General features: G+C 37.3%; 4 protein-coding genes and 1 pseudogene across 10 annotated transcripts in view; 2 read left to right on the top strand and 3 right to left on the bottom strand.

Moving 5' to 3' along the window:
- LOC121298379 (cationic amino acid transporter 2-like) overlaps positions 1-16,953 on the bottom strand; it is a 22,758-nt gene extending 5,805 nt beyond the window's left edge. The window contains exons 1-7 of one of the 2 annotated variants that reach the window (XM_041225499.1): positions 16,549-16,953; positions 7,936-8,327; positions 4,795-4,950; positions 4,113-4,278; positions 3,629-3,765; positions 2,411-2,633; positions 1,177-1,316 (exon numbers count right to left, since the gene is read on the bottom strand). In XM_041225499.1, coding sequence (XP_041081433.1) covers positions 1,177-1,316; positions 2,411-2,633; positions 3,629-3,765; positions 4,113-4,278; positions 4,795-4,950; positions 7,936-8,311 — 1,198 coding nt within the window. In that variant the 5' untranslated portion in view covers positions 8,312-8,327; positions 16,549-16,953. Of the gene's footprint in view, positions 1-816; positions 954-1,176; positions 1,317-2,410; positions 2,634-3,628; positions 3,766-4,112; positions 4,279-4,794; positions 4,951-7,935; positions 8,328-16,548 lie in introns of both variants that reach the window. The other variant, XM_041225491.1, reaches the window with a different exon arrangement.
- A 32,344-nt stretch (positions 16,954-49,297) lies between these two features.
- LOC121326775 lies at positions 49,298-58,741 on the top strand (annotated as a pseudogene).
- Positions 58,742-67,323: 8,582 nt separating this feature from the next.
- On the bottom strand, positions 67,324-77,264 carry LOC121298369 (vacuolar protein sorting-associated protein 37A-like). Its single transcript, XM_041225481.1, has 12 exons — positions 76,873-77,264; positions 76,303-76,377; positions 75,963-76,080; positions 75,550-75,650; positions 73,767-73,998; positions 71,449-71,519; positions 71,037-71,164; positions 70,847-70,905; positions 70,456-70,524; positions 69,714-69,857; positions 68,937-69,034; positions 67,324-67,942 (listed from the first exon to the last, which is right to left on the bottom strand). The coding sequence occupies exons 1-11, from the start codon at positions 76,980-76,982 to the stop codon at positions 68,972-68,974; spliced, it is 1,170 nt and encodes a 389-aa protein (XP_041081415.1). The 5' UTR covers positions 76,983-77,264; the 3' UTR covers positions 67,324-67,942; positions 68,937-68,971.
- A 206-nt stretch (positions 77,265-77,470) lies between these two features.
- Positions 77,471-88,133, top strand: LOC121298343 (CCR4-NOT transcription complex subunit 7). 5 transcript variants are annotated; one of them, XM_041225451.1, is made up of 8 exons: positions 80,015-80,103; positions 81,506-81,568; positions 83,146-83,226; positions 83,447-83,640; positions 86,163-86,324; positions 87,364-87,508; positions 87,789-87,899; positions 87,994-88,133. In XM_041225451.1, exons 4-8 carry the CDS (start codon positions 83,573-83,575, stop codon positions 88,123-88,125), a joined length of 618 nt encoding a protein of 205 aa, XP_041081385.1. In that variant the 5' UTR covers positions 80,015-80,103; positions 81,506-81,568; positions 83,146-83,226; positions 83,447-83,572; the 3' UTR covers positions 88,126-88,133. The 5 variants fall into 5 exon arrangements, with proteins under 5 accessions (XP_041081374.1, XP_041081385.1, XP_041081389.1 ...); XM_041225440.1 differs by lacking the exons at positions 81,506-81,568; positions 83,146-83,226 and adding an exon at positions 77,471-77,590 and having other exon boundaries at positions 79,894-80,103; XM_041225455.1 differs by lacking the exon at positions 81,506-81,568.
- Positions 88,134-89,650: 1,517 nt separating this feature from the next.
- zdhhc2 (zinc finger DHHC-type palmitoyltransferase 2) lies at positions 89,651-132,191 on the bottom strand. Of its 2 annotated transcripts, none has more exons than XM_041225419.1 (13): positions 131,908-132,191; positions 119,309-119,335; positions 112,271-112,365; positions 110,425-110,545; positions 109,965-110,034; positions 106,993-107,025; positions 106,332-106,452; positions 104,322-104,454; positions 103,460-103,586; positions 98,537-98,629; positions 98,334-98,449; positions 95,215-95,291; positions 89,651-93,082 (listed from the first exon to the last, which is right to left on the bottom strand). In XM_041225419.1, the coding sequence occupies exons 1-12, from the start codon at positions 132,032-132,034 to the stop codon at positions 95,251-95,253; spliced, it is 1,104 nt and encodes a 367-aa protein (XP_041081353.1). In that variant the 5' UTR covers positions 132,035-132,191; the 3' UTR covers positions 89,651-93,082; positions 95,215-95,250. The 2 variants fall into 2 exon arrangements, with proteins under 2 accessions (XP_041081353.1, XP_041081363.1); XM_041225429.1 differs by having other exon boundaries at positions 103,460-103,583.
- Positions 132,192-141,963: the final 9,772 nt, after the last annotated feature.

Genomic DNA, 141,963 nt, shown 5'->3' with positions numbered 1-141,963 from the left:
GGTGAGAACCCCACTGAAGGTGGATGCCTAGCCCTGAGGTCAGGGAAGTGATGATCACTTGCCCCTCAGAGACGACCGATGCGAAGGCATGTATGAAAAGGTGGAGGAGGGGAGGAGGAGGAAAACGAAACACTAGACAGCGAAGGTGCAAGTGATCAGGGCTTAAATAGAAAATAGGTACTAATTGACACGAAATTGGAAACCCCCAGCTCCATGCCCCCAAAACTATGCTTGCTAACATTTAAAAAAATAAAAAATAAAAACATTATACAGTGAAACATTATAAGTGAAATGCATGGTAACAACCGAGGCTCAACTTACAGGATCTGGCATTATTAAGAAGGGTTGTTTGAAGAAGATCTATAATGCAGTGTATCACAGAATTATTATACTTTGATTTTTAAAGCAGAATCAAGCACCACCGTAAGTAGGTATGCTTGGTTTTACCAATAAAAGAAATCTGAAGAACTGACTCGTTTCACATACAATTAATTTAAGGCTACTGAACCGATTTCACATGTTACTTTTGCATTTATGCTGGTAGATTTTTAGCTGCTACAGTACTTCTTTTCAAGCAGTGCAATTTTAAAGCTTGAATGCTGCTTCAATGGTAAAAAAGCAACTCACCGGTTTGTGAGCCTTTGTATTGAAACCAAGCGTACGTACTCATTGTCATAAATTATTTACCGCCTTACGGGAAAAATAAATAAGAATTTCTAGCTGCATGCACACTGCACAAAGCTGACTTTCCCGGCCAGATCCTTGCATGCAAAGGGTCTTGTTGCAGATGGAACCTGAATATACTCTGGGGCTTACCAGCGGTGGAACCTGCTGCCAATGTGGCAGCGACTGGCGTCTGACGTTTGCTCACTTTGGAAAGAAATCTGAATAGTAAGCCATCTCGTGCCATGGCAAAGAGAACGCGGGGCAAGGGGAACATGGAACCCAACAGGCTAGAACAGAAGATTCACAGTTCAAATGCATACATCTACAACAAACACTTCTCCTACTGTACATCTCAGCAAATGTGAAACTAACATAGTAAGCTATCTAGAAAACTAAACAGATACCTACAAAAAGGTTTCTCGTTGTCCTTCTTCAGTTTCACATTTACTCCCATTGAATAGAAGCTAAACCAGATTTTTCAATATTCCAACACTCCCTCAGAACTCTCACCTGCGATGGCACTGGAGGCCTTTGTTGCAATTACTGGGGTCTTTGTCTCAAGATTGATTTGGGCTAACACTTTGAAAAGCACCCCATCCTCTGCCATAGCATAGATAACACGAGGCATTGGGAAAATGGAACCGAGCAGACTGGGTGAAGAGCAGAGACATGCAAATGTGGCAAAAGTTAGAGGCAAACTTACATAACTTGCAAGGTGGTAGTATAGAGAATGAAAAGCAAGGAACATCACTGCGTTTTTGTTTGGCTACATTGTTTGGGACAAAATAATCTACATGGTCACACTACATGTTGTATTAAGGTTGAGGAGGGGTTAAATATAAATAAATATAGATGCTTATTCATGTGCATATCTAACCATGTATTATGAATTCATACATAATTCGATTTAAAATTACTACCACTTTTTTCTTTTTTTTTTTATAAAAAAAAACTGTTACAAACATGTAGCCAAAGAAAAAAAAGAAAAGAAAATGTGCTTGCTTCAAACCAGTTAGCAGTACCATCACCTTTTCCATAAACATTTAAGGAACCCAGAACTGCTGTCTATCCGTTTGAAAACTTAAGGTTTTCTATTACCTCCTATCAAATTTTATAAAAAAAAATAATAAATAAATCAATTATAAAAATAAAAAGGAACTAACCCCAAACATGTCTACCATGCATCACACACAGGCTTTGAAATGAACCCAGTATATAAATGTACACTAAATACTGGATTGCACAGACAGTAACAGTATCAACTCTTATTTGTACTGTAGCTGACCAATTACTGAAACATGACAGTACAGAACTACACATTTAGTGGACATCAAATATGTTTATAAAACAATAAGAAACCTATTGTTTAATCCTCAAATAAACATTGTGTTACTAGCATTCTAAATTAAAATAAATAAATAAATAAAAAAAAAACATTTGTCAGCTTTTTTTTTTCTTTATCACACCAAAAAATAGTTTGAACAGTAGTAGCAGAACTTGTAATGGCCAAACTTGGACAACAAAGATTGTTACCTTGGTAATGTTTATGGTGTAATTTTCTTAATGCTTGTTTTTGTTTTTCGAATCTGAATTTTAAAAATCACAATATAGTTCCACTATTGCCATAACCCCATTCCAATATGTCACAAAGCATAATAAATGTAAAAGAACATTCCCTCAACTCTATGATGCTTACAGATACAGTACATGTGAATCCAGTAAGAGGTGGAAGTGATGTCCTCACCTGGTTGACAAAGCACAAAGGGATCCCACTGCCACCACAAACTTTGCAGGACCCCAGCCAACATACTCGAAAGCAACAGGGAGAGGGCTCTTCTCGTCCAGGAGGTAGTACGGTATCATAAGGGTCAGTGCTGCAGAGACCCCGAAGTAGGCCAGGAAGCAGACAAGCAGGGAGGTGACAATCCCAATAGGAATCGCTTTTTGAGGGTTCTTCACCTCTTCACCTGAAATTATATCATGGGAGGAACTCGGTCCGCTTTAACTCCTCAGGCCTCACACAAACTGAATGGATGTTTTTTCTTGGTGCTAAGGAGACCTAGAATGAGACAACCTATGTGGCTTCTAGGTTCCAGTACCAAAAAAACCTACTACACGATTTATAATAAAAATAGCAAAATCTATTTAAATGGATACAGGGACTAAGGAAGAGGAACATTTCTTATCTACTAACTTCATGGTCGGCAAAATCACACACACAGAAACATTACATATTAAAAATCAAATTGCTCAGAGAAAAACAGACTAGATCTAAATAAATATCCAATACTATATAAATAATAAAAACATTCCATTGTATTGCCCTCTCCAACCAGTAAGACTACACGACTCAAAGTTTTAGTATTCTTCTGATGTTAGCAGTACACCACTTTGAATAAACTGTATTATGCAGCTAGGACAATATCCAGCATTATATTATAAATTTCCCTACATATCAAGTAAAACACTACTTTTATATAGTGCTTCAGCATATCAAAGTGCTTTACAAAGCCAGTGGAGTGCAGCAAATTGAAGGTAAACCCAGAAGCCATTATGCACTTAGCAACATCTCACACACAGCTGTGAACATGTTATCTTAAAATGTTCTTGTCTTTAAAATGTCCTTCAATTTCTGCAGTACAATAGCAGCGCAGCACATACAGTACAAATACTGTAAATTAAAAAGCTAATGCGTCCCATACACTGATCTGCCAAGTAAATGTGGGAACAGTGCAAATGTCTGTCTGCAAACATTTTAAATGAAAAGCTGCTGATTGTTTTAAACAAACATTTCAAACATTTTACATGGCTTGTATGTTTATAAATGAACGTGGAACTAGAAAAGCAAGCTACTTCTACAGTTGTGTGGAGACCCACACTATGCAGTGTATTCTTGAAGTGACACAGATGTGCTTGTTAGTGTTCAGCCTGTTATCAAAGCTCTCGCTTTCACAGAACTGACCTGTTGTTGCAATGCAGTCAAAACCAACAAAGGCGTAGAAGCAGGTAGCAGCTCCAGCCAGCGTTCCTTCAAAACCAAAGGGCATGAAACCACCAACACCATATGCACTGGTGACATTATCTGCCAACGACAGGTTTCTAAGAGAAAAAGAATTGAGATGCACAAGTGTTAAACAGTAAAAAAAAAAAAAAAAAATCCTGTCACACTTTCAAATTAAAATGTACCGCATATTAGGGTTTTACAGGAAAAATACAGTTTGTGATTGATAATGTTTTGTTTTATTTTATTTTTATGTGTGGTACTACCAGTTTAGTAAGGCACAATTAGTAGCAGTTTGTAACAAATGTATATTGTACTGATGCAAATATCTACAGTAGATGTCCAGATATGTAGACATATGAATCGACATACTGTTTAGGTCTTGCAAGCTGGTGTACTAGAGATTCAATGTATGCACCAAGAATATTTTTTAGATTTTATTTACCTTGTCACTGCAGTAAAATTGATGAGAGCACTTTCTGTTATTTTCCAGTTCTCTGAATCTCCTTTCACAAAACCAGCGATAATGACAAACACAAGAACTAGCACATTGACAGCTGTGAATACTTTGTTGACCGAAGCAGACTCCTTCACACCAAAAGACAGCAGACCTTCAGAATATTGAAGGAAGAAAAAAAAGTATATACACAAATAATCTTTTACAAGATAATACAAACCATAAACTGTAGTTTATCCAACTACAGTCTGATTTGGCTGGGATTCTTAGCAGTGTTTGGTTAAATCTAGATTGATGGAGCTGTCAGGTGAGTATATGATCATTTTGTAGTTTTTCCATATAACTGTAGAAAGTAACGTCATTGTGTCTGGTAAAGAATAGACTTGTATACTGTATAAATAAGTAAGTTAAAAGCAGCTTGCACCAGCAATCAATCACCCAGCTTCACTTCTTGTCTTCTACTCTAAACACTACAGGCCAAATATTGTAAAAACAAATATACTTATATTCTGTAATAATGCATTCCAGACCTTCCACTTGTTGATAAATTCATGGCTTTGGATGAAACGATTTCCACTGGACAACCCTGGTATGAGTTGTTCTACCCTGGTGTATAAGTATTGTGGTTGTATAAATTATAAAAGAAAAAAAATAAATGTTATTTTCTTACCTGATAGTAACAGTATTAGACACACTGCAAAGAAATCTGGATATTCGGCTAGCCCAGGAGAGCTCATTTGGAAGTAGGTGCTAAAGAACCGACCAATTTGCTTCCCCAGGAGTTCATCAAAAGTCCCACTCCAAGCTCTCGCTACACTTGAAGTACCTTTAAAATAACAAGAGATATTCATAGCCTTCATTTACAAACCTGTCAAAATCCGGGTGACAGGAGCACAGAATCCTGCTAAATTTGCCAGCTAATGAACAGCAGGAGTTGAATGCTAGTGAGTTAATGAGCTCTTCCCAAATGGACCCTCTTATTAAATTTCCTTCTCCCCACTTTCTAGCAGCCCCACACCCTCTGCACTACCTCCATAGTTTGAATTCTATAGCAAAAGTGAAAATTACACCTGTGCCTTCTGCCAGTTCTGTTGTCAATTCAACGCTTGTCTTCTTTCTATTCCTTATATATATATATATATATATATATATATATATATATATATATATATATATATATATATTTTTTTTTTTTTTTTTTGATAGGACAATTAAAAGATAGGACAAGTTTCAGTTAGCTTATAGTCAGTGAGTTAATAGTCACTGTGCAGGCTCCCGTGTTTATTTCTGGAAAAAAAAAAAAACTTTTTTGAGAGGAAACCTCTGGTGGTCCCGTCAGAGAGAGATGGCCCCCATTCCAGGCATACTAACGATACTATGTTGGACATAAGATATATCTTGAGCAAAGATATATCAGGGAGTAGAACGAACACAAGATTCCACTGCAGTGGAAGGCCTGTTGACACTGACTGTTGCATCTATGGAAGGAATACCTAATATGTGTAAATCACGAAATCTTTAGATAGATATTTTAAGACCATGAAATGAACAGGGATCAGAAGGGTTGGAGGGGTTGCTACAGGAAAGATAGCGGGACAGAGAAGAATAAGGACAAAGGGGGAAGTTGAGCTTACAGAGCTGCACGAATTGCCCTTGGCAGAGCTGGTCTGTTTTGGAAATTAGTAAGAAGAGGAGATAGTGAGATTCAATAACTAGAGTGTATTGCAGAAGCAAAGGCCAAGAGAGGGAAAAAGAGGGAGATGGAGAGGAGATAGTGAATTCAGAATATCGGAAAAAAACAAAAGCGGCAGCAAGGCAAAGAGATTACATGACTAGATCATCGAAAGTAAAGAAACAACCTTAGCAGAGATTGTGACCTTGTGATTAGCTGAAAGAGAATAATCAGTGGTAATTGGTGGACAGAAGGTGGGACACTTTGCCATCCCACAGAGAAGGCGGCGGACAGTGGGAATTGGGGATACACGGGTTAGGCAATATTGGTATTGAATGCCTGCTAGCTAAGTTTTGAGGGTTCTCAAGGAGAGTTGTAGTTTGTCTTTTGCGTGCACAAGAAAGGAAATAATAAAATCCTGATTAACAGAAGTAAGAAAAATTCGATTTTGTTGCAGAAGGTTGAGAAGGTGAACTGCCAGTTGCGTTGAAGGAGCGGGCAGATCTTTACGCTCTGCAAGAAGCTTTTCTCAGCAAGCATTTCTTTCCACTGGAATGCAGGGGGTATGAAATTGTCGTAGAACAGAGAAAGGTCATTCCAGTGCGGCAGGAGGGAAGTCCACATCCTGATGTCTTTCTGTGCTTCCTAGAAAGTCTGGAGATGAGGTAGGAAATTAATTTGCAAATTGTGATGATTTTGTAGCACCTGGGTCAAGAGGGAAATGCTGATGGGAGTGGAAGTGATGAGGAGGGATGATTGTTATTTGGAGAAAAGTGGGCAGATGGAAAGGGAGTGAGCGTCACCACAGAGGCTGCACATGTGCAAGAACTGGCACTGACTAGATGAGCAACATGCAGAACTTAACACCAAAATAGAAATAAAATAAATATAATTAACATAACTAAACTGAAGAGTTTCACTCTTGGGACATGGGAGACCTCTAGTGGCAGAAACCGGTAACTGCTTGACTAACAAGTGAGCTTGTGGCTTCAGTTGTGAGTTTATGGCTAGTGCTAAAAGAGAAAAAGAATATTGCTGAATGAATTGCCTGGGTCAAGGGCAGCAGATTGCATAGGGAGCATTATAATATAAAACAAAAATTACATTAACGTGAAATATTGGTAGCTATGAAAAAATTGGGAGCTGCAGTGCTAGTGAGCGAGGCGAAAGCAATGATAGAGTGTAATCAATGGAGTCGTGATAATAATGTAAATACAGAACACTGCTGTGGAACACAGAGCAGGGCCGTTCCTATCTCCTTTCTTACGACCAAAGCACGGAAAAGATGGAACAATGTAAGTGAAAGCCTGGCAATGCATAGGGAAACTCACATGAAAATAGAGAGGATAATAATAGCTTTGACGAGAGCGTGCTGCAAGCACCGGTGCGTGATCTGCAGAGAAATATACCTACAGCAAACAGCTTTTGAAGGAGCCAAGTAGCTTATCTCAGCATCAGCTTTTCTTCCAGAGATGCTGCTGTCATGGCATATGCAGTCGAGAAACCCACAGCACGGGAGGGATAATAGCTTCAAAAGCCAGCATGCACGACCAGTGGGAGCATGCTGCAGCAGCAACACACATCAGAGAAAGAAAAGAGAGGCGAGTAGAGATTTCAAATCTAAATTGATCAGATTTACAGGATTAAATCGGAGTCTTGCAGGGCTGTGTAAAGATACATGACCGAAAACAGACAGCCCATTCGGGAATGCCTTTGTGAATTCAGAGCAAGACAGCTTTGTCCAGCAGTATCGAGGGTAGAATGTTGAGCGGCGTTTGTCAGCTATGCTGCGACAGGAAAACAAAAAATGCAAGACAGAGAGCAAGTGCATAGATTGCGGATTAAATAGGGGTTCAGCAGATGTTATTGGTAGGAAGGAAATAGGGGGAGGAGCTCATGCCTCCCAAACACCCCATGGTTACAAACGTGTCACAAAAAAAATCATTGAAATGCACAACACTTATAATTGTATTGTTATTTTGTGAACTACTACTACTGCTTCTGCTGAGACCACCAAATGTATTTCACTAGAAACCAAGACATCCCTACAACCTATGAAATCAGGGACCCATGATCCTATTTCAGTTTGCACCACCCCTCCTAACCAATAACCACCAGAACTCTGCCCTAAGACCTTACCTATCACATATGACAGGATTAGGTTCCACCCGGTGATAAAAGCCCACAGCTCCCCGACAGTTACATAACTGTAGAGGTATGCAGAGCCTGTTTTTGGCACGCGGGCACCAAACTCTGCGTAACAGAGTCCTGCCATGACTGATGCAAGTGCAGCGATCAGGAAGGAGACGATGATGCTGGGCCCAGAGTTCCCCTTGGCCACTTCTCCAGCCAGCACGTACACCCCCGCCCCCAGGGTGCTCCCCACACCCAGGGCGATCAGGTCGATAGTGGACAGGCAGCGGCACAGCTTGGAATCCTCCAGACTGTCCACGTTCACGATCTTCCGCCGAATCAAACATCGTGCAAATGACAGCACAGACCCACAGCGCAACATGTTGGGCTACTAAAAGCTGCAATGAAAAGAAAAGATTGTTCTTATTTCAAAATGGCCTTTGCTCGACTGAAATGACACACTTAGATCTGTCTGGTTTTCAGGGATGTTTAATTGCACCCAGTTTTACAACTTGGCGAGTCATTTAAACACAAGGTAAAAACAAAACCAGATTCTGTTAAGTTTCTTTCAGTTCTCTGTTCAACCCGACCTTGGACGACAGTATACTATAACTAGTATTTTGCTGGAAAAAAAAAAAAAAACCCAAACAGCAATTAAAAGCTATACTACGATGAAAAAAAAAAATAAATCTATGTTTTGCTGAACCTTTTAAAGAGTGTCTGTAGTTCAACGTACTGAAAGCCACTTGACCATTCATCAAAAATACTGTTACAACACAGCCATACACTGTAAACCAGAGAGTTTCAGCCTTTTTTAAACTGTACCCCTTCTATCAGGAGGTTTCAGCCCAAGTACCCCTTTACAATGTTTACTCTTTGAATGGTACCACAATTGCAAGAATAATCTCATTAACAGATAATTTTTTTCCACATTTACTTAATATATAATTTTTTGTCACCACAGTTTGGGTCTGACAGAATATCAAACAATAATTCTTAAAATCAAAAGACAGTATTTGGGAATGTCTTCGAAAACACACATATTTGCTTTTTATTTGGAAAAGTTACGATAAATAATCCATAATAGGCTGCACTGTAAATGTTTATCACGTTACCATTTACAACCCATCTCAGCATAACTATGTGTGTCATTTAAAATGTTTAAGGGGATATTTCATTATTAAATAATTGTCCTAATGTGATTTCTGAAATAATGTTAATATCTTAACGAACAGCGCTTCTTACGACTATTTATTTTGTTTGCGTGGGAATTTAAAAGCAAATCTGTGCTAATTACCATTATCAAGAGTTCATTTGCACTTGGAAAAAGAGGATTTTAATTAACAAAACAGTATATAGCTCACCTTGAAACAGACATTTAACAGACCGCATTTGTGACAGGACCAGGGTTAATTTCTTACTGACTACCTCAATAGCTAAATATTTGTAGTTATGAAAATAATTTAGCCTTTTCTATACTTGTGGTTACAATGTATTCACTTATTTTAACCATTTGTAACTTATGGAATGTTTGTTATGTTGCTAAAATGATATACCGTTATTTGCTCCCAGTGTAATGTTACTACCAAGAAATGATCAATGCAACTGTAGCTCTGGATACATACATTATATGACAGCTGACACCTACTGTAGATTTTATTTGAATTATACAACTGAAATCTTGGTACAGAAAAGGGTATATCAGATATTACGATAAAGTTTCATTAGGTGATTGCGGATTTGCAGTGCATCCTTAGCTTTTAACAACTGTGTCTTATCCACACGAGCGAAGAACAGGCGTCAAGGACACACGGCAATGTACTAGGAATGTGATCGAGATCATTGACGTGGATTTTGCCTAAACGTATTTCGTAATGTTGTCAGAGACTCCCCCCCCCCCCCCCCCCCCCCCCCCCCCCCACATACACACACACACACAGACACTATGTACAATGTACACTTACACCTTCACACATTTGTATGCATATAATACAGTAAGTGTTCGGTGGCTACTTCTAATCATGTTGAGTTTATCATGGAGGCAAGCAAAGTGTACCAGAGAAAATGCATGATTAGAGGAATTCACTGAACAACTAATTATAAACAAATTGTGCTTTGGGTTGGGGAGTTCTATCGTAATTTTAAAAGCTTAATAAATATATACTGAAGTGTTACATACACGGTATACATGTATAATAACTAACAACTACAAACAGCAATGGCCTTGAAACTTATGTATTTATAGCCTACAATCGTACATGCTAAAATACATACAAAAGTAGATGTCATCATAAGAAAATTACATTTCAACCAGTATACATAAATGTCTTATGGTATTTTTTTCACCAAATAAAGATTGCAAAATGCTCATTAAAAGAGTTAAAGAATGTATAATAACTGGCAAAACATACCCCCTGAATGAGGATCAATTACTAATGCGTTTATATATCTATATTAATCTGTGCCGTTCGATTTTTATCCACAAACCAGATAATCATAAATCAGCATTTTATATGTGAAGTGTTCTAAGTAAATGTACATTCTGCATGACAAAATACACAATTTTAAATGAAGTTTACAAATTATACACAACATAGATAGTCCCATTATTTTTTATTTCCATTTGGCTGCTGCTCGCTGGTGGGAGAGCCGTCTCCCTGTAGGCTAGCAGTTTCCATAACAGCAAATTAAGCTTCCATTCATTTTTCTTAAACTCGTTAACATGAATTTTGATTAACGAGTTCCCCTTATCTAGTCATTCGAGACAGGAAGTAATGTAGGTGACCTGCGACAAGCTTTTTAACGAGAAATTTGTTCATTTAAGACATAAATTTCAAAGTATTAACGGATTGATTTAATTAACAAATTTCATTTGAAAATCACTTGCTACTAAAGCTCTTGTTACTATACAAAGAGTTTGATACAACAACACTTTTTTTAAATTGCTGCCACTGGTGTCAGGACCAGAACTATGCTTATTAATGGGAATTATGTTATTTGTGCTCAGCGTTACTGTGACTTCCCATTGTTCTGAGGTCACATACAGTTTACGTTACAACTCTCTGTGCTACATTTTTCATATTGGTTAAATATATTGAACACAGTAATATTGCATATATTTGATTTCTGATATGTATTAAACTGTCATGATGTTCCATCCCAATTACGGGTAGTTTAATGGAATGCTAAAGGGTTTAAGAATCCTGTTAAAAGGGATAAAATATTAACTTCATTATCTAGGTAGCACTGTGATACAGCCCTTATTCAAGAGTCACATCTTACAGAAAGTGAGATTCTCAAACTCAAGAGACGGTGGGTGGGTAATGAGTGTAGCGTGATGCGTGTAGAGTGTATCCATGATGAGTATGCATGACAAATACTCTCAGTTCATATGCCACAACTGTCAGGCACATTGCTTTGTGCAGGAGAATGTTGCTACTGAGATTTTTTTGTAGCTCTGAATTTTCAGTACCTGACTGTATTTTTGTTACTCACTTGCTTGAAAGTATGTAAATGTCAAGAAGCAAAATAATGATTTTTTTTTTTTTCTTAAAATAAAGTGGTTACACCCATTCAAGCACTGCTGACAGGTGAACATATATTGATTATTGGATAAAGGCGTCTGCTAAATGTCTACAATAATAATAATAATAATAATAATAATAATAATAATAATAATAATAATAATAATAATAATAGAGATTGCAGACACCTTTGCTGCTCTAAATCAGGCTGCCAGACTGAAAACACCTCAGTTCCTTTCATCTTTACTTTGATTGACATGTGGCAAACAAAGGAACTGAGTGAGTGATTGTTGGAGCAGGCAGATAGCTTATCTTGAAAGGCTAAGAAACCTCCAGTGTCTCTAGGTGAGCAACATCACTCCTTATAATCATGGAAAAAAAAGTTTGCTAAACACTCCCATGCAATAATCAATTAAAAAGTGAGATTCTCAAACTCAAGAGGTGGTGGATGGGTAATGTTTATCATTCATCGTATACATCTAAAGCTAGAGGGGTTTTTAATATTAATAAAAGCGTCCTCTACTTTAGTTTCCTTAATTGCATTCACCTATTCAGGGAGGGCAGTGTGGGTTCTGTGCTCAATGGGGGTGGAGTAGTAGCAGTGAAGGTGACTGGACACCAAAGGGAAACATAGGAAACTTGCAACACATGGTGGGCTGATATTTCAGTTAGAAATCACATTCTTTCCAGAACCTACTAAACTGGCTGGGGCAATACAAGCACAGAATACAGTGGAGATTAGCATCCCTGACCCATAATGTAGATACAGTATTTGTTATACTCCAGTCTCACATCTTATAACACTTTCACCCTGGATTCTTACTGGAATACTTTAAATTGATGTATCTTTCTACAGCATAAACAATATGAGCTGCTGAGAATTCAGCTTGCTATTTGGCTTATAAAGCAACACGCATTTGGCAGGCAGGTTTCAAGTCTGTACGTGTGCTTTGAATAATTTTGGATAAAAACCATGTCTATATACTGAGCATCAAAAGAAACAAAGAAACTTATATTTGGATAAAATTCACTAGATGTGACTGACAAATGACAAAGTTTTAGAGCAGGTGAAGTGACTTTTTATTGTGCTGATTAGCAACTGAAGATGCTGCAAAATGATCTGTAAATATTGGGCAGGTGTTGTGACTCTTGTTCTCCCAGTTCGTGGCCTGTCATTCAGTACATTTACATGACAAAAGTTAAACTGAATCAGAAAACGGATTCTTAAAACTTTTCTGTGTTTATATGATTAACGATAGAAAATCTAATTAGAATTCAACTGTATAAATGGATTAAAGTTTTCGGAAAACGCAGGATATTTTTCGCAATGTAAAGTACTGCAGTAGCCTAAGTACAATTTGAAGACTGGACATTTCTGCAACAGAACGGAGACCAATCCAATATAGTGCTTTATCGAGGTGTCAGGTCTTAAATTCAAAGACTACTGTCCCATACCTCTATTCAGATTCCCTGCAATGTGCAAAAAGCCTTTCCAACAGCTCATCCTGTTCTATATTACCAGTTTCTTTTACAGACATTTTTTTTTTTTTTTTTTTTTTTTTAATTCTCATGCCATTTTAAACCTGGAAAACATTTGCTGCTTCAGTATGGGTATTAACAAATACATACATAAATGTATTACTTTATCCCTAACTAGACAATGGATGAATGCAGACTGACTACAGATTATTATTTTTTCTGTTTTCTGTGCAAGAATGAAGGACAAAATTTGCACATGTGCAGTACGCTATCTGAATAAGTACATGATATACATTTTGTTAGTTTTCAGAATTTAAATTGGAAATTTCTAGGTGCTGTTTTCCGAAAACTGACTTTCGGAATATTCATACATTTCCCGAAAACTATGTTTACATGAATTTTGATATTGAAAAAAAGTTTTCCGAAAAATATCGGAATTCTTATGTGCATGTAAAATGCACTGATTGACAGAGTAGGTCTGGTTATACCGTCTCGCCAAGTTTGAAATTGCTGGCTGTTGGCACCCAAGACGGCGAGCCACAGTACGCAGCCCTAGTCCAGCCTCCAACATGCCCATTGCACGAAGGCGCTGCTCTCTTGATAGACGTGGCATATTGTTTTTTTTTCTGTGATTTTCTTCATTGCTTTTATTCAAGCTTGCAATTCAACAGCTGAAATCAATCCTTATCCAGTGTCCAATAAACTGTCTCACTAATTAAGGGTGATTAAGAGCATATGCTTCAGTCATAGTCACTCAAATGTGTCATGGTCAAGGATGAATGATCGAGTGATTAAAAGGAAACCAAAAACATTTAGTCAGTGTCCATCATTTATATACCTTTTTTTCCCCACTTTTACTCACTAGTCCAATGACTGGCATAGTAAAACTTGTGGGTTATTGTTTTTATAGTTGTAATTATGCCCCCATGAACAATCTGCAATGTGTGCAATACAAAAACTACTCAAAATATGTATAAAGGACAAACATTAAACAAAGTAGGTCAAAGCCAGTGGGGTAGAGACGGACACACACACTTTGCTGGTTGTAGCACGTGCTTTCTGCAGATTGCTTCACAAATTAACTGACCTCTGGTGAGGGTTCCTAAACTACCTTTGGGGCATGAAACAAACTGAACAATCAAGAGACCAGTCTGATTCTGATAAAAGTAGAGTACAGGAAGAATGTATTAGAGACAGGACATTTTTATTTTGTTTTAAATTTAAGAATCACAGAGGAAACCCCACTGTGGGATACTGCATTTATTTATCAACTAAAAAAAAACAAAAAACAAAAAACAACAACAACTGTCATAGCTTCAAAATGTACAGGCAGGAAAAAACAAAAAATAACCACCAGAAATTCACTAGCTGGGTGATCAAAGCAATGGTGTACATTTTGTTTAATAGGGTTTTTACAGTATTTTAATGAGAGTTCAACAGTTAGGGGGTTGAACTTATGGACCTCTGGCTCCCATCCAGGAAATTTGCCAGACCAACTATTAGGAAACCTAGATTTTGAGACCTGTACATTTGAACTACTGATGTATTAAAAGAGAAATATACTGCAATATAATACAAATATGTCAAGGTAATTGTAATGCTTTAAAACTTTAACTCAACAAGCTATGACATTAACATACATTGGCCCTTAAACACAGTGCATTACCACCACAATAAAAGTTGCAATAAAAGTTAAGTTTCTTTAGAATCATAATGACTGAGAGTGAAGACAGTGGTTGCTCTGTGGGTAAATCCAGGAGTACAGCCACAGACACCTGACACACTACTGCCTGTTAGGCAGGGCGCGTTCCCAAGCATGACACAGGAAAGCCTTAGGCTCTGACTAAAAGAATTTAGATATGAAATTGTACTTCTGGGTGCATTCTTAGAGCACTTATTCTTACCTTATCCCAGCAGTTCTTACAGCTGATTGGTAACTTCACACTGAGGCAAAGATAATGACTTTGATTCTGGTATAGCAAGCAAACTTGTTAAATTTGCAGACGACACAAAAAATAATAGGAGTGGCAAACACCATTGCAGCAGCATCTATAATAAATAATCCTAAAATAACATGATCCTTTAGACCACTCCAGCAGCAGAACAAACACATTATTGAGCTGGTCCTCCCACATGGTCATGTTCTGGCATAAAACAGTTAGGCAGCAGTCCCCACTTATAAATGCTAGCAATCACCAGTACTGAGTATGTCTAATAAATGGTGTGCTACCTATGTTTCTTTCTAGCTGTTGATGGGAAAATAACAACAACAACAATCTCATCTACTGTACATCAAGAACATAAAAACATTATCCCTAAAGGCTATAAATAAAACATTCACTGTACCCTTAAATCCATGTGAAACGGAACAGAAAAAAACCCAAAACATCCCCTTAGAATATGCATGCAGGAAATGTCATATCAGATAGACTATACTAAACGTGAAGTAAAATTTCTGTATGCACCCTTAATCTCTCTAGACTGAAACAATATAGCCGTGAAATTGTTAATTTCTACTCATAAGCAATTTAAAAACAAATACAGTTGTGTATCAACTATAAAGATACTATACAGACTCCCACCAAATACAACTAATCTGATATGTCAAAAAGCTTGATTCCCATCTTGGCTAGTCTATTTTTTATAGTGATCATCACTCTATGAGCAAATTAGTACATTCTGTATTTCTATACAGGACTACCCGAGACTTTAAACAAAAATATACATTCATAGAACCTTCACTAACATTACAGTATTAAAGAAAAACTTCATCCTTACATACTGTAACAGACAGTTTGTTACATACTGATTTTTCCATTAAATTACACTTGTATTAGCCTACTATACCCCCACAAGATGCATGGGTATAATTAAATCGACAGCAAAAAAAAAAAAAAATAATAATTTTACACAGTATATTTAAATTCTGCTAGTACATATCTCACATAAAATAAACAGATACAGGTTTGTTTTATCATTTGATAAATATGTAATATGTTTCTGTTTTCATTTTCTGAAATTGTTTAAATAACACTTGATTGAATACTCTTTACAACATTTGAGTAGCATGTTAATAAGCTGACAATAATGGAGTGAGATAAACCTTTGAAAGATCACTTATAAAGGAGCCGGGGTTCCAGTCTGTTTCTCTAAATCTATAAAAATGTTTATAAATAAAAATAATATGACCATAGCATGTTCCTACTGCTCCTCTGTTCCCCATATACAGTGACAGAAAGCAAGAGTGAATCAGTTCAGAGTTTAGGAGAATTAGAGGTTTGTTCGTTTGGAAACATGTTTCTCGATAAACTCATCCTCCGAGGCAGACGTTCGTAAAACTCAGAACCAACAATGTGTGCAAGGGTTACTAATTGTTGGGTGTGATTTGGATGAGCAACAGTAATAATTAATTCAAGTCACCGACATGCACATGTAATAAAATATTGTATGAGGTTATAGGTGCATAATAAAATGTTCAAAATACATGGCTTATTTTATTATTTCTTTTTTTTTATCAAAAGCAAAATGATACTCCATATTTGTGAAGCTAATGCTGTTAGCTTAATGCTGAAAAAAACATGCATGTACATAGTACAACAAACGTTATAGTACTTACCACACAAGCTGATGACTGGTAAAAAAATGACAACTCTCTTCTATGGTGAATATATTTTTTTCTTGTATCTTGGACTCTGTATGTGTCTCAAATTTACAGACTTCTAGGACACTATAGCAACATATACAAAATATGTATGCATCACAGACACGCAGCAGAGAGCAACAGAAAGTGAAGACCCAGCTACTATCTGCTGACACACACAACACTACTTTGAATCCTCCGTTCATTCTAGCCAGCACAATTCTCTCTCTCTCTCTCTTTCAATATATATATACATATCTCTTAGCCCATAGGCTTAAGGACAGGGTGGATAATGACCAATACTACCTCTCTGCACAGCTGCGATACTGACAGTGAGGACTGTTCAGAGTATCCTGGCTTTGACTCTTGCTCACTGGGAGGCAAAAGTGTGCCAGAAAAGCTTAGTCCTTAGTCTGGTCCTCAACACTCAGCTGAAAACAAGCATGCCTCAATTAACATGGCCTTGTATATACACTAATCTCTAACACTCATGCACACACAAAGTCCCAGCTGCCGAAGTGCTTACTGACCACTGATAAATGGTTAGGCAACAGGCATCAACAAATATTGGAGCAGACACTGCTGTTTATCTAGTGTAGGCTGGTACAGCAGCTAAATGCACAGAAGCTGAGTTGTCGAGAAGGAGGTGGAGGCAAAAGGCTAACAATTTAACAGGGATGATCATTTCGCAATATTCCATTAGCCGGATCACCAGGTTACCTAAATCACAGAAACTGCATGAAACAGAAACGGGCATACTTATTACACAAGAGCCAATTGCACTGAAATATGTAATTACCCTGAGGTTTGCATTTTGCCAATAAAAAGGTTTTTTACATTGCTCCAAATGATTTTACAAGATACTTGTAATGTATTTGACCATTTCCTTTTATTTCCCTGCAATTGCAGACTGATAATATATAATTACACCTATGAAACAGCTCACGTACTGTAAAGATGGACTGCCCCTTACATGAGCAGTAATTGCTTTTTTATCAGACAGAATTTGACAGAGAGCTGGTAGTAGTTGCTGGGCTGGCTGATGCTCCTTTATGCAGGATAGAGTTGCAACGATTCAAATTTACATTGTTCCTAGATCAGCTATGTCTGGGAAACAAAAGACAAAAAGATATGCCATGCAATGCATTTTGTGAATACAAGAATCTTATAGTAGACTTTTAGGCAGAATCTTATACTTGTGCCCACCTAGAGCCAATCATCAGTGCTTGCAGTATGTTACTAACACCGAAAGCAGACAGGATACAGAGATGACCGCTTATGGCACTCTAAATGTTTTGTTTACTGTAAAACTGAACAACTTAGAAACTTGCAATCCAACTGGTTTTCATAGGGGTTTACACCTTAATTGTACTTGACTTTTCCCCAGAAATGTCAGGTTGTTTTTAAAAAAATGTTGTGACCCACTAAGACTCATAGACTCTGCCAGTGTATTCATTTTATAAATCAATGTTAAATCACCCAAATAAGGCTGAAAATATGAACACAAAGCTTAAGTAGGACTGTATCGTCCAACTTTTTTTTTTTTTTTTTTTTTTTTAATTGTGGGCTTGGGGCTTGACAGACACAATGGCCTCAGGGAGAGCTTTCACAGTTCCAGGACTGATTTAAAAAAGGAATGCTGACACATCTAAAAGCGTGAAAGAATAGCTGCCAAAGCAGCCATGTGAAGCTTGTGGCTTTGAGCTCTAGAAAAATACCAGGGTGGGACTAGGAAGAAGGAAAGAAGAAAATAAAGCTTTGTAAAATGAAAATACCTTTAGTTACTAAAAGGAATATCACAACTACCATGATTGTTGAAATGTATTTTACTGAGTATGTACAAGAAAATACATTGTCATGCAAACACACGCCATTTCGGGTTCAAATACAGTTGATACAGTCAATAGAGTTCAAAACTTGAACAGTTTAAAATGTGTGCTTAAGATTTAAATGCAATCAGTGTTCCAAGTGAATAATTCTGCCATTTACGTAGCACACTTATATTGTACATTTACTAAGAACTTATCTGAGTTTTTTTTTTACTATGCCGCATGTGCATTGTACATAATGTAGTCAGTTGCCTGCATCCAGACTCAAAGTGTAACTAAGTGACAGAGCTACCGTCCTGTTGAAACCCTTGTTTCGTGGAGACCCGAGCATATAAAGAGGGTAGAAGATTTCATCCACTTCAAGCAGCAAGACAGTAATACTGCAGTAGGAAAGACACATTGGAGAAAGTATTCTGCAGAAGGACTCTTTTTTTTTATTTCGAGTCCTCCTGAGGTACTTTAGTGGTTGTGCAAAACTACTATGAGTTTTTTTGTATTTTATTTTGTACATCTATTGTGAACAGTACTGTAATACTGATTGCATTGGCTACATACTAGTCTGTTTGTAAAATACACACACATATATATATATATATATATATATATATATATATATATATATATATATATATATATATATATATATATATATATATATATATATATATACACACACACACACACACACACACATACAAGGCATAATACCACAGTAGTGATGTAGAGGAAAGTAGAGGAAAATATACTTTAACTTTGACCCATTCGACTCAGAGAATATCACTTTCAATTCAAATACAAAATGTCTCGTTTTCACTCACTCGATAATACCCACAATATATAAATGTTTATGAATGATCAACAAAATGTGAATACGTAAAAAAAAAAAAAAAGTGGTGTAATGCTGGTACATTCGTATCTCAGAGAAACTGGAGAGGAACGGGAAATTAAAACAAGGTAAAGGCAATCATCCAAATAAAGCTGAAGCACTAACGGCAATCATCCAAATAAAGCTGAAGCACTAACGGAGAACGACACAAAACATCTGTACAGCACTGAAACACTACGTTTAAATAAATAAATAAATAAAAAATGTACTGCTGAACCTCGTCTTCTTTAATATCAGCATCACAAGGGTATCCATGTATTATAAAAAATAATAGATGGGCTTCAGTGAGTTACAGGAAAACAATTCCATCTCGGGTTTCTGTGATAGTTTATAAATTTGTCACAGAAGCCCTAGATGGGAATTATTTTCCTGTAACTCACTGAAGCCCATCTATTGTTTTATATATGCGCATAATCATGTGTGTTATATGAAAGTCATTCATATCAACGACATTTTTTCACATAAAAAATAGTGTTTGTTGCACAAACAAAATACTTTTTTTTGTTTTTTAAGTTTGCATATAAACCCTGTGTGGGAATCAAATTCAAGAAATGCTTCTAATGCAGCTTGCAATGCTGACACTATAGCTTTCACATCACAAAGTTTGTTGTTCTTTTCCATAACATTTGCAAGTAGTATAGCAGTAAAGTTACAGTTTTTAATTAACAACTAACAAGATGAACAATATTTTGTAAATAATGATTATGTATTATCCTGATTGTATTGAAAGCTTGCATCTATTTTGCAAACTATCATAACAAGCTTGATCTGTTCATTTAGTATATTGTAATGTTTTCATGTTTAGGAAGTAGTACACAGGGAGATGGTGTTGAATTCTCAAAATGTTTATTTTATTTGAGACTACAGAGAATTCCTGTCAGGGGCCGGAATTCACGGCACCAAAATAATAATCCTACATTTTAGTCTTGGCACTTTCACTGCATATTCTCTTCAGTCACAGCTCACACACCCCCTTATTATATAACCTCCTATTGTTTCCCACTGCTTTCTGGCTCAACCAGTCACATCCATGCTTTGCAACCCCCGAAAACAGCAACACACATTCTCCCCACTCATTCGCTCACTCCCCCTTCCCATGCTAAGTAAGGGCGTGACCCGTTCCCCTTACAGTACATGTAACATAAGCAAGACAAACTGAACAGACAAGAAGTCCTGCAACAAAGCAATTGTCCGGGTCGTTACAATATATATTTTTAATTTTAAAGTAAAAATATATGAAAGCATGATGACCTTTAAGTACAAAAAATCTTCAATAATATACAATTGAACAAGAACTGCTGAGTATTTATTTTCATTTCATACAGTATTAAATGGCAGTGTTTATATCTGATAGTGAAAAATAAATCAATATCAAGCAAGATAAATAAATGTATTTCAATATTTAATGTATTTATTTATTTCTGTTTTAATTTTACCAAATACATAGGTTATCCTACAGCATAGCTAAATCTCAAAAATTAACGTTCCTTTTTATCCAGTGGTGACCACTAATAGCGTTACTCTAAGGCTGGGACAATGCTTAATTTTTTATTATCGATTATATCATTCTCCGAAAAAGCAGATGCATTGATTTATTGACATTATGAAAGGGTAACCAAAAAAAACCCCAAAACACACGGTAATATATGTGGAGTTACTTTGCTAGTAATGCTTTAAAAACTATTATGCATATTAAATTGATTACATCTGTTTATGTATATAGGGTTCTATTCTCAAACGTTCACATTTTTAGGAGAACTGGCTATCCGGGGGAATATGGAATTCGAATCGAGGATGCTCCATCGTTTAAGACAGTATACACATTTATTCTGTGTTCGCAAAGTGGCATGAGAATCTCTTTACTTGAATTAATTCAAATCAAACATTCACTGTTCCCAATTAACAAATTCCCTGGTCACATTTGCCTTTGTTCTCCTGTGCAAACATGGCTGAATAGAATGGCTGTCCGGAAACCAAGGCACTTTCTAGCAATAGGAGAAAGAAGTGACCGCATTTTAAACCTAGAGAAAATGTAAAACTATTAGAGCTTGTCCTGCAAAAAAAGTACACTGTTTCTGAGCAGAGTCCGAAAGATTAAAAAAAATAAATAAATAAAAATATGGGATACCATAGCCACTTCTGTAAACAGCTTGGACTATGCCAAAGGATATGCATCAGATGTTCAAAAGCGCTTTTATGATATTAGCAAACAAGTTAAAAAAAAGTCTCATCAATTAAGACAAAGCCAACATAAAATTAATTGAATACTGAGGAAGAACATATTCTATCGACATTGGTCCACCGAGCTCTAGAAGGTTTACCAGATGAATTAGAAACGTAGAGGAAAGGGCATGGGAAAGTCCATTGAAGAGTTGGAGTTCTGAAGGCTCATCCGAACAGCACCAAAGTAGCACAGCAGGCATCATGCGTAAAGCACACCGGATGGCTGGAAGAGGTACCATTACAGACACCAGCAGCGCAGCCAGCTCAAGTATCCTCTCGAAAGATGTGCCCCTAGATTCTGTTAGAAGTTCCACAAGAGTATCAGCTGGTAGAAAAAAAGCCTAAATTGGACTAGTACAAATACATAGGCTTCCTAATCCCCCCCCCTCCTTTGTGTGTGTGTGTGTGTGTGTGTGTGTGTGTGTGTGTGTGTGTGTGTGTGTGTGTGTGTGTGTGTGTGTAATCCTTATGCACTGAATACTATTCCAATGCAATAATAAACATTTTGAAATAAAGTGCAATTCATGTTCCAAATAACTCACATGTGAAAAAGTTCCTTACAATTCCAATCCTAACCTCACAAGCCACAATAATTCTCTGTATTTAAAATATTATGTATTTTCCTGTTGGTACTGCATCTTTGCTATATAAAATAAAAATTGATTGATTGATTTCTTCAATCAGGTACATCGGGGTTAATTGCATCTTCAACAGACTACCCTTCGTGTGAAATATCAATATTTCTGTGAATAGCAATGTTGTGTAAGACGCAACATACTAAAAATATCCCGCCAACCTTCATTGGGTTATATTGCAGTGCACCACCTGATCTATCAAGACACCTAAACTGCTTTTATAGAAGGTCAAAGGTCCTTTGAAATACACTTCTCATGGCCCTGTGTGCAATATTATAGTTTTCCTCTGCTTGTGTGGAGGGATTCAATACTGGTGTCGTAACCCACTGACTTAAAGGATAGCCTGCATCCTCTGAAAAACAAATTATGGGAGGATAACATATTAACTAAACAGGAATGCATTGAAATTACCAAAGCTAAAATTTATATCACAAATACAAGGGAGAACTACATAAATATTTGTATTCAATATTTGTCATTCTTTTTTTTTTTTTTTAATAAATGTATTCAAGGGCTAGTCAACAGTGGCAGAATAAATTTGGTTTAGAAAAAAAAAGAAATACAAATATTTTTCAAAAAACAAAATCAAATCTATGGCTATAGGTTGTTTACCAATTAATATTCCTTTTGGTATCTGTGGCAACTCAAACAATTGCTCTAAATTGGAATTTTGGAGCATGTATGAATCATGGCAAGATCTTGGATAGCGGGCACACACATGACTTATGATACACACCACTTGTGTGCTTAACGAGGGAAAGTTTTTCTTATTGAAAAAAAAACTGTTTCCTGCAAGATTCTGCAAAGCAATATAATCCTGTGCCCTCCCGCAAATGCAGTAGTTACTTCTTTAGTAGTACGGGACATTGAGGCATGACTTATGCCCACCCTATCTCCTCCAGGACGCTGAAACGACCCAGAGGCATAGAAACCCAAAGCCACTACCACTTTAAGATAGGACAGGTAGGGCTAAATTCCTTTCTGACGGACATTCTAAATCATCCTTACAGCTTCACAAAGATCCACAATCGCAGCCTTTTCTACTCTAAATATAATCTTTATTTCCTCGTCTGGTAAATGAGGAAAGTTGACTCTGGGACGGTATATTCTCTCTCTGTTTTGATTACGTGAAAAAATATGAAATTTGGACGATGACAATCACAGGTGGGAATTCAAAAAGGGCCGTGTATGTATGTAAATTAAGCATTCAAGATATCTATTCAGACACATTCTCTTAGTGGAATTTAAAATGGAAGCCTTAGAATCCTTGTTAAAATGACTTTGAATACATGAATTCACCTTCTTGAGAATAGCAAATAGGAGAATACATTTGAAAATTGCATAATTTCTCCTTGAATGTCCCTCTCGAACATTTTCTCGTAGAGCCAAATATCAATTTTAAAAAAAACCACAATTTTGATATTATATAAAAAAACTAATATATATATATATATATATATATATATATATATAATATATAATATATATTATATCGTATAATATATATATATAATAATAAGTTCCCCAGTTTCGTTTTAGGTCAAGCAAAATCCACCCCCCCCCCCCCCCCCCCCCCCTAAAAAAAAAAAAAACTAATTTTATAAAAAGTTATCACTGTCCACAGCAGTTTAGTAACAAGAGTGTTGTCTATGGCTTATATTTTAATTGTGTTAAGGAACATGATAGTGTCCACATTTTATTTTAATTGAAGGACAACTGGCACTTACTTACAATGTGCCCACCACTACTGAATACCAGCTCACTAGGGACCGACACTGCTAAGATGCTTAATACTTCTGATCAAAGACACAAATTTTGGAACGATCTTGGTTATTTTTCTTCATTTTTACGCCAGGGTAGTTCAGATGAATAAATGCAGATTTTGTTTGAAGTTTTGTAGGATGCCATCTCATTAAATGGTCACGCATATTAGTTGTGTTACCGGAGTATCCCAAACATTACTTTCTTTACTTTCTTTTACTTTAGAAAATAATTGCCAAACATTGGAAGGCATTGTATTTGTAGCTCGAGCGATACAGTATTTAATTCACAACACTCTTAACTTGCTCTGTTACTTTGAAAACTCCTGCACAGGTGCAATCCCATCAGTAAACACTCACAGGGGGCAGGGCAGAGGGGAGAAGATGAGCTCATGTAGGAGCAGAGAAGCTCTGTGCTTATACGCTTAATGCAAAAAATAATTGCAGATTCTAAATTTAGAAATCAAAACTTTACTTTGCTTAAACCCTTTACACAAAAACAATGCACAGGCTTGACTATCGATAGTTGTCAAATGATGATAGAATCGATAAATTGCCTCAGCCTTAACTCTCATCAACCAGTATCGAGAGGAACCATACTTCCTTACACCGATAGGGACCACAATGAGTGTTACACTGACAGGAACCCAACATTCAGACCTCAATTGCGTGGGGTCTGCAAAAATCTGCAAACAAACAAAGGAGAAGGACATTTTTACCTTACCTTGGCGACTTATTTCTCTTACTGTATCGGGTCAGTTGCTGAAATGCCCGGGCAATTCATGAAGTGCCCAGCTGTGGTGGGCAGATGCCGAATTAGCATCAAATTTTATGTAATTTCGGCAACTGCCCACAGCCACCCGGGCTGACAGCGAAGAAAGATTTTTAACAGATTCATTGATAAGTTTGTTGGGGATCGTTGATGGACTGCAATCTTTAAGTCTCACCATAAATTTTTGATTGGATTCAAGTCAGGACTTTGAATGGGCCAGTCAAGAATATTAATTCTCTTCTTGTTCAACCACTCTAGTTTGGCTTTGGCTTTTTGCTTTGGGACATTGTCCTGTTGAAATGTGAATTTCCTCCCCAGTTTCAGAGTCTTGGTTGACCCAAACAGGGTTTCCGCAAAGATTCTCCTATACTTTGCACCATCCATTCTCCCTTCTATCCTGACAAGCTTCCCAGTCCCTGCTGAAGAGTAGCATCCCCATAACACGGTGCTGCCACCACCATGCCTGACATTTGAGATGGTGTTGACTGGGTGATGTGCAGCGTTGGGCTTGCGTCAGATGTAACGCTTGGAATTTAGACCAAAGAGTTCAATTTTTGTCTCGTCTGACCACAAAACCTTTTCCCACATGTCTGCAGTAAATTCCACATTTTTTTTTTTTTCACAAACTCCAAAAGTGCTTTAGGATGAGGCTTTGCCACCCATCCATACAGGCCAGCTTTGTGTAGGGACCGGCTTATTGTTAATGTGTGAACACTGACTTCCATCTCAGACACATAATTTTGCAGATCTCATTGTTGGCTTCAGAGTGACGTCCCAAACCAGTTTCCTGCTTGCCCGGTTGCTCAGTTTGGGAGGGCGAACTGATCTGGGTAGTGACTGGGTGGTATGATGCATCTTCCACTTCTTAATGATGGACTTTTAATCAGCACCTTTGAAATTTTCTTGTACCCTTCTCCTGCTCTGTACCTCTCTACCACTTTATCCCTGACTTGTTTCAAAAGATCCTTGGTCTTCACGGTTGCTTTGTTGGATCACTATGCGAGTTGCAGCTTGAAAGTCTTTATATACCCGAGGAAAATTATCTACAAGTTAAACCACTTTGAGTACACACAGGCGGAACCCTTTCACTTATTTTGTGACATTTCAAACAAGTCATTTGGACTGGAGCTGATTTAGGGCTGCAGTAGCAAAGGGGTTAAATACATATACAACTAAGATGAATCTGTTTTTCTCTGTAAATCTTATTTATTTTCCATATGCATTTTTTTACTTTATCAATGTGGAGTAGTTTGTGTGTTCTGTATATGTAAAGTCTAATTTGAAAGCGTCGTGGAGTACGCTTATATATATATATAGAGTTGTGTGGAAAAGTGTATGACACTTTCATTGAACATTCATATCAACTATATTTTTTAAACACATTGTGACGGATTGCCCCCTGGTCACATGCTTTTCTTCTCCAAATAAACATTTTAGTCACAGGATGCAAGAAAATGCCGTAGCGTGTGTTTATTATTTACAACAAAAAGAAAATAAACAAAACCTAACCCGACCTCAGGCCATATCTAAACAGTTGATGTTCCTGACTAATAACAAGGCAGACTAAGCCTGTTACCTCATCACCAAAACCAAATCACAACCCAAATCATAATCCAAATACCTTTTTCAATAGTTAATTTTTCAGTTCTTGCAACACACACAATAACAATCTGATCTCTTGCTCTCCAACTCTCCCAACCAAACTCCTACTATCACCCACACCCTTTTAAACATAATTAATTAGTTAACTGAATTAACCTGGAGTTGGTCCTGACTCCAGTAACAACTACTGGGTCATAATGCCCCCCATGTATAGTCTCTACTAAATAAGACATGTTTATTTTAAACCAGATTTAATTACTCTGTCTCCCTTATTTAACACACAGTTATCATTACAGTTAGTTTGAATCCCAATCACATTATATTAATCAATTTCTTTATTTAGCATCCAGCTAGTTTACATTCTATGTTCACATTGTATGCTTTTCCTAACCAATCCTTCACAACATATATACACACACACACCACAGACAAAAGTATTTGGGCAGTTAAAATTTGTTTGGTAGTGTGACAGGGTAGCCGGGGCGGTGACGTCAGGCCAGAGACAGACACTACGCACAGGTAGTACTCGAGTGCAAAGCTGTTTTTTATTGAAACAAAAATAAATTAAATATTTAAACAAAAACAATGCTCACAGAGCAAAGTAAAAATTTAAACCAAAAACAAAATCACAAACACAAAATAACCCCCACCTAAACAAATAATTAACTCAGGAGATGGTCACCTTCTACACAGGGTTTTGTGGGATAGGGCTTCTCCATCCATGCTGCCCAAAAATAACACACAAAACGTTGTGTTTTTAAACACAAAACAATACATTCTTAAATCACACTAAAAACACACAAACCACTCTTTTAAATCATAATACACCGGTACACCATACATTCAGATATGTCTAACATAACATATGTGCCTGTGGCAAGGTGCCCGCCCCTTTTATTATTCGCATCATTATTATGTATTGTATTTGTGTGCGGACAGACGAAAGCCATCCAACATTATCATTTATTGTTTGAGACCGGTGAAATGCTGGTCTGAAAGTGTAGCTGGTGGGGATGGGGTTAAATCCCCATCCCAGAAAAGCCTGTGGGAATGTGGCTGGAGCTTTAATAAGGCAACTGTCTAATGGATAATTAAGGCTCCAGCCACAGTATAAAAGACCCACTCCGGGCTCAGACAGGAGAGTATTAGAGAAAGTTAAGGAAGTAAGAGTGAATGCTACCAGCCAGCGAACACGGTACCCGTTTTTATTTGTTAGTGTTTGTTTTTACTTTGACCAATATGCCCTATATTTTTGTGTTTTGTATAAACTGTTTGTTTTATTATTTAATAAATACACAAGCAGCTCAGTTTTTGCATCTACCTTTTTTTTTTGTATTGCTTCCTGAGCCTGACCTCACCACCCACACGCACCACTCAAGCCATCTGTGACAGCCCCCCAAAAAGTAATCAAAATAGTACTTGGCGTGAGTCCCAAAACTACAGAACTATTATGATAGCATGTACTTTTTTGACAGCAACTCTCCTTAACTGAGCAATGACTCTATTACCCCTGTCAGTAAGAGTCACTTCTTGGCAATTAATCAAAGGAAACTAACTTTAAGCAAGTCCAGTCAACCTTTAATCTTTTGTTGGGCCAAAGAAAATAAAGCCTAATACTCACATTATCAACCCTTCACTTTAAAAACTAAATATAGTATAAAACAAATCCAGCATGATGTCTTACTACTTTTATACCATCCTTTGAGATAGTGGCTGGTACTCTTTCCCAGAGCTTAGATGTCTAGACTAATATCAGCTCTAGCAATCCTAGTAAAAATGTACATCCAGACATATTAGTTCCACGAACTTGAGCCAAGTCACTCTAAATAAATCAGCCATATAAACAAATCTACAGTGAACTTTGAATTAAATGTGCTCCTTTATGTTGCGCTCTTTTAGAAATCTCAATTAATATGTTATGGTAAAAGAGAGAATATTGGCAAATCTTCATATAAAATGTTGGGGTTTGAGCAGCACGGCTGCAGCATACTGCAAAGTAGTTTTGCACTAATGTTTGAAAAATGTGACCACAAACCAGAAAACAGAATTATAACCAGGCTTGGGGGTGAAACACTGTTTTTCACACTCCATCTTAATTGTTATTTATCTTGAATAGCAGCCTATTTTATTCTCACCAATACTTCATTGTTTAATGTTCCTGATGCATTTTCTCCTTGTTCTGTGCCTGGATAAACATTAGCCTACTGAAATTAACAAGTGGCATCTGTAACTGAAATTGACATGGCAACTGGTTTATAAAGGGCGATTGCATTTAAATTTTATTAAAAGAATATTATCACATAACATGTGTTGATTCAGTTATCACATATCTAAAATAAATTAAGTAAAAATTAGTACAATAGCTGACCTTGTTTTTTTCTTTCCAAAACTGATAAACTAAACATTTCCCACAACTCGATGCCTCCTTCGTTAATCCTGTGTTCCTAGCAAGATCTCATGCTTTGCTGAAAATAATTGTGAAAGCTTATAATACAAAGCGAAAGTTGTTTAATATCACCTGTTAAAACACCTGTTTTCAATAGGCTATAATATAAAGCCTTCGGTTCTTTAGTTTTTTTTTTATTTGTGACCTGCTGTTTTGTCTGATTTGAATGTCTTTTTTTCTTTCTTTTTTTTTTAAAAAATTGTATGCATTTTTTTGCATTTTATTGTTTCTTATTTCTGTGACCTGTGATGTCTGTATGGTCTTTATATTTTTTATTGGAAAAGAACTTTGGGATACTATATTGTATGTAAAAAGGCCACAAGTATTTGGCTAATATTGTCCATTTTTTATGCTGTTGTTTTTATTTGCGCCCTGCAGTTTCATGGTCTTAGCATGCAGCAATCATATCTATTCAATTGGACGTTTACTATATTGTGGTCATTTTAAGGACTTGTCTTATTTGAAAGAACTGAAGAGTTCCTTTGCTATATTGCATTGTGACTGACCGTGCTGTGTCAAAGGATAGTGTGTTATTTTGAGAGATGTCCTGCACTGTTGAAACCAAGCTTTTTCTATTTTGTGGACAGAATATCCTCCAGTTTTAAATAATCATTGTCTAATCCTAAACATTTTTAAACATTATACCAGACATTTAGTGTATATAAAATAGCTGGGGTTTTTATTTGAAATGCTTAAATGTTTTATTTGGGGGGACCAGTTAGAAGTGATGAATGGTCAGATTGTTTTCCAAGTGGTTTCATGTGAGTACATCCGGCATTTTTGAAAATCCAGTATATTGCACCGAATATAGCCTTACAGACAAATAATGTTTCTCAAGAACAGGCAAGGATAGTCTAGTTTAGAGAGTGAGAATCTCCTTTTCTTTATTCTGGGCTGGGAACCTAGATCCATAGAGAAATCTACCCAACAGAGAGATTGGCAGCATTTTCCAGTTCAGCATCTTCTACTATTAATTCTAATTATTATACTGATTACTGGTAACCTAAAACATAGTTCCAATCTTCACATAATATAATGATTTACATGCAAATAAACATTTTCCCATCCAACTAAAAACTATGATTTTTCAAGCAGGTAGGTAATTGATTTGCAAGTTCCCTAACAATTCAATTATTATATCATAATTTAAAACACCCATGTAACTGCTGTCAGCTACTTTTGTACACGTCGAACTACTGAAACTTACATAAATACCATTACAATAGCACTTTCACCCTTTGCAGGAAACGAAATCACTGTGAGCAAATTTTCAGAAACTCGCTCATATCACTAACACGCCTATATGTAGACATTATTCTTGAAAATGTTTCCAGCAGGGTTGAGATTGAATGTTGGGGCTATCTACAAAGTCACACATTAAATATAGAACACAGTAAAACATTGCAATCCAAATGTCTAGGGGAGCAGCGTCTTCGAGAACAGGAACAATATATTAAATACCAGCAACAAAGTTAGTTCTGCCTGCAACGGACGTGTTTTGTGTTAATTCTGCACTGCCCAGTACCGTGCTGGGAAATCGTGGGCTTATCAACTTATCGATATTCAAATTTGTGATGTTTTACTGTATATGAATACTAGTTCACGTTGACCCGGTTAATCCAACATTTTTCATTTGTCAAAATTGAAATATGACAGATTTGATATATTAAATTTTACTTACAAATACATCACTGCAAAACATGTTTGTATAAGATAAAGAAGGATGCACTCTTTAAACAAAAGCTGTTTAGTGTCTAAACACAAGTACTATAATCACACTAATAAATCAGGGATTAATAACAGAAAACTGGTACTCATGTTAAGTCTGACATGTAAACTGAAACTTGTGCAGGTTAATATGCTCAAATTTGAAAATTCACAGAAAACCTCAACTAATGTAGGAGTTTTAAAGCTAAGAACTCTGCCTTGTTTTACACAACTTTGTTAAATCATTGGTTTAAATTATTTTCTACATTCCATCAAGATTACAAATATTGCAGATGTGTTATTTTTAATAGGAGACTGTCATCTCTTTCCCCCCTCTACTACAAAAATTACTTGATTTACAGCAGACGTTTTCTGGCAAAAGACTCACAGTGTAGAAAACAATTTATTGACAGTCATTAAGTGTCGCAGTAATGATTCTGCTATTTTAGTTCCAGTGGTTCCACTCCTTAGAGTGACAGTGTAACTAGTGAAAATACAACAGGGGTACCTATTAACAATGTATTGTAAACTATTACTAGTCACTTTTAAAAAACCTACTTAGTGTAAACTGAACCACACTTTTTTATTTTTTTTAAATTTATTTTTTTATTTGGCTTAACATGATTTCAGTGATGTGAAAACACTGTGATACCGCTGGTATGTAAAAATGTGAAAATGTTACCAGTGCCATTCTATGATTGCATTACTTTGTGGAGCTACTTCACTGACATTGAAGCTAGTTTTGAAAAGAATGCAACTCTGCATAACACATTAACAATACCAATGTACATATACCGGTACCCGGATTACACATTTGCTGAGAAAAGAAATCTTTCCTTTCCAACATACAGAATTATTTCAAATGTTGTGGCAGGTAATAAAGCTTAGAGTACCTATCAAGTAACTACATAGGTCAGATTGTTGAATTTCTTTCTGTCTCAGTTTTGTGAGAACATTTCTGGGTCACAAGGACAGTCTATAATATAGAGCCATGTGGCTGATTTTCTCAAAAAATTAATTCAGGAACAATAAACCAGGCTAAATAATGGGGCCACCAGGAAAAATGCAGAGCTCAGGAATTTACACATCACTGCATTAAAAGGCATTGAATTTACCTTGTTAAGTTTAGGTATCTTTATCTTGGCCAATAGCTTATCTAACCGGAAAGCAGATGAAGGTTTAACGTTCTTTAAATAAGTTAATTACTGAAGTAGGCAGCAGGTAATGGCCATCCTTATCTTTCACTAGTTGCAACATTACATTCACTGGCAGCATCTTTAGAAGACAGACCCCACCCCCAGGATTAAATCTGTCTACAAGTAAAACCTGTGCAAGTGTCAAGTAAAATGATTAATTGAAACCTGGTTTCAAAGTGCCTGCCACTGATGCAACAGTAGCCTCTGTTTCAACCCGTAGCTTAAGAGCATCATGCTGCAAAATGGACTGGAGCAAAGCATCTACACATTATAACACAATAATACAGTTATGAAACTTGTGCTATAGCAAGGATGGTAGCATAACAAGGAACATTACAAAATGAACAAAAACTGTATGTTGGCAGTTAGGACATTTTGTGTTCTTTACAGTAAACAACATAAAAGCAGTTTTCGTTCTGCATTCGAATTGTTTATGATTATCGTGCTGGTGGCAAAGTGAGGGTGTACATTAAATGATTTTGCACCAATCATCACCATACGTTTATTATAAAGTCCTAGCCTCTTATAGTTATTTGGGATTGCATTTGGCTAAAATAAAAAAATGTTTGAGTTTATATTAATACATGCACTCATTCACTTTCTCAACTTAGGTAATTTCAATAGCATTACCTGCTCTGCCACTTATTTATTACCTACAGTTAATATTTTATTTTGGTATTTGCATTTAATTAGGGCTGCAACAAAGGGTACATTTTTACCTTTGAAGGTTTGGAACGCATTACTGAAGGAAGGTTCTCAAACATTCAATGGTACTAATGTTCACAATTTACTGGTGATGTCACCATAGCTACTTGTTTATATTTGATTGAAAATCTTATTATTTTACAGGTCATCCATACACATTGAACATTAACATGTAGTTTAAAAATCAGTTATATAGAACAGTAGTGATGTTTTTAGAATTTAAATAAAAATACACATTTATTTACAAGTAATTTATGCTGCTTGCGATATATAGTGTACAGTAAGCTTGCATTGCAGCAGCACTACCTGTAGTGAACTTAGGCAAAACAAAGCTTTTGGGCACTGAACAAATAAATTCAAAACAGCAGAGGGGTTTCGAGAAATTTCTCTCAATACTGTTTACACTAGGCAACGAACAAAGAAATTAAAGGTTTGCCTCTGGATAACATGAGCTGGAGGGGAAGGGGCGGACAGTGCTTAGTTTTAGAAATTTAAATTATTAGTATTAGCATATATTTTGTATGTTTCAAAAAACATAATCTACCACAACACTTCTCTTACACTGTCTTGTACTCTATAGGTACCCCACCACCCCCCGTGTGTTGGCATACTATACCCTGCTCCACACACACCAGCGACGCCATACAGAGTTGCTACGTGTAACAATTTGGTAGTGGATTTTAATACAACAACAACTTTTGTTCACATAATATGCAAATTAAAAGATCAAATTTTTCATGTGAGTGACATATAATGTGTGATTTATATTATTCACATATGGTCAAATGGTTACTGTTAACAAAAAACAAAACATACTGTGCGTGAATGCAACCTGATAAACCTTAGCAGGTTTTAAACTACCTTTGAAATCCTGGCAAGCGAACGACCCTTCAAACCCAGCCCTACATTGAATAAATACAGGCACTTTTCATGGACATTCTTGGACATGTAAACAATATCACCAAGCTTTGGGATAGATCAGTGGCCCAAAGCAGTCCATAATTCTGAAAAAGTGCTGAAAGTTATTTCAAGTGATCCGGGAAGATAGGAAACAGCACAGCAAGGTCCATTACAGGTATTGTTATAACTTATATGGACCTGATACTGGCTTTTATGGGTTGTACAGTACAAGTTCTGTTTTTCCTAGTGCAACACTTCTTTGTATTGAATACATGTACATTCTTTTTAAATAGCAATATAAGTTTAAGAGGAAAAAAATGTATTGCATTTGAACCTTAGTACTGTAAAATAATTTTAAATGCATTCAATAAGAATGGCTTCGCTTAAAAAAAAAAAAAAAAAAAAACTATTACAATTGAAAAAATTAAGTCTCTAGATAATCATATTGTATAAACATTGCAAAATTACTATTACAGCATAAGTACACAGTACCTAGCATTAACAAATTTTATGAATTAACATTATACTGTATGAATCCTGTCATATTTCTTCAAAATCTCTATATCTGGAGGGTTAAATTCAAAGCTTATATCCAGTGCTGTTTGGTTTTTTACTAGAGATCCTTTTGACGCTCATTTTAATGTCATTTTAGTGGCTTTCTTTTAATACTAATTTTATTTATTATACTGCTTACTTTATTGGCATTACTGCTACTGGGTTTTGCCGCATGTTTTCTCTCCTATATCTGACAGGCTTTTAATATTATTGCTTCCTCACAGGTTTTCAATTTAAAAGCATTAACAGAGCTTATACAGAAATTCTTTCTAGAAATCACAAATCTTTTCTGGAAATTGTGTAAAAGGTAAAAGTAGTCCTCAGTACTTCCAGCCTATTAATGCTTTAGTACAGTGCCAGTACTTTATTTCAGCTGGTCTGACAGTGTGTCAGCATATTTATTGGAGCCTGGATATACAGTGAAATACGGAAACAATAAACCAGAGCCAACCTCTGGTTAAAGAACATCACATTTCCAGAGATAAAAAAAGGTTACTGTAAATCTAGTTTTGGACCATTCAACAAAAACAAATAATGTACAGTAGCCACTGCCAGCTGCATTGACTTTGTGTGGGAAACCTATACCCTATTAACACTAGCTGCTTTTAAGCCAGCTTTGAGGCAGCTTATGTCTTTTTTTTTTTTTTTGTGTAACGCAGCCATCCAAGGTCCAGCCTAGGTATAGCTGTCCTAAAAGTGGCCTGCTCCAGAGGGGGTCTCTATGACAGCTTTAGTCGTTTCTTTTTTTTTTCTCTTCTGAGAACACATCGGTCCTTCAGTCAGCTCACGTAAGCCACATACAATCCCAAGGCCTACTTAACATCATCGAAAGACAGGCAACAGCAGCCTCAGGAGTGGTGGACTACTCAACTTATCTGGGAAGCCCAGACAGCCTACCATGCTTTAACCCGGTGGGTAAAGAGGTGACTGAGATAGTCACCATTGAGCAGTTTGTATGGTTCCTGGGGACAGAGGCCAGTAATTGGGTCAGCCAACACCAGCCCACCACTCTAGACGTAGCAGTCAGGTTGGCCGAGGCATAAGAGGACTCCATTACCACACCACTGCCCACCCCGATAAACACAACACCGGCACTTCCATTCAACAGACCCAGGATGGCAGGCTCAAGGCCGTTGCCCCCTCAACCACGCTGCCCCTCCTCCTGGACCAACACCCCCTTGTTCCCCAATGGACAGCCTCACTCCACAACAATGGAGGCCAAGGTCGACCCCCAGCTGGGGTACAGCAGGGGCCCCCTCCCCGCTGTCAGGTCAGCTGCAGGACAATCAAGCTCTGTGGGCGCCTTTTACACTGGAATGCTACCGAGAGAGGCATGAATAAATCATATCCAGTAAACAAGTTGTGGGGGCAGAGGGAGTGAGAGTGTGTAATGCTTCAGTGTATGAGATGAAGCATGGAGCAACACAGAGCTTGGCATAGCCTCTTCTCAGTCACTTGATGTTGATGGCAAATATTCTTCACTTATGTGTTCACTGACACACTCTCTGACATCCGATTCAATTGTATGTATTTGAATTTAAATTGGAATTGGAATTAAATATTATTACTAATACTTCTTTCTCACTGAGCGATTTTCGCTGGTTTACAAACACTTGACATTTTTTTGACTGGGTTTATTATATGTAATTCAGTCAATATCTGGCAGAGGGTGCAATAGACCAATAAAAGATGTTACAGAAACCTAGTGTTACAGTATCATGCAATCAGGGGTTTTGTAGGCTCCGTAATTCAAGTTTAAAGTTGCAGAATGTACAGGTATGTTCATACTCCCTGGGGACCAGAGAGAAGCAAATGTACTGGTACGTTCATACTACTCAAAGGGGAAACTACTCCGTCATTGAGAAGGAGTGCTTGGTCATCAAATGGGTCACTCACGCCCTTCGCTATTAACGTCAGGATAACTCGGTGGTATCTGGTGCTGCAGCCCTTCCACTACAACTGTGAAACATCATGCGGGGGGGGGGGGGGGGGGGATTGGGGAACTTAAGAGTTGGCTGAGTGTTACTTCGGCATCACTCTGAGGGGTGAGATATGTGACAGAGAGAGGAAGAATTCGAACTGTAAATCTCCCTCCCGACCAGACAGGGCATTGTGTAAGGTTGGTGGTATGCTTCCTCCTAGATGGACTGCCTTGACGGTAGGCGGAAACCAGAAGATGACGGTATTAGGGGGAGCGCATAGTACCCGATGGACTCAATTGCAGTCAGCTGCGAGGCGGCCCTCAATTGGAGAAAGCATGGCGATGGGTTGATTGCAGGGAGGAGTTTTGGGGTACAAAGGGGAAACAGCTACGTCAGTACTCGCACTTGCACTGAAAGCATAATTCAGCCAGAGCTTGTGTTTTGTTTGTTATTGTTTTTTGTTGTGTCTTGTACAGGAGCAGTAAAAGCCAGAGAACATCTCTCACAGCAGAGCACAGCATCAGCACTCAACACTATCCCTGGAGGAAAAGATTGTCGTTTTCATCAGGACTGTAACCTGCCAAGTTTCCCCAGATACCATTGCTAGTAGAGGGGTGGCTTCTTATTATTATATTGTTGACAAAGTAAACACAGACGTTTTGGGGGAGTATACCTGTCTGGACATTGCACTGTTTTACTGCACCACTTGCATCTTGATCACAGGTACAAACTCAGCAAACTTCTGTTCTCTGATGCATGTGTTCTTCTTTCTTGTATTTTAGCTGTCACCTATTTACATGCTTGCTCGCTCAGGTATCTCATCTTCAAATTTATGATTTTCACGATTTCCATGGCCTACATAACTTAATCGATAATACCATGATGCGTTGCTAGTATATGATGAATACACTTGAGTTCTAAAGGGACAACAGTACACAATTAAAAGTTGAAGCTATAAAACAAACCAGTTTTGCTTTTGTTGAATAGCAAAAATAAGTATTTTTCATGTGTAAAATATCTGAATCTTGTTTATATTTACATTTTAGAAGAGTTGTCCAACTGATATGCAAATGTTTACAGTAACACCTGTTTCTCAAAATGCCCACATTCCCCAAAGAAGAGACTTTGGAAGTGGAAATTTAGAAGCAACAGGTCTGAGAAGTAGACGGTACCAATGTGCAACTTTTCAATTATTTGCTCCATTTCTGGCAAAACTCTATCTTAATTAGCACAGAATGACCATCTTGAAGTAGAAACATACCACTGACACAAATGACAGGCTTGTTTTTTTATTTAAACACTTCTACCTCTGTGTCATGGAGAGGGGAAATGCCTTCACACAAGGGTGGTCATTATGACTACTGTTTTAGGGAATATATGTACTCATACGGGGCCAAAGCCAGCTTAGGTCTGTGCTCAAGTGTAAATGATGGAACCTAAGCCAGCTCAGATCCGTGTTGTAAGTGTAAACGCACCTATAGAGATAATAATGCATTAGAGAAGGGTGCATTGTGACAGAGTGAGGTAAACACAAATCCATCACGGTACCAACAGTAAAATAAACAACGGGACTTGCAAACTCTTGCTTACTGTTAATATTGACTTTAAACAGAGTTGTGTAAAATTATTATTTAAAAAGAGAAAGGCACTATGAGAGGAAAAATAACCATAAAAAAATTAACCTACCTGGGTGTCCTGTGTCCTTGGGGGGCGCTGTGTTGGTAGCTGAACCTGTAAAGAGAGAGAAAAGAAAAGCCGTTTTAAATTTTTTATTTTTTTTTCTTTCTTACGAACGCAGTGCTTGCTTGTGTTCAGTATGTAGAACAGGTGCACATATTCAATATGCCCGATATACTAGTGAGTTGATTAACGGTTTTATCACTGTTATATTACTTTGCTAATTACTAATAGTAAACGTGTGTTAGATCTATGCACAGTATGTATCATTGTCAGTAAAATGCATCAGCACTGCTTGGAGCAGCAGAGGGCAGCCATTTTATGGAGCGAACATGCCGAGTCTCCCGATACAGACGTGAGCGCACTCAATGCAAGTCTATGGGGAATGTATTAAAAAATAATATTCTATTGCATTTGTAGTCTAAAAGATTTGGACAAAGGCATTATGTGAAATGACAAATGTATATTGTGCTGTGACAATACTGAGATGTTTAAACAAGTTTATGTAAAGTCTAAATTTAAATTACATTTTATTTGTAGGCTTGTGAATTGGTTTAGCCCAGAGGAGGAGTAAAGGGGCTAGAAAAGTATAAATAGCTAGGAGTAGCTCATTTGGGGGTGACTGGATATAGTTTTGAGTAGCAGGGTACTTCAAATTCTGTATAAACAAATAAAGAAATGTACTGAGTACTGAGGCATAGCGCCTTGTTTATTACATTTTTGTTTTGTTTGTTTTTCATATATACGGCCATCTTTTTGGCTAATTGGGATTTACTTGTTTTTGATCTGCCCTTTCAACTGAGGCTGCAATAAATTCCTTGACTTTTTTGCACTTTATCAAGTCTGCTGTCTGCTTTTTGCTACTCCTGCTACACCACATACCTTCACATGCATTAATGAGAACAAAAATGTCACCCTGAGGAAATGTTGCTATTTTAAAGATAAAGCCTTCCAGGTTCACCTGACTGTTTAGCTCACCCTGCACATATACCACACTGCTGTACCTTTACCAGGGGAGCCACACTGTGACGTGGGTTTTATTCTGTATATTAACAACAGCCATCTTGAATAGACAAGAGTCAGATTTTGGCAAAAGTACACGTACAATCAAGATATAATGCACAAATCCATTGTTCACGTGAGAATAAAGTGGTGCAATCTTTGCACAAGAGATAAGCTTAATAATTTGGCTCATCATGTTTGTCTGACTGGTGAAACAAAAACAATTCAAGAGGTTTCTAGCACTCTAAGCACTCAAATGCCCTTGGTTCGCATGTAAACAACCAGAAAAGACCAGTTCAACAACTATTAAGTAGAAAGTGCTTTAGGGCAATTATATTTAAGTATGCTTTCTTGTTTCGTATTATTTTTCTTCAACCAGCAAATTAGGCAGAAAAAACCCAAACATTTTCCATTTGAAAAATTGCTGATGTCAGCATGGTCCTTCAAGTTAGCATTTAGCCTTTATTAATCCATACATTTTCCACTCTGGGGGGATCCTAAACGTCTCCAATTAATAAATATACATTTGTATACTATACCAAGCTTCCAAAATTGACAGGATGTGCAGGATGCTCACCGGCTTTGCTCAAAAATCTAAAAGTAGTAAATTAGGACAGGAAGGGGAAAAGTTTCTCCCTCAGAATGACAAGCTCAACAGTGTAAATTCAATTCTTGTTCAATACAGTTGGATAAAACAATCACAAGCAACCATTTTTCTTCAAGAATTTGGCTTTTCAAAAAGTAAGTGTGCTGATGTGCTAGAATTCCATGTACATGTATTTTATCTGCGAATAACCTTGATTTAAAATGCATGTTGAGGGCAAAATTTCAGATCCAACTACACATTTAAACAAGGTTTGGCCACAAACCAAAAACCACATTCTTTGAGATTCATGCAAATTAAAAAAAAAACAAGGTAATTGTGTCCCTGTGTCACAAAGACAGCCGGAGTGGGTGGCGTCAGACCAGAAATAGGAAAATAAACAGCGAGAGAGATGGATTTTGGTGGAGCTGAGTGAATGGTTTCGCTCAGCATTTAATAAATAAAAAGAACAGACAGAAAATAAAAAGGTTGTACAAACAAAAACACAGGACACGGCACATTCGCCAAAATAAACAGACTAACAAAACAGATGATACAGACAAACACGGTGAGCAGATATTTATCCACTATTATTATTCTTATGATTATTTTTACCTCTGTCTCCTATCCCGTTCTCCACTCACCGAACACCCAACCCCGAGTGGGTGAAAACATGCTGTTTTTATGCAGCTGTACCAAGACTCGATTGCTAATCAATCATTCAATTGGAGTCTCGGTACAACTGCACGTGAATTAATAAAGTGCAATTCCCCATGCTCACATATTATTTCTTTTTACTTGCACGTGAAGTGCTGTGCAATCCTCGTGCCTAAACACAAATATACATTTTAAACACTTGTGTTACACAGACCCGTTTATATCCCGTGTACCAATGACTATACACCAACATTTAACACACCACACGCAACATATAACAGATAATATACACAGAGGCGGGCACTTCGTCACACCCTGCCACAAATATTTTCCTTTTGGTCACATGTACTAGCGCTTACATAAGAAAATATACAAATGAGGAGGCCATTCAGCCTGTTTCATCTCGTCCGGTTTCTAGCAGTTGATTTTTCTCAAAACTTTGTCACGCTGGGTCCTGAAGCATCCAAGTCATTTTGCCTCAAAAATATGAGAAGGTAGCCAATTCCATAAACCCATCACTCTCTGTGTGAAGCAGTGTCTCCTTCACTGTCCTGAATACTTCATTTCTAACTGTGTCCTCTTATCCTGGTTTCTATACTGTGCTTACTTGATTTCCTTGCTCTCACTGAAACTTGGCTCGCTCCTGATAACACTAACTTCTGCTGCCCTGTCCTTTCTCCACATCCTGTCCCATACTCCGCGTCTCACTGACCTTCACTGTCCCCTGACCTCTCCTCACTCTCTGTGAACACCTTTGAATTTCATGCGGTCCAACCAACCTCTCCCTGTCAACTCCTGCTAAATGTACTATCTCCTCTCCTCCCTCCCCTCTGTCTAGCCCAACTGTCCTTTTAGGTGATTTCAATAGCCATCTCTCCAACTCCACCTACTCTGATGGATTCCTTCCACTTCTTCACTCCTTCAACTTCTCTTTCTCTCTCTCTCTCCATCTCCTCCTACCCAGAAAGCTGGTCATCAACTGGATCTCACCTCCTCCAGGGCCTGCTGCCCCTCCACCCTCTCTGTCACCCAAATGGACCTCTCTGATCACTATTTCATCTCTTTTTCTCTGTCTCTCCCTACTCCACCTACCCCCACTGTCATCTCCTGCCGTAACCTGTTCTCTCTACCCCTCTGTCCTTGCCTCCACCGCTCTCACCTCCCTCCTATCAACTGTTTCTCCCAACTCTGTAGACTCTGCTACCTCCACCCTCTTCTCCTTCCTCACCTCCTCCCTCGACTCCCTCTGTCCCCTCACCTCTAGACCTGCCCGCACCTCCCTTCCCCAACCTTGGCTCTCCTCCGTGCGCCACGTGGAGAGAAAATAACTGTGCTCTGCTGAAAAGAAACTCCCTGCTACCCTAGACCACTACCGCTCCCTACACTCTTCCACTCTCTCCTTTGCTAAATGCTCCTATTTCCAATCTGTTATCCAATCCTCCACTAACAACTTCCGGAAACTATTTCCTACCTTCTGCTTTCCTGTCTGACCACTCTCTGCTTGACCCGCTCCAATCTTGTTTCTGCTCTGCTCACTCCACTGAAACTGCTCCCCTGTCTGTCACTAACTCACTAAACTCTGCCCGCGCTGCCTCTCTCTCCTCTGTCTTAATTCTCCTCGATCTCTCTGCTGCCACTGATACTGACACTGTCGATCACTCTATTCTCCTATCCTTTCTCACTGACCTGGAACTATCTGGTACTGTTCTGGCCTCATTTTCCTCCTACCTGTCCAACCACACCTACCAGGTAACCTGGCGCAGCTCAATTTCCACACATCACCTTCTCTCAACTGCTCCCTGGGCCCCCTCATCGCATCCTATGGTTTCTTATACCATTTCTATGCAGGTGATGCTCAGATCTTCTTCTCCCCCCCGACCCTACCATCCCCTCCCGTATCTCTACTTTCTGTCTGCTATCTCCTCCTGGATGCACTCGCATCACCTCAAACTCAACCTCTCTAAATCTGATCTCCTTTTCTTCCCCTCCTCATCTTTCCCCTCCTCTGATCTCTCTCGCCATTCCTCTGGAACTGACCATGCTCTCTCCCTCCTCCTCAGCCAAGAACCTCGGAGTAACCCTGGACCCCTGCCTCTCTTGCTCTCAGCACCGGTTCTTCCTAAGCAACATACAAAGAATCTGACCCTTCTTCTCCAACTACTCCACACAACTCCTCGTCCAGGCCATGGTACTCTCCTGCCTAGACTACAACTCCCTCCAGGCGGGCCTCCCTGCTTCTGCCACCCGTCCACTCCATCTCATCCAGAACTCCACTGCTCACCTGGTGTTCTCTCTGCCTTGCTTCTGCCACTCTACGCCACTGGCTCCCGATCATCCACTTCAAGACTTCTGTACTCGCCCACCGATGTCTGGACCAGACTGCACCCAGCTACCTCCAGACCCACATCTCTCCCTACACCCTCACCCAACCTCTCCGTTCTGTCTGCACTAGAAGACTGGCTGTACCTCCTCTACGCTCCCCTGCCTCCACAGCCCACTCCTTCTCCAATAAAACTGTATTTTATTCCATTATATACAGAATCAAATCTCATCACTGAGCTAAAGATAAGAATTTGCTGTCAGATAACCATTATTAGGTGGAAAGTGGTGTCACAGATATTTTCAAGAACTTCTCCAGGCAAATGCACATTCCACCATATAGTAGTCTCTGGCCCAGCCACTACAACACCAGGTACCAGTGGATAGCACATTGTGGGTATTGCATGTACTGTTTATTACCTGGGATGAGGTAGAAGGGGGAAAGTGGTACTTGGGCTTTGCTTGCGAGTGAGGTGCCCTCAAAAATCTCATGTTAGGCAAAGGCATCAACCCAGTTCTATACTCCCTTTTCTCACACACCTGAACCATACTATCTCAACAAGTAAACAGTGTGCCTCCTAACAACAGTCCTATTTATCCAACTGAAATGGCTGTGAACCTGGGACTGAATGTTGGTAACCATTACCATTGGGTTGTTTAAAGTACTGTATTACGCCTGAATCTTGTTTCAAGGATATTTTTATATTTAGGTTGTTATGCATTACTGTCAGTTACCTTTAGAGAAAATGCAAAATAAGTACTGTTTACAGTTTCGTAAACTGACTTTGACAGAACTTTGTTTACGTTAAAAAATGATAAAATCAGCATATGCACACAAACACATAAAAAGGGGTGGAAAAGGCCACGTATCCAAAATAATGCTTAATTCTGGAAACTAGTGTGGAGCAGGTTCTACATACACTCCTCAAACCTGTTTAGCAACTTTGTATCTTAAATTGCATCAACCTTCAGAACAGCTATTGACTTAATTTGTAAAATACTAGAGCAGGGCAGACCACACAATTCACATCACAGATTAAAAAAAAAAAAAAACACAACATAGTAAAACAACATATTTATAGTAAAAAATATAATTGCCATTGACGGTAGATTTTAAGGCTGCCATTGCTAATAATTACAGCAGTACTGTAATAGACATTTTTTTTTTTAAATCTTGAACAAAATTAACTGAATAAGTTGTTTTAAAAAAAAAAAAAAAAAAAAAAAAACTTGACAAACCAAGTCATAATATATGTGTTGTAAAATACACAAAAATGAACAATTTGAGTATTTACTACATATATACAGTTATCTTACAGTACAGTAGCATTAACCCAGAATACTAAAAATCCACTCAGAGTAAATGGAAGCTGTTGTTGATTTAACCCAGTATTTTTAAACTAAAGACTCAGCAGATCTTTCGTACAAATTGGAGTCTTTATACATTTGGTTATACAAGCAAAACAGTGTGCCATCTGTTCCAGAATATCAGAAAGAGCAAGACAGATAATAATGCTCTTTAGTTAAACTAAGCTGAAATTATTTACTTCCTGATTCCTGGTAGCACTTTCACTGTTGCGCCAACCTGATGCTGTTGCTCTATTGTATCTGCAAGCCAAACCCCTCCGAGTTGCTCTTGAAAAAAAGAACAAGCACCACTGTGCAGAATTCACTTCATCAAATATACTTAATTATGCATAATTATTTTCAAACAAATCATGCTTACGTGATCATTTATTGTTTTACCTCAAGAATGTGGACTGAAATCATACCGGCCTTTAAGTGCTACTTATATTAAGCAAATCAAAAGTGTAGTAAAGTTCAAAGCATGGTGAAGCACATGATAGAGGAATATGGTAACTGACTATGATAACCTCTTGTTTATAACGTATAGAACATATTGAAATTGCAATACCAGTCCAAAATCCATCCAGCGATATCCTTAGCCAGGTACCTGGCAAAAAGTCTCCACCAAATCTTTTTACAAATGTACTGAAAGTCTCATTAAATACGTATCATCTAGTTCTAGTCAAAAATAACCAGAAACCACAGTGCTGCGCAAAGGTAAACTAAAATTGTACAGCAAATCCTTACTGCATCATCAATAACAAAGTATTAAAACGTTCTTATCCGCAATAAGAGAAACTAGATTGTTTTTTGTAAAGAAAAAATCATATTTAATATGAATATTTGTCTCTTTACCGACTACCCCTACTCAGTAAGTAACCCGTTTTGTTTAACATAAAAAGATTAAATAACCTCTAAAAGGGTGTATGTTTGTTAAACAAATACAGGAAGATCTGATGTGAAATTAACCAGCAGTATCAGCACCCTTAAATAACTCAGCAAATACTGGAATGTAGACATCATTTAGTGATAGGATACAAGGCAGAAATGAACCACTGCCCATTATTTAAGAACTATGCACTTAGCTCTATGGTGTCAGCAGGTTCAGCGAAGTGTAGTCTACTGTTGGATATTTCTGACCATTTGTCACATTTCGCTGGCTGAGGGCAAGGACTGGAATTACAATTACTGTGTTGTTGCTATTTCATGTATTATGCTACTATATTGTGTATTATGCATTTTTCATTGAATTTAATGTATTATGCATTTTTTTACTGAATCATATAGTATTTTGTATTTAAAGTATTATGGATTTTCTTGTTGTTACTTCATCATGTATAGTGCTTTGTGATGGTGGTCCACTATAAAAGGCGCTATATAAAATAAAGATTGATTGACTGATATACCCCGATACTGATATTCTCAATAACTTCTTAAAGAATGTATTTTTCAAGCTTCATCGTACCTGGACATGCCGTTATGTAGTTAGACAGACATTCAGCCGAGTAAGGGCTTGTCTAGATATGATCTTAAAACGTATATGTGACACCCAGATGGACACACAGGCACCCTGATTCTGATACTATAAATAATGTCTTGGCAAGTCCCATCTGAGTTAAATAAGTAATTCACTATACATCTACAATAGGCGGTAATCTAGAGAGATTTAGAAATGCCTAATGAAACACTTTTAAAAAGGAATCTTTATTAATGTCTTCCATATGCTATTCTAAATTTAACAATTGGGTGTTTTAAAGATATCCGTACTAATGTACGTACGACCATCTGCACTACTTCATGGTAGCCAGAGATATGCATCCCAGTGGGGGAAAATTTACTTATCCAAACTCTCAGTGAAATCGGATGAGCAGTTCCCTACAATGGTTGACTAATACATCAGGTGTCAGCCTTGTGAAAAGCTAAACTACAATATCCTTGTTGCCTGGGAATGTTATACAAGAGGGTTCATGGAGCCCTCTAGTGCTTGAAAACAAACACCTAAAGCAAATCTTTTCAACCTATTGTAGAACAAGCCTCATATTTGAAACACACACACACACACACACACACACACACATATATATATATATATATAAATTATTACTTAGACCACGTATTTATGCCAAAGGATGTTCTCACTGCAGAAATATAATAATAATAATAATAATAATAATAATAATAATAATAATAATAATAATAATAATAAAATCTTGCACCATAGTAACACTACAATACAGGGGTACTATGAACAGCACTAGTGCAAAATTACTATGTCCAAAATATTGCTGTATGTTTCCTGTCAGGGAAATCACGATTTATTTATTTATTTATTTTCCAGGAAGAGGCCAGAATTGGGTGAAACATTTGACTTTTTTTTAAGAGGACAGAATGAAAAACTACACAGGAAAGAAAGCTAGATGTTTTTATAACGCGGTTGATTTCTTAGTAAATACAAGCACATGTAATTGGCATGTTTTTTTGCTTTCAGATTCTTCACAGCCAGATCTGTGCTGTAGAAAAGCAATCAACTTCAGCAACAGGGTGCCCTCTTCTCATTCGCTGCAAGAACTACCAGGTTATTCAGTTTATCATCCTGCAGGAAAGAGACTGCCATGACGTTTAAATCTCATTATGCGCTTGTCATGTCCAGGAAAAAAAAAAATAGCCTCAAATAATCAACCTTAAATAGCAAGTAGCGGGGTTCCGAAAATATAGCATTGCACATCCTCATGTGTTGCTACAACTGTTTAAATAATGTACCTGTAGTTTTTCTGTTCCATGTTTGTTGATAGTTCACTAAAAATGCAGTTTTGTTGCAATGTACATTTAATATATTAAGGAAACAAATGAAACTGCAAAAACAATCAACATATACTAGCTCTTCTTCTGTGACAGCACTATCTGTAAAACTTTGGACCTATTTATTTTTGTAATGGATACTTGCGTTCAGGTTGTACACAATGTCCTCAACCTCAACGTTTTCCGTTATAGAAAATCAAATTGGTAATGTGATATGAAAAGGAGGCGCAAGTCTGCTTTGTGTTCATATATATGTAAAGGCCGGCCCTGGTCTGGGATTGCAGGCCCTGGGCCGCATCGAAATGGCAACCTAAATCTAGGCCGGCCCTGGGCTGCCTAGATTTAGGCATTGCAAGTGTGAATGGGGTCGTGCACTCCTGTTTAATATATAGATTTCCTGTTCCATGGGCAGACATTTTGAGTTTAACATGTAAAGTTTAATACAATGTATTTAATTACAGTGTATGTCATACAGTACCTTTTAGTACGTAGTTTTAAATATTTTGTGCAAATAAGGTACATCCATTATGCACGTGTAATTGGTTGTCTGTCTGGTTGTTTCTTTCAGATGGCTTTTTGGTACCTTCAAAAAAAAAAGATCTGCCACTGGTGTGTAAGTATGTGAAATTTACCTGCCACAGACCAAATTGACCCGCATTTGGTAGGTGAATGTGTGCTAATTTCTACAAGCTTGTATGTAAAAATACAATCGAATATTGTAGGTTATATTCAAAATAAAAACATGTATTGTAAAAGGCAGTCACAATTCTTGCTCTGGCGGTTCTAGGTAGAGGGGACAACTGCGTATCTTTCACAAATGTAATTTTAAATTTTTTAATTTTAAAAGTGAAAAACTTCAAAATGACTGCTGTGGCGGTTCTAGTGTTAACATTCTGACAACATTTTACACATATAACTTAAGTCTGTTTCAAAGTCCTTTTCAAAATGTCCACTCAAGTGCGTTGATAGTGTCAGGATTACTGCCCACATTGTCAAACAGGTAACACAGCAATAACGATCTATATGGTATTGAACAGAAATGGCAGAGCACTTATGCTTTTGTGGGGGGGGGGTTTAAACACTGTTTCTGCAGTGATTTAGAGCAATGGTTCCCATTTTTTTTTACCTGGGGGTATGATTAAATTGCGCACATAAGCTGATCTTCAATAACCAAACAGTATTTCTGACTAACTTATTGTGATATTTAATTTAGCTCAGTTGAGCAGCAGATAATTCAATACAGCACCACTAGAAAAAGAAAGACCAAAGTGAAAAAGATGTTCAATCAATCAAAATGTAGCTCCCTTCCTGAATAACATCTGGGACCTCTGTTATTTAAAACAATAAATGAATAAATAAAATGATTACCTATATTTCCAACCTTAGATACTGTATACACGTGTTAGACGATAGTAACAGGAAGTAAAACTTTATTATATACCTTAATTTTGGAATATAATTAAAATGAAAAGTGTCTTCAAAATAAAAATGATTTCCGGTACTTGTCTCCTTTCAGAGAAATATGAGGAGTTGTATTGCTTCTCCTTCAAACCCAATACGGATAAGGAGGTCAGAGAGCAGGCCTGGAATTGCATTGACCTCAAGGTTGAATATAACCGAATGGGAGTTCCAAATCAACTCTGGCACATCATCCATGTAAACCAGAACTACGGGGTCAGTATTGCCTTCAATCCACTGTGTGCTTGTGTAAGGAAACTAAATTATGTATGTCAGTTTTTTTCAAACTGTGTGGCACGACACCCGGGTGTTTTCCAAAAGTGTCTTGCTGTATATTGAATTGGTTGTTAGTTTTTTGTTTAATCTCATTGCTAATGACACATTGGCTGCATTTTTAACACACATTACAAAATCCTGTTGTCTGCTAACAGCTACGTGGCTTTAGCAGGCAACAGATGCCGTAATGCGTGTGAAAATGCAACTAGTTATATATTTATTGCATTTATGTGGCTCTTTTTATGCAAAAGTATCATAAAGCACTGCACAGCACATAGCAGAAAAAAGAACAAACCACAATACGTTTGTGTAGCATGTCACACATACAACTGCCACAGTCAGACCATTAAAATAACAGTATACACAATACAAAAGCAGCAATTTTTTAAAGTTACATTAAAACCCATTAAGAAAAGAAAGCCATTTTATAAAAGTGCATTTTTAGTTTTGAAAACTGTAATGGCTCCAGCTTCTCTGACAAATGACCTACCTCCCGTGTTGCTTTTGTTGACTCTAAGAATAACCAGCAGCCTCGCATTTTGTGATCTCAGAGTGCGGTTTGGAAGATACGGAGTCAGTAACTCCTACAAATAACTAGGTGCTAATCTATTCAGGGCCTTGTAAATTAACAGCAAAATCTGAAAATCAATTCTATACTGCACAGGGGGCCAGAGTAAAGAGGCCAAAACAGGGGTAATATGTTCATTTTTTCTGGTTTTAGTCAGAATTCTAGCGGCTTTATTCTGACTGAACAAGCTGCAAGCAGGATACCACATGTTTTGGGACATCAGAAAAAAAAAAAGTGCATTACACTAATCAATTCTAGATTAAACAAAGGGAAGCATTAGTCTCTCGGCATTAGATACAGAAATAATTGGTCTAAGTTTGGCTATATATGGCAAATGGTAAAAAGATACTTTAGTAACTCCCCTGATATGAGTCAAATGGTAGATCAGGATCAAAGACCCCCCAAATGCTTAATTTCTAGTTTAACTTTTGATGAGAGACTGCAAGGGTTGAGCTCATGTAACCCCACATTTCCTTTTGTTTCACCTAAGGCAAGTAGCTAATACAGCCCACCAAGATTCCAGGTTTAGCCGGTGGTAGGACATAGGCAATGGATATTCACGAGTGCCTGCTGCCTCTGACAGACACGTTGAGGTGGGCTAGTTGGGCGTGGGACAATTGTGAAGGCAGTGCGCAGTTTAGTGGTAAATTGAGCCACGTCCTGGATTGTTAGAAGACGTGGAGAGTACAAGTTGACGGAGAGTTACCGCCGAAGAATGCAGTAGAATAATACATAGTAAGTAATTTTAAGGACGATCAACGTGGGAATTTGAGTGTTGTGATGGAGATATCCGATGAGTGCATTGTAACGGGATGTTGGGAGTGGGGTTCAAGCGGCTGGGGCTATGGCGAGGATAATATCGTTGGGCATGTAGTATGCGTGAAGGCCGCTATCGACTATAATGAATAACCGGCGTGGGGGAAAGTGGCACGTGTACACGAGTGGTGGCTGTTCGTGGGGGGCCACCAGCTCAGAAGAACGCGGAAACCGACGGGCTGCTGGCAAGAGGAAAAACACGGGGACACATAAGAAGGAGGGGATGGAAGGGAAAAGTAGCAATGGGGGAGGGGACACGCAGAGAAAGGGGCAAAAAGGGAAGGAAAGGTAGGGGGGGCGGGGGACCAGTGGGAGGAGGGAAACGGGGGAGGGGGGGAAAATCATGATTTGAACAGCCTTTCTCAATGAGAGGGGGGTAAGGTAAGAAATGGACCGGCTGAGAGGACGACCGGAAAAAGCAGGGTGAAGGGCCAGGCACAGAAGGAGGGCAGCCACACAAATAGGGGGGACACAAGGGCGGAGCAAGTGAGGAGAGCGGAGGAGAAACATACAAAGTCCCCCAAACACACAAGACTACCGTACCACGAGGGACGACGTAGTCATAGTGATCCGCCTCCCTCGCTCCCACCACAACCCCTGATGAAACTTGACGGGAGCCTGCACTCACGGCAGCTCATTCAGTGCGCAGGACGACGAGAAGCAAAGCACTTCTCACTATTGAGGTTACGTACGAATGTCATCCTCGGCCTAACGGAATTGAACACCCAGACACAACCCGTTTTCCCTGTACCAAGCATCACAAAATTAACCCCAACCACGGCGGCAGTCCACCGCGCAAACACCTAAGGCAGGGGGCGGTGGTAGCGTGGAAAGCGCCGCACGGCCGACGAGAGATGTCGGGGGTGTGCCACGGCCGGAGTAATGCAATGATAAAAGATAACCGCAATTTGCGCGCGCCCTTTCCCCGGGTAATTGAACACCAGCTGAGGAGACCACCCGTGGCCCGCAGTGGCACAGGCGGGATAGAAATTGAAGGCATCTGTTCGGGGCCACGGTACTAGCCATTCGATGGGCGTAAAAAAGAAAAAGAAGTACGTGCCGTATTGAGGCGGTCTATTAAAAGCTAGAAGGGGGGCGTGAAAGCACGTGGGAGGAGTTACCCGGCAGGGCGGACCTGGGCCATGTGAACCCCCCAACGGTCACCTGGCCCAGCGAAAAAAAAGAGAAACGACCCGTCCCATTGTGAAACGGGCACTCGGGGGTGTCCGTATGGCGTTGTCCAGCGTACAGCACTCGGAGTGGCCACTGTTGTTGCTGTGCGAGCGCGATTGTGCTCAGCCAGTATGTCGGCCAGGCAGGCATAGGAGAAGGGGGCAAGACAATGCAGCTGAACAGTTTTCCACTGTGACAGTTGCGCCACTACCGGACAGGAACAGTGTTATGCCGGCGCGGGTGATCGAATAAACGTACGGTTACACAAGCCGCGATTGTTAAAAGTACACGGGACCGAACGATGAGCTATTGCGAGGTAGACCTAGGCACACGTGATTTCGTGCCTCTATAGGTGGCCAGAACCATTGTATAGGCGAGAAGGCACGAATAAAATCCCCTACTCGGCGTGTTGCGACATTATGCTGATACATGGATTTTTCATGGTCGGAGAGGGGTTGCGCATACTTAGTTCTGCGATCCGGGGGGGCCAAGAACAAGCCATGTGGCTCAGACGTAGGCAGACCCATCACAGTGTCGGGGGAGGCAAGGCCGGGGTGGGTGCCTTGTTTTACGCCGATTTCGTAACATGTCGCATAAGTCAAAAGATGGTTTACTTGCTGTGTGATGCTGTTTAAGTACTGGGCACTCCATGAGTAGTACCAGATTGTTCATTAAAAAACAATGTGGTTCAGCTGGGTGCAGATGTTACATTACAGTAATAATCACTTGGATTGCTTCCTGGTAAATGGGTGGGTGGGGGGTAGATTTACGATGGCTAAAAAAGCTAGTCACTCATATGTTTTACAAGAATAATATTTGGATAAAAGGTTCATAATGTACAAATAGGGCAACATGCAACTGTGATCACATGCAGAAGCCAATGATATATCAATGCTGTATATTTTAGCTTTTACTGAGTGCATGCAATTTTTTTGGGGGGTGGGGGGGATGTATTCACTTGGTCTATGAAATAAAATAATATTACTTTTATCCACTAAACATTTCAGTTGACTTTAGTTAAAATATCTCCAAATAAGCAGAATGGATCTTAAGACTGTGTGGGAGTTTGTGCAAGCTGTTTTTCCAAATTGGGTCACATGGTCAAACTGCTGTAAAGGAACCACAAAAATTAATGGTAAATTGTGCTTTTCATGGTTGTATTTCTTTGTTTTTTTACACTAGACATGTATTGCAGAATATAATTGGTATTAAATTATTATGTTGCCTAAGAGCAACATATATAAACACTATACTAATAAAAAAGAATACAGTTTGGTGGAGAAGAGTCAGAGTCTGGAAGCATTGAACGTTTTGAGATATCATTAAAGTGTGCAATACTCGGTGTGTAGTATTCCTTGACATATGGATAATGTAATAATTTGAGTCAAGCTCTGTAATTGACTGTATGATTGGCAACACCCTGTGTCTGATGTGTGATCCAGAGTCTGGGCAATGGTAACAGTATTTTTGTTGTTGTAAAGCAAGCCTCAATTTGCCGAAGCAGCCAGCCTTTGTCAGGCTTCAGTGCTCGCTGCTTGGAAGATGAGCAGATGCTGAAGGCTATCATGAAGGCAAATCCAGCTAGTGAGTTCATGTATGTGGTGGACACCAGACCAAAGGTGAGTGGAAGAAACAGCTTCCTATAGCAGTGTATTCAAAATGTTTGTGCTGTAATTTACCAGCAGATTAAACACAATACTTTCCTGGTTAACTTGATACATAAACCAACACCTGAAAATACTCCTGGACCAAGAATTTTAGGATTAGGTGTCTATATACATTTATTTATTTTGTGTCTGATATAACAGGGATGCTTTGTTTTGTTGACACAAACATTTTATCAACAGCCATTTCATGTTTATATACAGCCCACTCCACATAACACTTGGTACCACATTCTGGCGCCAATTCACTTGGTAGTAATCCTCACAAAATAACTGGAATTATCTACAGTACTGCGCTTTCTATTTTGTTTAACCCTTTGCGATCCTACGTCAGACCAGGTCCGACATTACAATTTTCCCTTTCCAGTCCGACATCATCAAAAAGACGTAAAGCACAGGTCTCTAGTCGTTTTTTTCTCAGAGAAAACCTTTCAATGGCTGATTGAAGCCGAAAAAAAAAGGCAGTGTCTGATAGCCCCATGCACCACAGAGATAATACAGACATAAAGGAGATAGCTGCTTCTGCATCCAGCACTCAAAGAATACCACAGACATTTGCAAAGCTTTTTGAGATGTTATAGTAATAAAATAATGACTTGGATCACATTATTGAGGAGTTTGGTGATAAAACAAGTGACCAGGAGAGGATTTATCAGTATGCAAGACTATGAAGAGGTATGTGAAAAATACAGCAAATAAGGGGTGGGGCTTGGCTGGAGATACAGTACTGAGTGTTATTTTGCAATTCAATGCCTTTTAAACCCATTTTACTCTGAAAAAAAATTACAATTGTATAATTGGTGATTTTGTCAGTAGCTGGTGTTTAGGAAAACAGTAATGATAAAGTAAGGATAATCCCTTGAATAGGTAAAGTCAGAGAAACCGCTACTGAAGTATTTGACATTGTTATTCATGACAAGCATTCTGTAAGCTGAATGTAAAATAGGCTTCAGTTAAATAGAGAAAATAATGTTGCATGTGCTTTTCATCTCTGTGCTATTTTTGGAACCTCCTACAGTTGGTTTGTAAATTGAAATGTATTTATAGTAAGAGGGCATGAGAATAATGTGATGTTGCATGTTTTTAAGCTTTGTTTAATTATTCTCCTTTTAGCAACCCTTTAACTTCAAAGGAACAGTGGGAGTGGAACACAAATCTTAAGCAGACCAGTGAGTTTTTTTTTTTTTTTTACTATTCATCATCGTCTAATCCTGTGGCTTGCTATGCTCTGCACAGTATAAGGCAGCATTTTGTCATTTTAAAAGGAACATGCATTACTCTTGTAATGAAACTCATGTTAACAACCACTAAAAAAAAACATGAAAAATAATTATAACTAAATTAGTTTTTCATACTACTGGTCCCCTTTGTATTGTGCTCAATTGTTTTTGTATGTGAATTCAATATTTCAAATATTACTTTTCTGGGTTTGAAATATCTGCATTCCAGGTATAAAATACACACAAAAGAACCAAAATATAATCAAAGGGTAACCAGTAATAATATTTCAAGTGTTATTAAGGGGTAAGAAAATTGATTTTAAAACCTCGATTCACACTCCACAATAGTATAGGACATGCTGGCCACTTAACGTACCACTTATTTTTTGTACTGCCCATTAGCAGTGCACTTACCAAAATAAATCAGGTGTGCCAGCACATCTTTAATAAAGAACATTCATATCCAGGCCCTTGCTTTAGGGACAAAGCATATACAGTACAATAATGTATGTTCCAAGGCTGTTGCTGGCTCTTTAAATTATTATGACCACAGGAGAAAAAATCTGCACGGTGATATATAGCTAAAACAAACTCTCCTTGTTTTAGCACATGGACTTTGCTTTTGGAAAAGTACTGAAATACAAATTTCTGTGTTGTAGCAAAACATTTATATAGCTAATTACTTTTAAGTGGGCAGTGGAAGTTTAGTAAGTAAAGTAAGGCATTTAGCAGTCTTAAATAAGTCAGAATCTATGTAATAGCTTTATTTGAGTCAAGCATAAACCCTGGCTATATACCCTTTGTCTAACTTCCAGGATACCTAAAGTACATATTTATAAGCATAACACTGAAATCATGTGAGGAGCTGTAGATGACGTGGCATGCTATGGGGCTTCCTTTTTCCATTTGCTACAATGTTTGCAGAAGGTGCAGAACAGGTTTCTGTCTTATACCATGTCAGGGCATATACATTGGTACAACAACTTTATACAGCAACTTGATTACATGTGAGCAATATTTTATATCCAACATTTTTGTGATACTGAATTTCTTGCTTGATTTGATATCCTGTTATACATAGTCTGTATAATTTGCTGTTTTTGTTAAGATCATTATTTACCAGCCTGACTACCACAGGTTAAAATACAATCGAGAATGACAGAATATATTATAGTAAAATTGAAAACAAAATTATAAAAGTTTGGCTCTATAAATAATAAGCTACAACATAAATGCCAAATAATTGCCAAATTATATGCATGGTGAGTTCCCAGGAAATACTGTGTTTAATTTATTGAATGGGCTGTTAATTCTTTCTTTTGTCACCAGTTTGTGAGCTGAAGTCTCTTTCCATGGATGATTTTCTGTGGGGTTTTGAGAATTCAGGCTGGCTGAAGCATATCAAAGCAATCCTGGATGCTGGCATTTTTATTGCAAAGGTATGTCAAAGCAAATATGATCAGATTCCCTTTCCATCTTCCGGAAGCTGATCTGTTACCAGTCGCATTCTGGTAAATATCCTAAACTATCCACAACTTTTTTGTTGTTAACACTTTCCGTATTACACCAATGCTTTCAATGCGTTACGTGGCTAACTCCCATTTAAAATGTCAAGAGTAACAAGAAAGGCAACACTATATTACTTTTGGTTAGAGTAAATACGAAGGTGCTCAGTAGCAAGTAAACTTTTTATTATTATACTAAAAAGACAAATGTTCTAATCTAAAACTATACAGTAGAATAACAGGAAATGCATGCCACTTGTTCCAGAAATGCAGGGGCAGACTTATTTTAATATTGTGCTCTGTGCCTGTCTGTAGGCAATGGCAGAGGAGGCTATCAGTGTTCTTGTGCAATGCTCTGATGGCTGGGACTGGACAGCCCAGGTGTGCTCAGTAGCACGTCTCCTGCTCGACCCCTACTGCAGAACTCTAAAGGGATTCATGGTAGGTGTGTTCAAGTACAAGTAAAGGTGAGGTAGTTTTTTTTTCCCCAAAAAATGTTCCCTTTTTTGTGAAATAGTGTATATTAAAACATACATTAACCTTTATATTCTCTTCTATAGGTCCTTATTGAGAAAGACTGGGTATCATTTGATCACAAATTCAACCACAGATAATACATTTCTTTTCTTGGTTTACTTGAACAATATATATAACTGGACTGACCTTGAATGCCTATTTCAATATCGTGAAATAAGCTACTCTGCTAGCAGACTCCACAGGAAAATTGATTCTGAATCAAATTGTATTGCCACCACAGCCATTTTTGTATCCTGTCTGCTTTTGTTGGCTAATATGATTGGCTGTTGCGCTTAATTCCTCTAGTTTACTTGTAGAAAACCCTATTCTGTTTTAGCCAGTGTGCTATCTGTAACAGGTTTTTTAAACTGCTCCACTCCTAGGGTTTTTGGTGACCCATGGATGAGTTGGCTGTACAAACCCTTTCATGTTTACTATTATATCATAGGAGCCACTCCCTTACACTGTGACATGTACTGTTCATAGGATGCTTTGTATTTGTTCAGTTTCTAGTTGCTAGTTAAACATGTTAGACGACTAACAATTCATAATTTTTAGGTATAATCATTTGGATGGAGACCCAAAAGAGGTCTCTCCAGTAATCAATCAGTTCATAGAGTGTGTTTGGCATGTAATGGAACAATTCCCTTGTGCCTTTGAGTACAATGAGAGGTTCTTGGTTCATGTGCACAACCACATTTACTCCTGCCAGTATGGAAACTTCATATGCAACAGCCAGAAGGAGAGGCTAGAACAGAGGTGAGAGGTTATTGCTTAAGATAATCCCAACCATATGCACCAAAACTCAAATACTAAACAGAATATTTAGAGCAAAACAAATGATTGAATCAACACAGTATCCAATATTTTGTAACCTACATTTATACAATTGTTTTTGAATTTTGTGTAGTTATTGGAGATATTAGTCGTTGTGGAGAAGATCTTATACAGTTTGTATTTGTTTTTGTCCTTCATAGAAACCGTGAGAGGACACATTCCCTGTGGGCCCACATGTGGAAGAACCTTGCAGATTACACAAATCCATTGTGTAGACCAGACCAGTCAGACTCTAGGAGTCCTGCGGCCCGATAGAGCCCCCTACTGTTTCAAGTGTGTATTACTATCTGTATTTCTTTGTACAGATGCTTTACTTGATGTTCTTCGGCATGAAAGTGGACAACTTTCAAAAAAGTGTAAAATGGCAGAGGGGGAGTTCCCCCCCCCCTTGATGCTAGAAATATTTTGTGTTTTTTAAAGTTAAAACGGTGCATCCGGAGCCACTTCAGAATGGTTAATAATAGCATAAATGGAGCACAATTGCATAAACAAATAATTAAATATCTACAGTAACTATTTACGAAAATATGCATATATTCAAACTGGACACCCAGTAATTTCAATACATCTTTGTAAAGACTGTTGTGTCCAATATAAAAAAAATAGGTTACCGATACATAAATAATTTCATATTAATAATTAAGCAGATAAAATTAAATACAAGTGTAACTTACCTGGCAGTTCGTAATTGGTTGCATTGATTTTCAGCTTTTCTGCCTCTTCGTTTTTATGTTTTGGTGTTTTGAAGTGATTGTCTTCAGCCTGTTTTCCTCGACTGCCATACTTTAACTCTGTCTCACAAAGAAGGCAGTACGTCGTACCCGCACCGTGCAGCTGCTGAACATGTGTTCCCACATAAAACCCATCTATTTGTGTTTCTAGCCACTTCCAGTTCTACCGGTTCTTAACACCTTTGTCAATCTCCTCTTGGTCGCTCTCTACAAATAGCCTCGGCATTGTTAAATCATGAAATTGTGGGAGCAAAGGGAAGCATACACAAAACAGCCTTGTGACAGGAGGAATCATTTTTCAGCAGTCAAATCAACCATGGCGTCACAAATGGGTATACCATATAAATGGAAGCATGGCCGATTTAAAATAAATAAATAAATAAATTTAAAAAAGCATGGAATGCTATTTTTCTCCAGATGTACGCGATTCTAAAAAATGACCTAGTCAGTCGTAAAAATCTGAATCATGGTTGTGTCTTTTGACTATTTAGACTTAACTTCTTCACCTTGGTTATCGTGAATATTGAGAGCCTTTATATTTGCTTCTAATTTTTCTCTTAAAGGTACAGTTTGATGTATTTTTTAAAGCAAATATTTTTAAAGGCTAATTCCCTAATCTTGGCATTTGGATTCCAGGGTGTTGGACAGCCAGTGTTTCTGTAAAAGGCCTTAATTTCCTGCATTTTTAGGCCGAAATGATTTGTTGCTGATGTGTGCTGAATGTTTAGCTGTGAAAAAAGGGCTTGTTTAATTCATCTAAATACTGCTGTTAGCTAAGTGAAATAAAACAATATTCTAACAGTTCTTCATTGTGTATATCTATCTGTCTGTTGCTGTTTATATAAAATTAATAGATCTGTGTTTATATACAAAAAAATGTAACTAAAATTGTACTTCATCTACTACTATTTTTTTAAACAGTGTGTGTATCATGCAGGTTTTAGAGGGGGATGTATAACCACTTTGAGAAAGGACTGCACCCCAGGAGGAGGAGACGCAGCAGCTGGAGGAGGATCTGAAGATCTATGAGGAGGTTGGAGTTGGAGATCCACTCCATTTAGCTACTTGCATCCCAGCCACAGGATCTGCTGCAGTCTTACACCAGCACAACCTTAGCTTTTACAAAAAAAAAAAAAAAAAAAACGTATTTAACACACATATGCAACATGTTTTATATAAGGAGTACATGTATACATTTTACTAAGTAAACCATTTGGATTTGACGTCCAAAATATTATAATTTTGCTGGAGTGTTTTTTGTTTTTTTTTGTAGTAAAATATAAAAATTGTTGCAGTAGAAGAAAGAAACGAACGGTTTTATTGTGTATCTCTTTTTTCTTGTGTTTTTTTTTTCTTTTAGAAAATAGCCAAGCTGGAAAAATTGCAAGTAAAAAACAACACAATTAAGGCCAAACCAAGGGAAATAAACAAACGCTTGGGGGTGTCCACTTCTGACAACAGCATAGCCAACACGCCTCAAGACTACGCTGGCACTGCAGGCACCTTCCCCTCCCGCAGCCCCTTGCAGCTGGATGAGGAGAGCTGTGTGCTCATCCTAAACAGGGACACCCTGAAGAGCTTCGACCCTGACCTTGCCACAAACAGTGACCAGGAGTCAGGTGTGACGGACCTCAGCTGCCACTCCCCCCAGCGAGGACAGTGCCGATGCTGTCAACTCGGCTGCCTGAGCACAGACCGTTTCCCTGGTGCCTTGGTCTGAAAGCAATGTGTAAAAATGAATGATGATTAATTTATACTTGTTAGGTCCTGTTTTGGGCAGGAGTTACTTGAACATAGAACAAAAGCTGCTGCTACTGAGCTGATCATTATGGCAATGTTTTAAAGAGTACAGTATCCCCTTTTATCATGGCTATTGCTGAACACTTTTTCAAAATTATATTGTTAAAATCCAAATTTAACATTAATATGTTGGTTGGTAGTTTTAATATGCAATTAAGCCTGCATTGTGTACAGTGGATATTTGTAATCATTTTAAAAGAAAAAAGTCAAACAATAGTTTTGGCGAATGTGGGGTTGCAGCGTGTAAGAGAAATACAATGAGTTCTGGTTATAAATCTCCCTCTTGACCTGTGAGGGTGCTAAATAGCGAAAGGAAAAGTATCTGAACGGGATGGCCTGACCATTCGTTTCAAGGTCGGGAAGTCGGTCAGCCTGGATGGAAGCGAGACTCTGTTGCAGGAACGTATTGACCCGGAAGGTAAACGAGGTAGCAGATGCAAGGTATAGACGTAGCTGAAATTGTTTACCAAGGGATCATGCGGGATAGCATAAAAGGGGCCTGAGAAACGCTAATCTTTTCCTTCACGTGGGGTTTGCGCTTTAAACCTGGAAGGACTGAGAGCTGCAGTAGAAACTGCCGAGGAATATTCGTGAGTGTCTGTTTGTTTTGAGTGTTAGTAATTGTCTTGTTTATTGTATCAGTAGATGGCGAAACAGGTTCCGGAGCTGTCACTTTTGGGCCAGGACAAGCTGGAACTGCAGTGCACGAACTGTCACCAAATAACCTGTTATCACCCACCACGAGCACTACTACACGCACCCGGGACTGGTGACCGTGTTTTAGTATTGTGGGGCGGATAACGTTTATTGTTTGGGACTGTAAACCTGTTTGTTTGGCTCCGCACGTTACACATTGTTGTGTATTGCCACAGCGTTTTTCTTTTGTTGGTCACCAGACCCGGATTACAATTAAAACCACTGTCCTACCGGATTACAATTGTTTGCGATTCCTTTTGCACCGCATCACCTCTACACCTGTTCACAATCACCGGTCAAATTGCCACACAGCGATACAAGATTTTTCACGATGCAAGCTGAACAGAAAATGACGATATCTCGATATTATGACGATAAATGATCATCTGGCTCTAGAACTGATCTTTTATTCTTTTAGATCTTTGTAAAGAAATTAAGTTGTATTATTGTCAACAATAACAGTATAGAATAGAATTTCAAAGATATATATATAATATATATAATATATAATTTCATTGAATTTTATTCTTGCAAACTTCCAAAGCAGTACAGTAGATCATGACCAGACAGTAAACTGACTACAACCATAAGTACACTTTCATTTCAGTAAATTAAGTTGAATTAAGAAAGAAAAAGAAGAGAACTTTGCCTGCAAACTCAGTTGTACTGAATGCTTTACAGGAAAGAAGAACCACTATTATCATTATTATATCGAATTAAATGGTCACCATACCAAACACGTTTCCATTAAAAAAAAATTATATAAATAAGACTAGGATTTTCTGTAGGGAAATCAGACTTCTCCCTAAACATCTAGGCTACTTGCATGTTTTATACTTCTAATTTTAATGCTTGTAGTTTTATTTTTCATGTAACTCTGGCCTACCTCGTAACAAGGATTCAATTGTCGCAAGTAACTCTGAATCAGCTAGGCTGATCAGTAAAACATTGAATTCCTTGTATGGAGAATCTCAGTAGCTAAGGCTCATGGTTCATTAACTGATTCAGATTCAGTTGTATTGAGTTTGCCCACTGATGATGATAAACAAACTACAAGTTGGGTGCCTGCTGATATGAAAAACAGTGTGTTTTGGCCCCCTACTGTATTCTGAATGGAAGGCATACCTCGCAAAGTGACCTTGTGTGAGCAGAAAGAAATGTATAGTAACAATGTGTACAGATCCAGAACTATTGTACGTGGTGCAGAAGTAACCCTGACACATAAATTAAAACATAATCCTCTTGTTAATTGTGCATGTAATATGTGCCAAAGCAAGTCATCAGCGACTGGGCCCAGACTTTGTCCGGCATGCAGTCATTTGGCTAAACACTGTAGAATCTTGTTTGAATGCAATGATTCTGTAGGAGTTTCTTTCTCTCATTTAAATGTAAACCCCAAAAGATATTAAGAGGATTGAATGCATGAGTTGTGAAAGGGTCACTTAGTAAAATGGGCACATCTGAGAAAATTAGAATGTGAGGAAGGTGTCCCTGCTAAGCATGTACAAGTGTCTTGTATGTACAAAATCAAGGCCATGGAGACTCACACCTGTGATGCGAGACGATGGATTCAAGGGCCTATTGTCATGTTCGCTGAACCAACCCGAGCTGGACCTGAGACTGAAGTGGAGTCCTGCTGGGAGCGAGCTGAAACCCTGGACATGGATTGGATGATTTAAAATGAAATGTATTTATTCAATAATATGTGTTATAATCCTCTGTAGTGTTTGTATAATCTTTAGTTTGGAAAAAGTAGCGTTTGTATAATCTTTAGTTTGGAAAATTATGTAAGTGTGTATCAAAAGTAACGCTTAATGCTGTTTTAGTCAGTAATTGTGAAACTTATGTATTTTCTTTATATAAAATCATGCAGTAGAAACCGGATACAGTTTGATACTAGTGGCTAGTTTTGGGCAGTTTCTTATCAAGATGGGCTTGATTCCCAGAATTGAATGCTAAGTTTCTACAGCACCCTTTTTAGCTTAAAAAAATGTTGTTAAATGTTGAAATAAGGTTTAATATGCTTGCTTTTTACTAAAAACAATGTGTGTGTGTAAGACCATTTGCTTAACACTGCCTGTTACAATAATATACATGAAATTGTTTCTCATCAAGATAAGTTTACATTTAAAATAGTTAATAATCGTGTTCTATAGGGAGTAAACTGTTTAGTTTGACTGAGTTGAAAGATGATGCAACATAAAGAGATGTTGTTTGAAATATAAAATAAGAAGCTTAAACAAATAATAAAAAGTAATCTTAAAAGTAGAGGATAGGTTTTGAAAAAGGTAAACTTTATGTGAACTTTCTTCCTGAATTTTCTGTGAGCCTGTTTTTTAGAGAAAGCCATGACTGGTAAAGGGAGGCATAGTTGGCACGCAGAGCGAGAATTCTTTTATCAAAAAGATTATAGCGTCAAGGTTAAAATTTAACAAGGGAAATTATCTTCTCACCCTAGAAGAAGGGAGAGCATTGCTAAAAGACATTAATTATCGCTGGAAATTAGGAAGAGTGGTATACCACTAGCAAACCGGTTTTAGCTGGCTTGTGTGCCGCTGAAAAAATAGGAGGTCGGCCATAGTTCAGCTGAGTTCATGCTGTTAAGAAACTCATAGGACAGAGACATTACAATCTTACACTTAAATAAAAAACAAATAGATTATCCATGAAGAGAAACTCTATATTAGAAAAACATAAGATGGAAGTTCCCTATAATATCTGTTAAGCACACGTCTGTAAAGAGAGAAGGAAAACTAATTTGAAGAATAGAATGGCATGAGGGAATATATACTTAGACATTAATACATATACTCAATATAATCATAGCTAATAGTGTTGTATATATTTTAAACAACACTCATATACTCAACGTAACATTATTCTTTTTGTATACACATATAAAATAAAGGAATAGTGAACTATGTTTTGCCTAACTTTTCAGATAGAGGAGGGGTCGAGAAATGAGAGGATGAGATCATGGTCAGATGTTTGGAACAGGTGTCATATCTTGGAAAGTTATTGGCATATGGCCCTAAAATTTTAGGTTGTTGCGTGCAAAAAAAAAAAAAGATAAGAAGTGTCTAAACAAATTAATAATTGGACTTGATTAAGTCTCTCCATGTATTCCAATGGAGACCAAAACCTATAAAACCTCATGTCTTTTACAATGAGGAACCACAATCAAGACTCAGCTTGGCAGAGTGACGTGGTCCATCATTTGCAGATCTCCACAAGACAATTCTGATTCCTTTGTTCACATTACTTTTTCTTATAAGAGGAGGTAAGCATATTATCTACAATATTATATCTCACATGTATTGGTTGCATTGCTATAAGGTATTGAAACTATGTTTTAGTTTTTGAGAGAGAGTTATATTGAATGAACTGAAATATAGTAGTGGGTGCTTTTTTAGACCGCGTGTATAGCTGTGCCGGTGGTTGCACAAATACATATAAGTGTATTAGGTCATTGGCGTGTGTATAGCTGGCCCGGTGGCTGCACTGATGCACGGAGATGTATCATGCCAATTGAAGTGTTAATGCTGAATTTGCAACTAACTTAGAAACGCTAATTGTTATTGCATGTTTATGGATTTTGGTGGTGTGCGCAAACTGCCTTTCCAACATTAAAAGCATTTTAATAAAGCGAAGGAGCATTGCTCTGATTCGTAAAACTTCACATGAATGAGTCTTGAGTGTTTTTCTTGATTAAATAGGAGTTATATGGACATACATACAAGCTCGCCCAGTGCTCTAACATAAACCACTAGTTTATATCATCTCTGTCCTCCTAACGTCTCCCCTGAGTTAAGAGTGTGTGCAGAGTAAATAGAAAAAGAGTATGTGAAAATCTGTGAACGCAGCAGATGTGACACAATGCTTACAGCACATGCATGTATAACATTAACATTGAACAGCCAGAGATCAGAGATAAAGTCAGTATCTCGGAATCGGTTATATTAAGTTTGACAAATCGTATAAATAATAACAATTTTTGTATTGCAGTATATCTGTGTAACTGGTGTAACGCTGCTTCACTTTTTCCTGTACCATTAAGAAAGCACTAGCCAAAACATTTGTTTACTCATGGAGATAAATGTGATTACAGTAGTGAAACAGTCTTTTAAAGGTATGAACTGTCTACCACAACAAAAGGAGAGAATCACACTTACATAGATTACACTGTGTTTCTGAACACCTATGGCACTTCTGGTGAACACAGTGTTGCTTTTTTTTTTCCACAATCAAGTATCCTAATAACTCTTCTATAAGTTATTTTTACATCAGTGTTTTACTTCTATCTGCACAATAATGATTTATACTGGCTCTATTTAAATGAGAGAAAAAAAAAATCCTTCAAAAAACATTGCAAATTTCTTTTTAGCTAAAGGATAAGAATGTGCTTCCAGTCAGATCCTTTTTTTATGTGCAATTAGGAACTTACTCTTCAATCACAGGCAATCCCATACAGGTTTTGTTAAACATGTATTTTTTTTTCTGCTAAAAACATGCTTTAATCTTTCTCAATTGTGAAGAATTTTGTATTCAATTAATTTAATATTTATGCTTGCATGAATGAAACCAGTTTTTCTTGCAACGTGTATCCGGACATATTCAGTGACAATTGTCTACTATTCTTCAGGGGTAAAATAAGATATTTTCTGTTCGTAACTGAGAAATAATGTGCTAAACAATTCTTGCATATATGTGTGATCCTCAGTATGCAATTAGAAACGACCTTTATGGATTAACTCACCTCTCAGGTTAAAATATACAAAATGAAGCTGCAAAAGTGAATGTTCTACCTACTTGTAAATGTTTTACAAAAGATAAAAGCCAATTTTATGCCTATCTACATTTAATATACATTTGTTGTCTAATATATACACTTAATTTACATGTTAAATTTCTTCACATTTCCCCACACAAAGATATTAAAGAGAAAGGGTACCAATAAGGGCAATGAGGAAATAAAGGGTTGGGATTAAGACAATCCTGTCTATCTGGGATATTTGGCTTTAATAAGTTGGTCTTAATACCCTCTTCCACTACCCATAGTAAGTTTTAGTCCAAATTGCATTTAAAATGTGCAATTGTTTTTCTACAAAATACAAATATGCTCTGTAATCCAACGTGTTAATTTCATACACAGGTATACATCTCGTTATCACTGGTGTCAGGGTCCAATATAAATCTATATACTGAGGTCAGTAATATGTCAACACATGCTGTAACCGAAAGATAATCAAGCACTATAAGTTGTTGATTCTGACAACTTCCACCACAAATTAACTAACTCATGAAGGTTTGTGAGAATAATCATAAGCCATCAGTACAGTACAGCAGAAGCTAAATGTGCAAATGGAAACCATTTTTGTTTTATTATTTGGCTTTTATACTCACTGTAGTTTTTAATTACATTGACTGCACGTACGGTTTTATGAAAAGTTTTTGTTTATTTTAGTTTCCTGCTGAAGATCCATGTGGTTAAAACACCATTCCCAGTGTTGGCAGGACAGTTAGCAAAATCCATAGCTTTGGGTTTACATTGTTGTTATTGCTGACTAGTAAAGCAAAAAGTAGCTACTCCCCACCTTTTAATCAGAAGCAGCAACTTGCCATTATTTTGGACACACTCATGTCTGTAGCGGTTCACAGCAGGATATACAGTACATGCTACGGTGCTGCTAAAATGTTTGTTGTCATTGCAAACATTTATTATGCTGTACGATTACAGGTGCTATGTTGATGCTAAACCACCAAAACAAATGAACATTGATATATGCTTTATGACAATCACAATATATTATTATTATTACAGTAATAGCCTGCAGTTGAGAGACAGGCACATTTGGGGCTTTGTAATTTTATCAGTTTGAGGTGCATTTCTGTTTTCATCATTCTAAGATGTTTAATGGGTAGACAAAATAATAAACACATACATACAGTTAGTACAGCGTACATTTTAGCTTTCCTATCGTAAGGGTAGGAATTAGTATCATCATCATATTAGTATCTTCAAATCCCAGAAAGGTGCATGGTTAGTTAATGAGCTGATGGTCTGAAGTGGAGTGCTACCCCCCCACCCAAAAAAACCCCCAAAACAATCAAGAAGCAGTAATTAACAGGTAGTCTACAAATTTACTAATCCAAGAAGCGTCAATACAAAATGCAATGTTTTAGAATAGTGTAACATAACATTCTTGCATGTCCATTTTTTCTGCTGTCACTTTGATTTAAAACTGCTGTGTTTGGGTTTCTCTCCCCATTCTTATATAAAAAAGGACAAGTAACAGAGCCACACTTTGTTTCAAAGGACTGTTTAGAATTTGTAGGAAGTGGGTTAGGTGAATCCATAGATTTGTGACAGGAAGGAAAGGAAGAAAAAAAAAAAAATCACTCAAATCAACGTGAAATTAAAATCTTGACAAGAAATGATAGGTTTAATTAAAGTTGACAGTGTGATCAGTGGTGCATCCAGAACAGGAGCTGTGAAATTTACCCATTGCTTACACATATTTTATCACTTAAAATAATACAACAAACATCTGCCTTACTGACGCACTACCAGTTACACTGAATTTATTAACTTGGCAGCTGGTTTCATTTGCTTCAACAGAAAAGACACCAGCTGCATCAAAGACTGGAGGAACTAGTCTTTTCATCGGTAGTCTTTTTTTAGTCGGTACAAAAAGGAGACTTTTCACATGCCCGTTGTTATTTTTTCATTTATTTACGCTTTTGTTTAATAATTAATTGATGGTGAAAATAGAATGTCTTTAAAAAGGTGGACATAAAAAAAACAAGAATATATCACAAATTTAGCATTTACAGTTTTTTCAGGTAAGCATTTAAAATTTTTTAGGAACGTTCTATAAATTAACAATTTTTTTTATGTGACAAAGCCATTTTTTTTTTTTGCTTTAATACATAGTATGTTCAATCGTGAAATATCTTGAAATACTTATTTTTAGACCTTGAAATAAGCCATTTTAACTGGGAAAAGAAAATGCCGCCTTATAACAGAAACGTGTTAAACCACCTTTCTCCATAATCAGAAACATTTGACTGATTTTATAGATCTTATAAATGTTTTACGTAACTTTTGTGTTGTCAGTGACACACGCTCCATGTTCTTTTAGAAAGATCTGAAAATGTACAATCTACTGCTAAAGTTAAATTGTACATAAAGATTAAATTGTTTCAAGAGCAAAGCAACACTTCAAGGTTAACACTTTAGGTTTTCTCAGAACATTTCAATGGTGTTTTTTCTGATCTGGGGAAACATTCACGTCCTCAATGATGTTTACAACGACAGTATTGTAAGCACAAGATCTGGTAAAGTTTGCAGTGTGCCGCCTTTGTTAGAAAAAACAACCTCGCACCCACCCACTCACACACTTTCAGGCACTGTCCACACTATGCCTTTAAACCATATTCAATAAACTGGCTTAAAAATGCTAAATAGGTTAACGTCTACACTACGCAGCATTAAATACTGTACTCGAGAACCGGATTTGAGACCACCTCAGGGGTTAGTCTTGAGTCCAGTTCTAAATCAGATTGCATCAATTAGTGCGGTTTGTCAGAAGCGTGGACACTGTAAAAGCAAACTACATTTTTTGTGTATCCTCCAATATCCCAAAAATGCTTTCTGGTATGTTTTGGCACGTGGACATTACAAATACAGTACTCAGAACAGGCGCCTGAAGGAGTTGAGAACCATTATCTGCTGTACTGTATACCGTAATTTCTGAGGCTTATTGTAAAATGGTGGCTCATGGAGCGACGTAATCAGATGCTGAAATCAAGTTTGATACGCAATAAAATCGGTCACTGAGAACTTCAGAGTTAAAAAACTAAATGCACATTCTAAAATGTACCTTGTTAAAGGAAACAAAGCCAAAACATTCATCCTAAGAAGCGCTATGTCTTCTTTGGGCACAGGCTCCATATTTTATGGGTTGTAAACAAAGTACAGTGCATGGTGGGATAATATGATATTAAGTCAGACAGTCCATTGTGCTGCTAGGAACTGTAACCAAACTATTTTAATTGTGCTTGGATGCATTAAGCTAAACATGAAACAGCACTTTAGTGTGGACGCTTTGAGCTCGATTAATTGAAATGTTTTTGAGTACGGTTCGAGATCAGTTATGCAGTGTGGACAGGGCCTTAGAAAGGCTCCGGTGCCATTGCACAGAGCACATCATCTGTACTTCATGACCTGATAAATAACAGATGAAAAAATCGATCCATTGTGCAAGTTTCAAATATTTATTACCTGACAAATTATATAATATATAATACATTATGCTTTGATTACAATAAAGACTATTATTAACATAATTTAAATACAGTATTTACCTCGAGTATGTGGGCAGCATTTAAATAGGTCCAATTCAAGTAATTTTGAGTTTGTCCCCAAAATGTTCAATGGTGGAATCAGTAGAATAAATAAAGGGTTTTTCTAGATGTGATAAAATTAAAAAACACACACAGTGAATCTTCAGTTCAGGCTGTCATTGAAGACACTATATTCTTTTCATACTGCTGAAGGCTGTACTGGCAGGCCAAAACATCAGAACCTATGAAAAAGGAAACACGGTCATTATTAACTATGAAAGATAACACCGTGTAACAATTGTATTTATTTTTTTTGTTCCTGGGTAGTAAGTGTTATTTCCTAAAAAACAACATATGAATCAAAATTAACATGTATTTGTACTAAAGTAATACAAAAATGACTACAAAAGGTTTAGAAGTGAGTAGTTTTTCGAGATTTACAATTATACTGTAAATACAGTATAATCGTAAATCTCAAAAAGCTACTCACTTCTAAATCTCTTGCAGTCATTTTTGTATTACTTTAGTACAAATACATGTTAATTTTGATTCATATGTTGTTTTTTTCTGACTTTATGTGAACGAAAAGACACATATTTTTCCCATTGGAAATAGTGATATTTTGAAATATCACTGTCCTGGTCACAAACGCAAAGTTTGTGGGGAATAATACCCATTTTCTATACTTTTGAGGCATAAGCAATTAGGAAATAACACTTGCCACCCAGGAACAAAAATTGTGTTACATAGTGTAATTCTCTCCTGCAAATATTGGATTTTATGTATTTTAAGAGCCATGACCTAGCCACAAGGGATGTCACAGGAGTTTTGGCCGACGGAATAACGAAAAATAATACTTTACTAAGCAACTGTTTTTTGTTGTTTTTTTTTTGTTTTTTGTTTTTTAAATACAAATGATAAAAAAGCTAGGAGGTAGAGAATATTACATTTTAAAAAATATTTTTTAAAAAATTTACAGGAAGTGATAAAACTGTAATTCCATCTCTGGGATGTGATGATGGTTCATCTAAAACCTCTCTGTGGAATTAGTGTTAAATACGTTTCTTTCCTTCTATAATTTACTGCATAAAACACAGCGATACATCTCTCTATTCTCTCTGCAGAACAGCCAATACTGCTAAGCATTCACCCTGTCTTAATCTTATATGAACACAGATACATTAATGTTTCCAGTGTAAAAGCATTAATCATAATAAGTACTACAAAGCCAATTACCTGGACAAACTGGGAAGTTATAATGGTGCATGAAACTAGCCATGGGTATTTATTGACTGCTGAAGCTTTTCTTCTTTGGATCGTCTACAGTGGCAAAGCTTTAAAGCAAACACACATAGGAGAAGTATAAACAGCTTAGTTAATATATCAACTCTTAACTTGAATCAAATTTGCCATAAGGCAACCAAATATATATATATATATATATATCCCACTTAACAAAAAACAAAGCATCCTTGGCAGCATAATCTAAGGGAATGTCAGATTAGATCAAATCACACTGCTTGTAAACATGAAGTAAAATGGAAACGTGAAAATGATTTTATCACTGAAACAGCACTAGCACTGAAACACTTAATGTTCACTGGACACCACCTGTAATAAAACTGTATTGAAATAATCACAGAATACAAGTATGTACCAGCTATGAAGACTCCAATTGGAAGCATGCGATCTGTACCAATCAAGAAAGGGTTATTTATTCTTGTAGAACACCCAGAACTGAACTAGACCTGGGTAGTAAGAATGAACCTGTGTACTGAGTATGAAGCCACTATCTTAAAGTGTCTTTTATCTTTATCATCTGGAAATCAAAACTCACATGACCACAAAATGGCGGCCATCTTAGGCCACAGGTTATACTGAAAGGCGCCATTAGATTTTCCACAGCATTGACATTGGTGCGCCTGCTACCGCAATGTCTGACAATCTTATCCAAGCTCCCTTTACAAGGATGTTTTAAAAATCAGAAAAACACAAAAATAAAATGCCACATACTGTTCTTTTTTCCATGAAGTTGGTGAGAAAGTCATCTATTTCTATTTTGCCCTCCAGGAAGTCCTCTGCAATGTCCTCTGACTCCTCCTCTGCTTGATGAGCTGCTACTTTGAGCCTGGCCTGCAGGGCACTCAAACTGCAACTCTGTTCAGAGACCAGTTCACAAGTTACAGCAAAACATTATGGACACTTCTGCTCTGTGCCGTGTTGATTCAGGGACGGGGAATGCAGAAAAGTTTTTTTTTTTTTTTTTTTTTAAGAATTGCATGTAGACCGATTTTTTATTTCTTCCCCCCCCCAATGAGCAAAATGGTGTTAAGAATACATTTAAAAAATGTAAATCTGTACATTTTTTTTTTACAATGATCATTTCCAAAATATGTATGGAGGACAGCTAAATGGGTGCCCTTCAGTACATTAGGAACAACAACATGCTTTTGAATGCAGTGTAAAGAAATTAATTTATGGTAATAGTGTAGTGACACATACTGCCAGGACAGCACAACTAGCAATGTGTCATTTTTCTGAGACTGCGACTGTTAAATGCCAACTGGAAACCTACTAGTAGTAACTTTTCTCAGTAGAAATACCGCCTTCATTGCTGACTGTTATCTGTAAGCGCCATCCATACACAGAGACCAGATATTGCTGTGTTTCATATTAGTTTTAATTATTGGGCGCAACACAAACATCGATAGGCAGGCTGTACATTTTTTCCTTGTAAATGGAAGTCATACCTTACCTCACTTAGTTCATGTTGTCTTTGCATCTTTGTCTCAAAAGCAGATTTCATCTCGGTTATCTGCTCATACTACAAGATAAATTAAAATGTAAGACTATGCACCCCTCCTGTCCCATCAGTTAAGATTTCTTTCTCAAATTATACACTGTAAATTAACTCCCATTCAGAATAGCCTTTAATCTAAAGCCATATGGACTACCTTATTTTCCATTGAAAATTCTACAAGGTAAATGAACAGAAAACTTGGAACAGGACAAAGCTGTTGTGAAATGCGATGCCTTATCAAATTAAGGAAAACTAGAAATTTAAATTTGAAGTGCCTTGATAATGTGTGTGTATAGCATTTATTTATAAATAAAAAGGCTGGTTTACATTTAACCTGCACACTTACTTTGTATAGTACTTCTTGTCTTTTTCCTTCTAACTGTGGCTCAAGTTGCAAATTATTTTCTGTGTAAACAAAACACAAATGGGTTCTTCTAAAATAAATCCAACCAGACATGCATAATTTAAAAAAAAAAAAAAAAAAAAAAAGAAATTCGTAAGTAATTCATTCTACAAGTCCAATAACATTTACTCACTTGCCATCTCTACAATGTTCTTGACCAATTCATCCTTGTCAGAGGTGACCTGTTTCAGTTGTGGAAGACAGACAAAATGTTCTAGCAGCACATCTTCTTGATCACTCATATCTTTTAGCTGTGATGTACTAAATGGAAAATATGGAGAAAAAAAATCACGTTAGCATGTCCAAGTTTACATGCTTTCACTAACAAAATGTTGTGTGTCTTATTTTGCCAGTTCCTTAAATCTTATTTTATTAAGTTTACTTAATTTGTATTAGAGAAATACATACGTTAGCATTTGTTTTTTCAGAGTGAACAGTTTCCTAATAACATTCCATCCTTGCTATTCAAATTTAATACTGAAAATGAAGACATTAGTACAAAGTACACTGTCTACAGAGTCTACAGAGTAGACAATGAACAGTACCTTAGTTCTGACAGTTCTTGGAAAGTTTCGGGAATTTCAGGCATCTTGTAAGTGCATCCATTAAGACCTGCCTAAAACCATAAAGTAAAACGTAAAATAAACAGACTGCACATATAGTAGAGGTTGTATTATTTCTCTAAACCTGATTTGTTGGGCATGAAATACCTGGTGTCAGCAAACTGAAACTCTCCAGATCAATTGAGCCCAGTTGGATTATCTGATTAAACATTTGGCAATTGTAATAGGAAAACATTTTAGCTGAATTTCTACAAAAAAAGAAACATAACTAGTAATGAGCGATTATCAGTTTTACAAGTCTATTTGATTATCGATTCAATATTTGAAAATAATCCTGGTTACAATTACTCTTAATTGCATCATTTTTAGGGGGAAAAGTCACAAAAAGGTTCCTGATTAATAATAATATTTTTTTTCTATTTAAAAACTGCAATACAATTTAAAAAACTTTTTTCAACAGCACTTTCAAACCTACATTATGCATTATATTGAAGTCACTACTAAAGCAGAATAACCAATAAATAAACAATACAATAATGATAATAATAATAATACGGCTGGAAGTTTATTCACTCATTAACTATAACATAATAAGAATGGCAACCTGAAACAAAATATTATAAATATAATTGTTAGTAATTAATAATTACAATTATATTTATAATCTTTTGTTTCTGGTTGTCATTCTTGTTTTACGTTTCATGTAATATTAAATGAAGAGCAGTAGAAGAAATAGCAATTTGAAACATTTTTGTTTATTATTAAGACAGTCACCTTAGTTGATATCATGAGACCAAGATAGAGCTTTTTGGCCAAAACTCAAAGCGCTATGTGTGGCGCAAACCTAACACTGCCCATGCCTCAAGACATACCATCCCTACAGTGAAGTATGGTGGTGGCAGCATCATCCTGTGAAGGATGAATGGATGGAGCAAAATACTGCAAGAGAATCTGCTTCAGTCCGCTAAAAAACTGAAGCTTGGGAGGAAATTCACCTTTCAGCAGGACAATGATCCCAAGCACAAGGCCAAAGCAACATTGGAGTGGCTCAAGAAGAAAAAGGTGAATGTCCTACAGTGGCCCAGTCAAAGTCCTGATCTCAATCCCATTGAGAATCTGTGGCACTATTTGAAAATTGCAGTCCACAAGCCTCGTCCAACCAACCTAAACAACCTGGAGCAAATCTGCCAAGAAGAATGGGCCAAAATCACTCCGACACTGTGTGCAAAGCTGGTACATACTTACCCCAAAAGACTTAAAGCTGTTATTGCAGCGAAAGGTGGCTCTACCAAATATTAATGTGTGTGGGTTGAATACTTATACAAGCAAGATATTTCAGTTCTTTATTTTTCTTAAAAATATTTCCCAACATATAACCAATGTCACCTTACAATAATTGAGTTTGAGTTTAAGTGTTTTAAAATAAAATATCAAACAGAACATTAGAACGACATTTTAATGTAACATTTGTAATTCAGTAATATGACAGAATTGGTCAGGGGTCTGAATACTTTTGCAAGGCACTGTGTGTGTGTGTGTGTATATATATATATATATATAAATTTAACATCCGTTGCTTTTCTCATTGCGGAACGAAATGTCATTAATGAGGTGATTGATAAATGTGTAAAGAAAATAAAAAGTTTATATTTATGAACTTACAGTATTTAAACACCTAACTTCTCCGACGAGTATTTATAATGAAGAGTTCTGATACGCTACGCTCCCTGTATGTTTTTTTTTGTGATGCTGTTTTGTATGCATTATGGGAGCTTTACAGGAGGGCGAGTCTCGAGGTTCCCTTGACTACACATTCCACAGTGAGAGCAGCTTCCGTGACGCAAACTGCTGAAATCCAAAGTGGCTGAGATGTGTTAGTAAACTTTTATGATGAGTGACCATAAAGAATACATTAAGTATAATCAATCGAAATTATGCAGTTTATTAATCGTTCAAAGTCGGTTTCTGTGTTTAATTTAATAATTGGAAATTAACCATCTTTGATTAATCGCTCATCACTACAAAAAACTAAACTGCTTCCAATTCAACTGAAGCAAGAAATGTAAGGCATATCAACACATCTAGTGTATGCAAAAAAATAAAATACAGGACACCAACAATTTGGGCAGTGGGACCTTAACTTATCAGGGACTATCTACAAAACACTACTTTGTGTGCAATGGTAAGTACTGCAGATCTTTAAGTTGTACAGTAGTTAAAACAAATGACAGGACTGTTAGTAGTCCCCGACTACCAGGGCTGTAAATAGATTACACCTCTTGGGTGTGTTCTAGATTTACCTGCGAGTCAGCAGTGGGAACTGGCAAAGGCAAGTCTGTAATGAGGCCATAGGCAGGAGCAGCAGGCCTGGTGACGTTGAAGCCAAGAGGAGATGCAGGCATAGAGTCTGTTCCTGGGACCTGCATGGGTGCTGGGGCCACAGGCCGGGCAGCTTCTTGTTGGGGGAAAGCAGGGATGAAGTGAAAACCCTGAGGAGGATACGGAGGAATTCCTGACGGCTTATTGTACATACTGAAAAATACATAAAGGATTATTCACAAAAAACTCGGTGAGAAACCAGTTAAGTATACTGTACTGTAAACATGGCTTCTATTGGATCACATGACCTCATACTGTATACCCCATGTTACACCAAATTATTTAATTTTACAACTATTACTATTTGCACATTGATCATTGGCAGCAATCATACACTAACATATTTCAAGATAACAAATCACATTCTTATCTACAGTATTGGTTCACACACATTTATATTTATAATAATGCAGATCTTCAGTAATATGCAAATGTATTAGAAGACCCCGGTTGTTTTGATTTGTTGTGCATATGATCAAACCACTGCAACTGAAAATCTTGGAAAATTGTCAGTATAGGCAAATTAGTGATTGTCTAATTTAATTGATGACTAAGTCACACGCAATTAATTTAAAACCAGAAAAGGAACACATAGCCACAAATGGTAAAATGTATGAGACTTTAGAAATTGTTTAACCCGTTTCAAACTGATATTCCAGCAGCATGCAGAACTGAATTCAAGCACAAAAAAATGTACTATGTCCCCATTAAGTACGAGGAGTGCGGCGTCTGAAACAATTAAGTACGCCTTGACGCTCTTTCGATGCTAGTGTGCCTTCCTCTGCTGCTCTGAGCGCTTCTGGTGCACCTTGGTTTCACACGGCGTTCGAGTAGCAAACTGTACGTAACTGCACTTAATGCTAATGTATGCAAATAATATGCTAAAGAGGACTGTGTCCCACAATGCTACACTGATCACCTGTTACCACCAGACTCAACCACGGCAGCGCCCTCAAGGCAAGAAGCAACCAGTTGTGAGTCTCACACTTGTAATTAAGCATTTCATGAAGACATTTTATGTCGCCACCATCATGCTGAGAATAGCCGTCACCTTTGTTCGAGAGAAAGAAAAGAAAAATCTTCTAAATAACGATTCGCCGTCTGGTATCACTTGAATCCATATCTAACTCGCTAGCTAGAACAGGGAATGAGTGGGGAAATGTTTTCATTGGTACAATTGCACAATATCGATAAATGTAAACAAACACATACTTTCACACTTCCTGGTTTTGTCATTACTTACTACACTGCATTGTGGGAGATTGCTTTGGAATAAGTGGGGTGCACTTCAGTTCGCCACTGTGAAATCAATTGGTTCATAAAATATAATGAAGTGCAGCTCTAACGCATACTTAATTATAATTCAGTTTGGCATGTCACTGGAGAATCAGTTTGAAACAGAGGTAAGATACCTAATTAAAGCACAAAGTGGTATAGCATTTTCACACAAGTGTCTATTGTTTTTATATCACCAATTACAAACTGAAAATTAATTCTCACACCAAGGTTTTCATGCAGGTTTATAAATTACATAAATGACAAATCTTGAGATGTACGAATATATTTGCACACTACTGTATGCACTTATGTTTATATTAAATAAAACTAAAAACAGGTCGTTTCTTTTTTTCTTCTCATTTTTTCATTCAAAATGTAATACTTTTAAAATATATAAGCATGAGTGCAGTATCGTATCATACTCACAAGGCAAACCCTGAAGACCCAGATGCCAAAACAGGGGGATTATTCCAGAACTCATCCATGATGTTTTGTATGATTTTGCCCAGATCTGAATGCATTGTGAACTGAGAAAAAATAAGAAATTATACTTTTTACCAAAATGAAAACTATGGATTCAGCAAAAATGTCATACGAATACACAGTAGCCAATTCAACCTAGCTGCAAACTTGTAAATCATAATAAAAGCACTTCTTAAATTATGTGATGCACAGTGTGGGCACACATTTGTACCTACTTTGCTCACGTGGCATTAACTACAAGGTGGGCATCTCTTGCGTTAAAGCTTTCTGACAACTATATGATCTGTCGCTGTATGTAGATAAAGAACAGCAATAAATCATGTACCAGTTTGGCCACAGATCCTCAGGTTACCTACATTGGTTATGAGTGGGCTGGTGACCATTGTGCCATTATGGCTGTCCACTAAGTGATGTCTTAAATGCGGGTACACGCTGACTGCTGGCTTCTCCTGTGGAAACTGTGGTGGAAGAAGGCTGGGAAAGCGACATAAAGAACAGTTAAAATAAGTAATCCTGAACACCTATTTTTAATGGTGTGTGTACGTAATCACATAATGTATAAAACAGTATAGTAGCAAAGCCACAAATGTAACAATAATAAAAAATAAAAAAAAAGTGATATTTTATGTGCTTAAGCTTAGTAAACAGAAGCACAACAGAAGGCATACATGTCTTTCTATACCCTTAGGAACTTACATGTTAACACTGACAGTTGTGTTGTTGACTGTAAATGGTATTCTGTATTCCACGTCCTTCTGGATTTCAGCTAAACTGTGGGGAGAGCAGTTAAACTTCTTTAAAAACTTAAAAGTAGTCAATCTCATCCTTTTGGAGAGGACGACCTTGCTGCTTTGGAGTCTTAATGTAGTTTTCATAATAGGAAATTCCCCTTTCTCTACTATTTTTAATGGCGTATACACATTTCTCATTCTTCAGCCCTGACGTTAAATCAGTTAATTATCTTTACGGTATAACTTGAAGCTGTTTAAAGTGAGGTTTTTGTAAAAACTGTTCTTAGCAATTTCTGGCTTTTCTTACTTTAACCATATTGATTTAAAATGCCTTTTAAGACATGATATCCGTCGGGACAGTCCTGACTTAGGTCATTTAAGGAAGCAGATAAAAAAAGGGCTTTCTCAGCATGGCCTTACTCCATAAAAAAAAAAAAAAAAAAAAAAACCCACAAACAAAAGGTAATACTTTAATCTGAAGTTGTACAGCCAGTTCCACAACACAATACCCGAGAAGTGACAATACCTTACTTACTTGGAGTGGGTTGTCTTCAGGGATTCAATCTGCCTCTGTCTTTGTTGCTGTAAACTTGTAAGAGGCGGAAGAGGTCCAGAACCCTTGGACTGGGGAAAAATCCAGTTCATTCTCTAATCCGGACTGGAGCTGAACTAGTGATAGTTAATTAGTCCGAGAACAGCCTCGGTTGGGAGACACAACAAAAACAATCACTCAAACAAGATTCAAATGTCTAATTTAACTACAGTCATGCCCGTACTCTAAGATACTCCATCAATATAACTCAAAACACATTTCCCTATTGTGATGTACTATTATATCCGATACAAATTATGACTGCGCTGTTACTCTCTTTTGAATTGGTTAACCCACACCTACAATACCAGCAGGCGCTCAGTTGTGGTGCTAGTGCAACGCAGCATCACGTGTTTTGACAGAAAAGACGCTAAATATTTGCAAACAAAAATCCGCTTTAAAATAGTTTTATCACAAACTACGTACATTCTATTTTCAAAATACTTCACAAAATATAAATAAATAAATATAAATACACCTATGAGCTCCTTGAATTTTTATCGGGGTTGAAAGGTCATTACTCATGATTTGATGATGTCAGCAGTTTAAGTGGTAGGGCTGTAATGGAAGTTGAGAGGTGGAAGCGGTGTGCTGTATTCGTTATTTATAAAATAAAACTGTTAAACATTTAAATTTTAAGCCCCGCTCCTTTCTAAACAAGGTAATTATTTGTTATTGAAGCATTGCAGCATTTAGTTAAATTCGAAAAAAAAGGTAAATTACAGTTGTGAATAACTCAGTTACTGCGTTACCACGAACCAAACCGGTGCAAGTGAGTGACTATATCGTGTGCTGTGGGGTGGCAGGTATAATATAGGTTAATAACCAGACAGTTTGTTTGGTGACAATCTTTATTGAGACCGTACTGAGGCAATTGCCATTATCATCAGATACTTTTGGTAAATAACATGGCTTAATGGTTTACTTTACAATGCTGTATTTTAAGTAAATGTTTTCAGCTAAATTCTAACAATCACTGATATATTATGCTGTTGCTACTTGATACTATACTATAGCAAGTGTAGTGCATACCGCGTATTGACAAGGTGTGTCAAAACACTGGTGCGCAGGTTCTGTTTTGTTCAGTGTACTGGGCTGACTGAGGTTTACAGTTGTTTATATCATGTTCTGTACGTGTTTTTGAAGTGTTGTATTAAGTGTGTAACAAAGAAACATTAGTAAATAACCAATTAGTTCTTCATGTATTACATCTTTTCAAAGTATTGTTTAAAATTGAAATTTCTATGTAATGCATTATATTAGGGAAGTCAGTGTTTTCAAATAGATTATCAAAATCGAGTCATTTCTAAATGTTTAATTCACAATTGGCTAAATAAGTACTAAAAACTAGAAACAAAATCATACATGTACAGTGTTATGTGGAGAGACTTAAATACAGTGGATTGTTGCCCAGATCAGTCTCAACTGCTGATATAGCCTACATCATGGGGCTGTTGATGAAGAAAGTTAAAAACTGCAAGTGCTGGCAACTAATTTAGCACATTTATTGGAGAACCATAATGTACCCAGAATAATTCAACAGATGACAGTACAGATGTCTCCACTGCTAATCATGGAGCTGTTCACTGAGTAGCCAAAGTCAAACTTGACTAGACCCAGTGCACTAGAACGGATGCATGGTGGTGCATCTGTCATACTGTATTTTGGGGACAACATACAGTACTGTATGATGATTTGGATATATTGATTTCAATAGAAATTGATACATTTAATGTTGTTACAAACCAAGAGTCTATGCAATATGTCTTAAACATACCTAGTTTGACAGGTGTTAACTCAATACAGGACAGTGACCCTAACAAAATGGTGTGAGTTCACAAGCTTGAATGTTGTTTGTTTGGGTGTTTCTTTAGTTACAACTTGTACAACATTCATTTTATCTGTATGATGTACAGTTGTATTGTGAATTCAACATGGACACGATGGAAACAAAAAAGAAAGATATATTATCAGTGACAAGAAATCATATGAACCTTAAAATAATTTAGAATATTTAGAAGGGACTGGTTCCAAATTGGGTAAGAAATCAGAAGACCTTTTATTTTCATGGGCATTAAAGGAAATTCTTCACAATTTAGCATTGTTTTAAAATAAACAAGTGTATTGTTTTTTGTTAAAGTTACAGTAACACTGAAATCAAATTTCAATTACAGTACAGAAAGTATTATATATTTAAAAGTACTGTGCATTTATTGAAAATACAGCTGTAGGTGAACTTGTAAAAGGTATACATTGCAATGAACTACACTTGAAATCTGCAGTTTCGGTGACTGGTCACAGGAATTTTTAAACCACAAAAGCAAGGAAACATCAGGGTTTCGACCAAATCGGAAACACTGATGATTTGCATCCACCATTTGCTGTTCATAGGCCTGTATTATATCCAGGTTTTTCAGAATGGTTGACAGTGTTCACAGGAATGTTTTAAAATCTGCAGCAACATCTATCTTTTTCCTGTACTGTGGTGCATTAACCACTGCTTTCAACACCTCTACGTTTTGTCTGCAAGGTAGTGCACGTTTTTGCGTGAGCACTATGACCACTCGAAATGCAACGTCGGATCTGTAGTCCCCAAACAGCACTAAAATACAGAACAGAGGCACTAATCTGGATGCAAGTTAATACATTTCCCAATATTCTTTACACTTGTTTAGTTTAATTTGTTTTTTTCTTCCATGGATGGGCTCCAAATGTGTACTCAAATTTGTGTGAAATTAGGTCATGTTATAAGAATTAATTTACAATAAGCGACTTCCAAATCTGCCCTGGACCTTGTATTAAAATCACACTATGAGGCAATTCGTCTAATCCGACTTTGTTTTAACGAGAATTGACTGTACTTTTAATTTGTTTAAGCGTTATATCAGTTGCAATGCACCTGGCCATAGTTTAGACATTTTGTTTTACTTTACACAGTTTGATGCTCATTGTTTCCATTTTTAGGTAAAAAGATAAGGAACAAGACCTACAATTCTATGAAACTGTCCCTACCAGCAAGTGTGTTGTTTTTGATGCCTTGCATTTAAATGTGGCATTATGCCAGCAGCTACTGTAGATCATAACCAAAGAATTTGCGAGGTCTGGGCTTGCAACCTAGAGGAGGAGCTGAAGAGAATCCGCCAAGTTATTCATAAATATAACTACGTTGCAATGGTAAGTTCAGAAGTTGTTTTTGATTATTTAATGTTATACAGGATAACCCTTGGAGCATCAGCTTCATTGGTCACTGTGTATAGTGTGTGTGTATATGTGTGTGTGTATATATATGTATATGTATGTATATACTGTAGTGTGTGTAATATATATATATAGAGAGAGAGAGAGAGAGAGAGAGAGAGAGAGAGAGAGAGAGAGAGCCTGCTGTACAGTGTGAGAGGGTGTAAGAATACATCAGCTTAAGAACAGATTGGTTTTGGAGTCATTAAAGAATTCAAGGTGGAAAAAAAAGTAATTGGTAAAAACATTCTGCCTTTAGAATTTCGTGAAGTTTGCTAGACTTTATTTTCACTTTGACTCGGGTGCAGCCAATATGTACAACCAGCACACTATAAATACACTTCCTGTGCCGCAGGTATATGGATCCCATCTATGTAAGGCAGAGGCAGGTGGTTTTATAATGTGGTGGGTCATGGCTGGATAAAGTTGCTTCACTCGAGTCAAGGTGAAAATAGCCAGCAAAACGAAACAAATTTTAAATTTCTATACCTTCAGTAAGAATGATGATGTTGTTGCATTGTAGTTACTTTCAAAAAGGTCTTTATTTACAACAGGCAAAATAATAGCTTATTGACATGTCACTGCACTATCCAAACTTATATATATATACTGATTTGCTAAGCTCTGAAATATATTTCTATGAAATTGTTACAAATTAAAACTGTGCACGATCTAGGGGGCAATATTAATGGATTTACAGGCTTGTTATATGGCAGAAAAGGCTTCCATTTTAGTTTGTAGAGGCTAAAACCAAAGACTATCTACTTTTCCTCCTGTATTGCAGTTGTCTCATAATGATAAACCAAGAAAACTACAGTAGCACTAATTATGCCAAAAGTATTAAGTGGGTCTGGCCTACAAAAAAAAAAAAAATGCTGTGCAGTGTTTCCCCAGAAATCTACTTTCAAATAATGAAAAATAAATGAGGTTGGGGCATTTGTTGACCATTTAACCCAAAAATCTATATGGGGTCTATTCAATAATTCTCACGTGGAGTGGCCAAATACCATATCCATTCTAAGTACCTGTAAAAGCAGCAACACAAAAACGGATGACCGCTCAACACTGAAGGTGGCATTCGCCAAAACAGCTGTCTACATCATTAAGGGCACTATTTTTACACGAATGTAAAGAAAAAAAATAAATTTACCAAGTTAAAGTAAAAAAAATAAATAAAAACATTATGCAACTAAGTTCTCATAGCTTCCATTTGTTCTTATACTTGATTCAAAACAGGGCCCTTAATTTCTTATACCACATAATGTCAGTAGTAGCCAGAGCAATCCCCTTACAGAATAAAACAAGGAGGAATAAACAAGATACATTTTTTTATGAACAGAACATATGTGACTACATCTACAGGAAGGTTGTACAGTAGCTGTTCCTGTAGCAGTCTGCGCAGGTAATTAATTATTTCTTTATCTAGCATACTGTCTGAAGCACTGTTCATTATTCAGTAAGACCCTTGGTCTTGTTCTTATCCCTGTAAACTTTTTCTCCATCTTTTCTGTCAGAGAGGAATCCTCTAATAAATAAAATGTAAAATAAAAAAATAAAAAGATTACTAAAACAAATGCATTTTTTAAATGTACAAAATAAACAATGACAGGACTACAGAAGTAAATAAAAGTACACATTTAAATAAAACTTAAACAGTACCCTGTGCTTTGTATTTGTCTTGTTTGTAATTGTGTACAATTGTGTCAAAGCAATGACCCTGGCATCGTTGTTGACATCATCAAAGAAATAGTGTCAGTAAGGCCTTTTTTTGTGTGTCATGACTGAAATGTAATTGTGGTAAAAAATTAAAAATAAAGTATGCTAATTGTTGGTTAACAATATGTTCTTCATAATGTAGATGATTGTTAACAGGTATGTTCTTTAGCATTCCACTTGAAACTTGGCAAGGCAACCTTGTGTTAGCATTGCCTAAATTACTGAAGAAGCGTATTTTAGAACTAGACAAGCCGTTTTACCCATAGACCTATTGTTTCAGATATATGCAGAAGGACTGGAGGCACATATTAAACCACTATTTACTTTAAACTGCATATTGTCAACTAGGAAGTACAAGTTACATTTGATCTGATTCATTGTACGGCATTGGCAGTTGGTATCCCCCCAAAAAGTTTATCTTGTCAAACTCTCCTTTTGAAATTACGGTTAACCCATCTCTGATTCACTTGATTTCTGTTTTCTTTTTTTCTTTCTCTCGCTTTGAATGAAACCAGCAATTGCCTGTTTTTTTTTTTTTCTTTCTTTCTTCATCCCTATAAATACAAAGTAGAGGACCAGATCGGTTAGGCTTTTACTCCACTGTAAAATTTGTCATTATTTAAGAAAAAAAAAAATCCTTGTGTTTCAAACCTTCACGTGATTGTGTTATTGGAAGGGCCCACATATGCATCAAAGCTGTTATCTTTTTTGTATCACTTAGTAAAAAGTACCATTGTCGTCCTTGATAAATCTGGTCACCTGAATATTGGTATTTTCCAAGTTGGCATTGGCACAATATTTTCAGGAAGTAACAATGGGCTTATTTGTAAAAGGAAAATATAAATTGTGTGATAGCATAAGCAGCATATTTAAAACAAAAATATACTTATTTTGGGTTTTTTATATCCTTTTTGTGATTGTAATTGGTGTTCCCCATCCCCCCAACAATGAAGTGAAAATTGTTTGAGAATATCATCCATTATACTACTGTATTTAAATTCGTAGAGCACTGTTTATCTAGTTGTGAGTTTAACAGTATCATAATCTGGGCATGCAGAACAGGAGATACCTGTTGGTCTATCTGTACGTAAAGTATATACAGTATATTGCACTTCTATTTTTACATGTATCTAGATAACCACTTATGTTAACTTGGCTGTTAAATTCTTATTCAAGTTATTTAGTATCTAAATCTGGACCTATATATGTAAACATGGCGATGTAGTTTTTCATAATACTGATAGATCTAATTTCTACTTACAGCTGTGGCAGCGGGAACTATGTTACTGACAGATGGGAATAACTTGGAAAAGTGTCCTGTTCTGATGGGACAAGTGCTTGCTGGTAATTTGGGAGCAAGCACTGACAGCTTGTGAAAAATATCCTCCCCTTTTCATTGAGCAGGGATTGCTGCAGAGTTCAACACATTTTTAGTTTGTTTAAAACACATGTGACCGCCATGTAGAACAGTCAATGACTGTCAGTTTTTACAAAATGCCTTACTGTTATTTTGTAATCTTAAATAACAAATACATTTAAATATATTTTATATATTTCTTTGTAGGACACAGAGTTTCCAGGTGTAGTAGCAAGACCAATCGGAGAATTCAGAAGCAATGCTGACTACCAGTACCAGTTACTTCGATGTAATGTAGACTTGTTAAAGATAATCCAATTAGGCCTGACTTTCATGAATGAACAGGGCGAATACCCTCCTGGCACTTCAACATGGCAGTTAAATTTTAAATTTAACCTCACGTAAGCACCAAACTTTCTTTCTGTTTTGCAGTTTAAGCATGGCAGCTTGGAGTTGTAATGCTATTGAACCAGGGGTGGGTAGAGTTGTAAATGTAATGGGGCATATGGATCAGTTACAGTGCCTATAGAAAGTCTACACCCCCTTGAACTTTTTCACATTTTGTTGTGTCAGTGCCTCAGAGTTTCATGCATTTAAATGAGGATTTTTTTTCCACTTATCTACACACCATACTCCATACTGTTAAGGGGAAAAAAGTTATATAAAAAATATGAAATTGAAAGATCATAATTGGATAAGCCCCCCCTGAATTAATACTTGGTGGAAGCATCTTTGGCAGCAATTACAGCTGAGTCTGTTGGGATAGGTCTCTACGAACTTTGCACACCTAGATTTGGCAATATTTGACCATTCTTCTTTACAAAACTGTTCAAGCTCTGTCAAGTTCCTTGGGGAGCGTTGATGGACAGCAATCTTCAAGTCATGCCACAGATTTTCGATTGGATCTAGGTCGGGGCTCTGACTGGGCCACTCAAAACGTTTACCTTATTGTTCCTTAGCCACGCCAGTGTAGCTTTGGCTGTGTGCTTTGGGTCGTTGTCATGCTGAAAGGTGAACTTCCGTCCCAGTTTCAGCTTTCTTGCAGAGGGCAGCATGTTTTCCTCAAGGACTTCTCTGGACATTGCTCCATACATTTTCCCTTCTACCCTGACAAGTGCCCCAGTCTCAGCTGATGAGAATCTTTGGGTGATGCGCTGTGTTGGGTTTGCGCCAAACATAAAGCTTTGCATTTAGTCCAAAAAGTTAAATTTTAGTTTTGTCAGACCATAAAACTTTTTACCACATGGCTACAGAATCTCCTGAGTGTTTTTTGCATACTTCAAAACTGGATTCAAGGTGGGCTTTCTTGAGTAATGGCTTCCTTCTTGCCACCCTACCATACAGGCCAGATTTGTGGTGTGCTTTGGATATTGTTGTCACATGCACACTTTGACCAGTCTTGGCCATAAAAGCCTGTAGTTCTTAAAGTTGCCATTGGCCTCTTGGTAGCCTCTGATCAGTCTCCTTCTTGCTTGGTCATCCAGTTTGGAGGGACTGCCTGATCTAGGCATGGTCTTGGTGGTGCCATACACCTTCCACGTCTTAACAATCGTCTTGACTGTACTCCAAGCGATATTCAAGGCCTTTAGTATTTTTTTTTTTTATACCCATCCCCTGATCTGTACCTTTCAACAACTTTGTCCTGGAGTTCTTTTGAAAGTGCCTTGGTACTCATGGTTGAGTCTTTGCTTTGAAATGCACTACCCAGCAGAGGAAACCTACAGGAACTGCTGAATTTATCCTGAAATCATGTGTATCACTACAATTTAACACCAGTGGAGGCTGCTTAACTTGGTGTGTATTTTTGAAGGTGATTGGTTACACCTGAGCTAATTTAGGATTGCTATTAGGACCCTTGTCCAACCAAGCTATTTCAGTTTTTATTTTTAATTAATTTTCTACAAATTTCTAGAATGTTGTTTTCACTTGGATGTTGTGGGGTAGGATGTGTAGATAAATGAAAATATATATTTTAATGCATTTTAGTTCCAGGATATAAGACAACAAAAGGTAAACATTTTGAAATGGGGTGTAGACTTACTATAGGCACTGTAGCTATGTATTGTACTATGTGTGCTGGATTGTTATCTGTTGCATGTATTTTTTTTTAAATATTGTCATTTTTGAGAGAAAATGAATGATGTGGAGGATTTTTTTGTATATCCTTAGAAGTACAGTATATGTTATATGTACCCAGTGATGTGTGCTTAAAACAGATTGCAAATCAATTATACCAGGTACTATTTAGTATTTGAATATCAGTATCTGTTCATTGATGCATTTAACCAATTTTACTCTGCATATTTTCCAACATGTCTAGATATTGATAAAACATCTGTTAATGTAAAACTAGATAAATAATATGTGTGTGTGTGTGTATGTGTATATATGTATATGTATATATATATATATATATATATATATATATATATATATATATATATATATATATATATATATATATATATATATATATATATATATATATTTTTTTTTTTTTTTTTTAATTCTAAACAGTGGGTCCAAGTAGGAGCCCATGATCCTGATAATTTCATTTTACTACAGGGATAGTTAGACCAAGTCAAGCCAAGGCAGAGCTTGGCAACTGATCTTGTAACTCCAGGGTCTCCAATCGTGCTCCAGGAGAGCCCCAATCCTTCAAGTTTTAGAGGTGTCTTGAGATCATCAGTGGCTAAAGATCTGGAACACATGTTAATCTGGACTATTTAAGCCAATAATTGGTTCAATTATGTAACTGAGGTCTGTTGAAACAAAAACCAGAAGACCCTGTAGCTCTTTTATATATAGATCGATTTTAAAATAAATGTTAGATGAAGTATTTTCCTTGTCTATTAAACTGATTACTGTAACTTGACATAAACTGGGCTTTCTGAGATCAAGTCTTAACTTTTCTTGTGTTTAGGGAGGACATGTACGCTCAGGACTCCATAGAACTGCTAACAACATCTGGCATCCAGTTTAAAAAACACGAGGAAGAGGGGATTGAAACACTCTACTTTGCAGAATTGCTTATGACCTCTGGTGTGGTACTGTGTGAAGGGGTCAAATGGCTGTCTTTCCATAGGTAGGTTTATTTCCTCATGTTACTACTGCTCACACACTGACACCTACAGATAACTGTCAGTTCTTGATTTTTCATGAACCACTGCAGTAGTATAATTTATTTCAAGTTCACATTCTCATCCCTCTTGACACATGCTAAAAACTTGATAAAGATGGCACCGGCATATGCAATTGAGCATCATAATCTAGGGTTAGAAGGAGTTGGTTGTCCATCTGACTTCAGATATATACAGGGTGGTGAGTGGTTACAGGTGATACAGTGCTGAATAAACAGACAGACAGTGAAAGGTGTTTGAGTACTTATTGTCCAGAGCCATATGGCAAACACCTGTAAATAATAAATGATGGAAGTGATACAGCGGTGTGTATGACTCAGTTTGTAATCCGCGGGTTTGACCTGAAACCAAAAAATCCAGTTTCTTTCCTCACCCCCAAGTAACACAGAACACAAACACAGTTTTATTAGCCATTTGTGGTGAAAAGATCGTTGTGAAAACAGGGAAGTGCTGGTGTCCGGGTTTGTTGCTGGCCTGCGACTACAGCTCTGGGTTGTGTTAGTATTCTTAGTAGATGACAAAAACAGACAGCGTTACAAGACAAACTAACAAACACAACACTGTTGTTTTTCACAGGTGCAGGGTCTCCTTTTAGGTTGTATTCTAACCATTTACAAAGGAACAGATTTCTTTGCTACGACCCCTATTTATACCCACCCTCATGACCCCTTGGTTAACGAGCGCATCCGCTTCTCCAATCCGCAGATGCTAGTTTCCTGTTCGGGTACCGTAGGCCCGCACCTTTTCTAGCTGGCCGACTTCCACCTATCCACGGGAATAAATTGTCATGCCGTTTAGTCCAGGGTACTGTTCCCTTTACACAGCGCCCTCACAGGTCGGGAGGGAGATCTAACACCAAGAATCATTTGATGTCTGTCACATTGTCATACTTTCATTTGTGCTTGTCTAGAGAATGGCTTATCTAATTGTGATAACACTTAGTTCTGCTTTTTTTTTAATAGCTTATGTTTTATGTAATTGCAGTGGCTATGACTTTGGATACCTAATCAAAATCCTAACAAATTCCAACTTGCCAGAAGAGGAATTGGATTTTTTTGAGATCCTCCGTTTGTTCTTTCCTGTCATATATGATGTGAAGTATCTCATGAAGAGCTGCAAAAACCTCAAGGTGTGTGGCATTTGCCTTGACCATTGTTAGGGTTTTTGTTTTATGAAATGTACCACATTGAAGATTCTAGCTTATGGCATATTTTTTTTTAAAACTGTGCTGTACTTGCAGGAATTGAAAGTCAATGAAAATGAATGCCAGAGATTCTACTTGTCATATAATACCAATTATAAAGACTGCAATGTGAAAAAGTAATGTAACCAATACATGTGTATTGTCTGAGAAATGTTGACCTTTTACCACATCTTGCGATGAAGTGCTGATCTGCTGTATTTGACAGGGTGGCTTGCAAGAAGTAGCTGAACAGCTGGAATTGGAGAGAATAGGGCCACAGCACCAGGCTGGCTCAGACTCTCTACTGACAGGCATGGCCTTCTTTAAAATGAGAGAGGTATGTGAAAGTCTCAGTTCGTCAGTCTTGTATTTAGAACTTTACATACTCTGCAACAATTTATATCTTGTGGTGATTTTTTTTTCCACCCCAGATGTTCTTTGAGGATCACATTGATGATGCCAAATACTGTGGTCACTTGTATGGCCTTGGTACTGGTTCACCCTATGTTCAAAATGGCACAGGCAATGCATATGAGGAAGAAGCTAATAAACAGCAGTCATGACACGATGAAGCAGATGAACATTGGGCCTGTTTTTTATTTTTTTTCTCTGCCTGAGAGACAAGGCCTTTTTGTTTTTGTCATTGCTTGTTTTCTTTCCCTTGACTTTCTATGTCAGTGACATGCACCAAATCTTGAAGATTCTAGCTTTAGTACTGAAACAATTTGGAGTTAAATTTTGCTAAGTTTTAAAAAAAACTAACAAAAAGAAACTGATGGCGACAAGGGAAATTTTACTGTAGCGACTAAATACTCAAGTAATTTCATATATCTCGTCTGTGTAAGCAGAATGAATTGGCTGATCATTCATGTGTAGCGCTTAAAAAGTGGGATTTTTAGTAATTCAAAAATGTGGACCATGGAAATTTGCACTTTAGAGATCAATCCAGATATTCAGTTTTATCAAAAGTTTTGGCTGTTTGTTCTTATAAGATAAATTGTAACAGTTTTGCACCATTTTTGCTTGTGTTGCCTTTTCTACCATAGTACTATTTATTTATGTTTACAGGGAAAGAAAACTACTAAAGCTTTTAGATAACCCTATCTTACACAGTTCAGCCTTAAACAAAGTAAATAAGCTGCTTATGCTGTTTTTGTACATTGCGCTGTCAGATTAAGGTGTTGATTGTAAACCATCTTAACACTGCTAAAAAACCCAGTCACTTACAGGCATTGTATAGTCATTCCAGGTAATACCATGACAAGTATGGTTGATTTTTGATGCCCCTGTCCCGTGGCCCCTTCCCCACCATACTAAACACCTTTTATTATATTTCATAACTTGTATGGTTTATCCCAGATTTTACCATTTGTATTTGTTGTACTGATTTTACCAGTTGAATTTGCTAAAACACTTGCACAAGGCGATTTCAAAATTCAGTTTCAACTGACAAATTCTTTTTAAAATTGAATTTAAAAACTAAAAGAAAACAAATTGGTTTGAGTTTCGTGGTGTTTTACAGAAAAAAAAAAAAACAACAAACTACAGTTTTTATTAATTTAGAGATCCGTACTGATCAGATCTTAACCAACTTGAGCATGACATTGCCTGGGGATTTTTTTTTTTTTTTTTTTTTTTTGGTAATGCTGGTTTGATGCAGCACAGTTCACTGTGCAATGCTTTTTTTATTATTACATATTTTTGTATTATTATGCAGTATATTTATTTTGCATGTTCATTGAACAGGATGGCTATATTATTAAATAGCAATTGCTTGCCTGAAAATGTGAATTGCATTTAAACCTCCAGGAAATTACAAATTGGTTAGGATGAACCTGAAAAACTCTTCAAACTGTACAATGTACATAAGTCTTTGTTTTTGCTTGAAATTACAATTTAGTAATTTGGCGATCCCTTTTAAAAACAGAAATTATGCAAAATAAAAGGGGTATTTGTTTTAAAGCTTTTGTAAATAAATAAAGGCTTCTGAATTGTTTTCTTACATACAAAAGGTGTTTTATTTCAAGTTACAAGATGGTACTGGAAGATAGCAACACTTTTTTTTTTTTTTTTTTACCTCATACTGGTAACTCTTTTCCTGCTGTCAAGCCCATCACCACTTTACACCCTACAATCTTTAACAGCAGCTGTTAGATATGCTAACTTTGGAGGCAAGGTAGAGTCTGAACCTGGACTCGTTGGGCATCTGACAAGTAAGAGTCCCTGTACTGCAGTGAGGTGTTGGAAGTAGTGCACCATGTGGGCCCCAAGTCAAGATCAGCAACTCGACTCAACAAGCCAGTAGGGACCTGAGGAAAGGCATGTCATTACAGGTTACCCTATGTGCATATATACACACACACACACACACACAGCATATAGCATATTACATTGCCAGTACTAGTGAAAGCACTTACACTACACACTAAGCAGTGAGCAGTGAATATATATTAAAAAAACACCCACACTGGAGCTACTCTGAATTATTTTGGGAAAGGGAGATGGGTGGGGCCTGGTAATTAAAAGAATATTTTACCAAGGTGTACAAAGTTTTAAAAAGAAGTTGGATCTTGTAGTTGAAGATTATACAGCAAGGACAATGAACATGCTTGTAGTTTACTCTATTTCTAAAATATTTTGATTAAAAACAAAAAGGTGAATGTTCCAGAGTTTTCCCATGAGTATATACGTCTAAAGTTTGATGAGTAAACTTTTTCAGCCAAAAAATATAGAATAAACCTGCAAACATTTACAGCAAAAGCCCAAAGTTACAAACACATTGGGAATAGAGGGGGTTCAAAAGATTGCAACTTCATCATCTTTACCATCAAGAATCATAAATAAAACAAAAAAAATGCTATGTTTAATTGGTAAAATACTTTGGGTCCTTTACAGTAGCCACTAGACTTTTCCGGTTTCAAGTAATGTTTAGCTGACTGGTCAGAAACCTCTCTCACATTGATAGCTGTAATTTTTAATTTACAACCATGCCAGCTATTGACACACATACTTTTTGGTGCAAACATGTCTTCAAAAGAGAAGTTACAAAAATGGCTTTGTTAAAAAAATAAAAGTGATTTCCTCTCCACTCATAGTTTGCTTGAGCTGTTAAGTTTAGGATTACATGTAAAACGTTTTTATCCGATAGGTATTACTGCTGTTATGAACATTTTGGGAGTAATGTACATTACTGCCGCCTTACTGCATGTAACCAAAGACTACTGAGTATTTAGAGTGGATAGTCTGGAGTCATCCACTTCTACATGTACTATGATATTCAGAAAAAGAAAACACTTGTCAATTCAGACTGCAAATATGGCTGTATTAATTAAGACAGTAGACTTAAACTACAACTGGAGACTTGATTTCAGTTGTACTTGCCTGTTTTTGGAGTATGAGTTGTACTATATAGAAAATGATTTGTGTAAGTGCTAATGTTTATTTAATTCAGTTACCCTGTACAAGGAAATAGTTTCTTGCACAAAGGGAATATACAGTAGTGGAGGCATCCATGCATACATCTATTTGAATTTTTTATTTTATTTATCAATCAAGTATTCTGAACTGGTGAAATAATCTATTTTAAGAAATTAAAAGTGCAGTGTGAACACACAGCTGACGAGACTATTATTACTACAGATAGTATACCAGCATGACAGTGTTGTAATGCAGTGGGTTTATTCGTTTTTGTTCTTGACAAGGCATACACATGTATGTTTTACACTGTCATTAACACAAGGAGAGAAAAAGCCTACAATTTATTTTGGCAAAAAAAGGTTGCATTTCAACTCCAAATTAAATAATATAAAAATAGATAATACTGTGTACATAACACATACCGCTAAAAGCATAAATATGTAAAACATGAAACAGGATTTCACAACTTAACGATGCAGCATTCTACAGTAGACACAAACTTTTTTTTTTACCTATTGATAATGTAATTTTAGGCAGTGGTCAGAAAATGGTTGGGTGTGGGGGGGGGGGGGTCATGTCATCTTTGTAACAAAGGAAGGTTCATATAGCACATATAATGAACATCCCCCACCCCCATCCTTGAGACATGTCTAAAACTAGACTGCCTATGACCACAACCTTAATAACATCCCTCATTTAAACACTCAAACACTGCGATTTAGGATTTTTCAGCTTTTCACATTAAAAACACACTGCAAATGTAGCTGAAAAAACAATTTTAAAGCTTCTCAATAACAATGTGACATGCTTCAACTTGTCTATACCTGAAAAGGGTTCTTAGCTTTGAAAACTGTTTAGACAACCACTTCCCATTTTGTGTTTTTCTTTGTTATTCTTTAAATAAAACAACTCTGCTTAAAGCTACAGTGTACCATGATCACATGTTTAAGATCACCAAAACATAATTTGGAGTAAAACCAAATGTACTCAATTGGTATATATCATTGGTGGGCTAAAGTGGTCCTCCAAGTCTTTGTTTCAACACAATTCAACCTCCATCCAGGCACTAACATAGTTAATTGTTCCTATTAAACTGGACATGGGATGGCCATCGCAGGAAAGGAATTGGTCACCCTTGGTCTACATTAAACAAGTGATGTGTTTTTCTGAAACAAACTAAAGCTCTACGCTTCTACATTAAAATTCTGAAAGGGGAAAACAAAAAAAAAAAGTATTGAAGATTAAGCCAAAAAAAAAAAGGTTCAGTCCTCTGAAATGTGCACCCCAGCCAAAAGATGGGTCTTCAACAATGACCCATAATATTTCTCCACCCTCATTATATTTCTGGATAATTATCCATGTCATCTCCAACAATAATTTCTTAGTACAATTGTCAGCACAGTATTTGTTTACTGGTACTGTATTTTACAATACAGATATTAAGTTTTTCATTTTTTTTTTTTTATCTCCTAGTCAAAACCGCCTTTTTTAAATTTTTAATAAAAAGTGCCAATAAAAAAAATGTGTCTTATTCCAAGCAATATTCATTATCTTATTCAATCAATTAACAACTGTATTTACCGGTTACACTAACCAAACATCTTTGGTAAGAAATGCACTGGAACCAATATAAAAGCTACATTTTAATTGCATCCAAATTTGTATCTGATAGAGCAGTGACTGCATTTTTGTTGCAGAATTAAAACAAAGTTACTGTGCTTTTACAATGTCTATACCAATCTGATTCTGTAATTTACTGGAAATGCTACTTGTTCCCCATAATAACTACTGTAAAATATATGGAGTTACTCTCACAACCCTCTCCTTTTCAAACCGACAAACACATTGCTCTTGCTAAGCTTTCTAAAAATGTATTAGATCTGCAGACAATCTGTTATACTTTTATTATAAAAACCTCAATACAATAATACAAGTACATTACAAATGTCTTATGTATTGAGCAGTGATATGAAAAGAGCCAATCGGATGCTGGAATGCTTTCTTTGCTGCACACCCACACAGGCAAAGATACGACAGTGGGCAAGTGAGGACCACTTCTGGTAGAATAAGACTTCACGTTCTGTCTTCCCTTAGTGGTACATTCTGCAAGAAAACAACATCATGAGCTGTGAAACACGCTCAGTTGTTCTTATAATATAAAACAACAAAAAGTGCACATTGTTTAAATATACAGTATTCTTAATACAACCACAATATGTATATTGGTGGCTCATTAACAAATAGACACCGCATAGAACGACACAGTCATGCAAAATCATGCATTGTTGGTTGGCAAAGACTGGAAAAACCTTGTGGTTAAAGATAAGTTTAACAACCTATATTGCAAGAAAAACATCATAGCATTTCAAAGGTTCTCTCTAGTGATACCTCCACTAACAATTTCATTCAAATTATCCAAAATAAGCCAAATGAACCCAACTGTGGTCTCTTAAAACATTGACTGACACCGAGGATTATTTTGTTCTAATATTTGTAATCATGAAACTGAATGACACTTGTTTACAGTACCAGAATAAAATGACCTGTTTCATTTGGTAGAGACAACAAGCAGTTATATCTGCTGAACATCTTTAACATTGTTCCTTGGATTGCCCTTATTTATTGTCCTGAACTGAATAATCTCTGTTGCAGGACATTTTAATGTTTGCAGGTAGATCACTCTTTTATACCTTTGGCAGTTCTACACATACCCTTTATTTCTGCATGATGTTCCACTTATTTTTTTTATATATTTTTAATTTCTATTTATTTATTTATGAATTCATTATTTAGCTTATTTTGTCACTTAATATGCTAATGTTTTTATTCTAAATTGACTATTTTATAACTTTTTGTGATGGCTGTCCACTATGAAAGGCGCTATATAAAATAAAGATTGCTTGATTGATTGAGATATAGGTATTGCAAAACGTTAGGTTATTATCATAACCCCGGTTCCCTGAAATAGAAATGTAAACATTACCAAATGGGTATTTATGTCCTAAAGACCCAAAACCTGAATAAGATAGATCAAAGCTGCTCGCAGTCATGACCAGCCCCCCCACCCACCCCGGAGAACATAAAAGGACTGCGCTCACAGACCTCAGTGTAATTTTTCCTTCAAGCCTGCTGCAATCATGGATGCAGCGACCTTTACATTTCTATTTCAGAATATTATAGAGTCATAAGCAACAAGTACTTCTCTCAAAGGCTCTTCCTGTCATGTCAGTTGTTGAAAGGAAAAATGGCACTCAGGTCTGCAAGCGCTGTCACTTTATGCCCCCGGGGTCAGAGGCTCTGCTAGTAGCTTTGCTATATACTATTCAGGTTTCAGGTCTTTAGGAGGTAAATACCCATTCAGTAATGGTTACATTTCATACTTGAAAGGGAAACAGGGGTCTGGCCATGCACCTAATACAGCTAGAGCTGGGGTTTTCAACCAGGGATACAAATAGGGGGTAAGCAGGACGACTCAGAAATGCAAAAAACACAAAAGTAAAAGAATAAGGATCTTGATTTTAAAACTTATTTATGGTATTATATTATTCTCTCTAAACCACTGTACATAAATATTTCATTTTTGCTTAGCAGCTCCACGTTTACAGTTTTATTTTCAAAATGATCATCCACTTGTACGCATTCGTGATTTCAATTGAGTGTTCTTCCACTGTGATATTATTCGGGCACGGCTGCATTTTAGTAGCAATAGTGGCTGGTTGAATTGTTTTCGGTGTTTGAGAACACACATTCGGATTATCATGTGTATGGTTTGGAATCAAAAATGTCTTACTTGCAAAAGAAAAATAATAAAAGAAAAAACACAAGAGTCTACAGAAAGTGCAAAGCAACAGAAAGTTATACAGATTCCTTTGGATTAATTTTATTTTGTTAGTTCTTTTTTGTTGTTGTAGTTTTACCTTCAGCTTAATGTATTTTATGTTGCAAACACTTGCAAATGGCACACAATTATGCAGAGATGGGAAGTAAATGGCAACATGATAAACATTTACAGTGCAGACTATTTTATAACAAACTTTGCCAAATAGCAAGCGAATACAGGCGTTTCCAGATTTGACATTTCAAATTGCACTGCACTGAGACTGCCTATCTAACAAAGTACTATTTTTTTATAAATCAAATAATAAATAAAAGGAAAAAAAAAGAAGAATATTGACAGTATAATTCTGACGCATTGCCAACAGCAGATAGATTAAATAATAAATCAAGTTTCTAACCTTCAATTTCCAGATTTAGGCATTTGCTTGTTTGAGCTAGGTTTCATTTTCGATCATCATTGCTGGGTTGCTTGTACCTATTAATGAAAGTACAAAGAGAAATTAATATTTTAAATCCTGAGGACTTTATGTAGTCAGTTTCTCAGAAATTATGAGGTGCACCGTAACTTTGATCAATATGATATTCCATAACTCTTTACTGAAACACCTGAAGGTTACATGATTTACCCAGGATCACTTAGTATTCCAGTAAATGAACTGGAAAATGCATTCTGAATGATCTCTCCTGACCCTAAGTCCTCAGACTACTATGTCACTTTTAAAAAAAGTACCTAAAACTGCAAAACTTAAAAGGGTTCCTTCAAAAAATAACCACCTTTTGTTCCTTTGAGCCTTATTCTGCAGAAAGTAAATCAGGACCAAACACTGCTTTTGTCAGATAAGGCTTTTAGATAAAAATGCTGCATTCACACATCAAAAGTAGCAATTTGATTTGTTTAGTCTAGAAAGTGGACAACTCCTATGAACTGTGTAGTTAATTTGAGTACAATAAAGGTCACAGGTCAAAACTCAAACTCCCTTCACCAGACAAAGGATTTCTTCTCCCTTATATACATGTGGCCACTCCCCAGTTAGCACTCAATTACCTAATTGGGGAATGGCCACACCTGTGATTGCCGGCAGGGATAGATTTAACCCCATACCTGCCAACCTTACATTCCCCAACCCCCATCCCCCCTATTTACAGCAGCAGGACTTATAACCTGCTACATGCATATTCCATGTCTGAATCCTGGTGACCTCTTTTGTGGTTTTGGGACAGGATACAGGTTTTTGGCTTCTGCCCTGAAACATGCCTCCCCCTTGTGCAATGCACACATGGCCACAATCAGCCACCCCCCCCTTAAAACACTAGCCCCATCATCTTTTGTCTGGTTTGCTCCCTCCAGATTCTTGTGTGTGGCTTGGCAGGCGGGCTGGTCAGGGTTGTGGTGGAGGTGGTCCCCACACCTCCTCCTTTGGCTGCAGGAGGTCCTGGGCCTTGGGCCTTGAAATAGGGGTGCCCGTCTAACCCCTCTTGTAACACCTGGGCTTTTATAAGGGGGTGCACATTTAACCCCTGTGACTATCCCTGGGCTTCTGTGAAGGGTTGCCCATTTAACCCAGTGGTGATGCTGGCGGTGGCGCAGGGCACTCAGGCAGTGGCGATGCTGGCAGCGTCGTATGGCACTGCAGCAGTGGTGACGCTGGCAGCGTCGAAGGGCACTCCAGCAGTGGCAATGTTGGTAGTGGCGATGCTGGCAACACTGGGCACTCCGGCAGTGGCGGATACGTGAAGCACTCCTGCAGTAGCAATGCTGGGCACTTGCTTCAGTTTCTTTCCCTGTCCAAATTTCCACAGTGAAAGATGGGGACATTTTTTTTTCCTCTTCAATTCACTGACAGTATAACACAATACTAGTTTAAAAATTAAACAAACATTGGTTAATTTACTGCAGATCATAACTCATTATTTTCATGTAGTCAACACGTGTTAAATGTACAAAAAGCCAAATTTAAAAAATAGATCAGCTACTACCATTTAAAAATTGGTATACACTTAATCAGAGTGATTAAACAAATAATCCATATAACTGTTTATTTTATTTTTGAATGGCGCTAACACAACCAAACATTACTCTGCAATTAACTTCTGGAGCACACTGATGCAGTTTTGTGCTTAAAATTATTATTATTTTTTTTTTTTTAAATACAACAGCAAAACCGGGACGAGTAACAGTTTTACTGTTTGACCGGGACAACAAATTAAGGCTGAAACTGTGACAATTTTGTTTTTGCTCTACTTGTTTCCTGAACTAGAATATGAGCAAAATGTTTACTTCCGAGTCAGGTTACCTTGTATAGTTTGTTTCCTATGTGCAAAAGTCCAGCAATTGTTCACATTAGCAAGCAAACCAGCCTTTGCCGAACGGACTGATACCACCTCTAAGTGGACTCTGTGTGGTTCGTTTCCCAAGCGGACTTTGTTGTTCACCCTTCACATCAAACGTACTGACCATACCCAGTGTGGGCCAAACCCTCTAAATCATACCCAGTGTGAACACACCCTAATTTGGGACCACTGTTTTAACATTGTAGAACTCAAAGTGGTTGTAGCTAACAAAATAACTTCATAAATCAAACACAATATAGGTCTCAAATATGCAGTTTGCAAAGAAACACATGTGAACTAGGTTAACAAAGGTTCTGTTTGCTTGCCTTTCCTTTCAGGAAGTCTGTTACTGCTTTATTTCCTATATAATTTTACCCCAGGAGTGTCTTTGGGGTCAAAAGCATTTTAGTGGCTGAAAAGGATATCAGACATTAGGGGAAGCAGCTGGTTGGTTACCGACAGGAAAGATGGCCTTGCAGGGGTGTGGATAATTTCCCTCAACCAGGAACAGCAAGATAATATGAAAACATGTCTTGCAAACAGAGATGTCTTCAATCTAGTGTAGTACCAGATATCATGCTTTAAAATACATGTTTGCTAAAACAGATGTTTCTTTACTAAGGCTTATACAGTAAAAGGCTCGGAGGAGAAACTATGTGGAACTATTTATTTAGCTACACTGACGTTTTACATTTTCATAATGTAACATGAGTAACATGGAATAATTACTTGCACTGGTGTTAAGGTTATTACACAGTTATTAAGTAACAACTTATATTTAAGAGAAAGATTAAGTTAACCACTGTCTGAACATGACCAAACATACTAGCAGCAAAACATGTGGGGGAGGCTTAAATTTGCTAATATTGCTAGAACCACAGCTCTAGCAAAATGCCAAAGCCCAATGATGATTATTCCCTTCATGTACAGTTTTTTGGGGTTTTCATTGTGGTTAAAATCAGGCTATGCTGAATGCTTGATTGATGGTGCATTCACAAACAGGGCAGAATAGTCCTTCAATGTAATTAAAAAATGAGAACCGGAGAAGTCATCCATGGCAGCCTGTCTAACATGGCTGACCCACCTCTTTCCAAGGACTTTGCTTTGTCTGTACACAGCTGTGTGCATCTGACTGTTTGCTTGATAAATATGGCAAAAAATATTAGTAAAAGAAATTATTGTTTACCATGTTTGTCCTCTTCATGCCCACCATCACTCTCTGTCCAGGACTGACCACTAATGAGCAGACGGCTTTGAGATTCTCGTAAAGGTTTGGCAGGGAAAGGACTGGCCTCTCCCACACTGCAGATCATAAGAGTACCAGCTGATTAATATACAATATTGCCGCCTATTACACCATAACATTAAACAACTTAAATCAACGCTTACCTTTTGACCATTGTATTGGGACCAGCAGGAGTTGAGGGCTGCTCTGGATCCTGGTTTACAAGACATGTTGGGAAGGAGCAACCATCACCCAAGCTAGAAAACAGCACAAAAGATAAAGCAGTTATTGTTTCTGTCAGTTTATTATATTTAATTCTACTTTTTTATAATTATTCAAATGTGTGAAAGGGTGGTGGGTCCCTAGTGGCACACTGATTAAAGCCACTGCTGACTAAGATTAATCACAAGTCTTATGGTTTGAATCCTCGTTGCACTGAGTTTCCGACCTCGTTGGTGGGGTGGGGTAATATTCTGGGCCTCAATTCACCACAGTAATCCCTACTGGGAGGGTGGCAAATGAGACCAGACAGAAACTCCCGACTGAACTCTGTCCTAGAACCCCGCAGGACCGATTTCAGCCGGCTGATCTTAAGTTGTCTTGGATGGTACATAGATATAGTGAGGCGGCATTCAAATGTTGGGAGCAAATATCACATTGGTTACTTAATTTACATTTTATAAAGGGTGCATGTAGCAGGAGAGCGTCAATAATGAGACTCGGATACAAGAAAAGCTGCAGTTTAAGCAGCACAAACACTGCTGTCATGCTGGGCATTCACCTTCACTGACCAAATTTCCAAAATGCACAGCACATACGCAGTTACCGACTCACAATAACTCCCGTCACCAGACAAGGAATTTCTCCTTCCTTATATACATGTGGCCACTCCAATTAGCTTCAATTACATAATTAGGGAATGGCCACATCTATGATTGTTGGCAGGGGTAGATTTAACTCCATCCTTGCCAACCTTACATTCCCACACACACGCTATTTACAGCAGCAGGGCTTCTGCCCTGCCGCAGCCCTCCCCCTTGGGCAATGCACACATGGCCGCAATCTATCACCTGCCCTGCTGACTCTGGAGTTGGGGGAAACTCCTCCTCTTCTGGCTCTGGAGGCGGCAACAGGTATCCAGCTGATCTTGAGCTTTAAGGCTGAAACATTCATCCGGGGACTTCACCTCATCCCTCGCGTACGTATCATAAAGTACTGGTCTTCGTATGGCCGCTCCTCTTGGGGGTGTCCAAACTATAAGCAATTGCCACAAATGAAAGCTCCTTCAGCTAGCAGACGCCTCTGCTCCCACTCCCGCCCCCACTCCCACTCCTCTGCTAGTTTGTCCATCTTTTATTTCTTTATTTAAAAAAAAAAAAAATAATCATGCAGTTCCTGCTCAAGTCTCTCTAGGGGGCACTATCCCACTTCTAATACCAAATGTATCAGGATAGCATTAATAATGAGTAGGGCTGTATTAGGAGGTTTGAAGGTTTGTTCGCTAGCAAAGAATTCGTAGATTGTTTGAACTGTTTGCGGTCCTATGTCGGACCAGGTCCGACATTACAATTTTCCCTTTCCAGTCCGATGTCGGACCTCAATGAGACATAAAGCATAGGTCTGTAGGCATTTTTTCTCAGGAAAAAAACGAGAAAACCTTTCAATTAGTGAGACCGATGGGAGCCAAATGAAATCGAAAAAAGGGCATATCTCATAGCCCCCCCCCTGTACCACAGAGATAACACAGGCATAAACAAAGGAGAGAACTGCTTCTGCATCCAGCGCTCAAAGAATATCACTGACATTTGCAGAGCTTTGAGATGTTATAGTAATAAAATAATGACTTGGATCGCATTATTGAGGGTTTGGTGACAAAACGAGAGATCAGGAGAGGACTTATCAGTATGCACGTCTATAAAGACGTACGTGAAAAATACAGCGAACAAGGGGTGGGGCTTGGCTGGAGTGTCCTTTTGCGATTCAATGCCTTTTAAACCTGTTTTACTCTGAAAAAATATATTTTAAACAACGCGCGTAAAATAAACAGCGTGCATGAAAATAAATTGGACCCGAAGTGCCTGACAAGCGCTGAATAAATGGATGACGTTGACATCGATTATTGTGCAAATTCCAACGGCAATTACCAATCATTAACGAGTTAAAATGCTTAAAAAATAAATAAATAAATCCCCTCACAATAACAAAGGAACAATAAGTCCTCTTTTTATAAAGCATGGTCAAAAAACAAATTCAAACAAATCCAGATGTTTTAAGACACGTTTCATAAATACATTGGCATTTAAATATAGCACTCTCCAATTTTTATATTCCTGCCATCACTAGCCTTTGTCTTGTTTACACTGAAAATGTGTCACATTTTATAAAAAAACAATGGTAAGTTAACCCTTTCAGGACCATGCATTTTTTTGTGGGATGCTCCTCCAGGACCACGTGACACTTGTCTGTAGTGGACTCTTCCTATAAAAATTCACTACAAATCAATATTTTACAGTAGCATCTTGCAAAGGGTGTCTTTTTTCAGGACACTGTGGGAACATTATAAAGTAATTCAGAAACCATACAAACTTTGCTTTTTTTTTTTTTTTAACACAATTTTAAGTAATTTTTATTATGTTTTCTGCTTAGAGATACATGTATAAAAATGTGTTATTCTAGGACCCGAGGGACGTTATAATACTTCCTGAAAGTTTTGTTGAAAAATATTAAAAGATTGTTTCACCTGAGTGATTGCAATGCATAATATATGTTTATTTTCAAGGTCTTTATAAGCAATAATGGACACTACTCTCGATTTATGTATCTCAAAATAAATATTTATAAATAACAGCTACTCATTTCATTATTATCAATAATAAGGAAAAGAAATGTACATAATACATTTATTTCATGAAATAGTATATGCATATATCCACTCGTTTCTTGATATTTATACATGTTGTAAAAACATATACTGTATTCAATTTCATATGAAGCCGCAGTCATATAATCAGCTTTATAATAGAGGCCGCCCTCGAAAAAACGCCGCTATCAATAAAGAAACATTAAGGTATTTTTTTCTCCCCCTAATTTTATTTTATGGTATTACAGTTCTGAAAGAAAACTGAAGATAAACTATGTACAGAACAGCAGTCTTTCTGAAGTTCTTATAGGTGGTTTTGTTGTTTTGTTTTTAGTTCAATTGTAATTCCTGTACTCAATCCCGTCCGAATAAAAACAATGTGCTTACTATCTAAGAGAAGATTTAGTTTCGGTTTCTCTTGCACATGAACTACAAACAAGCAAGTTAGTGAGAAAAAAAAAAAAAAAAAAAAAAAAACTGACTAGGATATATTGTAGTTTTTATGGAAATCAAGCTGATTTTGTGAGGTAATTTTTGGTGAGGAAAAACCATCTACATCAAACTGTTGGATTTAACTGCCACATCAGCATTGTCCTGCCCCTTAACAACCAATACACACTCCTGATTTGCTGGTACAGTACTCCCTTGACCTTTCAACTCCCACCCAATTACAGCTGTGAGTCTGTTGGGATAGGTCTCTACCAACTTTGCACACCTAGACTTGGCAATATTTGACCATTCTTCTATACAAAACTGTTAAGCTCTGTCAAGTGCCTTGGGGAGTCTTGATGGACAGCAATCTTCAAGTTGTGCAACAACTTTGATTGGATTTAGATCAGGGCTCTGACTGGGTCACTCAAGGACACTTAACTTTTTGGTCCTTAGCCACTCCGGTGTAAGCTTTGGCTGTGTGCTTTGGGTCGTTGCCATGCTGAAAGGTTAACTTCCGTCCCAGTTTCAGCTTTCTTGTACTTTGCTCCATTCATTTTCCCTTCTATCCTGACAAGTGCCCCAGTCACTGCCGATGAGAAACATCCCCATAACATGATGCCGCCACTACCATGCTTCACAGTAGGGATGGTGTTCTTTGGGTGATGCGCTGTGTTGGGTTTGCGCTAAACATAACGCTTTGCATTTATGCCAAAAAATTCCATTAAAGTTTCAGACCACAAAACCTTTTGCCACATGGCTACAGAATCTCCCGAGTGTTTTTTGCATACTTCAAATGGGATTCAAGGTGGGCATTCTTGAGTAATGGCTTCCTTCTTGCCACCCTACCATACAGGCCAGATTTGTGGAGTGCTTGGGATATTGTTGTCACATGCACACTTTGACCAGTCTTGGCCATAAAAGCCTGTAGCTCTTGCAAAGTTGCCTTTGGCCTCCTGGTAGCCTCCCTGATCAGTCTCCTTCTTGCTCGGTCATCCAGTTTGGAGGCAGGGTCTTGGTGGTACCATACACCTTCCACTTCTTAATAATCGTCTTGACTGTGCTCTAACGGATATTTTTTTTTACACCCATCCCCTGATCAGTGCCTTTCAACAACTTTGTCCTGGAGTTCTTTTGAACTTATTACAAGGGGGTGGACACTTATCCAACCAAACTGTTTCAGTTTTTATTTTTTCTTAATTTTCTACAAATTTGTAGAATCTTTTTTTCACTAGGAAGTTGTGGGGTAGGGTGTGTAGACAAATGGGGGAAAAAAAAAAATATATATAAAATGCATTTTAATTACAGGCTATAAGGCAACAAAAGGTGAAAACTTTGAAAGGGGTGTACACTTTCTAGAGGCACTATATATGGATTTATTATTAATTGACTTACTACCTACATCACAACCAAGATTTCATACATGTATAGGCCTAATAAATCTACATACAACGATGCAATCAAAGACGAAAAAGGTTACGGATAGTGCATTGCTTCAAAATGAAAAGGTAATTTTTTTTTATTTTTTTCTGAGACAGCGGCACGTGACAACATAGTAATGTTAAATATTATTAGTTTTGCTCAAGACAGACAGCTACAGTTGGAACTGATTTAAAACAAATTAATATGTTTAAAACACATTAGCAAAGCAGGTTACTCTTGATCTCTGCATCATCCTGTATCAGTTCAGACTCATTCTCAGTAACTTTTAGAAGCGCCTGCCCTGCCACAGTGCACTACACAAAATGGAAAACAGTAAAAATTATTTTTTATTATTTTTCTTTTTATAAAATCTCACCTTGAGAAAACAGGCAGAAGCCAATATTTCTTCTCATCACCAAACACCTGCCTAAGGTTTTTGCCAAAACCAAGGCTGAAACCATTTTTGTCTGCTCCGTGACGAAAAGCAGGCGCTCTGAAGGCTTCTGAAAAAAAGAGCAAGAATTACAAAAACAGTTGTCATGAGTAACAGCACAACAGATTGCTCCAACAAGCATAATAAGATAGATGACAAAGATAATATAAAGGTGACAAATAAATGTAGATTTATGTAGATTGTTAATGGTGATGATTATCTAAAAACTAATGTCTGAGAGGAAGCTATTAAGTAAAATGTCTCCCAGTGGTCCCTAACACACTGCCTATGCACAACAGAAGCACATGAAAATGTGTCAGGCCTCAGGAAAAATGACAGATTTGTCACTGGTAATGGTTTTAAATTGCAAGGAGCTGGAATGACAACATATTTTACAGAGGACAGGTCATTCACCAACACAAACACACAGTGCAGGTTGACACTTGCATATCTACAGTGCAGCGAGTTCTAGCAAATGCTATTAAAAAAAAAAATTGCTTCATATTCAGCACATTTGTAATACACACTACATTTTATGAATATGGTCCATTGTTGTCTTCATTCTATTTCCAACAGGGATTACTACATAGCTGAACGTACATAATTCTTCTTAAATTCTTTCCTGATAAAAGATAAAACAGCTTACAGTGCATTCTAAGCAATGGCCACAAAATAATATACGTTATATATATATATATATATATATATATATATATATATATATATATATATATATATATATATATATATATATATATATACACACACACACATACACATATAAGTAAATAACAACTAGTCTTACCAAGAGTTGATCTGTTCTTACTAACCAGCCAGCAGTGGTATCCAAATAATGAGGCCAGGCTTATAGAAAACATGGCGGCAGAGAAGAACAGAAACATGATGTGGAATTTGGCTTGGGTGTCAGGCAGGCCGTTCTGGGAAGCACATGCAAATAAATACATACATTTATAAAGAGCATACATACATAACAAGTACTTCCACATGGATTATTCATTCTAAGAGAGGTAACATTTACAGTAAATATTCACTAAAAAGTTTCTACGGTTTCACTAAACAAATAGTCAAGAATCAACAATTACATGAAGGGAAGTAGAAGAGGAGCAAAACATTAAGTGTATTTCAAAAAGAAATGTGTTGGAACGGGAAGGGAAGGATTGTACTTATTTTTTATAACAGATGTAAACAAGGAATTCTGCTGAAAAAAAATGACATACTGATAATATGAAGGACAAGGACTTATGATAAAGACTACGATATGCATCTACATGTTAATCTAGTATCTCAATTTTGGGAAGCATATACAGTACACATGCAGTCTGCATGTCTAACTTGGTAAACACCAGGAGGAACCTAAACCTTGGAGGGACTAGAGATTATGGAGCCTACATAACCCAAAATGAAACCAATGATGCCCAAGCAGTGATCTCAGTACAGCTTTGGACAAACAAGCATGTTTGAAAAAGGGGAGATGCATATGTGAATTCTGTATTGTAATTTTTTCACTGAATAGTGTTTTCAGCATATATATATATTTTTTTTTACAGGATCTCCAAGTTCCATAATTTGTATAAATATCTACCATGTTCTAAGACACTAAACCTGTGATTCCTACAATACAGAAATTACAAGCCTTACTAAAGAACATTTTACTGTCCTACTCTAAAGCATTACCTACAGTATCAGCGTGCGTCAGCAGTGATTAGGGATCATGAGTCCTACCCAGTATTCTTTAAGACGCCTATGTGCATTACCATCAGCCTTTTGAAAGAGTACCCCCCCCCCCAAAAAAAAAAAAAAAAAAAAAAAAAAAAAATTCAAACAGTTACACCTTTATACATTAAAAAAATACTTAAAGATCAAACTTATCTTAACAGTTGTCTTTCTTTCTTAAAGTACATGCAATTTGTTAGAGGCTTCTTGCCAAAAAGCCTTATGACTGTACTTCTTTGCATCATAACTAATTGATTATTTTTCTATGACTCATACATTAAATATATCTGCTTCTTTTTAAGTGACACATTCAAGTGGAATGCCTGGACAATATGTACATTTATATTTATTAAAAATATAATTACAAAATCAAATACAAATATATTTAATTATTTGCCATAATGCATATCTCTTTTATAAAGTAAAATCTGATCCCTACAAATAGATGGCATTAAATTATATCAGATAAACCAGGATTATTTTGTAATACAGCATTCAATGCTCAGTAAAACTACTATTTTTTTTTTTTTTTTTTAAATAATACAACCCCCCAAAATAAACCATTTTTCATTTTTCATTTTGTAAACCACTGAGAAATACATTATTTAGAAATAGACAAGTCTCATCCAATAGAAAACTTTATTTATGATGCAGGTCTGTTGTACTTTTGGACTCAGAAATTAAATAATAAATATGTATTGTTTATGAATAAAGATGCACAATAAAACACAATTGGTGAATATGAAAATAAAACTGGAACGACTTATAATTGAATGGTGTTGAATAGCCAAACTAAAAGTTATTAAGTTATGTGCTTATTTGTAATATTTTTTTGGTGGAATATGCCCAACTGGTATGCTTCCTATCTTTTCAAAAATGAAATTTCCCTGGTTGGAAACAGTTAAAGTTATTGGATAGATACCATGCCAAGTTTTTAGATACATACATGAATAGATTACTGCTCCACAATTAAAAACATTGCTAAATGTGTGTATAACAAACTTTAGCAAGGTTGAGTTACAAAATACATACACATTTTGCTTACAAACTGAACCCAAACACCCTGCATACAAAAACTTACGGTCCAGAATTTGATGAAGTATTGCAAGTCTGTAGCAGCAATGAAAAGGCAGTAGAGCAGAGAATATGCTAGAAAAAGCAGGAAAAACTTGTAGTTGGAGAATCCTACGCAATTGTTCACCCTTTAAGACAAACAGAAGAAAAAAAAAAATGGTAAATATGTTTTGTGTTTATTAAAATCACAGCCAATTCAATTCTACAATTACAAGAGATAGAAACACTTTGACTGCTAGTGAATTGAGAACCAATCCAAGGGGGGAAGGAGGAGGAGGAGCCATTAGCACACTAGTCCTCCATTACAGTTTCGGTGGAGAGGAGAGCAGAGCTGTTGTCAGTATATTTCTATATACATCCACTTTGAAAAACAGATTTCCCAAGGATATACTTTAAAAAACACACACGTTATTGAAAAAGGTTTTTTATTTTTTTTTTGTTCATATTAGGTTTATTTTGTCAATTTATTTTTGTACCCACTTCTGGTGACATGACCCGAGTTTGAATATACTACTAGTATTGGGTTTCTAAGGATAAGAGCAAGATTACAGGTATGAGTAATGGGTTCTCTGCACACCCCTGTCAGTTGTTTCTTAGTCATGCATAAAAAACATACTATAATTCTGCACAGACTCTAATATCTTTTGAAATTATACCAGAGCACATACCAGGGACAATGATGATCCATCTTTAAAACACATCTGTGGACAAAATAAATATGTTGTTAAAAATCAGAAAATAATGGATTTTTAGGTTTGCAATCCTATTCATTCCCGACTACAAAGACGATCAAAAATAAAAATGTATGGAAATACATAATTCACTGTTGTGCAAACTGTTAGACTGTAGCTCTGCTGACAAAGCAGAACACTACTTGTTGTGGAGCTGTGATGATGCCAAACATAGGTCGCTCCCTCCACCAGTGCTGACCAATCTCTGTAATTTATCAAGAAGACTACATTTCCAGAGCCTGGTCACACTGTACATTTGCTTATAGTTACACTGGTCACAAAAAAGAGAGACAATACCATCATACAGCGGGTTCCCTGGAAAACTTCCCCAGTACTCTAGGCGCCATGCCTCATACTGCACTGTGCTGCAGAAACCCCCCTTTTTTTTTTTTTTTTAAATAAGATCATGCCTCAACTACTTTTGTGAAATCCAGGTAGTGCAATTTTCTTCAGAACTTTAAAAAAAAAAAAAATTAGGTATAGAAGATGATGTTGTTTCAAATCATGTGGCACTATCGTATTTTAAACAGCAACTGAAGCTAACACTTGGATCTGAAAAAGAAACATATATATAAAATGGGAGAAAGAATGGTGACAATTACATACAACCTAAATGTAAAATAAGAGCAACATAAGATTTAGTGTTACTTTGGCTAGAAAACAACATTTACATTATCGTGACCAAGATTTAGACACTTAACTCCACCAGACTTTAGAATCAGAAGCTAAGTGACTGTTTTACCAGATTCTGCCCCGTCAACGATCCAATTTGAACGATGGGCATATATTGCGTCTCACGTGAACAGAAAAAACGTAAGATTGCGGATGCAACCCTGGTTCTCTGAAAGAGAAAATAGCCATTAACTAATGGGTATCGCCGTCAGGTGATAGGATTATGCCGAGCTTAATATAAAAGCTGCCTTTAGGCCTCCGAAGCTCTGACGTCAGCGCCCCGCCCCTCGGGTGCTGAATGACTATGCAGAGCGCAGGACGCCCAGCCTCTTTTGCTTCAGGCCGCAAGGGCCTCGCTGCTTGATGGCTATTTTCTCTTTCAGAGAACCGGGGTTGCATCTGCAACCTTACATTCTCTTTCAATTCGAAAAATAGCCATCAACTAATAGGTACTGTGTACCAAAGCAGTCGCAAGGGAGACCATGCGGCAACAGAACAAGATCGGTCTACATGTAAAAAATATACATGGAACAGCGCCTCAGCGTGTGGTTCGAAAGACATATGTCCTAACACTGTTCTATGAACAGAGGGTCTTTAACAGTATGATATCGTACCGGGATACTCTTACCACATAGGTAACGCTGGAGAGCGTACTCAAAGAGTACAGCAGTCTAATCCAGACTAACACTAAGTGGTCTCTTCCACTGGTGTAATAGAGTCCAAGACCGAAGCTCCAAAAAGTGCAGCACATTTCAGTCTGTAGAACCTCATGATAGTGCGTGGCATAGCACATATTTCAGACACTGGGACACCTTGAAAGAGGGCCCAGGATGTCACCATACCCTTGGTAGAATGCGCCTTCAATTGGCCCAGAGGGGAAAGGCCAGCAGATTCATAAGCCAGAGCAATGGCGTCCACTATCCAACGGGACAGGCGCTGTTTAGACAATGCCTGACCCAGAGTCCTAGAACCATAGCACACAAACAACTGTTCAGTGCATCTGACACCCGTTGTACAGTCAATATAGCACCTCAATGCCCGCACCGGGCAGAGCATGTGCAACCGTTGGTCCTCCAGAGAAGGGAGGAGGATGGAATGCCATCAACTCCACAGATTGGTTCACATGGAACGGGGATATTACTTTCAGCAAAAATGCAGAGTTTGGTCGCATGGAGACTCTAGACCGTCTCCAGCGAAGCGAGTGCAAGAAGGGTGCAATGAAAGTGCATGCAGCTCACTCACCTGTTTTGCTGACGAAATAGCCAGCAAAAACACAGTCGTTAAAGACATGAGTATCAGCTCCATAGTGTGGAGTGGCTCAAATGGGGCTTTTGTAAGGGCTTCCAGCACCACATCAAGGCACCACGAGGGTAAGCTAGATGTCCTGGGAGGACGCAGCCTCCTTGCACCCTTAAGAAATTGGGATGCCAGGAAATGGTTTCCAAGCGATAACCCATCTATGCGTGTGCGACAAGCAGATATGGCTGCTAGGTACACCTTCAATGTGGAAGGAGACCTACCGTCATCTAATAGTTTCTGGAGAAACTGTAAAATAACTGCCATGCCCTGAAATAACTGCCACTTATACACGTATTGTGACCTGATAGAGGGAGCTATCACCCTCTGAATAGTGGCAGAGGGCGATGGCAGCCCTAGAGCTGACAGGCGTTCCCGTTAAGGGGCCAGACCCATAGCTGCATCAGCTGGGGGTTCGGGTACCACAGATCGCCCTGGGCCCGGGAGAGGAGATCCGCCTGCAGGGGGATCTGCCTTGGCTGGCCGTGCAGGAGTTGCACCATGGTCGAAAACCAGGTCCTTCGGGGCCACCGAGGAGCTATCAGAAGCACTGTAGCTTTCTCTACCCTGGCCTTCTCTAGGAAGGCGTGGAGCAGCGGTATCGGTGGGAAGGCATATAGGAGACAAGCTCCTGTGGGTTAGGGAGGCAAAACCAGCAGAGGCCGTTTCACTTCATCGCGCTACAACAAACCCTGCTGGCCAGGTGCTCAGAGGCCGGTAGCTCGCTGATATCCACTCTCGATTTCCTGGGCGTAAAGGAGGCAGCTGGCTCGGTCATGGGATCAGTTCTCCTAGCTGTGTGTGGAAAATAATTGGACATTCCAAATGGGGAGAAAAAAAAAAAAATCAAGGGTAAAATAATTAGGCACACAAAAAAAAAAAAAGTTACCTCAAGAATCACCAAGTGTCATTTAAGAACAGAAGTAAAATCGTTTTCATACTTATCACAGACAGAACAATGATGGCATCGGTCTGGCTTCACAAGCTGACATCGATCACAGTATCTTATAGCTAAAGAAATCAAATGTACAGTACTTTATTAGAAACACAGTCCATTCAAGACACATCCTTCTTCAATTGAAAGTAATTTAAACCAACATGTTCTGGTATAGTGCATGTGTTAACTATTGTAAATAGTTTATATTGTTGTATTTGTAACATTTAAAACATTTTGGTTTGCTTTCCACCCATTACTAAATGTCACAGAGAATCATTTAGCTGTGTCTTGGAGATTAAATTTTATTGAATTTTATATGAAAAAGCCTAACTTGGTCCATATAAGGAACACACATGCTTAGTTAAGACTCCCCTGTTTATAATAGAAAAACACAAAATATGGTTAGGTATAAACCAATATAACCGAGCACTGTTTATTACACACAAAACACCCATCATTAATACCTCCAGACATCGTCCTTGTATAAATGGGTAAATCCTTGGCTATCCTCCTGAGAACCTCTTGCTGGGTCTCTCCCCGTTCCTCTCTCTCCAATATTTCCCTGTCTGTATATGACAGATGAAACTGCAGAAAATAAGTAATTTAATTAACATAGTTATACTGTATTCAATTGTTCACGTTGATGCATTTTATCAAAAGGTCTTTGATGTAACAGTCAGGAGATTAGGATTTTTGTCTTCCTATAGTAAAGAGATCAGCAACTATATCTTCAGACTTTATAAAAGCACCCTGTGGATGGTTTGATTTTTATTTATATAGAGTTAACTGTAGACCCCAGAGTCAGCTGAATTTAGGTTCATGAAAATTTAGCTGAAGATATGATATGCCTTAAAGTTGGTGTTAGTATCTGCATGCTGACCCTTTCCTAGCCATGTTTTAACACAATCTTCAGGTCTGACTGTTAAATACCATGGGGGCTGACATTATTATATATATATATATATATATATATATATATATATATATATATATATATATATATATATATATATATATATATATATATATATATATATATATATATGTGGTAGAGTGGTGAACGGAGAACATCCGTATGAAAAAGGCTATTCCCCCAGATTAGGCACAGTTTTGGATTTACATAGTGTAGTTTTGAGAATGAACCACTAGAGGACATCAAGATACAAGGTAAATATATTATAAATCCAATTGGTTGAAGGGTAATACAAAACAGCTAAACAGCTGTACTACTAGTAAACTGCTAATTAACAATTAAACACAGTATTTGAAACAACAGATGTAACACTGTTCAGGGTGGGGAAGTGAAGGAGTTCATGGTGTTTGTGTAGGTGCTAGAGGGAGAAACTGGAAGTGTTAGGAGATAAAAGTTCAAGTGTTTTCTGTTCAGGTAAACAGCTTAGCTGTCCTCTCATGTCCTGTTCACACTAGCATTTTTATACTGGTATCGTTGCGGAAGCGAACCGAAACAACCGTCAAGACTTGTGTTTTTTTTTTTTTTTTTTTTTTTTTTTTTAAATAAATTTAGTCGTCGCCAATTATTTGTATTATTTTCTCCCCTAATTTAGTGTCCAATTATTTTTGGGATCAGTTCACCGCTACCACCCCTGTGCCGACTCGGGAGGGGTGAGGATGAACACATGCTGTCCTCCGAAGCGTGCGCCGTCAGCAGCCCGCATCTTTATACACTGCAGACTTGCCATGCAGCCACCTCAGAGCTACAGTGTCGGAGGACAACGCAGCTCAGGGCAGCTTACAGGCAAGCCCGCAGGCGCCCGGCTAGACCACAGCGGTCCCTGGTGTGCAGTGAGCCGAGGACACCCTGGCCGACCTAACCCTCCCTCCCCCGGACGGCGCTCAGCCAATTGAGCGCCACCTCCTAGGAGTTTCCAGTCACGGTCGGCAGTGACATAGCCTGGATTCGAACTTGCGATCTGTAGGCTATAGGGCACATCTGCGCGGAGTGCTTCTGATCTTTCTTGTACTTTATTAAATTAGGCCTATTCCTTTCCTTTCTTCAATATACACTTTGTATACAGAACACATTTTCCAAATTTGGATTAAACAAAAATAATTAAATCATATAGTATTTCCTAAAGTCAACAACTTTTGTATATGACTCCTTATTTAACTTCCAGTTATGTTGAACTATATTCAACAAATTGTAATTACCGGCTCCAAACTAAAATATTATAATAACTGTTGTATGTATGATGTATGTATATGGTTAGTAACCATATACATACATGTTAAAATACAGAAGGAATACCAGATATTTAATAAGTATAACATGAAACATCTTTTAGCACTTACCTCTTTTAATGGATTCATTGGAGTTGTGAAAATTGTTTTCCAGTAGGCCCAGGCAAACATGATGAAAAAAAGATGATACGCCACTATGCAAACAACTATAATAGAAAAAAATGAAACAAAACACATTACTGTGATGGACTGAACATGTCACTTTTTGTGAAACAAAATAATGAATTCCTGCTGCAAGAGGAATGGCAGTTATAGTAGAACGGTTTGCAAAAAGTAAATGGTTCAGTGGACAAATTACTAGTAGGCCATTACAAAGGGAAAAAATTATGTATGGTTACAGGTGGTTAAAATAACTGTAGCTACAGAAAGGTTTATTTAATTAGATTGTTCATCAGTAATTAAGGGTAACAAAGAGAATCATTGAACCAAAGTAGATGACAATTGAGGCAGACAATTGACATGATTAAAAAAACAACTGAAACTAGAAATAAACTGCCAACAACAATCATTTAACTGCTCCTTCCTGCAATTAACTTGTTTTCTGCCAGTTTTCGATCATTACAGTGGATTTTCTAGTTACAGACCATGCTCCACTGACATAGATGCAGCAGAACAAAGAAATATGCAAGGGTTACCAGCTGGTTTTTAGCTCTACAGCCCTTACATTTTTTATATTGAACTGAGCTGGAAAAAACATGGTAATGCAGATGGCCTTTCCTGTGTACAGTGTTTCTTCTTGCAGGTCGCTCGCCCTGCTGGGTCTGAGCTGAGGGGAACGATGTGTGGTGAAGTACGGGGAATAGTTGTTTATGGAAGGTACATAGGTCCTAGAATTCAGCAAAGTGTTTTTCCACTATAACTGCGGGCAGGGGAAAATGTAGACCTGTGTTCTAACCGGAGTCAAGGGGTGGGGGAGGGGAATCAGGAACATTTACCAACATGCACTGCGCTGGGTGATTTTGGCCATCAATGTGAAACACCCGACTCAGGGACTGTTTGGTGTGAAGGTAGACATCAAGCAGACTTATTTTTTTGTTTGTGTATTGGTTTATTTTATTACTGTTGTCTATAATAAACACATGGGCATCGCCCCGTTTAAAAAATACTCTCATTCTTCAAGATCCTCTTTTATTAAGATCCTTTTTAAAAAGTAACAGAAATCAAAGAAAACACCACATTTTTGGTATTATTGATAGATAAATAGATAGGATAGATAGAGATATAACCACATTCTACTAGTAAAAGCCTTGTATTGTCCGTGCGGAATTCGGATTCAGGTATTTATTATTATTAGGCTTCCAAGCAAGGCTTGGGAAGCTGATTGCTATTGTTTTTGTTTTGTTTTTCTTCCCAAAACGTTAAACTGCTGCTGCCTGGAAGCTATGTGACTGATCAGATTCTGACTTGGCAGGTAACAAGGTGGATACATTGGCTGTCAGATGCTGAAAAAATTTTGCTGCTATGTCCCCGCAATTGGCGCCCTGACACATTTCCATAAAGCCTTTCGAAATCTTCTTGGGAACCTGTGAAGCAATTGATCTGACACTTCGCATATATCATCAGCAACCAAACCCGCATCGAGTTTGTGACGCAGAAGTTTCTGCGATAAATTTAACTGTCAAAATGGCTGACACAAACTTTAGCGAAACACTCTCTTAACAGCAAACTGCTGCTACTTGAACACTGTTTCACCAACAAACTCCAAACTTGGTAATTATCTTCCCAGTAACCATGGGATACGAATATGTGAAAATGGTGATGTTTCATAAAACAATATTGCCGCCAGGTATATGTTTACGTCTTAAATTTAAAACTGCCTCAGTTGACAAACGGTTTACTTGACTAACTCCAAACTTCACAAGTACCATCCTTGACACTGTAGCAATACAACTGACTTTTAAGAAACTGCTGTTAAACCGAAATGGTCGTATGATGCAATTCTTCTTGAAACCTCACAAAATCTTCTTTGGAACCGTTGAAGTGATTGATCTGACACTTGGCATATATTTTAACCATCCAAACCTGCTTGCAAAGCAGAAGTTGATGAGATACAATTCAACAGTAAAATGGCTGCCACAAATTTCACCGAAACATGCCCTTAAGAGCAAACTGCTTTTATTTCAAAACTGTTTGACCAGACTCTAAACTTGGTAGGCACCGTTCTGGTGACAGTGCAATACAAATACAGTGCATATAAAAAGTCTACACCCCCTTTCAATTTTCACCTTTTGTTGCCTTATAGCCTGGAACTAAAAGGCATTCAAATATATATTTTTCATTTATCTACATGTCTTACCCCACAACTTCCAAGTGAAAAAAATATTCTAAACATTTGTAGAAAATTAATTAAAAATAAAAACTGAAATAGCTTGGTTTGATAAGTGTCCACCCCCCTTTAATAGCAATCCTAAATTAGCTCAGTTGTAACCAATTGCCTTCAAAATCACACACCAAATTAAGTGGCCTCCATCTGTGTTAACTTGTAGTGATTCACATGATTTCAGGATAAATTCAGCAGTTCCTGTAGGTTCTCTTTGCTGGGTAGAGCATTTCAAAGCAAAGACTCAACCACCAGCACCAAGGAGCTTTCAAAAGAACTCCGGGACAAAGTTGTTGAAAGGTACAGATCAGGGGATGGGTATTAAAAAAAAATATCAAAGGCCTTGAATATCCCTTGGAGCAGTCAATACGATTATTAAGAAGTGGAAGGTGTATGGCACCACCAAGACCCTGCCTAGATCAGGCCGTCCATGCAAACTGGACGACCAAGCAAGAAGGAAACTGATCAGAGAGGCTACCAAGAGGCCAATGGCAATTTTGCAAGAGCTACAGACTTTTATGGCCAAGACTGGTCAAAGTGTGCATGGGACAACAATATTCCAAGCTCTCCAAAAATCTGGCCTGTATTTTCCTCAAGAAAGCCCACCTTGAATCCTGTTTGAAGTATGCAAAAAAACACTCAAGAGATTCTGCAGCCATGTGGCAGAAAGTTTTGTGGTCTGACAAAACTAAAATGTAACTTTTTGGACTAAATGCAAAGCATTATGTTTGGCGCAAACCCAACAAAGTGCATCAACCAAAGAACACCATTCCTACTGTGAAGCATGGTGGTGGTGGCATCATGTTATGGGGATGTTTCTCATTGGCTGGGACTGGGGCACTTGTCAGGATAGAAGGGAAAATGAATGGTGCAAAGTACAGTGAAGTCCTTGAGGAAAACCTGCTGCCCTCTGCAAGAAAGCTGAAACTGGGATGGAAGTTAACCTTTCAGCATGACAACGACCCAAAGCACACAGCCAAAGCTACACTGGAGTGGCTAAGGAACAAAAAGGTAAACGTCCTTGAGTGGCGGTCAGAGCCCTGACCTAAATCCAATCGAAAATTTGTGGCATGACTTGAACATTGCAGTCCATCAATGTTCCCCGAAGAACTTGACAGCGCTTGAACAGTTTTATAAAGAAGAATGGTCAAATATTGCCAAATCTAGGTGTGCAAAGTTGGTAGAGACCTATCCCAACAGACTCACAGCTGTAATTGCTGCCAAAGCTGCTTCCACCAAGTATTAACTCAGGGGGGTGGAGACTTATCCAATTATGATCTTTCAGTTTTGTATTTTTAAAATATAATCTTTCTCAATAAAAACTGTTTTCCCCTTAATAGTGTGGAGTATGGTGTGCAGATAACTGGAAAAAAATCCTCATTTAAATGTATGAAACTCTGAGGCACTGACACAACAAAATGTGAAAAAAGTTCAAGGGGGTGTAGACTTTCTATAGGTACTGTATGTCAAAATGGTGATGTTTCGTAAAACAAGACGGCCGCCACACCCACATTTTCTTCTTACATTTAAAACTAAATCAGTTGGCAAACAGTTTACTTGACTAACTCCAAACTTCACAAGTATCTTCACTGACACTGTAGCTATACAACCGACTTAAAAACAAAAAAAAAAATGGTGTTGACCTGAAACCAAAATATGTGTTTGATGCATTTTTTTTAGAAATCGTTTGAAATCATCTTCTTGGGAACCGGTGGAGCGACTGACGTAAAACTTGGCATATATCAGCAGCAACTAAACACGCTTCAAGTTTGCGAAGCAGAAGTTGCTGCGATAAAACTGAATGTCAAAATGGCTGGCAGAAATTTTACTGAAACGCGCCCTTGTCAGTAAACTGTTTAAACAGACTCCAAACTTGGTAAGAACTGTCCCGGTGACAATACAATACAAATATGTCAAAATGGTGATGTTTTAAAAAATAAGATGGCTGCCACACCTACACTTTCTTTTTACATTTAAAACAGGTTCAATTTAAAAATGGTTTACTTGAAAATTATCATGCCTGTGTCAGTACAACTGAGTTTTTCAAAATCTTCTGGGGAAATAGCATACTGGCTTGTTATCCTTGTGCTTGTGAATTTCAAACTGTTAAGCCTGCAATGTGTTTTGCATACATATGATTTTAACATAATTTAATTTTACCTATCCCCTGGTAGATTACAATTCCAAGGTATGGAAATCTGTTAATTTCAAATTACTTATTTACAGTTGCTGAATTTGTTGCAAATGTCTGTTGTATACAGTGTTGGTGATTTAAGTCAAATTGGGCCTGGACCAAACGAAAACTTTGACACACCTGCTAATTGCAAATTCTGTATAATCTGACTAACAAAAAAGCCACCATCAGAATCAGTTTGGTAATTTGTGATGTGGGTGGGCGAAGGTTTTGATCTGGGGTAAGCCTTCATTTAAAATTACTTAAAAAAAAAAAAAAAATCAGGATTTAAATATTTTTCTTTTACTATTTATTTTAAAGTTTCATCACTGTATTAAGTGATATACAGCCACCCAAAATGTGTTTAAAGGAGAGAATATCACTTTATATTGCTGTGTGTTTTAACATCACAGGCATCACTGAGATATAATGTAATACATTAATGACTTATATGGTTTATGTACAGGGTTTGAATACTTGTCTGCAACTGCACTTGAGTCCAGAACTTCTGAAAGACTGATAAAGGAGAATAAAAGGCAAGAATGTGCAAATGCAAAAGTTAAGTGTGTCAAAGGGGATTTTCACTCTTAACAAGATATAGTTAATGGGACACTATGTGGAGCGGCTGTGGTGAAACTTCAGGCAAACCTTATTATAGTTCATATTTAGAAGATGCCACAAAGATATTTAAAAAAAATGGTTTGTGTGTTCATTGAGATTTAGAGTAATGTTTTGGTCCAATCTTGGCAAAACAAATTTGAACTATATTAATATTAAACTGCTTGTATATTTCAATTTAAAAAACTATGCAAGTATGCTTGAAGAGAAGGGTCAGCCAAAATCTAAATAGTAATGTGTATATATAAATAAAAAAACAAAAAAAAAAAAAAAAAAACACACACACTTAAAAACTAATGTTTGTGCGTCAAACAAAACGGCCACATGATGCATCTTTGAAAAAAAAAAAATCTTCTGGGGAACGAGTGGTTGCTGATTTCAAACTTGGCAACTTGAACTCAAATCTCTTCTACTGGTACTGTTACTCTGTCTCGGTTTTTGTTTTCTGTACTTTAAAAAAATGTTGGTGGCCAAATGAGACAGGCTGCACTTCTGGGGCTTCAACACAAACTAAAAACTTAATGGAAACACAGTTTAAGAAAGCTGTAGGATATCAGTAGTTGTACAAGGCCAAATTGGAACTTTGACAGAAACATTTAAATATACCCTCTCATATTTTAATATTAATTAGGTTATTTATATTTGGAAGGAGGATTTCTCTGGCTAAAAGAAAACTACATGGAAACCCACACTACCCGAAAGGTACTACCAAAATAGCATGAGAAAAAGGCGAGACTTAATTTTCTTTTTCAATGGAAACCCGGCCATTCATAAAACCGGTAGCGACAGATTTACAAAAAAAATAGGTTCCCCAACAAGGGTGCTTGATAATCTTGTTGCGATTATCACTAGAATACCTGCCATCTAATAACTGCCATTGTATCTACTGAGCTAAATAATTAACATTTAGTTTATTCCAAAGTAAACGTTAATGCAAACATGACATTATATAGGTAGGTGACCAGACGTCACTGTTTAGCCAGGACAGTTTCCAGGTTTCCATCAAAGGTCCCAGCATCCCGACATTTTGCTCAAACTCTTTAAAAAATCCTGGTTTTCGGCCACTTCATGTAGCGCGACACACTCTAAATACCTTTTGTCAAAAAGACAAACAACCGCTTTTAGTTTATGGCACCTGCAGTGAAAACAAAATAAAATAAACCGAGGTACTACGGTAATCAAGAATACTTAACACAGGTGTGCATGCTTATTCCTCAGTATGGCATGCGTTTTCACTTAGTTTATGTTCAATATGAATCTGCAATTGTGTATAATACAGTAATGTTGTAGCTTTTCAGTTCTGGCAGGATTTAGCCCAGACAGAGCAGCAAGAGGCTGCAAGCATCCAAATCCACCAGGTTAAACCTGACGCAGTGAATTAAAAAAAAAAAAGAAAGAAATGTTACTTGACTAAATGCTACTTAAACTAATTAGCCACAAATTATACATCCAGGACTGTACTGAAATTAGCTAGCGGCTTAAAAAAAAAAAAAAAAAAAAAAAAAGAGGAAACATAATACTAAGAGTATGGGTAGTTAAATAATAATTTAAAAATAGCCTATATTTAAATGGTTTAATTAGTCTTACCAATTATTTAACAAAGTGTCCTGGTTTTGAGTTTTGAAAGCTGGTCATCCTATATATAGGGCTTCTGATTTTCGGTTTTAACCGATACACAGATAAAACATGGAAATGGTTACTCAATTCACATTAACCTCACCCCTTTCCCATTAAAAAAAAATAAATAAGATTCCCCCTGCAGGTAGGCAAAGTCACTCCTTCCCAACAGGCATCTAACATTGACTCGCTCTGAATACTTTAAACTCATTCACTGTAACGGATGCCTTGCAGTTATAGCAGTGTTTCATGTTATATCCACAAACACCAACTTTTTACAGCAATTACTACAAACAAAAACATTATATTAGGGGCTTACATACACTGTGTATTTATATAAAAGTAATGCATTATTACTTACCCTTTTCTCCAATATTTGTTATGGACCCTGTTATAAAACGAAAAGGTACAGCATTACAAAATGTGACAACACATTTCACAAAACATTCTGTGGTGTTTAAATGGAGCGAAGAAAAAAAAAAATACTGCACTGAAATGGTATTCTTAAGACATGTCTTGCCCCATTATAAAGCACCTGCCCCATCATTATTCGCCGAAGCGAAGTGAGCACTGTGTTAAAACCTGCTGAAAGCAGCTTTATTTAGTGGTGCAATCAGGAACTTTAACAATACTATAAAAAGACACACTATAAAAAGCAAAGCAGTCCTAAGTAAACAACTGTGTTTGTTTGGACTGACACACAGAGGAAATCAAAAAAGGAAAAGTAAAATAATGATTGGGATGAGTGAGGGGTATTTCTCTCTGGCGTACCCCATCGCTAAATTCACATTTAGAGGATAACACAATGATAAATAATTTGAGTAATTTAGCTTGGTATGTAACTATTCACAAACCACCATTTCCAACATCTGTAAATGTACAGGTTTGGAGGTACTGCAGAGCTACAACTACAGAAAAAGATTCTATAATTAAAAACTATTTAAATCAAATAAATCTGATTTTTTTTTTTTTTTTTAATAAATACTTTAAATGGCCAGCCCTGGCAGGAATACAGTAATGACCACAGTTTGGAAATGGATTTGTGACCATAACAATCCGTACCATGTGACATGGTAGACTGCCAAAATAGATGCATGTAGCATAAGAGAGAAAAGATGCTGAATATGTAACAATCAACAACCAGTCAAGCAGTGGTGACTATACTGAGTGAATCAGTAGTGGGAGGTCTGTATGTGCCAACGGGTGAAGAAAACCCCAAAACTCATCACAATGCAAGTTAATAAAAATACATATACGCAAAAGCACAATTGCATTTTTATTTTGTTTTTAATCCCACAGAATTGTTCGACATACAGCATGTGGCTTTGTGTCTAGTTGCAGACTGGATAATAGATTTCAAATGAACAGCCAGCTACCTCAGTTTGATTCTCCAGTGGAGACTGGAAACAAGGAGGGTGGACAGAATTCAAGTCACACTCAAAGACAAGCATCACAGTAGGCCTAGGGGCCTATTTTTTCATTCCATTTAATATGATGTATTGCACAATGTACTGTACTTGAACCCTGCTGCTGCCATAAAAAAAAAAAAAAAAAAAAAGATTAGTATCTTCCTTGTTTAGTCTTGTTACAAAATAAAACAATAAATTCTGCCACAAGTTAGCCTCAGCTTACCCAATGGGATCTGAATTGGGTAAAAAAATAAATAAAAATATTTTTTTTATACAGATAGATAGATAGATAGATAGATAGATAGATAGATAGATAGATAGATAGATAGATAGATAGATAGATAGATAGAGAGTCACAGATCACTTGACAACTACAATATTTCTTTGCAGGAAAATTAGTCATATGTTCTTTTAATTTACAAACAAAAAACTCAACAGGTCAGGTCCACACGTCATTTAATCACACAATCAAAAGACAACATTAAAGGATAGCCAGCTAATAAAATGAATGTACTAAATCTACAGTTGCAGACTTGTCATTATTATTACACTAGGTAAAAGAAAGCACTAGGTAAAAGAAAGCTCTCAGTTTGCTTGCATTGCCTCCCACATCATTTTATCTCAGCAGTGTGTTCAGGGTCATGTTTCCTACTGGCTGCAAAACATGGCAGTCAATAGGGAAAGCAGACGATTGGTTACCGACAGGAAAGAAGGCCCTAAGGGGATGTGGACAATTTCACACCCCCAGGTGAAATTACCCCGACTGTCTGCAAACAGGTATTTCTTTAACCTAATGTAGTACCAGATATCATGTTTTAAAATATACAGTGCTGTGCAAACGTTTTAGGCAGGTGTGAAAAAATGCTGTAAACTAAGAATGCTTTCATAAAGACATATTAATAGTTTATATTTATCAATTAACAAAATGGAAAGTGAGTGAACAGAAGAAAAATCTACATCAAATCAATATTTGGTGTGACCAACCTTTGCCTTCAAAACAGCATCAATTCTTCTAGGTACACTTGCACACAGTTTTTGAAGGAACTCGGCAGGTAGGTTGGCCCAAACATCTTGGAGAACTAACCACAGTTCTTCTGTGGATTTAGACAGCCTCAATTGCTTCTCTCTCTTCACGTAATCCCAGACAGACTCAATGATGTTGAGATCAGGGCTCTGTGGGTGCCATACCATCACTTCCAGGATGCCTTGTTCTTCTTTACGCTGAAGATAGTTCTTAATGACTTTCACTGTATGTTTGGGGTCGTTGTATTGCTGCAGAATAAATTTGGGGACAAACAGATGCCTCCCTGATGGTATTGCATGATGGATAAGTATCTGCCTGTACTTCTCAGCACTGAGGAGACCATTAATTCTGACCAAATCCCCAACTCCATTTGCAGAAATGCAGCCCCAAACTTGCAAGGAACCTCCACCATGCTTCACTGTTGCCTGCAGATGTTCATTCGTGTACCGCTCTCCAGCCCTTCGGCAAACAAACTGCCTTCTGCTACAGCCAAATATTTCAAATTTTGACTTATCAGTCCAGAACACCTGCTGCCATTTTTCTGCACCCCAGTTCCTGTGTTTTCGTGCATAGTTGAGTCGCTTGGCCTTGTTTCCACGTCAGAGGTATGGCTTTTTGGCCACAAGTCTTCCATGAAGGCCACTTCTGACTAGACTTCTCCGGACAATAGATGGGTGTAACAGGGTCCAATTGTGAAGGGAAGTAAGCATGATGTGTCTTTCAGCTGCTGCAGTAAGTTTCCTTGGCCGACCACTACGTCTACGGTCCTCAACGTTCCACGTTTCTTTGTGCTTCTTCAAAAGAGCTTGGACAGCACATCTGGAAACCCCTGTCTGCCTTGAAATTTCTGCCTGGGAGAGACCTTGCTGATGCAGAATAACTCCCTTATGTCTTGTTGCTGTGCTCAGTCTTGCCATGTGTATGACTTTTGACAGTAAACTGTCTTCAGCAACCTCACCTTGTTAGCTGAGTTTGGCTTTTCCTCACCCAGTTTTATTCCTCCTACACAGCTGTTTCTGTTAATGATTGTGTTTCAACCTACATATTGAATTGATGATCATTAGCACCTGTTTGGTATAATTGTTTAGTCATACACCTGACTATATGCCTACAAAATCCCTGACTTTGTGCAAGTGTACCTAGAAGAACTGATGCTGTTTTGAAGGCAAAGGGTGGTCACACCAAATACGGATTTGATTTAGATTTTTCTTCTGTTCACTCACTTTGCATTTAGTTAATTGATAAATATAATCTATTAACATGTCTATTTTTGAAAGCATTCTTAGTTTACAGCATTTTTTCACACCTGCCTAAAACTTCTGCAATCTGTACTGTAAATGTTTGCTAAAACACAGATATCTTCCAAAACTACAATTAGTAAATGCATGGCATGTGTAAGGCATGCAAATGTATGGGATATACTATTATATATATATATATTATATATATTATATATATATATATATATATATATATATATATATATATATATATATATATATATATATATATATATATATATATATACATACATATTACACACACACACACACACATATACATACACTGAACAAAAATATAAACGCAACATGTAAAGTGTTGGTCCCATGTTTCATGAGCTGAAATAAAAGATCCCAGAAATTTTCCATATGCACAAAAAGCTTAGTTCTCTCAAATTTTGTGCACAAATTTGTTTACATCCCTGTCAGTGAGCATTTCTCCTTTGCCAAGAGAATCCATCCACCTGACAGGTGGGGCATATCAGGAAGCTGATTAAACAGCATGATCATTACACAGGTGCACTTTGTGCTGGGGACAATAAAAGGTCACTCTAAAATGTGCAGTTTTGTCACACAACACAATGCCACAGATGTCTCAAGTTTTGAGGGAGCATGCAATTGGCATGCTGACTGCAAGAATGTCCACCAGAGCTGTTGCCAGAGAATTGAATGTTAATTTCTCTACCATAAGCCTCCTCAAACATCGTTTTAGAGAATTTGGCAGTACGTTCAACTTGCCTCACAACAGAAGACCACGTGTAACCACGGCAGCCCAGGACCTCCACATCCGACTTCTTCACATGCGGGATCGTCCGAGACCAGCCACTCGGACAGCTGATGAAACTGTAGGTTTGCACAACCGAATAATTTCTGCACAAACTGTCAGAAACCGTCTCAGGAAAGCTCATCAGCGTGCTCGTCGTCCTCACCATGGTCTTGACCTGACTGCAGTTCGGCGTCATAATCGACTTCAGTGGGCAAATGCTCATCTTCGATGGCCAATTGCACGCTAGAGAAGTGTGCTCTTTACGGATGAATCCCGGTTTCAACTGTACCAGGCAGATGGCAGACAGTGTGTATGACGTCGTGTGGGTGAGCCGTTTGCTGATGTCAATGTTGTGAACAGAGTGCCCCATGATGGCGGTGGGGTTATGGTATGGGCAGGCATAAGCTATGGCAATTTGAATGCACAGAGATACCATGACGAGATCCTGTGGCCCATTGTCGTGCCATTCATCCGGCGCCATCACCTCATGTTTCAGCATGATAATGCACGGCCCCATGTCGCAAGGATCTGTACACAATTCCTGGAAGCTGAAAATGTCCCAGTTCTTCCATGGCCTGCATACTCACCAGACATGTCACCCACTGAGCACGTTTGGGATGCTCTAGACCGACGTGTACAACAGCGTGTTCCAGTTCCCGCCAATTGAAGAGGAGTGGGACAACATTCCACAGGCCACAATCAACAGCCTGATCAACTCTATGCGAAGGAGATGTGTCGCGCTGCATGAGGCAAATGGTGGTCACACCCGATACCGACTGGTTTTCTGATCCACGCCCCTAACTTTTTTTTTTTTTTTGGTATCTGTAACCAATAGATGCATATCTGTATTCTGTCATGTGAAATCCATAGATTAGGGCCTAATGAATTTATTTCAATTGACCGAGTTCCTTATATGAACTGTAACTCAGTAAAATCTTTGAAATTGTTGTATGTTGCGTTTATATTTTTGTTCATATATATATATATATATATATATATATATATAACACACAATAACTCTAACAAGCACAACCATTTACATATGTTTACTAGTATATGGAACAACTGTTAGCCTTTTCAAAATACAGAATTAAATTGTTAACATGTAAAATACAGACAGTTCACTTGAAAGCTTCAAATCCTTGCTCATTTAAGATCTTAACACAGTACACCTACAATTTGGCACTAACATCATAATTATAATGATATTATATGGCACTGGCCTTCATGTGTTCTCTTGAGAACACAAATAATGGAACTGCATGACACAGTCTGGTGGCCTAATACTTTTGGCAGGGCAGTGAACAAGGTGTCAAATTAAGGACTTAAACTGTAGAAGAAGAAAGTGGGTCAGGCAAAGATTGCTTCAGGTTACAAACTGCTCACCAGTCAGAAAATAAGATTAGCTCGGTCATCTAACTAAAAGGATCAGTGAATTCATATAAATATCATGTCTTGAATCTTTACAACTGATGGGATACATTACATTTGCAAGACAATTACATTTACAAACTTTTGAAAACAAATTCATTTTAAAAGGATAAATGATTCAACAACTAATACTGAAGTCACACTGTAAAACTGGAAACAACAAAAACACTCATCACTCAATAATTACATTTTACTCTATTAATTACTACCTTTTTATATGCTATGGATATGTAACTGCTTCAACTTTTAACTGGTACAGTAGTTTCACAGCCTTATGAAGAAAAAAAATGCCACAGAAATCTATAAATAATTACAGATATCTACTCTTACAGATCTGTAGAAAACAATAGAACTCTTTATCAATCTAAAGATATTTACAGAAATGGGTGTGATCTATAGAAAGGAAAAGGCAAAACTATTTTAACTTCTTACCCATGCTCATAGTTCTCTCTTTGGTAGGTTAGGTAAAACTAGAGTATATTACAGTATGCTTAAGAAAGTGTCATCCTAACTGAAGATTTTTTTTTTTTTTTTTCAAACAGGTGAGCTTTTTATAATGTTAAATCCAAACAGCACTGTCATATTTTGAAATAAATTAAACAGCATAGCCAAGTTCGCTGAAACAACATTGTGTTCCTCGTTTTGTGCAAGTAAAGGGTATGACATGTTAAACTACATTCTTTAAAAATAAATACATAAATACAAATTCTTAGTCAGCTTTAAATGTCTGCATTCTCTATCCAACTACTTACCGTAAAACTGAAACATCAATGAGGCAACCTTTTTGGCAGGCATTAAAATGCAGTTTTAATAATGTTTTGCTAACAGACCAGCAGAGGTTTTAGTTTGTCAGCTAATGGAAAGGCTTACTGTATATATGAACAGTCTATGCTTAAAGCTATAAATGTGGGCACAGTAATTGTTCTCTGTGTTGTCTGAAAACAAAAGGGCTTTTTGTTATAGTTACTTGTGACTCATTCCTGTTCTAGCAATTCTTCTCTTCAGATTCTTGAATTATGAAAAAGATGACAACATTACAGTATAATGTTCAATTACAAACTATTTCAATATAATGTGATAAACAAGCTGTTAATCTTCACTATGTTACTGCAGTCTGCAGGAACATTTAGACAAATCTGTCTGCACTGTATCAGCATATGCTTAACCTGCTTTATCCTGCATATCTTATGATGTACAGTTCTTGCTCATGGACTCAAATTAATTTTAGCAGTCATTTATGTGACTTTCGTTAAGCTATTACAAGCCAAACTGACAAAACTGAAATATACAATAAAAGTACATCAGCCAGGTTCTGGCAATGCAATAAAATAGGGCAGTCTTTTATACTGTTACTGTTATTTCGTTAGCTTTTTTACCAGTAGTGTTGGGCAAGAGGTTTAAGGTAATTAGTATGACTGCTACTTCAACTGCAGCTGAGAATGATAACATGTATCTTCAGTCAAGTCTTTGTATTATTAAAATTGTTCAGTGCACATACAGATGGCATGAATTAAACAAAAGTCACTCAGATACAGTATCTGCAGAGTACAATACATGCCCTATGTAGCCTGTATAAAACAAGCCAAACTTGGTTCATTTAATAACAAAAAACAAGAACCTATTACTTTTTTTTTGTAGATTTTGTTATAATTAACTTTGCCCAAAATTATATGGCTTAAAAAAATAAATAAAATTTTAAAAAAAGACGAATATCACCCACTGCACAGAGCGAATGGGAGTTGTGCTTACAATTGAAAAAAGTTGGAAATACTTTCACTTCTGCAAAAAGTAATTTAATTACCTGGGTTAAAACAGCACAATATTTTGGAATTGTAAAGAGCACTGTGACTGATATTAAAAAGTCTGCCTCAGAGATTTAAAAGTTTGCGGTCTTTGATAGTAGCGGTGGGATTTTTTAGATCTATTGTTGCTCAAGACTAATACTTAAACATTACACTTCGAATCAAACACCACTCTCCTCTACATATACTGTACATAAACCTCCCAAAAATTGCCACACGTCCGATTTTAAATGCCAAATTAACACATAATGAAGTAACATATTATGTAATTAATATACTGTTTGTCTTCTCGTGCAGTTAATTGTGTACGGTCAAGTATTACTAAACAACGTAAAGTATTCAAATTCATGTATCCACACAACTTTTGTAAAAAGAGATGTCTGGCCTACCTTTTGAACTGTGTCAGGGGTCCTTTGCTTTAGTGCAGTGGTTCCAACATACAAATAAAAACCGTACTGAACATAAACGGACGTTCGGTCCACGAGTCTGTGGTAATCGCAACTTTTTGTCCCCTTGAAAAGTTTTGTACGAACAGCTGCAGCACAATTTTCTTCAAGTTTTTTCCAGCCTCGCTGTTATTGTTTTATGGGTCGGCACAGTATTGGGATAATCTTACAACGATTTCAAAACTGCTGCATTCACGATTCACACACAGTGTCCTCATAGGGGATAACACCATCACATCCTGTTTGGCCAAATCTATAGCAAATGTTGTTATGGATGTTTGCTTTCTATTGCCATCAGATGCTTTTAAGCATAGAATATCTGGGAAAACATTGGCAATTGCAAATTTCCATATATACACTGCAGTTATTTTTGGGACTTTGGTAGTCCATGTAACCTAGGTCTGTCATATGTAATTGTACACTGAGAAGAAATTTGAAAAACATTTTTCTACTTTCCATCTAAGTTTTTTTTTTCTTCTATTTACAATTAGTATACATTATGAAGTTGGTTTCTGATATATTGAAAGCTTTCTAATCACGTCAGGTCCACGTTTCCTTCAATTGCAAAGTTAATCTATCCTGAAATGCAATACAAATATACTCTCACACATACATCTGGAATTTTACTTTACATTGTGCTGAAATGAATACTATTTCCTGTAGCATGTATGCAGCATTCCACAGCTTGCAGACACTGCTGCTATTTCTCAAATAGCTCTTAGTGTGTTAGTAATCACTGACCTTTTTATCCTCACAAATGTGCAAATTTTTGAATAAACAGCCATTAAAACTCTGAATCAAAAGCTCATTTTCTTGGACTGGGAAATGCATTTTCTTCATAAACAAAACAAACCACAAAACATCTGGCTCACCATGCATTACAAAACCTTACCATTTGAGAAATAATATAGGCTAATCAATTTCACTTAACCTTTTTGCGTTAAAATATGGTTTATTAAAAAAATGTACGTAGTACCAACACAAATTATGGTAAACAATAAATGATTTACAGCAATACTTCAGGTGGCATTTTTCCTCACTAAGACCCTGTAGCGGAGTGTCCAGCCCCTTTGTGTTTATTAGTGTTTTATGTTGTATGGAGTGTGTTAATGTTGGTGTTTATGTATAAAATACAGGGGATATAAATATGGGTTATGAGCGTTATAAAGTGTAATTTGTATTTAGACACGAGGATGGCACAACTCACGCCACGTGCATGTTTAAGTGGGTATTGATACGTGAGCATGGAGTACACAGATTAGTTCACAAGCTGGGATTCAAGCGAATAATTAATTGGTAATTGAATCCCAGCACAACTTTATAATAGATGCACAAAGCACTCACTCAGGGTTGTGTGTTCGTTAGTAGAGAATGGGTGAAGTTAGCAGAGAATTCTAAACAATTGCTACGACGTGTTGGAAGTGCCAGCACGGTACTTGTTTGTTGGGTTCGTCCACGTCTGTTTTGTCTGTCTGTTTGGCCAACGTGCCCTTTATTTTCAGTGTTGTGTGTTTTGTTAATATCTTCTGTTTGTTTTGTTATCTAATAAATATAAAGAGCGCCACGGCTCAATTTTCAGACACCAGTCCTTATTTAGGAGTCTGTTCTTCCGGGTCTGTCGTCACCACTACAGCCATCCTGTTCATAGACCCCTTACTGACTACTGTAAAACACCTTTGTAAAACTCTACTTTCTAGGTATTTTTAAGGGGTCCTAAAAAGGGGAAGCAACTTATACACTAGTGTGACCTACAGGCTTTTTCTTGAAATTGTTGTCTCCAAAAAAAAAAGGGGGGGGGGGGGGGGGGGGGGGGGGGGGGGGGGGGGTGACTTATACACTGTTTTTTACGGTAAATATATTGGTATCTCCAAATGGATAACCGTCTCCACTTTGTGTTGCCATTTTAAAGCAATTTACATATATATACACACACACACACATCCCTTATATCTATAGAGTAGGTTACAATGGTGACAATTTCAGCTTTCTGCCCACCAAAGTGCCTTAATACTGCCCTGGACCTCCCAGGGAATCAACCCTGGCTGGATTTGAACTGGAAACTTCAGCTCACATTTCCATCTGCACCATGAACCACAATGCAAAACTAAATCTCATCCTGTTTCAATATCACACTGTGGCTCTAGTCTGCTGTCTACAATCCAATCTGCAACTGCACATTACACAAAGGAACCATCCGTTCTGCCTACTGGGGCTGACAGAGTCCCGATTCAAAGCAGTTTGATCTCAGTCTCCTTCAATAGTTCTTTGTATCACATTGCCAATCCATTTAAAAGCACTATGCCCAAAAATCTAAAACAATAAAATCCACCATCAAAAATCTGTACTTTTGTTAAAAAGGCTTTTTTATATTTGCTCATTAATGTCTAGGTGCTGTTAGAGCTACTGTAACAATATTAAACAATACAACATTGACTGCATTCTTGTTTACTTCTTCCCTCTTGATAATTAGCTCATTCTGTGAAAGAATGGCCTTTACCAATGAATCAAGCTCTTTGAATCAACTGAACGGGCACATATAACATTCAACCCAATTTTAAATGAAGCAGTTGTTACTTAAAATATAAGCATCCATAACTTCAAAACACTCAATAAAAATAAGATAACCAAGCAAAATGGATACATTATTGTTTTGAATCACGTTGATGTTGCCATCAGAATAAATGGTTTAGGGTTAATTATTACGTAAAGAAAAGACTAATTCTGTGTAAGCTAATACAAGAGCAAAACCGTCCAAAGAATTTTTATTTATTTATTTATTTAAAAATATAAAAATAGTTATTTATTCAGATTAAGTCTATAATATTTTTCATTTATTTATTATACTTTGTTTTTACATAAACCTAACACGTATGGCACATTCTTGCCGATTTAGATTTAAAAAAAAAAATTATATATATATATATATATATATATATATATATATATATATATATATATATATAATATATATATATATATATATAATAATTATTAATAATAATAATACTCAACAACTGCCAAGCAGGCAACGTTCCAATAAAGAATATGTATTTCACCTTTCAGTAAGCCAAATTTCTCACCTTCTCCAGAAGAAAAAGTAAAACGTAATTCCATTTGAAAAAAGGCTCGGCCCCATAATCATGTTGACAAATATACAGTTCTTCCTACTTATTTTAAAATCTGACACCTACAAATCTTGAAATATGGAGTGATGTAAATTAATGAACAGTCTACAAAGTAGAGCAGTCCTGTCTAATTCGTAGCTCTTGAGCTTGAAAGGCATTGAGCTCTACAATATTGGTCTTTTGACTTAGAGTTGAAATATCTCATTGAAGGCTGTTAATTAGTTTGAAAAGACTATATTAACATTATTATTATTATTATCAACAATAATCTTACGATCAAGAAAATGTGTTGTGTTTAAACTTTCAATGAGCACAGAGATACTAAATACTTATCTAGTAAAACCTCACATTCACATAGTACTCACCTTACATGAGGAGGAAGGGTGGGGATAATTTCCCAAACTACACAGGGGGTATGCGCCTTGCAATCTGTCTGGAAAGCTTGCTGAAAGTTTGGCTATGGAGTGCATGCTATTACAAACGTTATCTGTAAAACGTCAGTCACCCTCAGTGTCTTGAGACAGAAGAAGCACTCCTTGTCCTTTCCTCCTAATGATTTTAATACCATCAATCTACTGACAAGGTGCTGTACATATTGTTCAGTATGAGGAGAGATTGACTTTCATTGAGATTACAAATGCTGTTACCCTGTGAACAGATTATCTACCTTTTGGTCAGCCCCACCAATGCAGCTATAAGTTTGTGTTGAGGTTTAAGGGCACTACAAATGCCATAACGAAGTTCTGACAAGTGATTGATCATGATCATTTAACTTTGATGTGCATAACTAAAAACCACACACACACACACACACACACACACATATATAAGAATCTGGTCAAATAAAAACCTGGATTTTCATTGGTTGTTAATTGACCATGACTCAGAGCTAACTCGGGGTCTGCTATGTCAAGCAATCCAGACATTTTGCATTTATTATTAGACTTTCATCGTAAACATGCACTAATCCTACAGCTTTTTAATATGCCAAATATTACACTTAAGAAAAATTAACTTTACACATTCGTTTTTGTAAAATAAGGTGGGCGGATAACTCCCCCCTGTTGAGGCCTTATTTGAAATGTAACTGAGTACAAAGCAAATATATGTATTCAGTATTTCTAGTTCTGTGATAAAATCTTCCAACTCTACAATGTACGATTTATATATAGGTTATGGGTTTACTTGCCAAATCAAATTAACTCTACTGTCAGAGTTTGCAAAGAACATTATACATTACCAACTGTGTACTATTCAACGCAAAACTTTCAGCTTCATCTACATTTTTAATGAAATAGCAATTTATCTTGCAGCGTCTACACTTATTTTCTAATTACTTATAAATATCAAACCACATTATTATGCTCGTATTGCAATCAACTACAAACAAAACCCTGGGACACGGAATCATGAACGTGTTATCTTGTTTATACTAACTCAATTAGAGGGCATGTATTTTCTGTAATCACACGTATGACCCTGGATTATTTTTTACGTTTTCTCACGTCTATAATTTATCCAAAAATCACATGCATATTGTTTACGTCTCCCATAATAAATAATTTAAATTACTGACTTATCACGACATAAGGGTGTGTTTTTTAATACCTAACACCATAAGAACACAAACGAGCACAGTAACGTGACTACTGTATGGTCTTTCAGTGGTAGCCTTACCTATGCAGAGCTGGATAACATATGCGTAGTAGGACCAACCGACTATCATGGTGATAAAAAGAACTGGGATCCAGTATAAAACTCTCTGACAGCTCCTTTTAATGCTGCTTGAGCCCGACGGCGCCATCTTCTACATATACACCTTACAACTGTCGTAAATATGAAGCTTTTCCTCAGTGCATTTGTGCTGGGAAACAACGTCAAACGTTTAGAAATATGTGCTTGCTATTAAATGTGTTTGCAGACTCTTCGCCGCTCGCCTGCATAACATCCTTCAAATGTGGTTCATCAGCTGCTCTGCTTGCAGTAGCTACGCCCTCTCCGGTTTGTTGCCGTGACGTCCGTCTGATGCTGGCGATTTACTTGACTGCAACATTACCCACCTGCCATCCACAGGTGTATGTGTGTATTGCTGTCATAATCACTAATAACCTAAAAACATATTACAGAAAATAACCTACTTTTTGCCGGGTCACAATCTCAAATCAGATTGATTATTAGGTTTTGTTTGAGTTTTGAGCGGTACCTGACTAATTTAGTACAAGGCGAAGTTTATTATTATTATTATTATTATTATTATTATTATTATTATTATTATTATTATTATTATTATTGATTTACTATTAACATGCAATAGTCACATTAAGTAACTCTGCAGAAACTAATTTATGGAGTAAAATTAAATAACCATCCAGTCATTTTGGGCTGACATCTGGTGTACCACTAAAAAGGCAACAAATATGGACAACAACTGCAGTCTTTCCAAACTGATACATGTAGGGAAAACAAAGCACTTGTGATACTTTCTCATTATACATATATAATATATGGGTCAGAATATATAAGAATTGGTGTTTCAGGGTGATTATGTGTGTTGATTATTAAATGGCACAAACATTTAAGGGAACAAATCACTGCTTGTTTCAGGAATCAGTTGCTTACACCTTTCCAAACAAAGAAAAGAAAAGCAGCGGTCAATCTGGTTGCTGATTTCAAGTTACTTATAAAATTGTATCGTTAACTTGAATTCTCCAACTGCTTAAAAGCTGAAAACAATTAAAATGTCTTATTAAGCTATTGAATAGTTCAATTAAGGGTTCAATTAAGTAATTGAGAACTCATCTGGAATGAAAGCCAGCAGACACAGAGGTATCCCAGGACCAATACTGTGAAACCCTGGCTCTACTGTGGGGAATTAATGGTGCAGTAATCATCCTGCAACAAGTGGTATCACCTGGAATGTGCAGATGTACCTGCTATTGCCATTAAAAAAGAATCATTTGTGTGGAATTGCCAGGCTTGTGAATCTCATTAAAAAGTCATTAAGCACTGATTTGCATCCCAGCACCACTCTCCTCCATCCACCCCACCCAACCCTGTCCAGTCTACATAAATTAGCCACCCATTCCTTTCCATTGATGTTAACTTCCTCCATCTCCTCTCTTTTGAGTTCTGCAATCTGCCTTTTTCCTCCTCAACCAAATCCAGTTTCTATTTATCTCTGCCTCCTAGGGCAGAGCCTTTACCATACGTTGCAACTCCTGTCCACTGAATCTAGTCTGAGAAGCTGGGTCATGGAGCGTGCGACAGTCCCTACAACCTACCTGTACTGGATAAACACAGACTCTCCACCACCAGGAGAACAAGATTTATTGAGGCTGACCAAAGGACAATTTCAGGTCAAAGGGCAGTTATAGCAATCTCAGTTGGAAAAATAAAGTGCTGGCCAACATCTGCTGCATTCTCCAATCTCTAGCAGCCTCCAATTGTCCCAGACAAATCTTAGCTCTAATAACCATTCATGTTGTGTCGATCATGGAATTCTTTAATAGATAAGTTGACAACATTTGGTCCAGAATACTGAAAAATATCTTACTTTCCACCAGGGCTGCAGAATGCTAACGCTCCCAACTTTTTACAAAACACATCAACCATATTTACTATTATTGGGATGGTGGGTATATTTGGTTAAATGCATTATACCTTTTTTATATATTTGATCCATCAAAAGTTCACAATTATAACTACAGTATTTTAAATGTATAATTCTCACGATCAGCAAGTTCATTTATTTGCTGCATAGCGGACATTTAGACTCTTGTTTGTACTTCATTTCAAACTTATAAATAAATAATGTTATTTATATTTACTTTAGATTCCCCCAATACTGTTTTAAATTTTGTAATTTTGTAATTTTTTTTTAACAATTGTATTTATTTATTTATTTATTTATTTTCAATTTAAGTAGTAATTTGTTCAATTTGTAATTTAGAGAAAATTTGGAACACAAACATGAACACCCTGCAGCTCTCATGGACCAGAGCTGACCATTCATGATTTAATTGAATAACTTAACTTGCTAAATTGAACAACTTACATTCTTCAAAAACTGATGATTAAATTGATTGATGATTATAAACCTGCTGGACTGTGGCTCTCCAGGACCAGGGTTGGCCACCCATGGTCACTATTATATAATCCCAATATGTTTCAAAACTATCTACCTGTAAACCCATTTGGGTATTTCAAGCACAACTGAGAAACATGTTAGTAGTAAAATTGATTTAATTTACCTTTTTTTGGTGAAAAAAAAAGTTGCGGTTAAAAGAAAATGCGACTGCACTCTGTCCGAATGTCTCAGGTATCTTACACAGCACATTTAAGTTAACTCCCTGTAAGACTTTCAATGATTTCTCACTTCTTTACCATTTAAAGTGGCATATAAAATGATTACAATTTATATAAAACATTACAATACCATGTGGTTTACAGTAAGTGCAAATAACACTACTAAAATACAATATGAACTAGGATGCAACAAGTTAGAATTACAACAAGTTATAGCTACAATAACATAATGAGGATCCAGCAACATGGTGCATACGTAAGGCAAGTTCAGTGCATAATAGGATCGGTAGAGCAAGATATCTACAAGTGCCGACTAAACAGGTGGGTCTTGAGGAGGAAGGTGATGAGAGATGGAGCAGTCCTGAAGTTCTCCAGTAGCTGGTTTCACCACAAAGTGGCTAGGGAAAAGAAGGAGCTGGCACAGGAGGATGGAGAGTGGAGGAGAGGCATGACCAGTCGGCCTGTAGAGGAGAAGCGGAGAGGGCAAAAGGGGGTGTAGGGAGACACAAGTGATTGTAGGTAGGAGGGGGCAGTGTGGTGAAGAGGATTGTTGGCCAGAAGAAGGGTCTTGAATTGAATGAAAGCAGAAATAGGTAGCCAGTAAAGGGTGAGAAGCAGAGAGGAAGCGTGAGAGTAGCTAGGTTTGGAGAATACAAGACATGCAGCAGAATTTTGAATAAGCTGAAGGGGTTGGATAGCTGAAGAGCAGGGAGACCAGCAAGGAGAGAGTTAAAGTAGTCCAGACCAGAGAGTGCAAGAGCTTAGACCAGAAGTTGGATGGAATAAGTAATGAGAAAATGATGGATTTAGTAGATGTTGCTAAGAAAAAAAAGGCAAGTGTGTATCAGGGAAGGGTGACAAATAACAGCTAGGTTTTAGCAGAGATGGAGAGAGAATGATAGAGTCAAGGGAGGCTGAGAAAGGGCGAGGAAGCAGAAGGAAATTAGGCTAGCTGCAAATATTGAAAACCACTTAGCAAATTACACTGTGTAACAAAATTTTTTATTTTTTTTTGTTCCTGGGTAGTAAGTGTTATTTCCTAATTGCTTATGCTCAAAAGTATAGAAAATGGCTATTATTCCCCACAAACTTTGCTTTTGTGACCAGGACAGTGATATTTCAAAATATCACTATTTCCAATGGGAAAACGGGCAAATGTGTGTCTTTTCGTTCACATAAAGTCAGAAAAAAACAGCATATGCTTCCAAATTAACATGTATTTTATACTAAAGTAATACAAAAATGACTACAAAAGATTTGGAAGTGAGTAGTTTTTCGAGATTGACGATTATACTGTAAATACCTCTATAAATCTATACTTTTGAGGCATAAGCAATTAAGAAATAACACTTACTACCCAGGAACAAAAATTGTGTTACATAGTGTTATTAAACTAGGAACTGGGGAGGGGAGGTGTGCAAAATAAAAGTTAAAGTATCTTACCACTACCGCTACTCGTTGGCATTTATTAATCACAGGCATGTGTTACAGTAATCTTCTTCATATGCCTATTGCCTCTGTCAATACCATGCTCTTGTTCCAATTGTACCAATCTATGCCTGGCTTTATTTAATGTTAGATCTCTGTCTAATAAAGCTCCTCCAATCAATGATTTTATTATGGATTACAACATTGATATTTTCTCTTTAACTGAAACTTGGCTTGAAACTGATGGCAAGCCTGAGTGAGGCTTCTCCTCTAAATTGTAATTTTTTTTCCCAGAAAACCTGCTCTGCTGAGCTTGGAGGTGGACATGGCACTATATTTCACATTGAACATAAAACCGAATGGGAAGTTGTTGAAAGCTATTCCTTTTTTGAATTGTTAACTGTATATAACCTAATGCTGGTTCATCTTGTAATTATATATCGTCCACCTAAGTCAAAAATTTGGTCATTTTAAATCCATGTTCACATTGAATGTGATTCTAACGCTTCAGAAGTTTTGAGGCTGCTGGATTCCCCAGCATGTTAAAGGTCCTACACACGCTATGGCCATACTTTAGATTTAGTAATTTCTCATGGTTTAGTTGTTAAAAATTTTGTAACTATTAATCTCACTATTTTTTTAAATCATTTTGCCATTCTTTTTCAGTTTAATCTGCCTTTAACTACAAAGAGCGTGGAACATCCAAATAAAACTGGGGTAGTTAATTCTTCAGCAGCTGTGAAGCTTTTTGAGACATTGAGTTCATCACCACATACTCAGTCTTTATCATGAAATGAGTTGGTTGCACTTACAACACCACTTTGATTAGTATCATAGATACTGTAGCGCAGTTAAAACTTGGAGAGTGTCTTTTAAAAGAAGCTTGCCATGGTTTAATGATATGACTTGTAAATTGAATTGTGAGGGTTGTCAATTGGCACATAGATGAAACTGCAAGTTCATTGCTTTCATGGAAAAGCCATCATGTAAACTATGGGAAGGCTCTGGCATTGGCTAGATCATATTATTCCAATTTAACCAAAACCATTAAAAACAATCCTAAATGTATTTTTGCTTCCCTAGATAAATGAATAAATCCTCCCCGTAATACTCTAACCCTTAACATTGAGTCCTCTTGTAGCTGCAATAACTTCTTAAATTATTTTCAAAATAAAATTCTAGAGATCAGAAATCAGATTCTACAGAATCCTTCTATTACACAGGATTCCTCCAAATTGTACAAATTAAACCGGTTAAGGCTACTATGGAGACTTTTTCCTTGATTACCTTACAAGAACTGACAGTCGAGCATATGAGCATATGAGACCCACTACACATGCTCTTTTTACTATTCCTACTATTAAAATATGTTTTTGGTGTTATTAATTCTCACTTTCCACCAGTACAGTTCTCTTAGCACTTCATGTCCTAAATAATTATAAGCCAGTCCCGAACCTGCCATTTTTAGCTAAGGTTCTAGAGAGTTGTTGCCAATCAATTACACAGATTTCTAGCTCATAATAGGGTATGGGCCATTCCACACCAACTCACCCAGAAAAGAGGCATGACTGTCTCAGATTGTGCTAGAAAAATTCACCTGGGGGTTTTTGGGCTCTTTTTTAATTTTTTTATTTCCCCTTCGAGCTGTGACCTGGCAAAGGTCAAATGAAAAAGTAACTGTAATAGTGACAAGTACATGTATTTGTTTATTTTAGAGCGGGTTACCCCTCCGCCCCTGTGCCGTTTAGTATTTTGTGTTTCTTACGATTTATTGTATTTATATATATGACGATGTAACCGTGTGTTTTTGTTTTGTTATTGTTTTGTTTCTGGCAAAGTGCCAGTGTGGAAATAAAAACCTTTGCAGTGCTCTCTGTTCTGGGTGGGTTGTTCAGAGGAGGAACGTGTACAGGAGAGCAAGAGGAGAAAGGAAACTGAAAAAGAAAAACAAACACAAATATAGGAACAGTGAAAGGGTTCTGCCCAGCCTGACCTGTGCTTGGTGATTTTAGTTTTGTTGAACCTTTTATTTCGCTCGTTGAGTGAATGCTTAAATAAACGACGCATGCCGCGTCTTTTTGCCCTGCAGTATTGCTCAACTTAGACACTACCACCATGTGTAGCACCTCATTTGACTCGTAATGAATACAAATTTTGAGAAAAAAATACCAGGAGCACCTACACTTTTGGCAAGTTGCCAAATGAGGGGTAAGTGACTGGTTTTATTTGAACTTGAGCCCAACCCTTTACCCTGTAGGGGATGCAGATCCTAAAATGTTAGTATTGCTGTAAGAACCATAGGGGGTCACTCTTCCAAATTTTGTGAAACACTTTTGGTTTCAAGTCTCCCCACTGGTCATTAACCCCCTCTAAAATTTGAAAGTTTTGTATTTCTACCATGTTTATGCCGAAATAACTCATGTGTTGATGAGATGTTGATGAGATCTACAAGAATCAAGTAAAACTTTTTGTTATCTGCAGACTTTAGATTTTTGGCAGATGTTTCAAGTTACATTTGCCATGCATTCGAGCACTGCTTATGGCCACTTTAGTGAGGCTAAAGACCACATAGTCCTAACCGACCTGGCGTTATTCTTCAATTTTGTATTGTCTGGGGTTAGATCTAGAGTAAAAAGTGACAGGGTGTACTGCCAATGGCACTAGCTTGGAGGTGAGGGGTTATACACTTGCGTGTGGAACTTAGATTTCTTTGTTATAGTGACACATTTGAAACTGCCAAAACCTCCCTTAGCTGCGTTTTAAAAACTACTCTGTTAAAAAAAAAAAAAATGTCCCCGTTTACCCCACCATTTGCATACACATGCCTTCCGCCATCTTGACACTGCAGCATGGTTGCCATGTGGTTTTGAACACTGCTCTGTGTGGCACTCCAGTCTCCTGGCACCATGCATACTGGCAACTTGTACATCCTGAAGAGGTTCCCTGCCACTGAAGACTTAAACTCCAGAGACTTTCAGGAGTGCCTGCCCACAAGGCTTAATTGACTGATTGGCCAGCATAAGAATGCAGCAAATGTTTTTTTCATGAATACTTGACTAACCAGTGAATTATCCACCTAGGTAGGCACCACATCCTATAAAAAAAGGAAAGCGAAAGGAACTGCTCTTTCAGGTATCGAGATGAGTGCCACAAACTGACTTATCTTTGACCTAACTCAAAAGTCCCTGATCAACTGACACCTTTGGTTGAATTCTCTGAAGATGACCAAAAGCTGCTATGGTTGAAGTTCTCTGGAGAAGGTGATCCAGTGAACGTATGCATGTACCATCGTCAAGTTTTTCTTGATAACTATAAGCATCTCATAGTTTCAAAGTGGTATGCTAATCCCACTTAAAGCTACAAAACACAGGGATCCATTGAAGGCATCAAAGTTATTACTCTGAAACGGACGGAAGACCTCCCAGTGTTTAAACTAATTCCAGGACACAAGCTCAGTCCTCAATGTGTCATCCGGATAAACAATCCCAAAGTGCAAAACCAGTTTAAGGAAAACAAGCAGGAGCAGCCTGAGCAAGTACAAGGCACATCTGATGTAGAAAGCTTGGCTTCATCATCTGTTTCCTTTATTGATGAGGATGCTCAGAACGAATCTCTTGTCAGCATCGGACAGCCTCCAGTGAAGAGGAAAGTTCCTGATGAATGCCGTGAGGCTTCCAAGAGCGATACCCCAACAAGAAGATTGGGTTCTCGTCATCTGCAGCTCTGCGGCCTAAGTGGGGCATACTGCCTAGAGCTTCTGGGACTCACTCCGTGTGCATCTGTAAGTACCATCAGAATGTAAAGTTGATGCTAAAGTGTATGTTGTCAGGAGGAAATTTCCCTGGTCATCAACCCCTGGTCTGGAAAGTCTGGATGCAGTTGTCAAAGTTATATTCCATCAGTGGGTGTAGAACCTGCTGACTTTGATGGAGAAAGTCGAGGATTTCAAAAGAATCCTGATTCAGAGACTTCTGAGCCTGTGGAAGCATCACTTTGTCACCAAGAGTCAAAGCAACTTCCTAAGGTGTCTGAAAGAAGATCTGAAAGAGCCATCTGTCTACTTGATTTTGCAGAAAAATTATAGTTTTGTGATCCAAGACGCTGCCCAAGAATTTCATTGGGACAATTCTCAGACAACATCTGTTTGTGTTCTATTTCCATCAGGATGGTGAACTTAAGCACATGAGTGTTGCAGTGGTGAGTAATGAAATGAGACACTCCACGTCAACAGTGTATGGCATTTCAGAAGGAGGTAATTCCTTTGATCAAGAGGGAGGTCCCTGACTTATACATTACTTCATTGACGGAGCTGCTAGGCAGTACAAGAATTGCAAAAACTTCCCCAAGTTTAGCTTTCACCAGCAAGACTTCGGTATCACTGCTGAATCATATTACTTTGCCACATTACATGGAAAAAGCCAGTGTGATGGTGTCAGAGGTATTATTAAGACAAGAGCAGCATGAGCTAGTCTTCAAGTCAACATCATTCTTACCCCTTACCAGCTGTATGAATGGACAAAAGCTGAGAACGTCTCTGATGATGCAGCACAAGTGAAGGTTATGCATCCTGCTGGACCGAACACCTTCAAGTGGCCCTTCCCCGAAGACAGACTGTTCTATTAATGGAAGAACACTGTGAAAAAATCTCACTCCCCATTCCAGTTCACGCATGTAATCATTTAAAATTTGATGATTACTGAACTTTGTGATGTGTGGTTTCTATAGCAGCCGTTAACCAACCACATTCTGCATGCAACTTTTAAAATGTTTAAGATCCTTTCCTTTTTCGCATAGTTATATACTTGTCATAAGAACTGAGATTTTTATTTCGATTCCAGTATGCGTAGACGTGAAATTCTAATGATCCGGAAGTTGTTAACCGCTCAAGTTCCTTAACCCTTAGTGGTCCATTTATTCAGCGCTTGTCAGGCGCGTCAGGTCCAATTTAGTTTTACACACGCTGTTTAAAATATTTTGTTTCAGAGTAAAACAGGTTTAGCAAAAGGACACTCAGTACTGCATCTCCAGCCAAGCCCCACCCTTTGTTTGCTGTATTTTAGACATACCTCTTCATAGTTGTGCATAATGATAAATCCTCTCCTGATCACTCGTTTTATCACCAAACCTCTCAATAATGAGATTCAAATCATTATTTTATTACTATAGCATCTCAAAAAGACCTGTAGAAAGAAGCAGCTATCTTCTTTATGTCAGTGTTATCTCTGTGGTGCAGGGGCTATGTTTATTGTTTAGATACGCCCCTTTTTTCGGCTTCTCTCAGCTCCTGTCAGTCTCACTCGGCCAATTAAAGGTTTTCTTGGCATTTCCCAGAGAAAAACGACTAGAGACCTGTGATTGATGTTTTTTGATGGGTCACTGTAACAAAGAAATCTAAGTTCCAAATGTGTCACTGTAACAAAGAAATCTAAGTTCCACATGTAAGTTCATAACCCCTCAGCTCCACCCTGTCACTTTTTACTCTAGGTCTAAACCCAGACAATGCAAAACTGAAAAACAATGGCAATTTTGTTAGGACTATGTGGTACTTCAGCCTCAGCAAAGTGGCCATAAGCAATACTCAAATGCATAACAAATGCAACTTCAAAAATCTGCCAAAAATCCAAAATCTGCGGATATCAAAATATTTAACAAAGACAGCCCTTATTAGATTAGTACATTATCTGTTGATTAGCTTTCTTTCAGTTTTAATTCTCATAGATATAAGTGCTACTTTTATACGGTGCACAACTCCATTTTATTGAATCGTCTTGAAAGCTCAGTGGGATTGTCAGGAGGTGTCCTATCTTGGTTCAGGTTTTGTCTTTCCGATAGGTTTCAGTTCGTCTCGTTTAGGGAGGTGAGATCAGCATTGTCTGTGGTGTTCCCAGCGCTCTGTTTTAGATCCTTATGTTTTTCTCAATATATATCAATGTCACCTTTAGGTGACATTATCCAAAGACATAGAGTGAACTTCCATTGTTACACTAATGAGACTCACCT

The sequence above is a fragment of the Polyodon spathula genome, chromosome 2 (assembly GCF_017654505.1).
Source record: "Polyodon spathula isolate WHYD16114869_AA chromosome 2, ASM1765450v1, whole genome shotgun sequence".
NCBI classification, from domain to species: Eukaryota; Metazoa; Chordata; class Actinopteri; order Acipenseriformes; family Polyodontidae; genus Polyodon; species Polyodon spathula.
This window is presented reverse-complemented; position numbering and strand designations above follow the sequence as displayed.

What these genes read in the sequence shown, in the direction of transcription:
- LOC121298369 (XM_041225481.1), bottom strand. Translation starts at nt 76,982, where the DNA reads ATGAACTGGATTTTTCCCCAGTCCAAGGGTTCTGGACCTCTTCCGCCT. An exon ending in CAAGAACTGTCAGAACTAAG is followed by an intron (nt 71,165 to 71,448) that starts GTACTGTTCATT and finishes TTTTCCATTTAG; the next exon opens with TACATCACAGCTAAAAGATA. An exon ending in ACTTCATGGAAAAAAGAACA is followed by an intron (nt 69,035 to 69,713) that starts GTATGTGGCATT and finishes TTTGCTTTAAAG; the next exon opens with CTTTGCCACTGTAGACGATC.
- LOC121298343 (XM_041225440.1), top strand. Translation starts at nt 79,987, where the DNA reads ATGCCAGCAGCTACTGTAGATCATAACCAAAGAATTTGCGAGGTCTGG. An exon ending in AAATGGCTGTCTTTCCATAG is followed by an intron (nt 86,325 to 87,363) that starts GTAGGTTTATTT and finishes ATGTAATTGCAG; the next exon opens with TGGCTATGACTTTGGATACC. An exon ending in AGAGCTGCAAAAACCTCAAG is followed by an intron (nt 87,509 to 87,788) that starts GTGTGTGGCATT and finishes TGTATTTGACAG; the next exon opens with GGTGGCTTGCAAGAAGTAGC.
- zdhhc2 (XM_041225419.1), bottom strand. Translation starts at nt 132,034, where the DNA reads ATGGCGCCGTCGGGCTCAAGCAGCATTAAAAGGAGCTGTCAGAGAGTT. An exon ending in CAATGAATCCATTAAAAGAG is followed by an intron (nt 110,546 to 112,270) that starts GTAAGTGCTAAA and finishes TATTTTCTGCAG; the next exon opens with TTTCATCTGTCATATACAGA. An exon ending in CTTCTGCCTGTTTTCTCAAG is followed by an intron (nt 98,630 to 103,459) that starts GTGAGATTTTAT and finishes GCTGTTTTCTAG; the next exon opens with CTTGGGTGATGGTTGCTCCT.